Source organism: Salvelinus fontinalis, chromosome 4 (assembly GCF_029448725.1).
Source record: "Salvelinus fontinalis isolate EN_2023a chromosome 4, ASM2944872v1, whole genome shotgun sequence".
Taxonomy (NCBI): domain Eukaryota; kingdom Metazoa; phylum Chordata; class Actinopteri; order Salmoniformes; family Salmonidae; genus Salvelinus; species Salvelinus fontinalis.
Window position 1 is genome coordinate 52,455,742 of NC_074668.1, and position 144,179 is coordinate 52,599,920.

Sequence of the window (144,179 nt, forward strand, 5' to 3'; positions counted from 1 at the left end):
TCATCACTGACAACAACAGACATTTGATTAAAAAAAGAACACTGTCAATAAGTGTTTGCACCAACTTTGTATGAGGCAAGGCCAGCCATAAGATTGTGTTGCTTTTACAAATAGGCAGAACACAGGCAGCTAAGAAATCATCATCATCCTTTCCAAACATCAAATAAGCAGAAACATCAAGAACATTCACAGTTAAAGGAAAGATTCACTCATTTTGAATGTTATATCATATTTGTGCATCTCTGAGAAATGTTCTATGTATTTACAGGGTCATTTAATGTGTATCGGACCTATTCGCCATTCAAGTTTTGCGCCATATGATGAAAAACGATTCATACCGGCAGTATTTCTGCCTGCTTGAACAGTGAATAGCTCAGATACACAATAAACATGAAATGACCTTGGGAATACATAGAATATCGGTCAGAAATACACAAATACAATATCACATTCAAAATGGATTAATCTTTCATTTAAGACCCTAGCAAATAGACCTGCTCACATGCAATTAACAAATCCCAGTCACTATAGTTTTCAATTATGTTTTTAAAGTCCCGAGGTACAGTAAGGCTGCATTTATACAGGCACCCCAATTCTAATAATTTTCCCACTAATTTGTCTTTTGACCAATCAGATCAGCTCTTTTGCCAATAATTGGGCAAAAAAAACTGAATTGTGCTCCCTGTGTAAACGCAGCCTAAGAGAGTTCTAACGTCATCCCAGCCCTTCATGCAACACCCCCCCATCCAGCACCCTAACCCCCGTCCTGTCCCGTCCCATCCCCCCAGTCCCATCTTCTGAAGACGGTTCATAGGGCAGGGGGACAAGGTCACCCCAAAGCCAGCTGGCAGAGGGGGGGCGATGCACCCCTAAAACTGCAACCCCCTCCCCAATTTAAATATGAAGTAGTCTGCCGCAGGGTTGACGCTGACGCTGAAGCTGAAGCTTTTGTTTTGGCAGCAAAACCTCTGTGGAAAAAGCAAAAAACACATACAACCACACCTCTGACTGGCCGAGCCTCAACTGAGGTCTGTAAAACTGTAAAAGTTTATGTAAACAATGAGATAAATACATATGTATCATTTTTTTTTGCCACACACTGTTCCATAATCATTCAAATGTGCTTTGGTTTAAAAAATAGTTTGTGGATTTGGGTATGAGCTTTTTTTTAGGTCTTAGTTCTTTGTACAACTTTGCGACTATTTCGGAACATATTATGATACTAACTAAAAAGTCGACTTTTGTATTGAGCTGCCCCGCCTTTTGTTAAGGCTCTTTGTGTTAGTTGAAAAAGTACCCCCCATTTTTTAAATCTTTTAAATATGAAACTAGTGTTTTGGTTTTCTCATGAGTAAAATACAGAGAAATTGATACAATACTATGTCTTACAAATGTAGCTGAGAGTCCTACATTCATAGATGCAGAACAATCCCTGAAGTATTTGAGTAGTAGTAGTAGTAGTAGTAGTAGTAGTAGTAGTAGTATCGCAGTTTTAGTTAATATTTTTTCCGTTTTTGCCAAACTAATAAACGCTAGTTCGGCTGCAGCTGCAAAGACTTTGGAGAGATGGCTAGAGATCTTGCTGTACAAAAAGACCTTTTGAGCGTCACAGACATTACGCTGTACTGCTTAAGTGCTGACAAGAACAATAGCGTCTGAAGGCAATGCATCGTGGACTCCCGAATAAGTAAGAAGAGATCACAGGAAAACAATTAATTACATGATGGATTTCAGGTTGGAGGGTGGGTGGTGATGGTGAGGGGGGGGGGTAAAAATACACACGTACCATGCAACCCCTCAGCAGTAACTGCTTTTTACCTCGGCGAGAACAGTAAAACATTTGTTTTTAAAGTAACATCTCAGAGTCCAAGACGCAGTTACCTTGAAACGATAACGATGCTTGTATGACTGCAGCTGCATCCCTATATGATGACAAAACATTCCACAGACCAACCATGAGGATGAAGGAGGAATAGAAATAAAAAAGATAGGTAAAACCAAAATAATAGAGGAATGCCTATACCAAAAACTTGCAATGAAGGTTTCTCTCCCCCCATAGTTTACCATAAGAGTCGGGACACACCGGACAAGCTAAGACAGACAGCTTGGGTTTCAGTGGAGAATGATTACAGTAGAGGGACATGCATCCCTCTTGTAGTAGTGTTTGTAATTTGTAGTACTATGCTAATAAATAAATATTCTATAAGAATGGCCCATATGGGAGGCAGCTGGGAGTACAAAAAAAAGTACTAAAATGTATGCACTCACTACTGTAATTCACTCTGGATAAGAGCACTGCTAAATTACTAAAATGTAAATTTTCATAACGATGCGGTATGAGTGAATACAATTGAGAGAAGAATTGAGCTGTCCAGTGCATCCTTGCCTCTCCCTTTCCAATACAAGCTTCCCCAAGTCTGGCTCAATAAACTAACAAGCAAACTTATAACTTCACATAAAAAATGTCATTATTATAATTTCTATCATTTTTTCTTCTTTTTTTTGGTCTGAACAGAACACATGAAATGTAATCAAGTCCTGCTTTTAGGTCGGGGAATATAAAGTGATGAGAAGGACCCTTGTTACAAATAAAAATAAAGTTCAGGGAACATTGTAAACTCTACAGTTACTTTACATGTAAAGTTTATGTTAACACCAGCCCACCAATCAGCACAAGCTTTCCTTGCAAACCATACAGAAACTCAAGAGTCTCAAGAGTCATTGGTCAATAGTCCAACACAACTGTGGGTTTCAATTGTCTGGACCTAGAATACAATTCTTAAATTGTTTTTTCATACAGGAAAAAGACAAATCAAAAGTGAAATAATTAACTATGCTATATATCTTAAGTACATCTTTTTTTTTTTTTTACTTTGGTTATGAACTTGTCTAGCAAAATGTGTTAGTCAGCTCCGTCCGCCTTAACATTCATTAGATCTTTGGAACACTGTGCATCTAAACTCACTAACCACTATTTGCAAGAAAATACAGTACATTGTGAGGTGGGGGCCTATTCATTGAGAAGAGCACCCGGAAAGCTATCTTTATGACAAGAAGAAAAAAAGACAGTTAAAATAATGTTAACATGTAAAAATCTAAAAAGCATGAAAAACCTGTGTTGAGAGATGGGCAGGTTAAAGCAGGTTAAAGCATTAGGGGAAAAAGTTACTATCTACACACTTTATACAATTAATTACATTTAGCAACTTTCAACTAATCAACGTAGAGTTCGTAAGAGTAATCAGAGGTAGCGAGTTCACAAGCCTATCGAAATAAGCTTTTCTTTTTTGTAAGGGGAGGAAAAGCTATACTGACAAAAAATAAATGTACCCACCAAACGAGAAGTTCAGCCTACACCGACCCCCCCCCCCCCTCCCGTCTCTTCCCTGTTCAACTAACTGCCCCACCCTCACCCCATATCCCCCTTCCCCAAGAAGAAACATCCGAAGACCTTCCAGTTTAAACATTCACAGAAACATTACAGGTTCTTTGAGTAAAACAAGTACCTCCATTTAGTTTTTTTGTATCCCAGGATGAGCTTTCGTGGGCAAAATGACTAACCCCACCTCCCCTCTTTCTCTTACTCAGAGACCAGCTGTAGAGTGGAGACTTTAAGGTGAGTGTGTGTCTGGAGTAAATTAAATTGAGCCCCTCATCTGGAAACTCAGACATAAAACTTTTAGGTAAAGCATGGATATGACCAACAACATCCCTCCACCCTAATGCAGACATCCCTACTATCTCCAGGTTCACTCACATTAGCATTGGACATATACAGTAGCTGCTGTTTGGTTACAACAAAAACACATTCTTTGAAATTATTGCCTGTAGTGTACATCATTGACAGAGTGAATAATATTAGACCTGTCTAAATTAAAAGGAGGAATGGCGTAGTTGTTTGACTAATGAGGTTGGAGTATAGAGGGAACCCTGAATACCCCCAGAAGGGATCAGTTTGAAAAAGTCAAAGGCCTAAATACTCCCAAGTAAAGGTGTTGAGGGTGTATTAGGACTGAGAGGCATGAGGTGGGCCTGAGGTTACAGCAGTACCCCATTCACATTTACAAGATCTAAGAGAAACAACCACCGGTCCATGCCCTCACACCCACCATAGGTGACTTCAGAGAGAGGGGGGAAGGGGAGGTACACTGCCCATCTAGACTTCCAGAGGTGGGGTTGTTTTCCATGACCATCCTGCCACATGCTGACTCTGGACAACCACTACACACACTAAGCCAGGTGGTTGTGTATAGACATCTATGTTTACGTGTGTGTGTGTGAGAGAGAGAGAGAGTGTGTACCTGTGTTTCTGCATGAGTGTACATGTGCATTTGTTTGGTTGTGAGGTGGGGAAAAAATGAAAAAGCATTCTTTGGCTTGATGTTGTGTTTTAGGAGGGTGAGGTGTGCATTCTCAGGTGGCTGATGAGGTTGCGTTGCTGGGTGAACTTTCCACCGCACAACTGGCATTCGTACGGCTTCTCTCCCGAGTGGACGCGCATGTGCTCCGTCAGCCGGTACTGGCGTGTGAAGCGCATGCCACACTCATCGCATGCAAATGGTTTCAGGCCCAGGTGGCTCCGCATGTGGCGCGTCATAGTGCCTCTCTGGGTGAACATCTTCCCGCAGATGTTACATGGGAAGGGTCGGGTCAGCCAGTGGCTCTTCTCGTGCTGTCTCAGGGTCGCCGGGTCTTTGTAGCTCTTACTGCATACGGTACATTTGAAGGGCCGTGGCTCGGAGATGCCGAATGTGGTGGGAGCCACGGGGGCCGAGAGGTCCTCAGCCTCTTCCTCTTTCACAAAGGCCCCTCCCTCCTCTTTGATGTAGAGCTCGTCCTCTGTGTGCGTCTCCACATGGGCGTTGAGCTGCTCCGAGCTGGGAAAGCCCTTCCCACAGGGGATGCACACATACAAGTTGTCCCCAAACGCTGGCTCAAACCCTTCCTGCCGGTACACATAGTTGGCGCTGTGGTGCCCTCCTCCTCCACTCTCTCCATCACTATGCCCGCTCTGGTCACTGTGCTCCTGCCCATTCTCCCCTCCTTCCTCCTCCTCTTTACACTGGAAGGACTGGTCTGAGGGAAAGCTGCACCTGCTGTCCCCACCTATGCCACTGGATGAGCGGCCCTCTTTAGGTCCCACAATCACACCATTGACCAGGGGCGGGTCACGATCCTCAGCCTTCAGACCAGAAGCCTCTCTCTTGGGCCACTCCTTCTTGCGGGCTACCTGGCGGGAGCTCTTGCGAGGTGGGGGAGCGTCTGGATGGGCCTGACTGTTTTCAGGGGCTTTGGGGGTGGGTATGAGCTCCATGGGCTCTGGGCCGGTGGTGTCCAAACCGGGCAGAGTGATGGTGGAATCATCCAGTGAGGCACTGTTGGTTGTGGATACTGAGGCAGATTGAGGGGAACCCTGGGAGTTGCTGTGAGGGCTGAGTGCGTCTGTTGTGGTACACGCCGATGGAGGGCTCTTCTTGGACAGGTCCAGCCCGAGATCTGTCTCCCTGCCGCTCAAACCGTTACTGAGGTTTCCATTACTACCACTCCCGCAGGTCCCATTCTTCCCGGCGGTGCTCCCGATGAACATCTCATCATCCGAGAGCTTGTCCCGGAGGCCGTCATCGGGCTGTGGCTGGTCTGCGTCGGAGGGGGCGAGGATGTAGTGGTTGTGGGAGGCGGTGAGGGTGGAGGACGAGAGGTGCTCGTTGTTGAGGCGCAGTCGGCTGAGCGGACCCGAGGTGGAGAGTTTACCCGGCAGAGGCTTGCCGCCGCTTCGCTTGAGCTTCTTCCTGCACATCGCGGCGAGGTCATGGAGCTGGAGGTAGCTGGCTGCGGTCAAGAGGGCACTGTAGTTCTGCTCACTACTCTGGTCCAATGAGGACAGGAGCTTCCCCGTGTAGATGAAGTCCAGGACTTGTCGGAAAACAGAGGGATTCACCATTTCTGTGTCCAGGTTGATGAGGTTGTCGTGGAGAACCAGGGACTTGAAGTAGATACTGCTGGCTGCTAATATGTTCTTGTGGGCTCGGAACAGAGCGTTCTCCACCACGATGATGACGTCACACAGGAAGCCCTTAGCCCTCTGCTGGTTGAGTTGCAGTAGTATTTGTTTGGCATGATTTGGCAGTTCCATTTCCACCTTCCTTTTCTCTCTCTTCCTACACAGGCAACACCTGAAGGAGAGAGAGAGAGAGCGAGAGAGAGAGAGAGAGAGAGAGAGAGAGGCGTGTTAGTGTTATCAAAAATAGGCCTAAGACCAGGGAGGTTTTCCAATGCCAAAAAAAACAGAACAAAAAAAGCACACATGGAATATCCGTTTGAGCATGGTAAAGTTATCAATTACACTTTGGATGGTGTAGAAATAGACCCAGTCGCTACAAAGATACAGGCGTCCTTCATAACTCAGTTGCCGGAGAGGAATGGTGACTTTAAAATAGTTACAGAGTTTAACTTCTCTAGGGTAGGGGGCAGCATTTCGGAATTTTGGATGAAAAGCATGCCCAAATTAAACTGCCTGCTACTCGGGCCCAGAAGATATGATATGCATATAACTGGTAGATTTGGATAGGAAACACTCTAAAGTTTCCAAAACTGTTAAAATAGTGTCTGTGAGTATAACAGAACTGATTTGGCAGGCGAAAACCTGAGAAAAATCCATTCAGGAAGTAGTTTTATTTGGGTTTTGTAGTTTTCTATTCAATGCCATTACAGTACCCATTGACTTAGGACTCAAATTGCAGTTCCTATGCCTTCCGCTAGATGTCAACAGTCTTTAGAAATTGTTTCAGGCTTGTATTCTGAAAAATTAGGAAGTAAGAGCAGTCTGAATGAGTGGACCCTAAAGTGTCACAGAGCTTTTTCATGCGCGAGTCCGAGAGAGTGCCTTTCTTGTTTACCTTTAATATTGACAACGTTATTGTCCGGTTGAAATATTATCGATTATTTAGGCTAAAAACAACCTGAGGATTGAATATAAACATCGTTTGACATTTTTCTATGAACTTTACGGATACAATTTTGATTTGTCTGCCTGTTTTGACTGCGTTTGAGCCTGTGGATTACTGAAGAAAACGCCCGAACAAAACAGTTTTTTGGATATAAAGAGACTTTATCGGACAAAAGGAACATTTATTGAGTAAATTAATGTCTGCTGAGTGCAACCATATGAAGATCATCAAAGGTAAGGGATTAATTTTATCTCTATTTCTGACTTGTGTAACTCTTCTACTTGGCTGGTTACTGTTTGTAATGATTTGTCTGCTGGGCTATGTTCTCAAATAATCGTAAGGTATGCTTTCGCCGTAAAGCATTTTTTAAATCTGACACCGTGGTTCACAAGAAGTTAATCTTTAAATTTATGTAAAATATGTTTTGTTTTCTGAATTTTTATAATGAGTAATACTGTATTTGAATTTGGCGCCCTGCAGTTTCACTGGCTGTTGAAGAGGTGAGACGCTACCGTCTCACGTACCCTAGAGAAGTTAATGGAGGTAATGGGAGAAAACTGAGGATGGATCAACAACATTGTAGTTACTCAACAATAATAGCCTAAATGACAGAGTGAAAAGAAGGAAGCCTGTACAGAATAAAACAATTCCAAAACGCATCCTGTTTGCAACAAGGCACTAAATACTGAAAAAAATTTGGCAAATTAATTAACTTTTTACCTTGAAAACAAAGTGTTATGTTTAGGGCAAATCTAATACAACACATTACTGAGTACCACTCTCCATATTTTCATAGTGGTGGCTGCATCATGTTATGGGTATGCTTGTAATCTTTCAGGACTGGGGATTTTTTCATGATAAAAAATATAAGGAATGAAGCTAAGCACAAGCAAAATCCTAGAGGAAAACCTGGTTGAGTTTGCTTTCCACCAGACACTGGGAGATGAATTCACCTTTCAGCAGGACAATAACCTTAAAGACAAGGCCAAATCTACACTGGAGTTACTTACCAAGAATACAGTGAATGTCCCTGAGTGGTCAAGTTACAGTTTCGACTTAAATCTACTTGAAAATGGAAAGACCTGAAAATGATTGTCAAACAATGATCAACAACCAATTTGACAGAGCTGGAAGAATGTTTTAAAGAATATCGGGTAAATGTTGCACAATCCAGGTGTGGAAAGCTCTCAGAGACGTAAATTCTTATGGATAAGGGGCAGCATTTTCACGTTTGGATGAAAAGCGTGCACAGAGTAAACTGCCTGCTACTCAGTCCCAGTTGCTAATATATGCATATTATTAGTAGATTTGGAGAAAAATTCAACCAGGAAGTGGGAAATCTGAGGTTTGTAGTTTTTCAAAGCTTGGCCTATCGAATACACAGTGTCTATGGGGTCATTTTGCACTTCCTAAGGCTTCCACTAGATGTCAACCGTCTTTAGAAACCTGTTTGAGGCTTCTACTGTAAAGGAGGGGCTCATAAGAGCTCGTTGAGTTAGTGGTCTAGCAGAGTGCCACAAACTCTTGACGCTCGTTCATGTGAGAAGTAGCTCTCGTTCCATGGCTTTTCTACAGACAAAGGAATTCTTCGGTTGGGACATTATTGAACATTTATGATTAAAAAATCCTAAAGATTGATTCTATACATCGTTTGATATGTTTCTACGACCAGTAATATAACTTTTTGGAATTTTCGTCCAACATTTCCGCTGGACTTACCCGCGCCTCGTGAGTTTCGATTTGTTTACTAAACGCCCTAACAAAAGGAGGAATTTGGACATAAATGGACTTCATGGAACAAATCAAACATTTATTGTGGAACTGGGATTCCTGCGAGTGCATTCTGACGAAGATCATCAAAGGTAAGTTAATATTTATAATGCTATTTCTGACTTATGTCCAACATGGCGGATATCTTCTTGGGTTGTTTATGTCTCTGAGCGCCGTACTCAGATTATTGCATGGTTTGCTTTTTCTGTAAAGTTTTTTTGAAATCTGACACAGCGCTTGCATTAAGGAGAAGTATATCTTTAAATCTGTGAATAACACTTGTATCTTTTATTAATGTTTATTATGAGTATTTCTGTGATTTGACGTGGCTCTGTGCAAATTCACGGGATGTTTTGGAGGCAAAGCCAAATGTAAACTGAGGTTTTTGGATATAAATATGAACTGATCGAACAAAACATACATGTATTGTGTAACATGTTGTCCCGGTAGTGTCATCTGACAAAGAATATCAAAGGTTAGTGATTCATTTTATCAATATTTCAGCTTTTTGTGTCTACTCTCTTTGTTTGGAAAATCACTATATGCTTTCTGTGACTAGTTGCTGACCTAACATAATGATATGTTCTGCTTTCACCTAAAATATTTTTTGAAATCGAACACTGTGGTTGGATTAACGAGAATTTTATCTTTAAAATGGTGCCCAATACTTGTATGTTTTAGAAAATTGAATTATGAGATTTCTGTTGATTGAATTTGGCACCCTGCAATTTCATTGGCTGTTGGAGAGGGGTTACGCTAGCGGAACAGGGTTCAGGTCAACCAGAAAAGGCCAGAGAAGGCTAAAGGTGCTTCTACGCATGTTCTGATTTAACCGTTTGACGCGTACAAGAACATGGCTGTGATCATTCTACAGTGGTCCCTGCAGAGTCTACTCAAACGGCTGTGATTAGATTACTTTATTACACCAATAGAAAATACACTTAGCAACAGAATTTGGAGAATGAACAGTGCATCTTCTGGACCCAAAATGTATTAAATACGTAAATGAAAAAATAAAAACCTTTACCATTACAAATGTAGACAGAGGACAGAAAAAAAGCCGACACCTGATATAATTTCGGATGCCATTAAGGCGTACATAATAAAAACATACTACATTATAAAATCCATGTACAATAACAACAAAATGGCAGTGCAGAATGCCTCGTGAAAAAGGGTAGACATTTATGTCCCGAAAACATGACCAAATAATAGCACATTTACGCTGATCTGCTCACTCGTGGGAAACAACATTCAAACTGGATAATAACTCAAAACAACTTGTAAGGCTAGATAATTTTAAAGATAACCACTACCAATGCAGTAAAAAAACATGGCAGAGAATAAACACAGAAAGAATGAAGAACCGAACTCTAAAAGGAAACTAAGACTTTGACTGACACGGATTACCTATTTTCTCCACCCTGTACAGTAAGTGTGGAAACCAAACTGCTAAAATCAATAAATTATAAATTAGGCATGCTTGAGTTCGACCTTAAAGATAAGATGAAGGCAAGCCTTGAAATGAGTGATGAGAAAGCCGCGACATGGGAAAAATAAACTGTAAAGCTGAAGGGGTACAGTCAATGTAATCAACACAGACGTTAATGAATTTAAGAGAGAACAAGTTGTTAAGAGAATACCTACTTGATATACAGACTAGATCAATGCGAAAAAAATCTGGTGCTTTCCGGAATTAAAGAGGATGAAGATCCAAAGAGTGTGGTGAAAGAATTCATGGTTAAAGCACTACAGATCCCAGGCGACACTGTCGACCAAATTAAACTCGAATGCATAGTTTTGGACAGAGAGGACAGCGATACGAGTGCCCAATCATTGACAAATTAGAATCCTTTAAAGATGAAATAATGGTTAAAAGCCTGGGCAAAAGACTCGCCGGCTTAAAATAGGCATGAACGATTGGTTCCCGAAGGAAATACGCAAGGTACTGTATCCATTATTCAAAGACAATAGACTGAAAGGGAGACGTGTAGCTCTCGTTATTGACAAGCTATGCATTGATAACCAACTGTTTTGAGACCAAAACCACTCCATTGCTATTCTAAATAAAATGGAACATTTAATACTATTAATGGCAGGGATTGTAATAAAAAAAAAACAGAAATTATAAAATACAACAATTAATAACGAAACTATAAACACACTATATTATTCAAGTTAGGGAATGTTGTAAAATAATTTGTATTCTATGTTTTATGTATAGTATTTATAAATAGATAAAAGATAGGACAATTCATGAAATAATAAATCCCCAAATACAAGGAACTGCAACACAAAAGATCCCAAAGCCCAAAATTAGGCAGGAATCAACAAGGTAGAAATAAAAACACAACAAGCAGAGGACACAAAAGACACAGTATGTGGGTATGTACTTCGGGCTTCGGATACTTTGTGTTCCAGTTCCTTGTATATGTGAGGGGAGTAAGGGTGTGTAGTAAGATGGGGTACCTGTGTGTTTAGTATGACTGGAAAAGTGTGATGAGTCAAGTGAGTAGGTAAGGAAAATGGTTGCAAATGCCAGAGCCCATGTGTGTCTGCGAGCAGGAGTTGTGACAGACTGAGAGTCTTTATATTTGCACAGATATGGTACATACATTTTCAAATTAAAATACAAATATATAGTTTATTTTTGTCCTATCATGATGGAGCGGTGCCAACCCCATATCCTAGATACCGAACTGAGCGACCCACCTATTAAGGAGAAGTCCTTATCCATTTTATAGGTCTACTGCAAGTAGCCTACGCAGACATGACAGAAAGGTGAACGTGGTCAGGACCCACAAAGCAGCACCGCCCCCTCAAAAGTCTGAGCCTGCATGGCAAAGTTGGTCCAAAAGCCAAAGCCCCTGGATGGGTGAGCATAATATACAAGGATTTTCTCAAAGCTGCTAATGAGAACCTTGATGACCTCGTACCTAGCCGGTAGGAATTCCGGTGGAGTACCCCACCCAGGTAGTGGCAGTGCTGGTAACACTGGCTGCAGTAACCCATGGGGAGGGAGTCACACTCTGACAATCAGAGAGGGGGCATATTATTGTGGCTCTGTCGGTACAGAATAATCAAACGGTCTGACTGCACAGAGGTGCTTGGGAAGATGGGTCTCAACAGGGGACCAGCGTGTGTGGGTGTTGGGGTGAAGAGGGTTTACAGACAGATTATTTCACTTATAATTCACTGTACCACAATTCCAGTGGGTCAGAAGTTTACTTACACTGCCTTTAAACAGCTTGGAAAATTCCAGAAAATTATGTCATTGCTTTAGAAGCTTCTAATAGGCTAATTGACATCATTTGAGTCAATTGGAGGTGTACCTGTGGATGTATTTCAAGGCCTACCTTCAAACTCTGTGCCTATTTGCTTGACATCATGGGAAAATCAAAAGAAATCAGCCAAGACCTCAGAAAAAAATGGAAGACCTCCACAAGTCTGGTTCATCCTTGGGAGACATTTCCAAACCCTGAAGGTACCACGTTCATCTGTACAAACTATAGTAGGCAAGTATAAACACCATGGGACCACGCAGCTGTCATTCCGCTCAGGAAGGAGATGTGTTCTGTCTCCTAGAGATGAACGTACTTTGGTCGAAAAGTGCAAATCAATCCCAGAAAAACAGCAAAGGACCTTGTGAAGATGCTGAGGAAACAGGTACAAAAGTATCTATATCCTCAGTAAAACGAATCCTATATCGACATAACCTGAAAGGCCGCTCAGCAAGGAAGAAGCCACTGCTCCAAAACCTCCATAAAAAAGTTTGCAACTGCACATGGTGTAACGGCGGTCCTCCTCCTCTTCGACCGAAAAGGAGGAGTATTGAGGGAACCAAGGCGCAGCGGAGTTTGAACACATAATTTATTAAAGAAAACACGAACTTGACTAAACTAACAAAAACAACAAACGGTGTAGACAGACCTAGACGACGAACTTACATAAAACAAGAAGAACGCACGAATAGGAAACATAGGCTACACAAATGAACGAGGAACAAACAAACCGAAAACAGTCCCGCGTGGTACACAGACACGGAAGACAATCACCCACAATGAACACTGTGAAAACGCCTACCTAAATATGACTCTTAATTAGAGGAACGCCAAACACCTGCCTCTAATTAAGAGCCATACCAGGCAACCCATAAACCAACATAGAAACAGAAAACATAGAATGCCCACCCAACCTCACGTCCTGACCAACTAACACACATAACAAACTAACAGAAATAGGTCAGGAACGTGACACATGGGGACAAAGATCGTACTTTTTGGAGAAATTTCCTCTGGTCTGATGAAACAAAAATAGAACTGTTTGGCCATAATGACCATCATTATGTTTGGAGGAAAAAGGGGGAGGCTTGCAAGCTGAAGAACACCATCCCAACCGGGAAGCACGGGGCTGGCAGCATCATGTTGCGGGGGTGCTTTGCTGCAGGAGGGACTGGTGCACTTCACAAAATAGATGGCATCATGAGCGAGGAAAATTATGTGGATATATTGTAACAACATCTCAAGACATCAGTCAGGAAGATAACACTTGGTAGCAAATTTGTCTTTCAAATGGACATGACCCCAAGCATACTTCCAAAGTTGTGGCAAAATGGCTTAACGGCAACAAAGTGAAGGTATTGGACTGGCCGAACTTGTGGGTGTCACGTTCCTGACCGGTTTTCTGTTATTTTGTATGTGTTTGACGGTCAGGGCGTGAGTTTGGGTGGGTAGTCTATGTTATGTGTTTCTATGTTTGTTTAAGGGTTACCTGATATGGCTCTCAATTAGAGGCAGGTGGTTTTCATTTCCTCTGATTGAGAGTCATATTAAGGTAGGCGTTTTCACATTGTTTGTTGTTGGTGGTTGTCTCCTGTGTCTGTGTACGTTGCCCCACACGGGACTGTTTTCGGTTTGTTTGTTCGTTTGTTCGGTTTATGTAGTCTGTTCCTGTTTCATGCGTTCTTCGTTATATGTAAGTTCTTATGTTCAGGTGCGTCTACGTCGTTTGTTGTTTTGTAGTTTGTTAAAGTGTTTTCGTGTTTTTTCGTCTTGTTCAATAAATCAGTATGTCATATTCCAACGCTGCATTTTGGTTCAATCCCTGCTCCTCCTCTTCGGATGAAGAGGAAGAGGAAAGCCGTTACAGTGGGCAGAACTGAAAAGGCGTGTGCGAGCAAGGAGGCCTACAAACCTGACTCAGTTACACCAGCACTGTCAGGAGGAATGGGCAAAAATTCACCCAACTTATTGTGTGAAGCTTGTGGAAGGCTACTCGAAACGTTTGACCCAAGTTAAACAATTTAAAGGCAATGCTACCAAATACTAATTGAGTGTATGTAAACTTCTGACCCACTAGGAATGTGATGAAAGAAATAAAAGCTGAAATAAATAAATCTCTCTACTATTATTCTGACATTTCACATTCTTAAAATAAAGTGGTGATCCTAACTGGATTAAATGTCAGGAATTGTGAAAAAAACTGAGTTTAAATGTAATTTGGCTATGATTTAAACTTCTGACTTCAACTGTATGTGCTCGGAAAACCACCAAGTGGTATAAGATAATATTTGTCCATTTGATCAACACTGCTACCCTCAATGGCCACATAGTTCACCGCCAGCTAACAAGTGAGATGATTACTGAACTAGGTTTTTTGCAATTGGACATACAGGTCACATACAAATCAAATACAGCTCCAATATGCAATTATATTGACAATATATCACCCACCTCCCCACTGCCTCTTCCTCCTCCCCACTCCCTCATCCTCCCCAATCCCTCTCCAAACAGTATGTTGCTAGCATACAAAACCTGGCTTCAATCTTCAACAAGACAGATGTCCAGTTTCAGTTATGATGTTAAATACTGTTTGTGGTTTCTGAAAGTACAGAATTAAGAGGAATTATTAGTAATTAAAATACAATCAGTACATAGCAATAAAACAATAGTATAAGAAAGTAACATAAAATATATACAAATAATACGTTGCATTGACAATATGACACTTATGAATGATAACTGAAGAGCTCCACAAGGGTGCTAAACAGACCAAATGAATACACAGGCTAATGCAATGATCATGATAAGGCCAGGGCAGCTTCAAAAGACATAACACAAGCTAACACCATTAGCATTGTTTTACAGAACTAATAGAAGAATGTAGCTACATAAGAACAATTATGCATAACAGCACAAAGGTTATGAAATTAGTACCTTGCGTGTCTGTGGTTGTAAAGGCATCCACACAAAATACATTAGGCTCCATAAATACAGTGTGTGCTACAGTAGAAATTACATTACACGATATACAGAAACTGTATTATGATAAGGTAATAAAGCACTTACTTTGATAGGAACGCACACACGTACAAAATAATTATTAGTAATCTGTTCTGTTCTGACTGGAGATGGGCAAATGTGTCCATACTTGACCTTGGGAAACACTGGGGGAGTGCTTGGGCTCTCATCGAATATTTTCCTGGTTATCTAGCTAATCCACGGCGTACATTAGCATAGCATGCCTCAAACGTAAAATTGTCCGCCACAGTGATATGGGCTACTTCTATGTGAATTAATGAGCCAGAACGCACATCATTTCAAGCTGTTCTATGAAAATAAAAATCTTTAAAATAAAGTTAAAACATAGATAATAGATAATTAACATGCAGCATGGTTTGATAAGGTAAGATAACAATGTATACAGTAAGTCTAATGTCTGAACATCTCATGTTTGTTGTACATTTACATGTTTTGCACTCCATCTGAATGTAGAGAGCTAGCTAACTAGTCAGCTAACTTTTGGCTAGCTACTGATTTAGTTAACGTTAGCTAATATCAGCTAACCAGCAGGGATGAATAAAATGTATTTATAGCTAGCAGGAGTTTAGGGTTGTTGCTAGCTAGTTAACTAGTGTTTGTCTGGGAGTTCCGTTTGTTGATGAAGCTAGCTAGCTAGATGGCTGGCTAGTAAGCTAGTAGTTAACAACCCCAGCTAGCTAGCTAGTAATTAACAATCCCAGCCAGCTAGCTAGATAGCTAGCTAACTAGTTAACTAGCTAGCTAACACCTTGGCTAACATTCATCAGGCAACTTTGTCGTAGACAGCTTGGAGTAGGCAAACTCATAGGCAAGCCACTACCAGCAGAAAGGAGCCCTTATTTCCACAGCCAACATCGGTTGCTACCTAGCTACATGAATCACATTTCTCTACTCCACTTATTTGTTACAGGGCTCCTGTCTTTTGACCCAGTGTAACAAGGTGGATTTCATAGCTACATAGCTAGCTATTGAAATGATGTTTGAATTCATGTTGATCTGGATTTACATTCATGTGTGTTTAGTGACATCTTGTGGTTGGTCGACAGTATTGCACCCCTTGACTTTTCTCCTCAGACTGTTTTATGTTGCTGGAGAGAATGTGAGGAGTGAGAGATTCCTTCAAGTCAACTAACACTACTGCTATGTTATGTGCTCATTACCCACCGAATAAAACAAATTGAATAAGCTACATCATCACGTGCTTTCTTTCCTGTTGCCCTCAGAGGGAAAAACTAGAAAGTTACACCATTTTTACAATTTTAAATGTTACCTTTATTTAACTGGGCAAGTCAGTTAAGAAAAAAATATGATTTACAATGACAGTGGGTTAACTGCCTTGTTCAGGGGCAGAATGACAGATTCTTACCTTGTTAGCCTGGCCCAACGCTCTAACGACTAGGCTACCTGCCGCCAGCGGAAATCTAATTAGAATAATAATAAAAACTCCCCACAAAAGCTGCTATTTTAAGCTAGAGATATTGTATCTGTTTAGTTTTTTTGCATTGGATGTGTCTCAAGCCCCCGCATAAACCTATGTCGCCCTTCCGCATCTGCAGTGAAAAGTGACAGAGCTAGAGCAGTGTTTGTCAGACAATGAGACATCCCGAAAATCGGTCTTCTCACAAAATCGTCTGTAGCTTCCGAACGGTTTTGCCTACAAACTATTATGAACAACCCCTCTATGGAAAGATGAGACGCTCACAAACACGGTAGTGTTCTCCGTTTTGCTCTACGACTAGACGCGTCTTGGGACTCGTCTGAAGTCGGTACAACCGATCTGCCAACTTCTGTCTGTAGCGTCCGAACAGTTTGGACTACACACTAATATGACCCCTCCATGTAAAGGTGAGACTCTCACAAACATATCAATTCTTAATAACCAATGCCAGTCACGTGATCGGTTCCTTCTCACAGGCCTCACAATGCCGAAGTACAAGTGAAGACAGAAACATTGTAAATGCAACGCCGACATTGTAGATGCAACTAGCTTATGTCATTCTACTACCCCCCCCAAAGTAGAAAAGTTTACCGATTCTATTACCTTATTGAATTCCGAGGCGCACTTCAAAGATGTGGGGCTCCTGAGTGGCGCAGTGGTCTAAGGCACTGCATCTCAGTGCTAGAGGCATCACTACAGGTGAGACTCTTAAGGTCTCACCTGTAGTGTTGCAGGCACTATAACCAGTGCCTGCAACCTGGACCAGGGTAGTTACAAACAGCACAGGAATGAAATCATTTAATGATCACATTTTTACTAACGCTGCAGATATTTGCTTTAAAGCAGTATCCAAATCCATAGGATGTAGTGATCACAGTATAATAGCCATATCTAGGAAAACCAAAGTTCAAAAGGCTGGGCCTAATATAGTGTATAAGAGGTCATACAAGAAGTTTTGTAGTGATTCATATGTTGATGATGTAAAGAATATTTGCTGGTCTGTGGTGTGTAATGAGGAGCAACCAGACGCTGCACTTGACACATTTCTGAAACTACTTATTCCAGTTACTAATAAGAACTGTAAAAACGTCTGTAAAATGACTGTAAAAAAGGTTAAATACCATTAGATTCATGAGGAATTGAAAAATTATATGGTTGAGAGGGATGAGGCAAAGGGTATGGCAATTAAGTCTGGCAGCCCAACAGATTGGCAAACGTACCGCAAATTAAGAAATCATGTGACTTAACTAAATAAAAATAAAAAGAAACTACACTATGAAACAAATATAAATTATATAAAGAATGACAGTAAAAAGCTTTGGGGCACCTTAAATGACATTTTGGGAACACAGGCAAACTCGGCTCCTTCATTTATTGAATCAGATGGCTAATTCATCACAAAGCCCACTGATATTGCAAACTACTTTAATGATTTTTTCATTGGCATGATAAGAAAACTTAGGGTTGACATGCCAACAACAAACGCTGACACTACACATCCAAGTATATCGGACCAAATTATGAAAGACAAGAATTGTACTTTTGAATTCCGCAAAGTCAGTGTGGAAGTGGTGAAAAATTATCTATCAACAATGACAAGCCACCGGGGTCTGACAACCTGGATGGAAAATCACTGAGTGTTTTGTCACTCCTATTTGCCATATCTTCAATTTAAGCCTACTAGAGAGCGTGTGCCCTCAGGTCTGAAGGAAAGTTAAAGTCATTCGGCTACCCAAGAATAGTAAAGCCCCCTTTACTGGCTCAAATAGCCGACCAATCAGCCTGTTACCAACCCTTAGTAAACTTCTGGAAAAAATTATGTTTGACCAGATACAATGCTATTTCACAGTAAAGAAATTGACAACAGAGTTTCAGCACGCTTAGAGGGAAGGACACTCAACAAGCACAGCACTTACACAAATGACTGATGATTGGCTAAGATAAATTGATGATAAAATGATTGTGGGGGCTGTCTTGTTAGACTTCAGTGCAGCTTTTGACATTATTGATCATAGTCTGCTGCTGGAAAAAACGTAAGTGTTATGGCTAAAATGTGGATAAAGAGTTACTTGTCTAACAGAACACAGAGGGTGTTCTTTAATGGAAGCCTATCGAATATACTAAATCTCCAGGGTAGCTGTTTAGGCCCTTTGCTTTTTCAATTTCTACTAACGACACGCCACTGACTTTGAGTAAAGCCAGAGTTTCTATGTAAGCAGATGACTCAACACTATACACGTCAGCTACTACATCGACTGAAATGACTGCAACACTCAACAAAGAGCTGCACTTAGTTTCAGAGTGAGTGGCAAGGAATAAGTTTGCCCTAAATATTTCTAAAACTAAAAGCATTATATATGGAACAAAACACTCACTAAACCCTAAACCTCAACTGAATCTTGTAATAAATAATGTGTAAATTTAGCAAATTGAGATGACTAAACTGCTTCTTGTAACCCTAGATTGTAAACTGTCATGGTCAAAACATATTGATGCAGTAGTAACTAAGATGGGGAGAAGTCTGTCTATAATAAAGTGATTCTCTGCCTTCTTAAGAATACTATCAACAAGGCAGGTCCTACTGGCCCTAGTTTTGTCACACCTTGATTACTGCTCAGTCCCATGGTCAGGTGCCACAAAAAAGGACTTAGGAAAATTGCAATTGACTCGGAACAAGGCAGCACGGCTGGCCCTTGGATGTACACAGAGAGCTAATATTAATAATATGCATGTCAATCTCTCCTGGCTGAAAGGAGAGATCACTACTTTTATTTCTGAGAGGTATTGACATGTTGAATACACCGAGCTGTCTGTCTCAACTACTGGCACACAGCTCAGACACCCATGCATACCCCACAAGACATGCCACAAGAGGTCTCTTCACAGTCCCCAAGTACAAAACAGACTATGGGAGGCACACAGTACTACATGGAACTCTATTCCACATCAATTAACTGATGCAAGCAGTAAAATTTGATTTAAAAAACACCTTATGGAACAGCGGGGACTGTGAAGCAACACAAACATTGGCACACACACACACACACACACACACACACACACACACACACACACACACACACACACACACACACACACACACACACACACACACACACACACACACACACACACACACACACACACACACACACACACACACACACACATGGATTTAGTAATGTAGATATGTGGTAGTTGTGGAGTAGGGGCCTGAGGGCACACAGTGTGTTGTGAAATCTGTGAATATATTGTAACGTTTTAAAGTTATATAAACTGCCTTAATTTTTCTGGACTAATGGGGATTCATAATAAATACAAATACAAAGACACAGCGTTTGGAACCAAAAATCTCATATTTGCACTCATCTGACCAAAGGACAGATTTCCACCGGTCTAATGTCCATTGCTCGTGGTTCTTGTCCCAAGCAACCGGTCTAATGTCCATTGCTCGTGGTTCTTGTCTCAAGCAAGTCTCTTCTTCTTATTGGTGTCCTTTAGTAGTGGTTTCTTTGCAGCAATTCGACTATGAAGGCCTGATTCAGTCTCCTATGAACAGTTGATGTTGATATTTGTCTGTTACCTGAACTCTATGAAGTATTTATATTGGCTGCAATGTCTGAGGCTGGTAATTCTAATGAACTTATCCTCTTCAGCAGAGGTAACTCTGGGTATTCCTTTCCTGTGGCGGTCCTCATGAGAGCCAATTTCATCATAGCGCTTGGTGGTTTTTGCAAATGCACTTGAAGAAACTTTCAAAGTTCTTGAAATTTTCCGAGTTGACTGACCTCCATGTCTTAAAGTAATGATGGACTGTCGTTTCTCTTTGCTTATTTGAGCTGTTCTTGCTATAATATGAACTTGGTCTGTATACCACCCCTACCTTGTCACAACACAACTGATTGACTCAAACGCATTAAGAAGGACAAAAATTCCACAAATGAACTTTAAACAAGGCACACATGTTAATTGAAAAGCATTCCAGGTGCCTACCTCATTAAGCTGGTTGAGAGAATGCCATGACTGTGCAAAGATGTCAAGGCAAAGTGTGGCTACATTGAAGAATCTCAAATATAAAATATATTTTGACACATGCATACAGACACACGCACACTATAACATACGCACTATACATACACATGGATTTAGTACTGTAGATATGTGGTAGTGGTGGAGTAGGGGCCTGAGGGCCCACAGTGTGTTGTGAAATCTGTGAATGTATTGTAATGTTATACATTTGTATAAACTGCCTTCATTTTGCTGGACCCCCGGAAGAGTAGCTGCTGCTTTGGCAACAGCTTATGGGGGGTGGGGGGGGTTCCATAATAAATACAAACACTACAGACCCTGGTTTGATTCCAGGCTGTATCACAACCGGCCATGATAAGGAGTCCCATAGGGCGGCGCACAATTGAACCAGCGTCGCCGGGGTAGGCTGTAAATAATAATTTGTTCTTAACTGATTTGCCTAGTTAAATAAAATGTTAAATAAAACATTTATAAATGTAAGAAATGTCCACAATTACTTTTTCTCAGCCAACAAAACGAGTAGTCTAACAAACACCAAAAATCACTAGCTTATGTCAATCTACTACCTCCCAAAGTAGAAAAGTTTAGCTATTCTATTGGTCAGTTTGTTGTTCTGTGCGAAAAAATAAATATTACAAAACATACTCTGGGACAGTTGTGGGACGATAGATCCCAAATTCATGCAAACAAGCTTACATCAAAAAACTTTAAAAAGCAATGAAGCTGATGCAACAGATAAGAATGTTTAGCTTAGAATGTTGATAAAATAGTATGCTATTTCTTGCATTATATGCAAAGCAATGCACACACGACAATAGGCTATACGTGTGAATGTTCCAAAATGCAATTAGAGGGAAAACACCGATCTCAGAAGTGTACCACACATGCAAGTGGTTTAATGTGACAGAGATGAACATATCTATTAGAAATATAGAAAGAGGGGAGATCTAAAGATGCAACAACTAGCATGGGTTGCTAATATGACTATTGTGCCTTTGGCTACTGGACAATGATAGAAAGCTGGTTTGAAACCCAATAGAACATGAGAGAAATTATGATTTCAATGACATAAGGAAGTGTTTATAAAATAATTCCCTCAACATATAGGCTTTGGTCGGATTTTGGCTATACTTTGAAAAAAAATAATGACAAAACAAATCCAGGTTCTAAACAAATAATTCAATTTATGGTTAAATAATTAAAAAATGCTGACTGCCTCCACTCAGATTCCAAGGTGGGTGATGTTGCGGTGCCTCGAGTAAGTCGACAGAATCAAGCATCGGTGTGGACATGAGAGGCTGTAGCCAATACGCATCATCTATCACCTACAGTTTGACATGTAGGAAAATTATTTATGTATATTTACATACACTTATTTCTCTTAACAGAACACCTAGTGTTTTTCAGGTTTCTTATCAATTGAATTGCCTATTTTGGTTAATGGCCTTGGTGCAATGGCAGATTGGGCACCTCTTGAAGGCCAAATGGCTTGCCCCTAAAATCCCGAAATTCCAGGCCTGGTAACTACAAAGAAGCCTATGCAGAATCATGATTATTTGCATCAATCCAGTGGCCATTTGTTTTGAAAACTCCATCACAAATGCACTACAGAAACACTGAATTAAAGGGTAACTACACGAAAAAAATCTACATTTCTCAGATTTTTCCAAGATGGTTAAGCGCTAAATATAAGTGTTGATATTATTTGGCAGAGGTCTTTACTTCAACATGATTGTGTTTTCCCACATAAAAAAAACTACAGTTTACTATAGAATACTACAGTACTTACTATAGAATTATTTAACTGTAGCACACTGTCGAATACTATACACACACTGTAGTATCCCTCGATCATGTGTAGTACTTACTATATAATGTTGTAGTATACTGTAGACAGTATTATCCACAAAAAAACACTGTAGTAAATACTACTATAATGTCCACAAAAACACTACAGTCCGCAAAAACACTACCATTTTTTAACTATAGCACATACTACAGTACTTCATTTGCCCATCTCCCTCGCCCATGTCCCAAGTTGTGCCAATAATAAGTGAGAAACCTCCATGCCAAGTATAAACCATATATTGTGTTCCCTACAGGTTATTGAAAAGAGCAAACGCTCTGAACTACTCTGAACTATCTGTTCAGACCCCAGTTCTACTTACCCAAAGGTTATGGAAAATTTGCTCTTGTAGTATTTCTCCAGTATTTCCCCAGTAGATTTACTCAAACCTCCACTACTAAGTCAAAGAGAATAAAACCCAAACACCATAGTAAATACTACAGTAATTTCTGCCAAAACACTACAGTAAATACTACCATATACTACAGCCCACAAAAACACTACGTTAAATACCACAAGTATTAATACCATTAATATTAGTTACTATATTATACACTAGTTATTTTACTACAGTATTTATACTATAGTTACCTGTAAATAATACACTATATTACAGTAAATACCACAGTATTCACTGTAGTTTTTTGCTGACTTTAGTCCGCAAAAACACTACTGTGAATACTACAGTAAAGTGTGCAAAAACACTGCAGTGAATACTATAGCATTTATTTAATGTGGGTTGATGTATTCATAATACCTGGGTTGATGTATTCTTCAGACTTTTTCTGGTATATGTTGTCTAAGACCCCTTTTCCATTATTTTCACCACAAATCAAAGCCTTGAAAATGTATATATGCCTTAATAACACATTTGACACCCAATTTGACATGCTCCTATAAACTTTGCATGTTGGTGTTCATGGGTCCTTTTACATGGAAATGCCCATCTGCTTTCACACTGCTTTCTCTGGATCCCCCCCCCCCCTTCTCTCACTCTCTCGGTCCCTATGATTGTCCCCTCGGAGTTGGCCAATGCGTCAGTTACCCTCTGCCCCTAATGACTGAGCTAGGATCAGTTAACCTCACCCTACCCTAACATTAGGTATAATTTCACTATTTGAATAGTATCATGATTTTTTGTTGGTTATCCAGATATTTGAAATACAACCTGAGCACTGCTGCGCGAGGGAAAGAGGCTGGAACTCTATTGCTGTGTGCAGGGGCGAAAATCTGAGATCAACCTTGGAGGGGACAATTACATTAAATTTTCTCAAGAGCAATTCCTGAGGGGGACACCAAAAGTAGTGCTGTAACACATAGCATACGTTGTTAAATGTATATTGAGGAACCATAATTCCTACAACTGGATAATTGATAGGTACAGTAGTTAACTGAAGGGTTTTCCCAACTTGTTCAAATGTTTAAATCATTATAATTCTACTACTAATAATAGTTATAGCAGTGCTCCTTACCAGTCCAGTATGTATGCAGGTATTCGTACTTACAACCAGCAATATCAAGAAAGGTCAGTAGGTGACAATGGTACTGTACACTGTATGGGTGTAGTTTTCATAAATACAATGAACATGGTGTGATCACATCTAAAAGAATCTCCATTGAGAACCATCACAAAGTTGGTCTCCGTATTGAATTGACCTTTTAATTTTACTTTTTCTGATACATTTATATAGTCATTAAATGTGCCACTGGCCTGAGTCTACTACAATATCTTTGCAAGAACAAAAAGCTTAAAATAAGTACAGTTCTAAAAGCAAAATAACTACTTCAATGAAAAACCCAAATAAATCAAACAAAATATCCTTCAGTCAGTGTCTCAACTCTTCAAACAGCAGCTATGGACAAGTATGTCGCACAAAGTATGCAATTTTAAATAAAATAACATGAAATAAATCATTTGTAAGTGTACTAAAAACTACTAAACAAAAGAACAACTATCAATTACACCATGGGTTCTCAAACAGGGGTCCATGGACTAATTGCAAGGGGTCCGTGAAATAAAAAAGTGTAATGAATGTAGTCAGTACCACAAGGTTTCCAGTAAGTTTACATATAATATAAAGGGGGTGGAGGTCCCTGAGGACCGCTCAAAACCTTGCCTGCCTTGCCTCAAAATATGCAGGGATTCCAGTACCCCAAAAAGGTTGAGAACCACTGCTATACACACTACTGAACAAAAGAACCGAGCATATGTTTGCGGGTTTCCTCAACAACACATCAGTTGGCACTTTCGCAATGCCCTCGCCTGTTGTCTCCGACACCCTGTATAGCCCAATAAACTCCTTGTGAGGGACATGGTCATGGTCAACATAACGCAGACAGACATTCTCCTGTTCAGCACCAGAGACATCTTGAGTACCATCAACAATTAATGAAAATTGTACAATCGGAAGAGACCTAATCTCAGCAGCAATGCCTCGAATGACTATTGGCCATGATGTTCAGAATTTCATTCTGTGCTTTGGGGCCTGTGTACATTGTGGTACGCTCTGTTAACCACTTCAGTAAAATGGGATCATCCTCTTCTGCCCTAAGTTTCAAAATCTGGTATAAATTCCCACTGTCATCCGTGTGGCCTCTAAAGGCTTGTCCCTGTCTTACTACATGCCGCACTGAACTAACAATTTTCATCAAGCAATGCCTTGCGTCATCCTGCTGTTTACCCCACGCGCTGGATAACTGGACACTGATTGGATTTAGCTGGTGTGCTGTTACAATTACAAAGTGGCGGTGGGTTTGGCAATTTTGATGTGCTGTGAATTTTTCAATGCCTTTTCTCCAGTTCCTAAATCCTGCACTAACGAAGGCAGCATCAGCTCTTTGGCCAAAAGATGGCTGGCTTGAAAACTCTTGGCTACAGTGAAAACACAACACTCCTTTTATTGATGGATTATAATGTAGCCAGGGGAAATCGCGAAACCATCTCTCTTGAAACGTCAACACTCTGTTGGCAAGAGTTTGCGGTTCTATAAATTGTGGGTGTGGCTGATATGGTTTTGTGCCATCACTGTGGTAACTGGACAATGCTGTGCCACTGTCCCCTATACTGGTGCTGCTGGCAACAAGGGTGACACTTGGTCCTGCCGTGGCTGTGACACTGTCCTCTGAAGTCTCTCTCCCTGGCTCTTTCCTTTTCACCACCCTAACTGACTCAGTCTGTCTCCTAGAAAATAAATAAGGTGTTTGCCATACTCCTAACTACCGGTACCCAAAACTACACAATTAATCACAACAGCAATACCATTGCCGTAAACAAATCTTAGTTTAGTCACCAGTTTAAGTTGAGAGTGGGGGTATCCATGGCATTTTCCAATTATGTCCCTATTTTACAAGTCAAAAAAATTGAGAACCTTTCATAATGTTGCCAAACAAAGACTCAACAAACTTACCTGAGACTCCCTGTCTGCCAATCTGTCCCTGCATATCTGTCCCCAGCTCTGCTGTCTGTGTGCCATCTGTTGCCTGCTCTGCCTAATGACATCATTGTGAAACATTCCCATTAGCATTTTACTTCTTTCTTATGAACATTTTATCAACTAGTCTTTGAGATATTAGGATACTAGAGTTCTTACTATGCGTTTTGGTGTACTGACAAATACTCTGATGTCCGTCTTCTTACTTTTTTCTGCCATTTTTCTACCTGGCTGGCTGGCTGGCCTAGCTGCACAAACACACAATTACACAACACATGCTGCAACCTTTTGTAATTTAAATAGTTTGTTTCATATTGGCTGGCTTCCAACAATAGCTGAATTTGTAAAGCTAGCGAGCACCAATTCCGTTTCTGTGTGTTTGCTATAATCTTTGCTACCTGGTTAAATAAAGGTGAAATAAAATAAAATAAAAAAAGTTCACTAGCGACAATTTATCTTTTGCAACGAGACCATTATATATATTTAAGACAATGGTAGAAGAGAGTGTAGTTCTGTTCTGTTCAGTTTGGACTTCAGTTTATTGCTAACCTTATCACAGGGACGTCGAAGCACTACAGCTGCATGCTGATCTTGGAATAAACTGACGATAGCAAAGATTCCATCTTTGACGACGCCACATAAATGGAATAGGTACTAGCTAGCTTGATAGTTAATGTTTGCTTTAGTTTGCGCGCTAGCTCTGCAAATTCAGCTAGTGTGTGAACCCTGCCAACATAAAAAATAAATAAATAACATTGCTATGGACCTGCTATGGATTGACTGAATTAACCTCACGTCAGTTACGTACATGTCCCTTTCGGACAGTAGATACGAACTCTCTATTACCTTGCCAGCTAAAGAACTGGCAGTGGATCAAACCATTGTGAGGCAAAGGGCGGGGGGGGTCGCAATCTTTTGAAATTTAAATGCGCTATTAAGTGTCTATAATCAGCACAAGTGCTTTCATTGCGTATTATTAATATTATTGAAACTACATAGTTATGTTTACAGTGATATATAGGGGGGGAAAAATCATATTTTTCCCAAAATGGGGGGGTCGTGTCCCCCCCGTCCCCCCTGGGATTTCCGCCTATGGCTGTGTGTGCAGCGAGCAGATGGAGGGAGAGAGAGAGACACCAAGCCAACTTGGCTACAGCCAAGACTAACTAACTTGTTGCAGCCTCCATGCTATTTATCATCCCATATAACAGTGCCTGCCTTGACTGGAATAGCCTAGAGAAGCTAGCTAGCTAAGCTTACCAGCTAACAAGGCTAATTGAGGCCACATACTGCACTTTCTCCCCAACGCCATTCAAATAAAACAACAATCTACTTGTTGGTTGCTCGTTGTAGCCTACTTCCTTCTCATTTGCCAACTTTTAATTCAATAATTTTACTCAATCTTGCATTGCATCAGTGAACTTTCACTACACTTGTTACACATTGAGGCTCTTTGCCGCTTTGATTGGCTAAATTAAACAACAAGCTACACATGTGAATGGGGAGCACCGTGAATGACATAAATGAGGAGCACCGGGCATGTCATAAAAACTACATTGAAAAGTTTTGTTGTTTTATTAAATTAATAATGGCATGGTATATCCTTGTATGTAATCCTTGTATATTAATTTAATTTAGAAAAAGCCTTTTCAGTGTTAAAATCAGCATATAATAGTATTTTCGCACAAAAATGAAAACACACAAATATTTCAATACTAACTTCCATTCAGATATTCTAACATAAAATATTATAAGCTACTCAATAACACGGGGCCCTGGATCAGCAGTTAAAAGTGATGTGATAAAATGATGTCCAGTACTCAACTCACAGACAGGGTGACGCAGAGAAAGAAAAAGGGCTCTGATTTGATGCCAGCCAGTTCTCACTCACACGCAAACATGTACACACACCTCTGCAGGTTTATGGGGGAATTCAAGAGGATATACTATGTAAAAGGGGCTGGGCTCATAGTGCAGAACCCAGCTCAGGAGGGAAAAAAAGCCCTCCGCCACCCCCCTTTCATTATTTTCCCCTCCCTACCGGCTCTCCCCCTGGTCCCCCCCTTGCTGGATTCCAGGGAGCTGGTAATGGATTACGGCTGATCTATATGCAGCCAGGGTGGGACATGTGTAGACCCAGCTCCCCCTCTCTCTGGAGCTGCCATGGGAAACATGGTTTATTCCTACCACTGGGGACTGAGGGGAGCGGTAGGCCAGCACCAGAGCAGCTACCATCTGTGTACACAATGCATATACACTACCGTTCAAAAGTTTGGGGTCTCAACGTCAACAGTGAAGAGGCGACTCCAGGATGCTGGCCTTCTAGGCAGTTGCAAAGAAAAAGCCATACCTCAGACTGGCAAATATTCTGGTTAGAGCCAATTCGCTCTGTTCTGTGAAGGGAGTAATACACAGCGTTGTACGAGATCTTCAGTTTCTTCAAGCACTATGATGAAACTGGCTCTCATGAGGACCACCACAGGAATGGAAGACCCAGAGTTACCTCTAACAGACATATCTCAACATCAACTGTTCAGAGGATACTGCATGAATCAGGCTTTCATAGTGAAATTGCTGCAAAGAAACCACTACTAAAGGAAACCAATAAGAAGAAGAGACCTGCTTGGACCAAGAAACACAAGCAATTGACATTAGACCGGTGGAAATCTGTATTTTGGTCTGATGAGCACATGTCTTTGTCAGATGCAGAGTAGGTGAACGGATGATCTCCGCATGTGTGGTTCCCACCGAGAAGCATGAAGGAGGAGGTGTGATGGTGTGGGGGTGCTTTGCTGGTGACACTGTCTGTGATTTATTTAGAATTCAAGGCACACTTAACCAGCATGGCTACCACAGCATTCTGCAGCGATACACCATCCCATCTGGTTACAAACCAGATGGGATGGTGTATCGCTGCAGAATGCTGTGGGACTATCATTTGTTATTCAACAGGACAATGACCCAACAGACCTCCAGGCTGTGTAAGGGCAATTTGACCAGGAAGGAGAGTGATGGAGTGCTGCATCAGATGACCTGGCCTCCACAATCACCCGACCACAATCACCCGACCAATTAAGATGGTTTGGGATGAGTTGGACTGCAGAGGGAAGGAAAAGCAGCCAAAAAGTGCTCAGCATATGTGGGAACTTCTTCAAAACTGTTGGAAAAGCATTCCAGGTTGAGAGAATGCCAAGATTGTGCAAAGCTGTCATCAAGGCAAAGGGTGGCTCCTTTGAAGAATTTAAAATATAAAATATATTTTGATTTGTTCAACACTTTTTTTGTTACTAAATTATTCCATATGTGTTATTTCATAGTTTTCATAACTTTTATTATACAAAGTAGAAAATAAAGAAAAACCCTTTAATGAGTAGGTATGTCCAAACTATTGACTGGTACTGTATACGGTTTATTGTATACAGTTTACATACACTTAGGTTGGAGTCATTAAAACACATTTTTCAACCACTCCAGAAATGTCTTGTTAACAAACTATAGCTCAGCAAGGAAGAAGCCACTGCTCCAAAACCTCCATAAAAAAGACAGACTACGGTTTGCAACTGCACATGGGGACAAAGATTGTACTTTTTGGAGAAATGTCTACTGGTCTGATGAAACAAAAATAGAACTGTTTGGGCATAATGACCATCATTTATGTAAGGAGGAAAAAGGGGAAGGCTTGCAAGCCGAAGAACACCATCCCAAACGTGAAGCACGAGGGTGGCAGCATCATGTTGTGGGGGTGCTTTGCTGCAGGAGGGACTGGTGCACTTCACAAAATAGATGGCATCATGACGAAGAAAAAGTATGGGGATATATTGAAGCAACATCTCAAGACATCAGTCAGGAAGTTAAAGCTTGGTCGCAAATGGGTCTTCCAAATGGACAATGACCCCAAGCATACTACCAAAGTTGTGGCAAAATGGCTTAAGGACAACAGAGTCAAGGTATTGGAGTGGCCATCACAAAGCCCTGACCTCAATCCTATAGAACATTTGTGGGCAGAACTTAACTGAAAAAGCGTGTGCGAGCAAGGAGGCCTGCAAACCTGACTCAGTTACACCAGCTCTGTCAAGAGGAATGGGCAAAAATTCAGCCAACTTATTGTGGGAAGCTTGTGAAAGGCTAACCAAAATGTTTTACCCAAGTTAAACAATTTAAAGGCAATGCTACCAAATACTATCTGAGTGTATGTAAACTTCTGACTCACTGGGAATGTGATGAAAGAAATAAAAGCTGAAATAAATCATTCTCTCTACTATTATTCTGACATTTCACATTCTTAAAATAAGGTGGTGATCCTGACTGACCTAAAACAGGGAATATTTACTAGGATTAAATGTCGGGAATTGTGAAAAACTGAGTTTAAATGTATTTGGCTAAGGTGTATGTAAACTCCTAATAATTTATTGGGTAAAACACCGACGTTTCGGCATCACTGTGCCGCCTTCTTCAGGGTAATGTCATGAATGCTTGAACCAGGTTATGTAGATAAACAGTGCAATTAGTGCAACCATTGGCAATAGTTAGGGGTGTGTCATAATTATTAGGTTAATTTGAATGAATTGAGTGAAACTGTTAAAAGACAATAGTTTACAGCATATTTAATATATTAGGCTATTGTTATCATTGGTATTAGCATAAGATTAGCATCAACATACACAATTGTTTAATTTAATTTCACATATATATTTAATTGTTTCCAATCTCAAATGTTTTGTTACATGTAATCTTTTGGTTCAACCATAATGCATAATAAGCATCGTCAACAGGGGGAACATATTGGGTGTAAGATGATAATGTCACGACTTCCGCCGAAGTCGGCTACTCTCCTTGTTCGGGCAGCGTTCGGCGGTCGACGTCACCGGTCTACTAGCCATCGCCGCTCCATTTTTCATTGTTCCATTTGTTTTGTCTTGTTGCCCGCACACCTCGTTTACATTCCCTAATCACACTGCATATATATATTCCCATGTTCCCCCCCCATGTCTTTGTGTGGAATTGTTTTTGTTTTGTGTTTATTGTATCGCGCCAGTCTGGTTTCTTCACGCTTGGCATTGCCTGTACCCTATTGGGGAAATTTTGGTGAAACTTATGGTTGTATTTCTTGACGGTATTTTGCGCTTGTCACTTTTGCTGGTTGGCTTGAGTTGTAGCTGTTTGCGCCCCTCTGTTATTGCTCTTGTCAAATAAAGTCGCCTGATCACCTATCTCTGCTCTCCTGCACTTGACTTGAATGACCAGCAGCGAAAACCCTGACAGATACGCTGTAGAAAGAATATATGAATTTATAAGACTTGATCATGAAACATATTTGTTCATAAGAAAGGCATGAGCTCATAGTCAATATTCAGACCACTAGGGGTCAAAGTTTGTAAATAGCATATCCAGTAGGCCTCCCTCTGTAGGCCTCCCTCTAGGATCTCGATGTTACCTCCTCTCCTTGGTAGAGCAACATGATCAATGGGAGGAGATGGGATCTTCAACAATCTTCAACAAAATGAGCTGCTACTTGATAGTCAGTGTTCTTGTTTTTGTTTGTTTTTTCTCCCCAATTTCATGGTATCCAATTGGTAGTTACAGTCTTGTCCCATCGCTGCAACTTGCGTACAAACTGGGGAGAGGCGAAGGTCGAGAGCTGTGCATCTTCCGAAACACAACACAACCCAGCTTCTTGACACAATGCCCACTTAACCCGGAAGCCAGCTGCACCAATGTGTCAGAGGAAACACTGTACACCTGGCGATCGTGTCAGCGTGCATTGCACCCGGCCCGCCACAGGAGTTGCTAGACCACGATGGGACAAGAACATCCCTGCTGGCCAAACCCTCCCCTAACCCTGACGATGCTGGGCCAATTGTGCACCGCACCATGGGTCTCCCGATCGCGACTGGCTGCGACAGAGCCTGGACTCAAACCATGATCTCTAGTAGAACAGCTACAACAACAGTGCCTTAGACCACTGCGCCACTCAGGAGGTGCTGGACAGTCAGTGTTCTTACACCTGATTGAGCTGCGTTGTTCAGCTATGAGTTTTTTAAATTTCTTTTTATTTTACCTTTATTTAACTAGGCAAGTCAGTTAAGAAGAAATTCTTATTTTCAATGACGGCCTAGGAACAGTGGGTTAACTGCCTTGTTCAGGGGCAGAACGACAGATTTGTACCTTGTCAGCTCGGGGATTCAATCTTGTAACCTTTCGGTTACTAGTCCAATGGTCTAACCACTAGGCTACACGTTGATCCTACTACTACAGGGGGAGGCCTACTGGATATGCTATTTAAAAACACTGAAGTTGTCCTGATATTTCTTATACCTGTCCATGCCTTACACAATCAATAAATCGGCAGCCTTTCAACATTATGCTACAATCTTTTCTGCAGATAATCCAATGGCTATCAGTCTACCGCACACGTACATACACACACACATGAGCAGATTAACAAATAATTTAGATAGCCTAAATAAACTAGTAAATTGAATAAATAAAACCATTAGGTGAAATAGCTCAGGTCTTGAAAATATGGGTAACCTTTTTCCCCTTATTATCCACAATGTGCATTAATGAGGTGAATACAGACGATTTGACTGTCGGTTTTTCCTCCCTGTACTCTCTTTCATTCAGTCTACATGAGCAAAGAATGACTCAATGTTTCAAAAACTCAGGTTTTATAGAGTAGGGGCCATCACCCTTTCCGATGCATCCTCCTCCTCTCCCACATGTAGCCTATTGTACCCCGTGGCATGTGCAGTGTGGCTCGTTTTCAGAAAGGGAATATGTATGCCCTTTTGTCAGCAAATGATATTGGAACATTTGGTTTGATGAAAAGGGACCCCTCTGACAGCCATTTAAGATAATAAAATGTAAATGTATGACATTTTCATTTATGTTGGTTAGGAACTAAACCCTTCAAATATTCACAGAACAAAAATATAAACACAACATGCAACAATTTCAAATATTTTACTGAGTTACAGTTCATATAAGGAAATCTGTGAATTTAAATAAATAAATGAGGTCATAATCTGTAGATTTCACATGACTGGGAAAACAGTCTGTTTTATATACATCTGTTGGTCACATATACCTTAAAAAAAAGGTAGGGGTGTGGATCAGAAAACCAAGTCAGTATCTGGTGTGGCCACCATTTGCCTCATGCAGCGCTACACATTTCCTTCGCATAGAGTTGATCAGGCTGTTGATTGTGGCCTATGGAATGCTGTTCCACTCCTCTTCAATGGCTGTGCGAAGTTGCTGGATATTTGTGGTAACTGAAACTCTTTTGTACACGTCCGTCCTGAGCATCCATAACTGGCTCAAAGGGTGACATGTCTGGTGAGTATGCAGGCCTTGGAAGAACTGGGACAATTTCAGCTTCCAGGAATTGTGTACAGATCCTTGCGACATGGGCCCGTGCATTATCATGCTGAAACATGAGATGACGGGGGCGAATTAATGACACGACAATGAGCCTCAGTATTTCGTCATGGTATCTCTGTGCATTCAAATTACCATTGATAAAATGCAATTGTGTTCGTTGTACATAGCTTAAGCTTGCCCATACCATAACCCCACCGCCACCATGGGGCACTCTGTTCACATTGTTGACATCAGCAAACCGCTCGCCCACACAACGCCATACACGTGGGTCTGCGGTTGTGTGCACGGTTGGACGTACTGACAAATCCTCTAAAAAGACATTGAAGACGGCTTATGGTAGAGAAATTAACTATTATCTGGAAACATGTCTGGTGGACATTCATGCAGTCAGCATGCCAATTGCACGCTCTCTCAAAACTTAAGACAGGTGCAGTTAATACAGGTAATGACTGGAGAACAGGAGGGCCTCTTAACCTTTTAGGGAACAGTGTGCAGGTTTGCACACACTGCAGCAGGGATTTTGGCCCACTCCTCCATACAGACCTTCTCCAGATCCTTCAGGTTTCGGGGCTGTCGCTGGGCAATACGGACTTTCAGCTCCCTCAAGATTTTCTATTGGGTTCAGGTCTGGAGACTAGCTAAGCCACTCCAGGACCTTGAGATGCTTATTACGGAGCCACTCCTTAGTTGCCCTGGCTGTGTGTTTCGGGTCGTTGTCATGCTGGAAGACCCAGCCACGACCCATCTTCAATGCTCTTACTGAGGGAAGGAGGTTGTTGGCCAAGATCTCGCGATACATGGCCCCATCCATCCTCCCCTCAATACGGTGCAGTCGTCCTGTCCAATTTGCAGAAAAGCATCCCCAAAGAATGATGTTTCCACCTCCATGCTTCACGGTTGGGATGGTGTTCTTGGGGTTGTACTCATCCTTCTTCCTCCAAACGCGGCGAGTGGAGTTTAGACCAAAAAGCTCTATTTGTCTCATCAGACTACATGACCTTCTCCCATTCCTCCTCTGGATCATCCAGATGGTCATTGGCAAACTTCAGACGGGCCTGGACATGCGCTGGCTTGAGCAGGGGGACCTTGCGTGCGCTGCAGGATTTTAATCCATGACGGCGTAGTGTGTTACTAATGGTTTTCTTTGAGACTGTGGTCCCAGCTCTCTTCAGGTCATTGACCAGGTCCTGCCGTGTAGTTCTGGGCTGATCCCTCACCTTCCTCATGATCATTGATGCCCCACGAGGTGAGATCTTGCATGGAGCCCCAGACCGAGGGTGATTGACCGTCATCTTCAACTTCTTCCATTTTCTAATAATTGCGCCAACAGTTGTTGCCTTCTCACCAAGCTGCTTGCCTATTGTCCTGTAGCCCATCCCAGCCTTGTGCAGGTCTACAAGTTTATCCCTGATGTCCTTACACAGCTCTCTGGTCTTGGCCATTGTGGAGAGGTTGGAGTCTGTTTGATTGAGTGTGTGGACAGGTGTCTTTTATACAGGTAACGAGTTCAAACAGGTGCAGTTAATACAGGTAATGAGTGGAGAACAGGAGGGCTTCTTAAAGAAAAACTAACAGGTCTGTGAGAGCCTGAATTCTTACTGGTTGGTAGAGTGGAGAACAGGAGGGCTTCTTAACTTTTTAGGGATAGGGGGCAGCATTTTCACTTTGGATGAATATCGGGCCCAAATTGGACTGCCTCCTACTCTGTCCCAAAAGCTAATATATGCATATTAGTATTACTATTGGATAGAAAACACTCTGAAGTTTCTAAAACGGTTCGAATTATATCTGTGAGTATAACAGAACTTATATGGCAGGCAAACTTCCAAATAGGAAGTGGAAATTCTGAGGCTGGTCGATGTTCAACTCATCGCCTATTCAAATCCCAGGAAGATATAGATTTGTTTGCACTTCCTACGCCTTCCACTAGATGTCAACAGTCTGTAGAACATTGAATGAAGTTTATACTGTGTTGTGGGGCCGGATGAGAGGGGAATGAGTCAGTGGTCCGGCAGATTGCCAGTTCCTGGTCAAGCGCATTCCTCATGATGCCGCCTTGCGGTCCATAACTTCTACAGACACGAAGGAATGCTCCGGTTGGAACGTTATCCTGAAGATTGATTCTCTACTTAGTTTGACAAGTTTATTCGACCTGTGATATACATTTTTGAAGTTTTCGTCCGACGTTATGCGGGACTTGCACGAGCGTTTAGAAATGTGTACTAAACACGCTAGCAAAAGTAGCTACTTGGACATAAATAATTGACATTATCGAACAAAACAACAATTTATTGTGGAACTAGGATTCCTGGGAGTGCATTCTGATGAAGATCATCAAAGGTAAGGGAATATTTATAATGTAATTTCGTATTTCTGTTGACTCCAACATGGCGGAGAAATGTTATTTATATCTGAGCGCTGTCTCAGATTATTGCATGGTGTGCTTTTTCCGTAAAGTTTTTTTGAAATCTGACACAGCGGTTGCATTAAGAACAAGTGTATCTTTAATTCTATGTAAAACATGTATCTTTCATCAAAGTTTATGATGAGTATTTCTGTTCTTTGATGTGGCTCTGCAATTTCTCCGGATATTTTGGAGCTTATTTTGGATTTTTGGATATAAATATGCACATTATCGAACAAAAAATACATGTATTGTGTAACATGATGTCCTATGAGTGTCATCTGATGAAGATCATCAAAGGTTAGTGATTAATTGTATCTCTATTTCTGCTTTTTGTGACTGCTATCTTTGGCTGGGAAAATGGCTGTGTGTTTTTTGGACTTGGCGGTGATCTAACGGTGATCTAACATATGTTGTGTTTTCGCTGTAAAGCATTTTTTAAATCGGACATGATGGGTAGATTAACAAGATGTTTATCTTTCATTTGCTGTATTGGACTTGTTAATGTGTTGAAGTTACATATTCATATGTATTATTTAAATAAATATTTTTGAATGTTGTGGGGGGGTTCCGCTAGCAGAACGTGTGTCCTAGAAAGGTTCAAAAAAACGAACAGGTCTGTGAGAGCTGGAATTCTTACTGGTTGGTAGGTGATCAAATACTTATGTCATGCAATAAAATGCAAATTAATTACTTAAAAATCATACAATGTGATTTTCTGGATTTTTTTGATTCCGTCTCTCACAGTTGAAGTGTACCTATGATAAAAATGACAGACCTCTACATGTAAGTAGGAAAACCTGCAAAATTGGCAGCATATCAAATACTTGTTCTCCCCACTGTATATGTCTATGGTGGCCTGATATGGTTCCCAATCAGAGGCAGCTGTTTATCGTTGTCTCTGATTGGGGACCATATTTAGGTAGCCATTTTCCCTTGGGTATTGGTGGGTTCTTGTCTAGCTTCACGGTTCGTTTTGTTATTTTGTTAGTTTTGTTTAGTGTTCATTCTTAAAATAAAGAAGAATATACGCATACCACGCTGCGCCTTGGTCTACTCCTTTTGACGGCCAGGACAATTGTAAAGAATTAAGGGGTTAAATACATGTAAAAAAATATATATTCTAAATGAAATAGCAAAATTATCCTTGGTATGACCTTCTAAAAACAATTCCATACAGCTTAGTAGAACGCCCCTCCCCCTTCCCCGGCTTAGACAAGGCTTAGAGTCTTATAGGTTAAACACTATTATTGCACACAGAGTGAGTCCATGCAACTTGTTAAGCACATTTTTACTCCTGTACTTATTTAGGCATGCCATAAATACTTATTGACTCAAGACATTTCAGCTTTTAATTTAAATAATTTGAAAAAAAATCCAAAAACGTAATTACACTTTGACATTATTGTGAGTGGGCCAGCGACACACAATCTCAATTTAAATCAATTTTAATTTGTCTGTAACAGAACAAAATGTGGAAAACGTCAAGGGGTCTGGATACTTTTTGAAGGCATTTGAAACAGGTATTTAATTTGCAACAGAGTGTCATTGACTAGAACAAAATATAATTGTATGAGCTATACATCTGTGTACCAGAATTTTTGTAGCCCTGTACTAGCTAGCTAGATAGATAGGGCAGTCCAGTCCCAGGGAGGCAGTCCATTCTGCATGCCCTCCTGATTTCGATACAATGTGTCGTCATGTATTTGTGCATGCATGCTGGTAACTGTCACAGCTATCTTGCTAGCTAACTTAGCTAGCTCATCAATCAGTATTTGATTTGCTATAAATGCACAAAGACAGGACTGTCACCACTGGTCACCTAGGTAGCTGTTTAGACCACAGGGTTGCATCAGTTTATCTTAGAATAGAGCTTGCTAGGCTGGCTAGCTAGGTAGCAGCCTAATTTGAATAGCATTAATAGCGTCAGCTAGCTATTGTTGATACATCATAGTCGTGGGTCCTGAAAAAATCAAGCAAATGGTACTGAAATCATGTTTTGACATTGATGTTTGGTTATTGTTTTTTTGCTTAGTGACTTTGATTTAACTACCGATATGTATCTAATCCAGTTCCGGCATAAGAACATGAGTGAAGTCCCAAATTCCCGCAAGATAGATGGAATTTGCACACTCATGAATACGGAGCAAAAGAAGAAGAAGAAGTTCTGGTCACGGATTACGTGTCACGACTCCCGCCGAAGTTGGCTCCCCCGCCTGCTCGGGCGGTGCTCGGCGGGCGTCGTCACCGGCATACTAGCCGCCACCGATCCCTTTTCCCTTTTCTGTTAGTTTTGTTTTATTAGTTGCACCTGTTCCGATTTGTGTTTTCTTGATTTGCTTCCCTATGTAAGCGTGTGGAACCCGCCCTTTGTTGTGCGGGATTATTTTTGTGTTCACGTTTGTGTCGTAGGTGTTGTTGTGCTCCGGACCGCGTTTACCCTGTGTTTGGGTTGGTCAGTGTTTTGTGCCCTGTGTTTTGGGCATTACCATTTTCGGTGCCGGGAATAAAGTGAATTTTTCCCCTGGAACTCTCTGCTCTCTGCACCTGATTCCTACCAACACACCTAGTCAGCCTTGACATTACGAGCCACTCACCTGTCCAAAAGTTATGTCCGGCTGTAGATAATAATACAAAGAAACGTTCTGGGCAAATAATGTAAGAAATAACACCCCAGAAATACTAGAAATTTGGCAAGGAGCTAGACACAGGGTGACCGTACAACAGTCATTTACAACATTAACAATGACTACACTGTATTACTGTATTTCTGATCAATTGTATGTTATTTTAATGGACAAAAAAGGTGCTTTTCTTTCAAGAATAAGGACATTTTTAAGTGACCCCAAACCATTGAAAGGTAGTGTACTATTTTGCATACACATTTTACATACATGGTACTTTTATATAAAGCAGTCACATAACAATAATACATTACCAAACATAAACTCTTTAATCTCAACCCTCAGCCACTCTCAACCCATCCCACCTATCACCATAGACCACCCCCGTATGGTTTCCATGTGCCATATATTTTTCAATTGTGCTGGGATGTTTTACATAATTGTTTTAACCTTTCTAATCGTATAGCATCCACAGATTGTGAGCTAAAGATGAAAACCTTTCCTACGAGTAATATTATGTTATTTATTGACTGACTATGGCTTTCCAAATCGCCCAACACTGCTATTTGTAAGGTTAATTTTAAGTGCATGTTGTGATGTTTTTAACCATTCCTGAACCTGTGACCAGAAACAAGCTACATAGGGGCAATACCAGAATAAATTATCTATTGATTCTGTCTCTTCGCAGCAAAATATACAGAGCTGAAATTGTTGTATGCCTAAATATAATAACATTCTGTTAGTGGCAAGAATTTTATATGATAATTGAAATTGAAAAACTCTAAGTGTTGAATCAAGTGTATTTTTTTGTACCGTCTTCATAAACCTTGTGCCATGGAATTGGTACTTTGAAAATCTCTTCCCATTTATTTTGCAACCTGTATGGCACAGCTATCAACATTTTTGTCCTCAAATGAAACTGGTATATTTTTCTATTCATGCCAGTTCTTTTCAGCCAATTTGTGTCTTTAATATATGGCAGGCAAACAAGTTTCCTACCTTCTCCCTTTTCCACTTGCCTCGTCCATTTTTTTGGTAATGCTGCAATCGATTGGTTGTAAGTTTGGATTGAGCACACGTGCTGTGTGGAAGGAAATTTGCAACACAAACAAACATGGAGGAGAGTGAACATGACAAAGAGCACGGAGACACAGAGCTCGTACCTAAAAGAGGGGCTACTTAGGTCGCATGGATGTGGTTTGATTATGAAAAGTCTGACACGGACCAGAAAACCGTCCTCTGCAAAATATGCCCACAGGCCGGTCCCGACAACAGGCTCAAACACCACTAACCTCTTTCACCACCTACGGAAGAACCATGTGAAACAGTAAGGAGAGAGTCTATGGATGAGACCCAAAAAAGTACAGTCCCGACTCAGACGTTGCAAGAGGCTTTTGCCGCGGCACACCATATGGCAAAGAATCACGAAGATGGAAGGAGATAACAGCTGCCGTTACAACTTACATCTGCAACAACATGGCCCCAATTTACACAGTCGAGAAACAGGGGTTTCGTGAGTTGGTGCTAACACTCAGCCCAAGGTACCAAATGCAAATTGATATGTGACACGTATTAATGCCAAAATAACATGCAAAACAGGCAAGCACCGAGATATATACACTGCTCAAAAAAATAAAGGGAACACTTAAACAACACAATGTAACTCCAAGTCAATCACACTTCTGTGAAATCAAACTGTCCACTTAGGAAGCAACACTGATTGACAACAAATTTCACATGCTGTTGTGCAAATGGAATAGACAAAAGGTGGAAATTATAGGCAATTAGCAAGACACCCCCAATAAAGGAGTGGTTCTGCAGGTGGTGACCACAGACAACTTCTCAGTTCCTATGCTTCCTGGCTGATGTTTTGGTCACTTTTGAATGATGGCGGTGCTTTCACTCTAGTGGTAGCATGAGACGGAGTCTACAACCCACACAAGTGGCTCAGGTAGTGCACATTTGTGGCCTGCTGGAGGTCATTTTGCAGGGCTCTGGCAGTGTTCCTCCTTGCACAAAGGCGGAGGTAGCGGTCCTGCTGCTGGGTTGTTGCCTCCTCCACGTCTCCTGATGTACTGGCCTGTCTCCTGGTAGCGCCTCCATGCTCTGGACACTACGCTGACAGACACAGCAAACCTTCTTGCCACAGCTCGCATTGATGTGCCATCCTGGATGAGCTGCACTACCTGAGCCACTTGTGTGGGTTGTAGACTCCGTCAATCCGTAAATCAAGATAGGTGATGTTCTGAAAAAACTGCAAAATCTGGACCCTTAGAAATCAGCCGGGCTAGACAATCTGGACCCTCTCTTTCTAAAATTATCTGCCCGAAATTCTTGCAACCCCTATTACTAGCCTGTTCAACATCTCTTTCGTCTCGTCTGAGATTACCAAAGATTGGAAAGCTGCCGAGATCATCCCCCTCTTCAAAGGCGGAGACACTCTGGACCCAAACTGCTACAGACCTATATCTGTCCTACCCTGCCCTTTTAAGGTCTTCGAAAGCCAAGTTAACAAACAGATTAACGACCATTTCGAATCGCACCATACCTTCTCCGTTATGCAATCTGGTTTCTGAGCTGGTCATGGGTGCCCCTTAAGGTCCTAAACGATATCATAACCGCCATCGATAAGAGACATTTCGTTGCAGCCGTATTCATCGGCCTGGCCGAAGCTTTCGACTCTGTCAATCACCACATTCTTAACGGCAGACTAAACAGCCTTGGTTTCTCAAATAACTGAGAGACTTGGTTCACTTGAACTTAACTTGAACTTGGTTCACCAACTACTTCTCTGAGAGTTCAGTGTGTCAAATCGGAGGGCTTGTTGTCTGGACCTCTGGCAGTCTCTACGGGGGTGCCACAGGGTTAAATTCTTGGGTCAACTCTCTTCTCTGTATACATCAATGATGTCGCTCTTGCTGCTAGTGATTCTCTGATCCACCTCTATGCAGACGACACCATTCTGTATACCCCTGGCCCTTCTTTGGACACTGTTTTAACTAACCTCCAGACAAGCTTCAATGCCATACAACTCTCCTTCTTTTGCCTCCAACTGCTCTTAAATGCAAGCAAAACTAAATGCATGCTCTTCAACCGATCGCTGCCCGCACCTGCCCGCCCATCCAGCATCACTACTCTGGATGGTTCTGACTTAGAATATGTGGACATCTACAAATACCTGGTTAGACTGTAGACTCTCCTTCCAGACTCACATTAAGCATCTCCAATCCAAAATTAAATCTAGAATCGGCTTCCTATTTCGCAACAAAGCATCCTTCACTCATGCTGCCAAACATACCCTCGTAAAACTGACCATCCTACCGATCCTCGACTTTGGCGAATTCATGTACAAAATAGCCTCCAACACTCTACTCAACAAATTGGATGCAGTCTATCACAGTGTCATCCGTTTTGTCACCAAAGCCCCATATGCTACCCACCATTGCAACCTGTACGCTCTCGTTGGCTGGCCCTCACTTCATACACGTCGTCAAACCCACTGGCTCCAGGTCAGAAGCCCTGCCTTATCTCAGCTCACTGGTCATCATAGCAGCACCCACCCGTAGTACGCGCTCCAGCAGGTATATCTCACTAGTCACCCCCAAAGCCAATTCCTGCTTTGGCCGCCTTTCCTTCCAGTTTTTTGCTGCCAATGACTGGAATGAACTGCAAAAATCACTGAAGCTGGAGACTCATATCTCCCTCACTAGCTTTAAGCACCAGCTGTCAGAGCAGCTCACAGATCACTGCACCTGTACATAGCCCATCTGTAAATAGCCCATCCAACTACTTCATCCCCATACTGTATTTATTCATTAATCTTGCTCCTTTGCACCCCCAGTATCTCTACTTGCACATTCATCTTCTGCACATCAATCACTCCAGTGTTTAATTGGTATATCGTAATTACTTCGCCACAATGGCCTATTTGTTGCCTTACCTCCCTTATCTTACCTCATTTGCACACACTGTATACAGACTTTTTCTACTGTATTATTGACTGTATGTTTGTTTATTCCATGTGTAACTCTGTGTTGTTGTATGTGCGCATGGCATTGCGCATGGTGATCTTAGGCTTGTGTGTGGCTGCTCGTCCATGGAAACCCATTTCATGAAGCTCCCAACGAACAGTTATTTTGCTGGCATTTCTTCCAGAGGCAGTTTGGAACTAATTAGTGAGTGTTGCAACTGAGGACAGACTATTTTTACGCACCACACGTTTCAGCACTTGCTGTTCCCGTTCTGTGATCTTTCGCGTCCTGCCACTTTGCAGCTGAGCCGTTGTTGCTCCTAGATGTTTCTATTTCGCAATAACAGCACTTACAGTTAACCGGGGCAGCTCTAGCAGGGCAGTAATTTGACGAACTGACTTGTTTTGAAAGGAGGCATCAATTTTATACCCCTGTCAGCAACTGGTGTGGCTGGAATAGCCGAATCCACTAATTTGAAGGGGTGTCAACATACTTTTGTATATGTAGTTTATTATGAGGCATGTCTTATCTTGCTTCAAAGTAGCCAAGCCAAAATCCAACCAAAGGTGAGGGCAACTATTTATGAAGAGGTTTTCAAATCAAATTTCTTTCATTGTCCAGTAGCCAAAGACACAATCCTAGTCATATAAGTAACCCATGCTAGTTGTTGCATATCTCCGCTTTTTCAAAATTTCGAACTAACATTCTGTTAGATTAAGTCAACAATGTTGTTTTCCCGCTAATTACATTACGCACGTAGCCTACTGCCTTGTGCGCATTGCTTTGCTTATAATGTGAAGAAATAATAGTTGACCAACATTTTATGCTAAACGTTCTGATCTGTCACATAAGCCTCATTGGTTTTTAACCTGTCTGGCCGAGGCGTTCCGCTAGCGGAACTCCTCCCACATTCCACTGAAAAGGCAGAGCGCGAAATTCAACAAATATTTTGTTCTAAATATTTAACTTTCACACATTAACAAGTCCAATACAGCAAATGAAAGATACACATCTTGTGAATCCAGTCAACATGTCCGATTTTTTAAATGTTTTACAGCGAAAACAGCACGTATATTTATGTTAGCTCACCACCAAATACAAAGAAGGACAGACATTTTTCACAGCACTGGTAGCATGCACAAAGCCAACCTAACTAACCAAGAACCAACCAAACTAACCAAGAAACAACTTCATCAGATGACAGTCTTATAACATGTTACACAATAAATCTATGTTTTGTTCGAAAAATGTGCATATTTGAGGTATAAATCAGTTGTACATTGCAGCTACCATCACAGCTACCGTCAAAAATAGCACCGAAGCAGCCAGAGTAATTATAGAGACCAACGTGGAATACCTAAATACTCATCATAAAACATTTCTGAAAAATGCATCGTGTACAGCAAATGAGAGACAAGCATCTTGTGAATCCAGGCAATATTTCCGATTTTTTAAGTGTTTTACAGCGAAAACACAATATAGCATTATATTAGCTTACTACAATAGCCTACACACAACCGCATTCATTCATCAAGGCACGTTAGCGATAGCAATAGGCACGTTAGCGTTAGCGAATAAACCAGCAAAAGATATCAATTTTCACTAACCTTCATAAACCTTCCTCAGATGACAGTCCTATAACATCGGTTATACATACACTTATGTTTTGTTCGAAAATGTGCAAATTTAGAGCTGAAATCAGTGGTTATCCATTATGCTAATGTAGCTTCTTTTTCCCAGAATGTGCGGATATTTCTATTAGACTCTCACCTATTCTGACCATTCAGCCATTCATAAACATTACAAAAAAATACATGTTGTATAGGAAATGATAGTAACACTAGTTCTTAATGCAATCGCAGTGTTGGAATTCTAAAAATATCTTCATTACGACATCCACCTTACGTTATAGCGAGAGAGTGCCCAAAATCTGGGTGCAAAACTACTAGTATACAGTTCGACAGATATATGAAATAGCATCACAAAATGGGTCCTACTTTTGGTGATCTTCCATCAGAATGTTGGACAAGGGGTCCTTTGTCCAGAACAGTCGTTGTTTGGATTTAGAACATCGTTTTTCCCTCCTGATTTAGCAAGCACACAGGCCAAGTGGCTCGAAGCTATCCTTTCTGAACAAAGGCACACAACGCAACACGCCTAACGTCCCGAATAAATGTCAAAAATCGAATAAAACTATATTGAAAAAAACGACTTTACGATGATATGGTCACATGTATCAAATAAAATCAAAGCCGGAGATAGTAATCGCCTATAACGACAGCTATTCCGATGGCAAATCCAGGACCAACTTCGCGCCTTCCTGAAAACATAAAATGGGTCACGTCATTCCAAGAGGACGTATTCCATCTCAGACCAAGATAATCACTTCATTTCTTCTCTCACTGCATCTTGACATCCTGGGCTTCCCACAACTGCCCCATTCAGTTTGGAATAGGCTCATCCAGAACAACAAGCTGACCAATAGAATAGGGGGATAGTAGATTCAAATAGGCTAGTGATTTTGCTGTTTGTTACTCGTCTTGTTGGCTGAGGAAAAGTAAATGTCGTCTCTTTTGACCTAAACTGCTTTTGTTTTAATGATGAGTATTGTATTGAATGGCCTCTAAAAGTACATTTAAAAGTGTCCCATAAAATGAGGGGATCTGCTGTACGTATGTTGTGCAAAAAAAAAGTTAATTATTAATTATTTTGTCTTAGTTAAGAACAAATTGTCATCCAATAGGCTTTGATTAAATTTCCAACATCCCTGTCCACATGGAAATTCTGTAAGAGTTATATGGAGGCCAATTAGCTGTGGTTGCTAACAGGCAGTCGCATGCACCCTCCCTAACCAGGCTCATCATTGATGACGTTATCAGAGCGTTTAACAGAACAGTGTACTGCCTTCACTCGATTTGTTGTTTTTTTGAAGTAGTTTTCATTAAATAGGTTATTGGTTTAATTGTATAGTAAGATGGAGGACTCGTTGCGCTATCAACGCTGCAGGAGCTGTATATACTTTGCCTTGTTCCGGGATGAAGTCGAACACCCTGACTTTCAGTACGACAATTGCCTGCTCACGGAGGGCTAAAGAGAAGATGTCGCTACGCTGGGAATACAAATAGCTGATATGCACAGGCCACTGGGAAAGCCAAGACCTGCGATTTTCTCGTTTTCCTCCACTCTGAGGGCCGTGCATCACGCTGGGATGAATGGAGTCTCGCCTTCGGGCAGGTTATCTTCAGTCGACTGGCCGCTGCTCGGAAGTCATCGCTCGCCAACGGAAAATGGAGTCGGCGGGACCTTTGTTGCTGAATCGCGGGATAATCCTGACCTGGCTGGCTGGACAGGGAGATACGTTGCCGTTCATTGCGGAAGTTGAGTGCGACGTCCTCACAATGTTGGCATCGCCATCACAATGTTGGAACTTGTTTGCCTGCCATATATTAAAGATACAAATTGGCTGGAAATAATTAATATCCATAGAAAAATATACCAGTTTCATCCGAGGAAAAAAATGTTGACAGCTGCGCCATACAGGTTGCAAAATAAATGGGAAGAGATTTTTGTTGTACTAATTCCATGGCACATGGCATACAAAAAACTACACTTGATTCAACAATTAGAGTTTTTCAATTTCAATGAATATATCAAATTCACGCCACCAACAGAATGCTATATATATGGGGCATATAACAATCTCAGCTCTGTAGATTTTGCTGCGAAGAGACAGAATCACTAGATAATTTATTCTGGTATTGCCCCTATGTAGCTTGTTTCTGGTCACAGGTTCAGGAATGGTTAAAAAAATCACAACATGCACTTAAAATGAACCTTACAAGTAGCAGTGTTGGGCGATTTGGAAAGCCATAGTCGGTCAATAAATAACATAATAATACTCGTAGGAAAGGTTTTCATCTTTAGCTCACAATCTGTGGATGCTATACGATTAGAAAGGTTAAACAATTATGTAAAACTTAACAGCACAATTGAAAAATATATGGCACATGGAAACCAAACGAGGGTGGTCTATGGTGATAGGTGGGATGGGCTACGAGTGGCTAAGGCTTGGAATTAAAGAGCTTATGTTTGGTAATGTATTATTGTTATGTGACTGCTTTATATAAAAGTACCATGTATGTAAAATGTGTATGCAAAATGTGCATGTAAAATGTACATGTAAAATGTATATGTAAAATATATGTATGTGTAGCAGAAAAGCTGTAAAAAAAACAAAAGACTTTTGTCCTCCAAAGAGGGGTGGTGGAGGGGGTAATAAAAAGTAATAAATAAACATATATATAAAAAACACATGATCAAACAGTTTCATGAGGTAGTCACCTGGAATGCTTTTCAATGAACTGGTGTGCCTTCTTAAAAGTTAATTTGTGGAATTGCTTTCCTTCTTAATGCGTTTGAGCCAATCAGTTGTGTTGTGACAAGGTAGGGTCAGAATTCAGAAGATAGCCCTATTTGGTAAAAGACCAAGTCCATATTATGGAAAGAACAGCTCAAATAAGCAAAGAGAAATGACAGTCCATCATTACTTCAAGACATAAAGGTCAGTCAATGTGGAACATTTCAAGACATTTTAAAGTTTCTTCAAGTGCAGTCACAAAAACCATCAAGCGCTATGATGAAACTGGCTCTCATGAGGATCACCAGAGGAAAGGAAGACCCAGAGTTACCTCTGCTGCAGAGGATAAGTTGATTGGTTACCAGCCTCAGAAATTGCAACTCAAATAAATGCTTCACAGACTTCAAGAAAAAGACACATCTCAACATCAACTGTTCAGAGGAGACTGCGTGAATCAGGCCTTCATGGTCGAATTGGTGCAACAACAACAAAAACAAATAAAGGACACCAATAATAAGAAGAGACTTTCTCGGGCCAAGAAAAACATGCAATGGACATTAGACCGGTGAAAATCTGTCCTTTGGTCTGATGAGTCCAAATTGGAGATTTTTGGTTCCAACCACAGTGTCTTTGTGAGATGCAGAGTAGGTGAACGGATGATCTTCGCATGTGTGGTTCCCACCGTGAAGCATGGAGGAGGAGGTGTGATGGTGTGGGGGTGCTTTGCTGCAGCGATACTCCATCCCATCTGGATTGCGTTTAGTGGGACTATTTGTTTTTCAACAGGACAATGACCCAAAACACACCTCCAGGCTGTGTAAGGGCTATTTGACTAAGAAGGAGAGTGATGGAGTTCTGCATCAGATGACCTGGCCTCCACAATCACCCGACCTCAACCGAATTGACATGGTTTGGGATGAGTTGGACTGCAGAGTGAAGGAAAAGCAGCCAACAAGTGCTCCGCATATGTGGGAATAAGGTTGCAAAGGTTCGGAAACTTTCTGGAAATTTTCCATGGGAAGTTAAGCTCGGGAATTTGGGGAATTTTGCTTGAATTCATCAAAAGAGTTAGCTTATAACAGTGAAACTTTTTGTGTGGGATACACATAAGGCAATTCTAGGTCTTGTGGCATATTTGGTTAAACTATCCCCAATTCAATGGAATTGCAACCCTCTGCATGCACAGTGCATTCTTCCATCACATGTACAGCTGATTCTCAATATCTTGCAGACTAATGAGATGCTATTGAGCCCACACTACTACACTGGACTACTACTAGCCAAGGACTACATGCTTTCTGGTAAAGTTTTGATTACAATACTGGGTGGGGTGAATATATTTTATACGACATACGTGATTTTTTGTTAACCTGTTGGGGATGGGGGCGCTGTTTAGACTATTTATGCTAATGTGGCTAATTTTTGAAACGGCTTCCCACAAAATCCTTGATCGTACAATATGCATATTATTATTATTATTGGATAGAAAACAGTCTATAGTTTCTATAGGAGTTGAAATTTTGTCTCTAAGTGGAACAGAGCCCATTCTACAGCAATTTCCCTGACATGGAGTCAGATTTGAGAAATGTTGGCCACTTTTCTGAAGTCAGTTAAAAGGGCACTGTCGTTGCTATGACTATACGGACACTTCTTACGTCTTCCCCTGGATGCCTTTACGTGATGACGATTCCAACGGGGTCGATTGCTCGTTCACAGGCCCTACAAATGAAAAAAACCTTTAGCTAGCAAGTCTTTTCTTGCTGCGTAACGCGCGTGGAAGACACCGACCCTCTCCTGTTCCAAGCGTTAGTTTAGCCTGTTATATTTCTCCGGTCATCTTTTCACTCGTTATAGGAGTTACAAACATCACAAAGTAGTTAATTTAAAGCGTTTTATAGCAATTTATATCCGTTTAGTGCGATTTTGGGACATTTATTTTTGCAACGATGTGAAAAGTTGGGCACGCTTTTCAGTTCATCCCGAACGCAGTTGACATTTCCACATGGCAAGAGGACAGCTTTCCACCAAAAGACGATTTCTCCCAAGAAAGGATCCTTTGCCCAAGATACTGATGGAAGAACAGCTCAAGGTAGGACATTTTTATTATGATAAATCGTGTTTCTATCGAAACATTTTAGTGGCTTAGGACGCCATGTTTTTTGACGTAGCTTCGCTTGGCGCAAACTGTATTGAAAAGTAAGGATAAATTAAAAAATGTAATAACGCAATTGTATTAAGAATTAAATTGTCTATCAATCCCTGTCCACCCTATATTTTTTAGTCACGTTTATGAGTATTTATGTATAAGAGTAGATCACTGTCTAAGTGGCGCAAGGACAAATTCTGACCAGCTGAGTTACATTTCACATTGTCTAACCATGATTTTGGTGGCTAAATATAAACATTTTCGATCAAACTGTATATGCATGTTGTAATGTGATGTTACAGGAGTGTCATCGGAAGAATTCTGAGAAGGTTAGTGAAAAAATTAATATCTTTTGGCGATGTTGACTTTTATCGCTCACTTTGGCTAGAATCAATGCTGGGCTGCTAATTGCTATGTGCTAAGCTAATATAACGATTTATTGTGTTTTCGCTGTAAGACACTTAGAAAATCTGAAATATTGTCTGTATTCACAGGATCTGTGTCTTTCGATTCGTGTATGCTGTGTATTTTTACGAAATGTTTGATGATTAGTAGTTAGGTAAACACGTTGCTCATTGTAATTATTCTAGTCCATTTGTGATGGTGGGTGCAATTGTAAACTATGCCATCTACCTGAAATATGCACTTTTTTCTAACAAAACCTATCCCATACCATAAATATGTTATCAGACTGTCATCTAATGAGTTTTTTTGTTGGTTAGGGGCTATAAATATCTTAGTTTAGCCGAATTGGTGATGGCTACTGGTGTTGGTGGACAAATAAAAGATGGTGGATTATGCTAATGTGTTTTTAGGTAATAGATGTACATCTTTACATATTGTGTCTTCCCTGTAAAACATTTTAAAAATCGGAAATGTTGACTGGATTCACAAGATCTGTGTCTTTCATTAGCTGTATTGGACTTTAATGTGTGAAAGTTAAATATTTTAAAAATATATTTTTTTTGAATTTCGCGGCACTGGTTTTTCAGTGGGGGGGGGGGGGGGGGGGGGGGGTGCCGCTAGCGCCACGCTGATCCTAGACAGGTTAACTAGTAAATAGTAGCCTACAGCAAAGTGTGTGTAAATCATCTCTAACTTGTTAACAATTTCTGCTAGTTAGTTTTTGCTACCATGTGAGTTTTAGCTTGCTTGAGCCTGCTAACTGAGGAGTGTTAATTCACCTGTTTCCATACATGTTTCATTTTAAAACATTTATATTACAAAGGAGGTGTTTAATCTAACTGCTTAACTATTTATCTGTACATGGAATTGTATTTGGTTTATTTTTACAATTTTTTTTCTAATCTTTACAGGAAAATTCCACGGGCACTTTCTGATGTGTGGAGATATTTCACTGCAGCTAATGTAGATGGAAAAGCTGTGTACATTTGAAAATACTATGCCAAGTCATATGTGAAGAATGCACAACAACCAACCTCTGACAAAAGTCCCTCTACTTCTATTCGAGGTGAAAATGATGAATCAGACACCTTATCGATAGCAACAGCTCATGGTCCTCCTGGAATCAGTAGTTTTTTTGACTCAATTGAGGAACATAGTCAGAGAAATGCTGATGAATGTCTTGCTCGAGCTGTGTATGCAACTGGTTCACCTCTTGCAATGTCTATTGTAATGTGTATTGTTAGGGGTTTGGACGATTCACGAGATATCTCGATTTCTTGCTTTACTCTAAACAAATTTTTAAAAAGCTATGACATCATTCTTCATTTAATTTTCTTTATTAAATAAAAAAATATACAAGGCCTCGAGGCCTATTTGTGCAAAACAAATGAACAACACAAATGAACACCACATACCCACACGTCTATTCTATTGTTTAGGAATGTTTGACCACTAGCTGTTTGAATATGTAATTTATATAATCATTTTGATTGAAAATGTATTCATTTTGTTTTTGTTGTTATAACTAAAACTGCCTGTTGTTATTTGCTATTGGATTGGCAGAATGACACAGGCTTTTTATTCATCCAATGTCACACTTACCGATGGCGAGGTGAAGCCTGTGCCCAAAGCACTGCAGGTCCAGTTGTTCAAGCGCAATGCTTTTATCATGTTGCTCCCGCTGTCAGTAGTCATGCACACCTGTCAGTCGTCGATCATCTTCCACGATGCCTGAGAGTCATTGAGACCCTGGGCTATTACTTCACCCGTATGATCATTGGGGAAGTAAGACATCTGGAGGCACACATTTTGTAATTCCCAGTCTTCATTTATGTAGTGGACTGTCAAACTTAGGTATGGCTCTGCCGTTCTGCTCGACCATAAATCGGCTGTGGTGGAAAAATAAGAACCACTAGCCAGCTTCTCTGCGACTGTTTCGAAGGTAGCAGTGTATAATCGCGGCAGGGCTTCCTCCGTGAAATACTTGCGTCTTGGCAGCTGATATTTGTGGTCAACTGTACCTAGCAGCTCTTTAAAGCCTGGCTTTTCTACTGTAAAGATTGGGACCATATCTTTCGCTATGTAATAGGTCACTGCATCCGTTATCTCCTTCCACCTCAAACTTTTCATGTCATAAGGGATTACGTTTGAAAAGGATGCGGCTATGGTAGTTAGTCTTTTAGCAGACATTTTGGCAATCGGGCGACTGGAATCGTCATTGCGTAGTCTAACTAATTCCTCTCTTTCCACCACGTGTTTCAGTTGCAGGTGATGGAAGGGGTTGGTTGTGCTGCTGCTTTTCGTAGCAATTGTCTTTCGACACATTTTGCACATGGCATTAGTTTGCTGAACATCAGGCCTTTTAAACCCGAACCACTTCCATATTACTGAAAAATCAATTGCTTCCCTTTATGTTTGTGATTTCATCCTCAAGGGAGGCTGAGCTGCAAGCATTTCGCTACACTCCCATTAACATCTGCTAACCATGTGTATGTGACCAATACAATTGGATTTGATTTGAGCTGGCTTCCTCACTTTCCATTTTGGTGAAACTCTTACCATCGGTACACTTCTCTGCCGTGGTTACAATTTGTGAAAGGCTGTCTAGGGTTGTGATTGGTGGATAACCTCTGTGCACGTGTTTGGCACGCAAGTGGGGCATGATTCGACATTGGGCTGACAGAGAAGAGACAGTCAGACGCTGCATTTGTAAAACGTTACAACATTATAACAGAACCTTGATTCTTGTGATACAGGCCTTTTAAAACATAAACTCGATATCGTAAAACCTCGATATATCGCCCAGCCCTAATTGGAAGAGATTTCTGAATGTTCTTCGCCCAGCATACACCCCTCCAACCAGACTTGCTTTATCTACTCATTTGCTGGATGCAGAGTTCAACAGAGTTCAAGTGAAGGTCAAGCAAATCATAGAGAAAGCAGACTGTATTGCAATCATCTCTGATGGGTGGTCGAATGTTCGTGGGCAAGGAATAATTAACTACATCATCTCCATCCCTCAACCAGTATTCTACAAGAGCACAGACACAAGAGACAACAGACACACCAGTCTCTACACTGCAGATGAGCTGAAGGCAGTCATCAATGACCTTGGACCACAGAAGGTATTTTCACTGGTGATAGACAATGCTGCGAACATGAAGGCTGCTTGGTCTAAAGTGGAGGAGTCCTACCCTCACATCACACCCATTGGCTGTGTTGCTCATGCATGGAATATGATCCTCAAGGACATCATGGAACTGAAAACAATGGATACACTCTACAAGAGAGACAAGGAAATGGTTAGGTACAGCAGCAATCTACCTCACCAAGCAAGGTGAGAAGAATAAGAGCACCACATTGAAGCTGCCCAGCAACACCCATTGGGGTGGAGTTGTCATCATGTTTGACAGTCTCGTGGAGGGGAAGGAGTCTCTCCAAGAAATGGCCATATCACAGTCTGCCGATATGAACAGCCCCATCAAGAGGATCCTCCTGGATGATGTATTTTGGGAGAGAGTGGTAAGCAGCATGAAATTCCTGAAACCTATAGCAGTAGCCATTGCACGGATTGAGGGAGACAATGCCATCCTGTCAGATGTTTAGACTCTGCTTGCAGATGTAACAGAAGAAATCCGTACTGCTCTGCCCACTTCACTGTTGCTCCAAGCAGAGGAAACTGCAGTTCTGAAATACATCAAAAAGCGTAAAGACTTCTGCCTGAAGCCCATACACGCCGCAACCTACATGTGGCCCCCAAGTATGCTGGCAAGAGCATCCTTCTGGTGCAGAGATCAACAAGGCCTATGGTGTCATCACTACCATGTCCCACCACCTTGGCCTGGATGAGGGCAAGGTTCTTGGCAGTCTGGCGATGTACACTTCCAAGCAAGGGCTTTGGGATGGAGATGCAATATGGCAGTCGTGCCAACATATCTGGAAGGGACTTTGTGGATCTGAGGCTCTTTCCCATGTTGCCTCCATCATCCTCCAAATATCACCAATATCAGCCGCCTCAGAGCGCAACTGGTCCTTGTTTGGGAACTCAACAGGTTGACCAATACAAGAGTTGAAAAATTGGTGGACATCCGGGCAAATTTGAGGCTTTTTGAGTTTGACATCAAGCCATCCTCAGCAAGGTTGGAAAGTGACAGTGAAGATGAGGCCTCAGAGTCTGATGTTCAAGAGGTGGCCATTGAGGAGGTACAGGGAGAAGACATGGAAGCCTGAGAGGAAGACAACCAAAGCTTTAGTTTCTAGAAAAAGTTTTGGGGAGATGCGATGGATCATTGGGGATCATTTAATATTCCCTTTCTTTTGTTGTTCAGTGAAATCATCCCGTGTGAAGAGTCAACTCATTTAATGAAAATTAAATTCGTTGCTACAATTTTTTTATATTGGAAGGATTTAATCATTTGCAATTATGTCTACTTATGATAAGGTAAAAGGTTTATGTTTCTGTCTCCATATGATATGGTAAATATATCCAATGCAAAAAACATCTGCATTTAAATGGTATTAATATTAATTTGCATTTATTTCCTTTAATTACCATATATTCCTGTTAACCTCTAATGCCTCACAAACCCGGATCCGGGAGCACCCCCATCAAAAATGCTGACTAGCATAGCCTAGCCTAAAGCCAAAGGAATATCATATAATAAAATGTTCATGAAATCACAAGTCCAAGACACCTAATGAAAGATACACATCTTGTGAATCCAGCCATCATTTCTGATTTTTAAAATGTTTTACAGGGAAGACACAATATGTAAATCTATTAGCTAACCACGTTAGCAAAAGACACCACTTCTTTACTCCACCATTTTTTTACTCCATCAGTAGCTATCACAAATTCGACCAAATAAAGATATAAATAGCCACTAACCAAGAAACAACCTCATCAGATGACAGTATGATAACATATTTATTGTATAGTATATGATATGTTAGAAAAATGTGCATATTTCAGGTATAAATCATAGTTTACCATTGCAGCCACTATCACAACTCTCACCAAAGCGACTAGAATAACTACAGAGACCATCGTGTATTAGCTAATTACTCATCATAAAACATTTCTTAAAAATACACAGCGTACAGCAGATGAAAGACACAGATCTTGTGAATCCAGCCAATATTTCAGATTTTCTAAGTGTTTTACAGTGAAAACACAATATAGCGTTATATTAGCTTACCACAATAGCAAACATCACAACAGCATTGATTCAAGGCAAAAATAGCGATAACGTATAAACCACCAAAACATATTATTCTTTTCACTAACCTTCTCAGAATTCTTCAGATGACAGTCCTATAACATCATATTACACAATACATATAGAGTTGTTCGAAAATGTGCATATTTAGCGGCACAAATCGTGCTTATACAATGTGATTAGTGTCCAAAACCTCAAGCAATCTGTCCGGCGCAATCTTGGAGAGGCACCTATTCTAATCGAAAACTATTCATAAACTTGACTAAAAAAATACAGGTTGGACAGCAATTGAAAGACATTAGTTCTTAATGCAATCGCTGGGTTACATTTTTAAAATTAACGTTACTTCAAGCATACAGCGTGCGCTAAAGCGAGACGCACCGAAATTCATGGCGGAATTATTATTTGAGATTTGTCAACAGAACAACGAATTATCAGCATAAATAGTTCTTACTTTTTGATGAACTCTCATCAGAATCTTGGGAAAGGTGTCCTTTGTCCAAAAGAATCGTTGCTAGGTTGGAGAACGTCCTCTTCAACGTTGCAATTAGCAGTAAACAATAGCATGAGAGAGAGAGATACCCAACCCTCTAGAACACCAGAAAATGAAATACCCGAAAATCGCAATATACTGACATAAACTGATATAATTCGGTTTAAAATAACAAGATTATGATGTCTTTAAAGCCTATATCGAATAAAAACACAGCCGGAAATGTCTAAGATCTATAACCGATGGTTCTAGTACAATATGCCAAGGTCCTCAGTGCGTCAGAGCGAAGGGGGAAAAGAACGATACACGTCTTTGCCAAGTCATTTATAACCTTTGAGATCTACGTAGAGACTCCATTTCAAGTCTCCGCTAACAACCTAACAAGTCTCCGCCTTCGCTAACAACCAGGGGAAGGCGTATGCAGTGCATCTCAACCAATAGAAGACAGGCAGATTTATACACAGGTCTCAGAGCAGCTAGCAAAATTTGGCATTCTCACATACACATAGGAAAATTGCTCTAAGTCCAGTTCTGTTTCACTCACAGATATAATTCAAACGGTTTTAGAAACTAGAGAGTGTTTTCTATCCAATAGTAATAATAATATGCATATTGTATGCATATTTCCACCTCTGAATATTCCCCAAAATGTGCAACACCATGTGGGAACTCTTTCAAGACTGTTGGAAAAGCATTCCAGGTGAAGCTGGTTGAGAGAAAGATGTCATCAGGGCAAAGGGTGGCTATTTGAAGAATCTCAAATATAAAATAGATTTTGATTTGTTTGACACTTTTTTGGTTACTACATGAGTCCATATGTGTTATTGCATAGTTTTGATGTCTTCACTATTATTCTAGAATATGCTAAATTTGAAAGGGGACAAATACTTTTTCACAGCACTGTACATACAGTGCTTTCAGAAAGTATTAATTCCCCTTGACTTATTCCACATTGTGTTGTTCTTTTCATTTCGGTCATTATTGTGGAATCACTACAATGTTGTTGATCCATCCTCAGTTTTCTCCTATCACAGGCATTAAACTCTGTAGTTGTTTTAAAAATCACCAATGGCCACATGGTGACATCCCTGAGCAGTTTCCTTCTTGTCCTGAAGCTCAGTTCAGAAGAACCCCTGGTCACTTTAATAATGGAACACTGGTCACTTAAATAATGTTTACATACTGTTTTACTCATTTCATATGTATATACTGTATTCAACTGTATTGTAGTCAATGCCACTCTTGACATTGCTCATCCTAATATTTATATATTTCTTAATTACATTCTTTTACTTTTAGATTTGTGTGTATTGTTGTGAATTATTAGATACTACTGCACTGTTGGAGCTAGAAACACAAGCATTTCGCTACACCCACAATAACATCTGCTAAATATGTGTTTGCGACCAATAAAATCTGATTTGATTTGAGGGCTATTGTAAACGGGCTATAAAATCCTTCATAAAATCCAAATCCTTAAGAAGATTTGTATAGAATTTGGGAGAATAAATACTAGTTAACAGGTGCAGTGACCTCAGTGTTTTACTCCTGGGGGGGATCACTTCATTTACAGTGCCCCTGCGCTGGGCCGGGTGACACCCCTCCAATTAAGCCCCCGTTTTCAATATGGTCAGCCACGATGAACACAAATAGAGAAAAGCCCACCACAAACAGAGCCCTGTCCGGGGTGGAGCAGGCAAAGAAAAGAGCCCCATCCATTTCATCACCGCTTATTCGCAACCCCAGACAGATGTGCCACGTGTTTCAGTGTCCCCTCCCATTTTTCCCTCACACTCACACACACAGAGGGGTGACACAGATCTGAGATGTGGGGGTATGTGACTGCTTAGTTGACCCCAAAATCAGTTTGGAAGAAATGTTCATGCCTCAAAAAGGCATGCGCCTACATCTAACTCGGCCAATCAGGAACATTCACTGTCTTCCTGGTAAACAACTCCAGTGTAGATTTTGCGTTGTGTTTTAGGTTATTGTCCTGCTGAAAGGTGAATTCATCTCCTATCTCCCAGCAGACTGAACCAGATTTTACTCTAGGATTATGCCTGTGCTTAGCTCCATTTAGCTTATTTTTTTATCCTGAAAAACTCCCCAGTCCTCAACGATTACAAACATACCCATAACATGATGCAGCCACCACTATCCTTGAAAATATGGAGAGTGGTACTCAGTAATGTGTTTTACTGGATTTGCCCCAAACAATTTTTTTTTTGCAGTATTACCTTAGTGCAGTTTTTCCCAAACTCGGTCCCCGGGACCCCAAGGGGTTTTTGCCCTAGGACTCCACAACTGATTCAAATAATCAAAGCTTGATGATTAGCTGATTATTTGAATTGGCTGTGTAGTGCTAGGGCAAAAACCAAAATGTGCACCCCTTGGGGTCCCGAGGACAGAGTTTGGGAAACCCTGCTTTAGTGCCTTGTTGCAAATAGGATGCATGTTTTGGAATATTTTTATCCTGTACAGGCTTCCTTCTTTTCACTCTGTCAATTAGGTTAGTATTGTGGAGTAACTACAATGTTGTTGATCCATCCTCAGTAGTTTTCTCCTATCACAGCCATTCAACCCTGTAACTGTTTTAAGTCACCATTGGCCTCATGGTGAAATCCCTGAGCGGTTTCCTTCCATTCCGGAAACTGAGTTAGGAAGGACGCCTGTATCTTTGATGTGACTGGGTGTATTGATACACCATCCAAAGTGTGATGAATAACTTCACCATGCTCAAAGGGATATTCAATGTCAGCTTTTTTATTTTTACCCATCTACTTTTTAAAATGTATTTATTTCACCTTTATTTAACCAGGTAGGCTAGTTGAGAACAAGTTCTTATTTGCAACTGAGACCTGGCCAAGATAAAGCAGAGCAATTCGACACATTCAACAACACAGAGTTACACATGGAATAAACTAAATGTACAGTCAATAATACAGTAAGGAAAAAGAAAACAAAAAGTCTATATACAGTGAGTGCAAATGAGGTATGATAAGGGAGTTAACACTTCTTATGGCTGGGGGCAGTATTGAGTAGCTTGGATGAATAAGGTGCCCAGAGTAAACTGCCTGCTACTCAGGCCCAGTTGCTAATATATGCATATTATTAGATTAGATTTGGATAGAAAACACTCTGAAGTTTCTAAAACTGTTTGAATGATGTCTGTGAGTATAACAGAACTCATATGGCAGGCAAAAACCTGAGAAAAAAAACCAACCAGGAAGTGGGAAATCTGAGGTTTGTAGGTTTGCCTATCCAATATACAGTGTCTATGGGGTCATATTGCACTTCCTAAGGCTTCCACTAGATGTCAACAGTCTTTAGAACCTTGTTTGATGCTTCTACTGTGAAGGAGGGGGGAATGAGAGCTGAATGAGTCAGAGGTTACGCGCGTTCACGTGAGAGTTAGCTCTGTTCCATTGCATTTCTACAGACAAAGGAATTCTCCGGTTGAAACATTATTGAAGATTTATGATAAAAACATCCTAAAGATTGATTCTATACTTCGTTTGACATGTTTCTACGAACTGTAATATGACTTTTCGTCTGAACTTTCGCCTAAACTTGCCAGCGCGTCGTGAGTTTTGATTGTGTACTGAATGCGCGAACAAAAAGGAGGTATTTGGACGTAAATTATGGACTTTATCGAACAAATCAAACATTTATTGTGGAACTGGGATTCCTGCGAGTGCATTCTGATGAAGATCATCAAAGGTAAGTGAATATTTATAATGCTATTTCTGACTTTGTTGACTCCACCACATGGCGGATATCTGTATGGCTTGGTTTGTTGTCTGAGCGCTGTACTCAGATTATTGCATGGTGTGCTTTTTCCGTAAAGTGTTTTTGAAATCTGACACAGCGGTTGCATTAAGGAGAAGTGGATCTAAAATTCCATGCATAACACTTGTATCTTTTATCAATGATTATAATGAGTATTTCTGTAAATTGATGTGGCTCTCTGCAAAATCACTGGATGTTTTGGAACTACTGAACGTAACGCGCCAATGTAAACTGAGATTTTTGGATATAAATATGAACTTTATTGAACAAAACATACATGTATTGTGTAACATTAAGTCCTATGAGTGTCATCTGATGAAGATCATCAAAGGTTAGTGATTCATTTTATCTCTATTTCTGCTTTTTGTGACTCCTCTCTTTGGCTGGAAAAATGGATGTGTTTTTCTGTGACTGGGTATTGACCTAACATAATCGTTTGGTGTGCTTTCGTCGTAAAGCCTTTTTGAAATCGGACACTGTGGTGGGATTAACAACAGGTTAATATTTAAAATGGTGTAAAATACAGATTTCTCAGTGATGTTTCAGAATCCAGTCTTCAGCAGAATGCCATCCCTCAGATTGAAAACCATAATGCCAGATTCAGCCCTATAGCACTTATTACAAAGCACAGAACAGTAAATAGCACATGATGCAAACACATAATTGAGGTGGTTTTCGCTCTATCTTGAAAACTTGACTGCTGACACACAATTCTTAGGAATTGTATAACATCTACTTTTTGTGTAGTATTCCTTTGAGTTTGTCAGAAACAATTCAGGTAGTAGAGATGCATTTAATGGACAGCAGACGCGTATCGATGCAGCGTTGCAATCAATTGGCAAAGGATGATCACCTACTCACATACGTTATACCTACAGTGTATCCGCTACACACTAATGCCTGTGTGTGTGTGTGTGTGTGTGTGTGTGTGTGTGTGTGTGTGTGTGTGTGTGTGTGTGTGTGTGTGTGTGTGTGTGTGTGTGTGTGTGTGTGTGTGTGTGTGTGTGTGTGTGTGTGTGTGTGTGTGTGTGTGTGTGTGTATTGACCCGCATGACCAGCGCTGCGATATCCACAGTAAGGGACAAAGAGGGCATGTTAGGGAAAAGATTCTTATGGTCCCACTAACAGATTCCTCTCCACTTCACCTGCCTTCAAAGACTGCACACCCTGCAGGCTATCAGCACAACATTCCAAGGACTGTTTCCTCTCCTTAAACAACAACCCTTCCCTGAGGAGGTTTAGCCACTGAACAAACCACACGACCCAGCCAGGAACAAATACAGTGCTGCACGCACCAGCTAAGCACAATCCATAAGTCCCAGGCCAACATGTCAGCAGAACATATAGCCTAAGTCCCCTTCTTATAGCCCCCACACTGTAAACCATGACCACAATGTACACAGAACACACTGTCTGTCTGCGTGTGTGTGGTAAGGTAAAACAGAAAGTACTAGCAGCAGTAGCCGGTCAAGAGGAGTTTGCGCACGCAACACCCACCCACCAAAGCCACTTCATGGGCCTCTATATAACTACACAGTAATAACCCTATGTTACTCAGGAGAGATGACCTAACTTCCTGTCCACTCACTATCAATGAAGAATCAGCATGCAAGCCTGTAAAATAGATGCATCATCATTAAAATGAAAACATTGTATTTTTTTTGTTCAGAAAATGCAGCTTTAGATGATTACATCATGTATACCTCGTTACAACTATACACCATGTATAGCCTACCTGGGACAGGCAAAATCTTAGTTTGCTGAAAATGAAAACAGCTACCAGAACTCAATAGCTGACATTCCAGCTATTGATTATCTCCGTGCCCCTTGGTACTTTAACAACACAAGTCACCTGAGCAGGCAGGGCTCATGGTGCACACGTATTAGCCTACACACCTCAAAAACAGCTCAGAAGAACTGGTAACATAGCCTAGATTAATTGGCTATGATTAAACAACATTTAAAAAGTAAACAACACGTTTTGTTTACTTATTTTTGCCATTTTTTCAAATGACTTAATTGACTGAAAGGGTGGTTACACATTATGCAACATAAGCCTGGCTAAGGTAAAACAACAGAACCTGCTTGGCTACAATGTAACGATATACATTCGCGGACTGCCACAAAGCTAGTCGATGTATGCAGCTGTAGAGCCGTCACATCATCATAAAAGCTTCACTATTGTAGCCTATTTATATAGGCAACACTGCGAGTAAACGTACTATGTGTTCTCGTTCATCAATTAAAGTGCAATGTTGTATCAATAAATGGGCTATAAGAGAGATAAGGTAAACAATGCTGTGTTTAGCATCATGTAAGGCATGCGCCTACATAAAATGTACAACGTAAACAGGAATGAGAAAAGCTCGTCAAAATAAAAATCTGCCACCAAATTCGATTTTGGCTAAATTCGATATTGTATGATTTAGGAAATTAACGTGACCATGAATGTGTACTGAAGCCTACATTAATCAAATAATTGCATCCATAAAATGTTTTGTGATCAACATAGCCTCGAAGTCCAAATATGAAAAAGGCATTCCCATGAGAAATCTAATACCTATTAAATGGCATGTACAATCAAAATCATTTAATTATTAAATAAAGACAAATGTTTTTAGAAATGAGGGAGAATCGTAGTGCGCAAGCTAAACTAATTGCATTGAGATCGCTCCTTTCTTTCAGGTTGCCAGCTAGTTTACCCAAGCAACCAACGTTGGTGCATCCAACATTGCGAAATAACATAAATATAAACAATGTTATCGTATCTACAAAACCAAAAACGTTAGAAAATTCATGCTGTGGTCGACAGCGGGTTTTCAAAGATGTTCATGCAGACAAAAAGGGAGCTGACATCTTGCCAAGCTGGTAGAGCCAGTATAGGCACCATAAGCGAAGCCCTTTTTGTTGGCACGCGATAGAAAGCCACCACCACAGCGAAGATCATTTGCGATTCATCCCCCTGTGCGCAATCAATCCGTTCACAACCGACAATAAACCTGCACTAGCATGCTATTCCACGCATCGGAGAATAAGATAAATAACGCTTAGATACCTTTTTACATCGGTAGAATCGTTCTCAATTTACCATCCTCTTGCTCATCTCACAGGCTTCGGGACGCCATGTTGCAAGCTTGTGACGTTGGGCTTTCTCACCCCTGACCCAAATTTGAATAGAAGCCAAATAAGAGCGGAGGAAAGGGAGACAACATCGGGCTCTTTCCTCTTCGGTGTTACATGGCGGTTTGCGGAGTGTCGGATTTTTCAACACGAAGCCCCTTCGCAATGCAGCTCGGCGTAGCCTAATAATGTTTCCCATATGCAGGCGATAAGATACTGTGAACCTGGTCTAGGCGTATCACCCACCATGGTGCAGCGCTTCTTTGTATCACATCTGTCGACTTGTAGTCATATACCTTGATTAGCAATTACAAGTCTTCTATTTCTCACACCAAGGCCGTAGACAATTTACATGAAGCAGTTTCATAATTTTGTGTTTTGCAATAGTTTGTAGGCCTAATTGCAAATTAACCCTACATGCTCCAAAACTCAATCGTAACATACATGTGTAATAAGACGTTAATAGTGTTATATTGACTGGGCATGACTAGTAGGCCTATAACATCTCCAATAGATCAATGCATATTGTCATCATGGTTGGTTTAAATTAGGTTATTTTCAATTTCAGGGGAACCGTGGCAGGCTTTGTGGGCAATTTCACACAGCAAGACAAAAGCAATGAATGCTTGGGATTAGGAGACCGCTCTGGTGAGTGTGTGGTTTAATTTCTTTATCACTATTTGGATATTGTAGGCCTGCAGACAATAATAATATCAGGTTGTATAGTAGGCCTACATAACGATAGCCGACTAAACTCAACTCCATGATTTAAAAGGGAGTTGGGCGTCACTAGTGTGGGCAGACTGGAGCTCCAACGTCACATGAAATTATGTTTTTAGCACAAACTGCTTACAAATTTCAGCACCCAGAGAATAGCCTGCAATTATACAAAACCAAGAATAACATAACTACCGAAATAGGCCTATAATCCAATATAATATCAATGGCCATTGCAATAGGCAAAGTTTACGCCTACTCTAACATTGTGACACTTTGCCTTGATTTTGCATGTTTTTTTTAATAGCGTGCGCATTGAGTATTTAGTCTGTAAAGGGTCCCTTACATAATATTTTAGCCAACAATGGAAATCCCTGGCACCAGATGTTCTGAACGGAAGTGAGGTAATCTATTGGCCTCACCTCATAGCACACATCAAATGCCATCAAATGACTGTGAATTAATACATGTAAAAAACATTAATAAGACCCATGTATATGTAATATGTTATTATTCAAATGAAAACAAAACTACTGAATTAGTCGTTCATTTCTCTCTGGTAAAGTTTACATACACAAAAACAAATATTTAAAAATTTCTTGTTTATTTGAATGTTATTTTATGTTTCTTTAGAGAAATATATGTGTAGTGATGTCCTATGTTTTTTTGTTTTGTTATTGTTGTTATTGTACTGTAATTTGAAAGGTAGTTTAAAAAATAATAAAGAAAAATAAAACATCAAATGGCCACTTCCGATTACTGAAGCAGCCTGGAAAAACATGTCTTGCGCCACACTGAAACCAAAACTGACATTGCTGTTTGAAATAAGTGATTGCTTAGAATAGCTGCAGACATTTCATAATTTTAGTCCTAGTTTATGACCTGACAAGGTATTGTAGCCTAAAGAAAAAATTGGCTACTTTTAACGACTTTAAGGTTGGAAGGTGCCACAATAATGTCATTTTGGGAGTAGCCTAGTGAACAGGGCCTTTCATGCAGGCCTAGCCCTTTTTATGGCTCGGAGCCAATGAGCTCTCCTGACACTATGGTTGCCATTAAAACTGCATCCAACTATATAGTCCCGCGACCGAAGGACTGACGACAGGACACGACCTCCTGTCAGAGTAGTTTCCTAAAACAACTGAGGAAGATAATGATGATAAATACCCAAATATGATTGCATTCACCGGGATACGGCGGATGGCCTCCTCTGGTGCCAATATGATAGGCAACTGTTTTCTCAATTGGGAGTTGAGAATTCTGATAACTAGAAACAGATTAGAGTATTTCCTTTGTCTTCTCTTTTTATCAATAGCCATTTGCTTTCTAAACTGTTTTTCCTACGATTGTATTTTGAAATATTGCATAGACCTAGACCTACAGTATTTAACTGCTTTTCACTGACCACTGCAACGCAATAATTAGCTACTTGGTGGGCTCAGTTGTGGAAAAACTACCATACTTGAGTAAAAGTAAAGATACCTTAAGAAAAATGACTCAAGTAAAAGTGAAAGTCACTCAGTAAAATACTACTTGAGTATAATATAAGTCTAAAGGTATTTGTTTTTAAATATACATAAGTATCAAAAGTACATGTAACCGCTAAAATATAATTAAAAGTAAACTTATTATTCATTTCAAATTCCTTATATTAAGCATACCAGAAGGCACAATATATATATTATTTACTTATGGATAGCCAGGGGCAACACACAGACATCAGATCAGAGGCAGTAGGGATGACCAGGGATGTTCTCTTGGTAAGTGTGTGAATTGGACCATTTTCCTGTCCTGCTAAGCATTCAAATGTAACAAGTACTTTTGGGTGACAGGGAAAATGTATGGATTAAAATGTACACTATTTTACTTAGGAATGTAGTGAAGTAAAAGTTGTCAAAAATATAAATAGTAAAGTAAAATACAGATACCCCCAAAAAACTACTTAAGTGGTACTTTAAACAATTTTTACTTAAGTACCTTACACCACTGGGTATATTATTTGCCGCAAGCACGTCTCAAATTGCATGTTTAAAACAATCCACTGCTCATTTTTAAAAGACGCTAATGTTCCTCTGTGGCCAAATCATGTTCTCTGGTGTAGTATTTTGAATGATTGTATTTATTTATGCAAGTAATCATATAGTTCATTTTGGCAAATTTAATTACTTTTACTTTAGGGGAAGCTTATCTTCCTTTAGCCTATTGGACGCGCCGCCTTTGCCGACAACAATGTGAAAGTAACCGGTGCATAAAACTGCTAGCTGTGAGGCTTACAAGGCCGAGTTCAAATCCAGACATCAAATTCAAAGCAATCGGCGCACTGCCTAAACGGCTGACCTGCAAAGCAAACTGCCCGGCACTGTCTCTGCTCTCTGCTTTCTTAAAGTGAGAGAAAGGCAGGCAGGCTGGCAGCTTCTCTCAGAGCGATGCTCCACATGGTCCTACAGCAAGCCATTCAACCAATACCCTAAATAGCTGTTGCATTTTAATCGGGATTGGAATGTTTTTAGTCTACTTTTTTATAGCCTACTTTTACATGTTTGGTCTTGCGCCATACTCAACTGAGGTCCCTAACTAAGAGTGCTGATCCACGATCAGTTTAGTCTTTTAGATCACCATTTAAAAAATTGTAAAGGGGAGATCAGCACTCCTACTCTGAGAAGCTGATAGGCCTAAAACATGCAGACACAAAGAGGATTGCAAAATCACAGTCTCAATATTATCAATAGGCCTAACTTCATTTTTAGATAGCCTATGCTAAACCAATTTCACATATATACTATGATAAGAGGAATTATGTTCAATAATTGCAATATTTCATCTTCAAACATGCAAAATAGATATGCACATGAAAAATAGTTATATAAGTGAGCTGATTAAAATGATATTGTCACGTTCCTGACCTGTTTTCTGTTGTTTTGTATGTGTTTAGTTGGTCAGGACGTGAGCTGGGTGGGAATTCTATGTTGTGTGTCTAGTTTGTCTGTTTCTATGTCAGCCTAGTGTGGGTTCTCAATCAGAGACAGATGGTAATCGTTGTCTCTGATTGAGACTCATATATAGGAGGCTTGTTTTGTGTTGGGATTTTGTGGGTGTTTGTTTCCTGTCTCAGTGTTTGTTCTGCACCAGATAGGACTGTCTCGGTTTTCACGGTTTGTTATTTTGTTATTTGTTAAGTGTTCATGGTTATTGTTTAATTAAACATGTTGAGCACTGGCTACGCTGCATTTTGGTCCTCTCTTTCACCCCAGGAAGAAAGCCGTTACAGATATACAATGTTATCCTTGTAGCTGTTGTCATTATGAGAACTATAAACCTGCCCAATTACAATGTAGTAAAAACAAATGTTGGGCTGTTTGAGGCCAATTATATTACTTTTAGTATTCTAGTAACAGACCAATCTGCTATGGCCCCATAGTAAGAATAGATCTTCATTTAGATTATTAACGAGGCCTTGTCACCCCCTGATCTGGTTCACCTTTCCTTGTGATTGTCTCCACCCCCTCCAGGTGTCACTTATTATCCCAGTGTACATATCCCTGTGTTTCCTGTCTCTTTGTGCCATTTTGTCTTGTTTTCCAAGTCAACCAGCGTTTTTCCTTGCTCCTATTTTTTCCCCATTCTCTGTCTGGTTCTAGTCCTCCTGGTTTCGACCCTTGCCTGTCCTGACTCCGAACCCACCTGCCTGACCACTCTGCCTGTTCTGAGCACTAGCCTGCCTATCCTCTTGTCCTGTTTTTGGACTCGGATCTGGTTTCTGACCCCTGCCTGGCCTGACCTCGAGACTGCCTTTCGTCTGGTACTGTTTGGACTCTGACCTGGTTTATGAACTCTCGCCTGTCCCCGACCTGCCTTTGCCTACTCCCTTTCTGCCTCCTGTGTCTACATTTGGATCTCGCCTTGTGTCCTTATAGGCCTATGTGTAATGGTTTGCTACTCTCATCATTAGGTCAAAACACATTGGCATTCTTATGGAATTTTACATTGTAATGTACACGGCAAGTTTCTAGTTCTCTGTTTTATACAATGTTATCCTATTAAATGTTAATATCATTTTAAGTCAGCTCACATCCATTGTACATGTTTGAAGAGGAAATATAGCAATTATTGATCATATCAACTTCACAAATTAGTGATTCGGACAGCTTTTTGGGCACATTCGTACCACAATTCTGTGAATAATTTAACATCTCTATATTTTTGTGGCCTGCTGGAGGTCATTTTGCAGGGCGCTGGTAGTGCTCCTCCTTGCACAAAGGCGGAGGTAGTGGTCCTGCTGCTGGGTTGTTGCCCTCCTACAGCCTCCTCCACGTCTCCTGATGTACTGGCCTGTCTCCTGGTAGCGCCTCCATGCTCTGGACACTACGCTGACAGACACAGCAAACCTTTTTGCCACAGCTCGCATTGATGTGCCATCCTGGATGAACTGCACTCCCTGAGCCACTTGTGTGGGTTGTAGACTCCGTCTCATGCTACCACTAGAGTGAAAGCACCGCCAGCATTCAAAAGTGACCAAAACATCAGCCAGGAAGCATAGGAACTGAGAAGTGGTCTGTGGTCACCACCTGCAGAATCACTCCTTTTTTGGGGGTGTCTTACTAATTGCCTATAATTTCCACCTTTTGTCTATTCCATTTGCACAACAGCATGTGAAATTTATTGTCAATCAGTGTTGCTTCCCAAGTGGACAGTTTGATTTCACAGAAGTGTGATTGACTTGGAGTTACATTGTGTTGTTTAAGTGTTCCCTTTATTCTTTTGATCAGTGTATTTGAAGGTTTGTGTCGAATTTGAATCGGGATTTTAGGGAGTTGCTAAAGTGATCTTCAGAAGTTAACAGTGGCTTTTGAGAGTCATGATCGCTTGCAGTGATGATGCAAAAAAAATACTAGGTATCCCCCTTACCGCTGTCACTGTCCATTTCTTGTTTTTAAACGATGAGAGAAGTGCTACACCTGGTGGAGAGAAATTGTAAGACAGAAATAGTTGCTTTATGCGTGCTGTGCGTTACGGCATGACACGTCACGATGTAACGGAAGGTCAGTTTTTTTCAACTTTTCTTCAATACTAATGAGCCATTACCATGTCGATCAATGCTTGAATAGAAACGTTGTTCACACCCCAAATTTTGAAGTCAAGACAGTCGCTACAGTCCCATTAGTTTTCTTTGCATCCTCGTTTGAATGTTGCGGTTGCGCACATTTGTACGGAATGGGGTGAGTTTACGTTAGCTAAAATATGAAATATAATCCCAATCCATAGAGTAACGTTACTAAAGTTAACCAAATAATGTTAGGTTCATTGTTAGTTAGCAAGCCAGCCATCGAACTCCAGCTGGCTAGCTAACAGCAAGCTTTAGCTTGCAATGAAAACAACTTTCTGACAAAATTAGAAACGTATAGTATCTGAATCTGTAGCTCGATTCTTACCTGTATACATGGATGAAAGATAGACGTTAGGTTCATAGTTAGTTCATTGTTAGTTAGCAAGACATCAAACTCCAGCTCGCTAGCTAACAGCAAGCTTTAGCTTGCAATGAAAACAACTTTCTGACAAAATTCGAAACGAACAATATCTGATCTGTAGCTAGATTCTTACCTGTATACATGGTTGAAAGCTTTACAGCAGACTGCAACCCCTTTTATAAGACATCCTGTGTTGTTTCCGTTTAGTTTGCACAGCTTGTTTGGCCGGTTGTGTTCCACTGATTTCAAAATGTGTTATTTTCAGAGTGCGAGAGAGTCAGCATGGCACGATCATCATCCAGAAAGTAGTTCACAACTTTTCCCCATAAATTCAGGGCAGCAAAATGTTATTGAGAGCAGTAGCAACATATTTGCTGTTTTCCTTGGCTAAAGTTATATCTTTCGAAAAAACTGCAGTAGACAGGACTATCTACGCATTACGAGCAGCTCATTTTATACACACAATATGCCACACCGCAGACCAATCCAAACTCATCTCTCGGCATGTCAGCCTACTCATTAACTCAGCTAATCATAGCTAGCGGGAAGGTTGTTGTCTTTCTCTGTGGCTAAACCAACTAGGCACGTAATTTAACAATTGTATTCGTATTTACAGATGACATACAAGTTTGAGGCACGTGAAAGTTCACATGTTCGAAAAGGCATTTCTGCCAGAAACGGCATTTTGATAAAAAATATTAAAAAATAACCTCATAAGGCTCTCCTGTGAAGTTGTGATTTGCGACGTACGCCTAGTTTCCTGAATCGGGTCACATACTGTATAACAATGTGAAACTTTCACCTTACATTTTTTTGTATTTTACCCCCCTTTTCCCCCCAATTTCGATCTTGTCTCATCACTGCAACTCCCCAACAGGCTCGGGAGGTGAAGGTTAGTCATGTGTCTTCCGAAACATGACCCGCCAAACCGCGCTTCATAACACTCGCCCACTTAACCTGGAAGCCAGCCACACCAATGTGTCGGAGGAAACACTGTTCACCTGAAGACCAAGGTCAGGCTGCAGGCGCCAAGGAGTCGCTAGAGCACGATGAGCCAAGTAAAGCTTACCCCGGCCAAACCCTCCCCTAACCCGGATGATGCTGGGCTAATTGTGTACCGCCCTATGGGACTCCTAACCACAGCCAGTTGTGATACAGCCCGGGATCGAACCCGGGTCTGTAGGGACGCCTCTAGCATGCATTTCTATTTCACTTCAGATATCATGATATGTGAAGTGAAATAGAATGGTAAACACAGAGATCAGGTTGGCTCCACCAGGCTAGGTTATGAAGGTGAATATGGACAAGTCTCGAACTATTTTGACCTTTGACTAGGTCAAATGCCACCAACCTGATTTAAGTGTCCTCCCTGTTCATTTATAGGAATGCTCACAGCAAGGGCATGTCTGCGTGATGCTGAGGGTCCCTTTGCTGGTCTTCTCTATGTTGCATGTTCGGCTGCAAACTGGGCATCACTCGAACAACTGCAGCAGGCAATCCTCATAAACAATGTACTTCCTCATCTTATGAGGTGGTGCTGACTGGGAGGGCCTGTGACAGGGTGACACAACAGACAGCAAAGTGGTAAATTGCATTTTGATATTAAAGAAAGGACAAAAGTTTTGATAATGCACTTCACAACCGAAATTACCCTTATATCTGCTTGGCTGGGTAATCAACCCACTAGTTTATCAAACCTGATATTTTTTTAATACAACTTCTAACTTAACAAACATTACCGTTGTTGATGAAGCCGTCTATGTCATCATGACAGTAACTCAGGTCAAGCTAATGCTAGGTCATCACTAGTTACCACAGCCATAAACCCCATTTCTACTATTTATCTTCTTAAAGTGTGATTGTAAACCTAACCCTAACCTTAACCACACTGCTAACCTTATGCCTAACCCTAACCTTAAGACCAAAAAGCAACTTTTTGTTCATAAAATCAATAATTTGCTGGTAACAGATGACATTCATATTCTGACAATCTCAAAAATAATACCCTTAATACAGTGATAGTGATACATGATTATATAATCTACAGAAAAAACAGAAATGCCAAAGGTGGAGGTGTTGCAGTTTATATTCAGAACCACATTCCTGTAAAGCTTAGAGTGGATCTCATGTTAAACACTCGAATCAAATCAAATTTTGTTTGTCACATGCCCCGAATACAACAGGTGTAGACCTTGAAAATGCTTACTTACAAGCACTTAACCAACAATGCAGTTTAAAAAAAAAATCTCTTAAGAAAGTATTTACTAAAATAAACTGAAGTAAAACATAAATAAGCATTTTTTTTAAAGAAAATAAATATGAAAAATACAAAAATAACAAATAATTAAGGTGTAAAAACAGTAGTGAGGCTATATACAGTCAATGCGCGGCGGCACCGGTAGATCGAGGTAATATGTACATGCAGAAAGAGGTAAAGTGACTATGCATGGATAATAAACAGAGAGAAGCAGCAGGGTACAAATGTGGGTCGGGCAATGCAAACAGTCAGGGTAGCCATTTGATTAGCTGTTCAGAAAATTTCTGACTTGAGGGGTAAAAGGTGTTAACTTCTTCTGGCTGCAAGCCCGAGGCCACCCACAATATGACAACAGCCACTTCAAGTGCAGGGCGCGAAATTCAAAATATATTTTTTTGAAATATTTAACTTTCACACATTAACAAGTCAAATACAGCAAATGAAAGGTACACATATTGTGAATCCAGCCAACATGTCCGATTTTTTAAATGTTTTACAGCGAAAACAGCACGTATATTTATGTTAGCTCACCACGAAATACAAAAAAGGACAGACATTTTTCACAGCACAGGTAGCATGCACAAAGCCAACCTAACTAACCAAGAACCAACCAAACTAACCAAGAAACAACTTCATCCGATGACAGTCTTATAACATGTTATTCAATAAATCTATGTTTTGTTCGAAAAATGTGCATATTTCAGGTATAAATCATAGTTTACATTGAAGCTACAATTAGAAATTGCACCGAAAGCAGACAGAATAATTACAGACACCAACGCCAAATACCTAAATACTCATCATAAAACATTTCTGAAAAATACATAGTGTACAGCAAATGAAAGACAGGCATCTTGTGATTCCAGCCAATGTTTCCGATTTATTAAGTGTTTTACATGAAAACACAATATAGCGTTATATTAGCTTACCAAAATAGCCAGAAACACAAGCCATTTCCCAGCAGCAAAAGTTAGCGATTGTAAAAAAACAGTAAAAGATATATAATTTTTGACTAAACTCGATATTCTTCATCAGATGACAGTCCTATAACATCAGGTTATACATACACTTATGTTTTGTTCGAAAATGTGCATATTTAGAGCTGAAATCAGTGGTTATACATTGTGCTAACGTAGCTACTTTTTCTCACAACGTCCAGATTTTTTCTGACACTTTTTCTGACACACATATTCTGACCAAATAGCTATTCATAAACATAACAAAAAAATACATGTTGTATAGGAAATGATAGATACACTAGTTCTTAATGCAATCGGCGTGTTAGAATTCTAAAAATAACTTCATTACCACATAAGGCTTACGTTATGGCGACCGAGTGCCCAAAACCTGTGCGCAAAACTAATAGTACACAGTTCTACAGATATATGAAATAACATCATAAAATGGGTCCTACTTTTGCTGATCTTCCATCAGAATGTTGTACAAGGTGTCCTTTGTCAAGAACAATCGTTGTTTGGATTTAGAACGTCCTTTTTCCCTCTTGAATTAGCAAGCGCACTAGCCAAGTGGCGCGAAGCTCTCCTTTCTGAACAAAGGCACACAACGCAACACATCTAACGTCCCGAATAAATTTCAAAAATCTAATAAAACTATATTCAAAAAACATACTTTACGATGATATTGTCACATGTATCAAATAAAATCAAAGCCGGAGATAGTAGTCGCCTATAACGAAAGCTTTTCAGAAGGCAATTCCAGGTCCAACCTCGCGCCTTCCTGAAAACAGGAAATGGGTGACACGTCATTCCAAGAGGATTCATTCCACTTCATCAAGATAAACACTCTCACCGCCTCTTGACATCCAGGGGAAGGTGTATGATGTGCATGTATACTAATACGTATCATGCCCATTTATAGGCAGGACCTAGAAGAGAGCATCGATTTCAGATTTTCCACTTCCTAGTCAGGAAGTTTGTGCCAAATGAGTTCTGTTTTACTCACAGATATAATTCAAACGGTTTTAGAAACTAGAGAGTGTTTTCTATCCAATTGTAATAATAATATGCATATTGTACGAGCAAGAATTGAGTACGAGGCCGTTTGAAATGGGCACCTTTTATCTGGCTACTCAATACTGCCGCTGCAGCCCAAACAGGTTAAGAAGCCTTTTGGAACTAGACTTGGCGCTGTTGAAGTATTACAGCTACAGGTTCAACTGCCTCACCAAAAGCCCATTCTGGTGGGAAGCTGCTATAGACCACCAAGTGCTAGCAGTCAGTATCTTGATAACATGTGTTAAATGCTTGATAATGTATGTGATATCAACAGAGAGGTTAATATTGACTGCCTTTCAACAGGTTGCACACTCAAGAGAATGCTTCAAACTGTAACTATTTGTCACGAATCCCGCTTCCTGATTCTGTTTTTGCCTGTGTTCTGTCCTGGAGTGTTTTTTCCGGTGTCCTGGAATGCACCCTGTCTGTTTGCCGGGCGACGTAGCTAGTTGGAAGATCTCTGAGTGCCTGCACCTGTATCCCATCAGCTATCTGCACACCTGGTCCTGATCATCACCCCTCCACTTCATAAGCGCTGACCTGACATCCATTCCCTGCCGGATCGTTAGCCATGAACAGAATGTTGTGCCAGCGTATCAGCCTCCAGTTTGATAGAGTTTGTTTGTTGTTTTGTATGTCTTGCTTGCCATGAACTTACCTCCGTTTTCTCTGTCTACAGTCATTGTTACTCCCTTGTATCTGCCTATTCAATCCCATCAACTCAACTCCGCTGCCCGCTCCGCCACCTGGATCTTTCTATCTCTACATTTAAACTTGTAAATAAATACTCACCTTCGTCTTACTCTCCTTGTCCTGGTCTGCTTCTGGGTTCTACTTTAGAAAAGCGTGACAGAACGATCCGGCCAAGGATGAACCCAGCGGACCTGGACTCCGTTTGTCATGCCATTACCAATCAGGAGAAGATATTGGGACAACACAGTACGGCGCTAGAGGAGATAGCGTTTTCAGTACGGAACTTCTCTGCTAGCTTGACGAGTATCCAGGATCAGCTCAGTTTGCCGGCGGATCATCCACCACCTGTTTCACCCCTCACCTGCCGCTTCTGGAGCGGTTTCCTTCCGTGAGCCCAAGGTTCCGACGCCTGATAAATACGAAGAGGATTTGGGAGGATGCCGTTCATTTCTTATGCAGTGTGGTTTAGCGTTTGATCTGCAGCCCCACTCTTACGCCACAGACAAGGCTAGGATAGCTTTTGTTATTGAACACTGCTAGCTAGCCAGCTAGTCAGCTAGCCACCGAATAGCAGCACTGTAGAATCTATTACATTCAACGGAACAACGAACGACTTGATTAGTGTAGTGTTAGCTAGCTACATAGTTGTCTTTGCTGTCCTTGTATCTAAGATAACTGTGGAGTCTAGAGTAATTTTCGGTTAGCTAGCCAGCTATTTTCGTACGCCGCGCTGCCGTTCTCCTACCTAGTCAATACTGCTAGTCAACACTGCTAACACTGCTAACACTGCTAGCTAGCCAACTTCTACCGAATAGCAGCACTGTAGAAACTATTACATTACAACGGAACGATTCGATTAGTGTAGTGTTAGCTAGCTAGTGTTAGCTAGCTACATAGTTGTCTTTGCTGTCCTTGTATCTAAGACAATTGTGTAGTTTTAGACTAATTATCTGGCCAGTTACCGAGGTTACCTAGCCAGCTATCGAGGTTACCTAGCCAGCTACACCTTCAAACAAAGCCAACAACGCAGCCACTGCTAGCCAGCCTACTTCAGCAGCACTGTATCATTTTAATCATTTAGTCAATAAGATTTTTGCAACGTAAGCTTAACTTTCTGAACATTCGAGACGTGTAGTCCACTTGTCATTCCAATCTCCTTTGCATTAGCGTAGCCTCTTCTGTAGCCTGTCAACTATGTGTCTGTCTATCCCTGTTCTCTCCTCTCTGCACAGACGATACAAACGCTTGACACCGCGTGGCCGCGGCCACCCTAACCTGGTGGTCCCAGCGCGCACGACCCACGTGGAGCTCCAGGTCTCCGGTAGCCTCTGGAACTGCCGATCTGCGGCCAACAAGGCAGAGTTCATCTCAGCCTATGCTTCCCTCCAGTCCCTCGACTTCTTGGCACTGACGGAAACATGGATCACCACAGATAACACTGCTACTCCTACTGCTCTCTCTTCGTCTGCCCACATGTTTTCGCACACCCCGAGAGCTTCTGGTCAGCGGGGTGGTGGCACCGGGATCCTCATCTCTCCCAAGTGGTCATTCTCTCTTTCTCCCCTTACCCATCTGTCTATCGCCTCTTTTGAATTCCATGCTGTCACAGTTAGCAGCCCTTTCAAGCTTAACATCCTTATCATTTACCGCCCTCCAGGTTCCCTCGGAGAGTTCATCAATGAGCTTGACGCCTTGATAAGCTCCTTTCCTGAGGACGGCTCACCTCTCACAGTTCTGGGTGACTTTAACCTCCCCACGTCTACCTTTGACTCATTCCTCTCTGCCTCCTTCTTTCCACTCCTCTCCTCTTTTGACCTTACCCTCTTACCTTCCCCCCCTACTCACAAGGCAGGCAATACGCTTGACCTCATCTTTACTAGATGCTGTTCTTCCACTAACCTCATTGCAACTCCCCTCCAAGTCTCCGACCACTACCTTGTATCCTTTTCCCTCTCGCTCTCATCCAACACTTCCCACACTGCCCCTACTCGGATGGTATCGCGCCGTCCCAACCTTCGCTCTCTCTCCCCAGCTACTCTCTCCTCTTCCATCCTATCATCTCTTCCCTCTGCTCAAACCTTCTCCAACCTATCTCCTGATTCTGCCTCCTCAACCCTCCTCTCCTCCCTTTCTGCATCCTTTGACTCTCTATGTCCCCTATCCTCCAGGCCGGCTCGGTCCTCCCCTCCCGCTCCGTGGCTCGACGACTCATTGCGAGCTCACAGAACAGGGCTCCGGGCAGCCGAGCGGAAATGAGGGAAAACCCGCCTCCCTGCGGACCTGGCATCCTTTCACTCCCTCCTCTCTACATTTTCCTCTTCTGTCTCTGCTGCTAAAGCCACTTTCTACCACTCTAAATTCCAAGCATCTGCCTCTAACCCTAGGAAGCTCTTTGCCACCTTCTCCTCCCTCCTGAATCCCCCCCCCCCCCCCCCCCTCCTCCCTCTCTGCAGATGACTTCGTCAACCATTTTGAAAAGAAGGTCGACGACATCCGATCCTCGTTTGCTAAGTCAAACGACACTGCTGGTTCTGCTCACACTGCCATACCCTGTGCTCTGACCTCTTTCTCCCCTCTCTCTCCAGATGAAATCTCGCGTCTTGTGACGGCCGGCCGCCCAACAACCTGCCCGCTTGACCCTATCCCCTCCTCTCTTCTCCAGACCATTTCCGGAGACCTTCTCCCTTACCTCACCTCGCTCATCAACTCATCCTTGACCGCTGGCTACGTCCCTTCCGTCTTCAAGAGAGCGAGAGTTGCACCCCTTCTGAAAAAACCTACACTCGATCCCTCCGATGTCAACAACTACAGACCAGTATCCCTTCTTTCTTTTCTCTCCAAAACTCTTGAACGTGCCGTCCTTGGCCAGCTCTCCTGCTATCTCTCTCAGAATGACCTTCTTGATCCAAATTAGTCAGGTTTCACGACTAGTCATTCAACTGAGACTGCTCTTCTCTGTATCACGGAGGCGCTCCGCACTGCTAAAGCTAACTTTCTCTCCTCTGCTCTCATCCTTCTAGACCTATCGGCTGCCTTCGATACTGTGAACCATCAGATCCTCCTCTCCACCCTCTCCGAGTTGGGCATCTCCGGCGCGGGCCACGCTTGGATTGCGTCCTACCTGACAGGTCGCTCCTACCAGGTGGCGTGGCGAGAATCTGTCTCCTCACCACGTGCTCTCACCACTGGTGTCCCCCAGGGCTCTGTTCTAGGCCCTCTCCTATTCTCGCTATACACCAAGTCACTTGGCTCTGTCATAACCTCACATGGTCTCTCCTATCATTGCTATGCAGACGACACACAATTAATCTTCTCCTTTCCCCCTTCTGATGACCAGGTGACGAATCGCATCTCTGCATGTCTGGCAGACATATCAGTGTGGATGACGGATCACCACCTCAAGCTGAACCTCGGCAAGACGGAGCTGCTCTTCCTCCCGGGGAAGGACTGCCCGTTCCATGATCTCGCCATCACGGTTGACAACTCCATTGTGTCCTCCTCCCAGAGCGCTAAGAACCTTGGCGTGATCCTGGACAACACCCTGTCGTTCTCAACTAACATCAAGGCGGTGGCCCGTTCCTGTAGGTTCATGCTCTACAACATCCGCAGAGAACGACCCTGCCTCACACAGGAAGCCGCGCAGGTCCTAATCCAGGCACTTGTCATCTCCCGTCTGGATTACTGCAACTCGCTGTTGGCTGGGCTCCCTGCCTGTGCCATTAAACCCCTACAACTCATCCAGAACGCCGCAGCCCGTCTGGTGTTCAACCTTCCCAAGTTCTCTCACGTCACCCCGCTCCTCCGCTCTCTCCACTGGCTTCCAGTTGAAGCTCGCATCCGCTACAAGACCATGGTGCTTGCCTACGGAGCTGTGAGGGGAACGGCACCTCAGTACCTTCAGGCGCTGATCAGGCCCTACACCCAAACAAGGGCACTGCGTTCATCCAACTCTGGCCTGCTCGCCTCCCTACCACTGAGGAAGTACAGTTCCCGCTCAGCCCAGTCAAAACTGTTCGCTGCTCTGGCACCCCAATGGTGGAACAAACTCCCTCGTGACGCCAGGACAGCGGAGTCAATCACCACCTTCCGGAGACACCTGAAACCCCACCTCTTTAAGGAATACCTAGGATAGGATAAAGCAATCCTTCTGACCCCCCCCCCCCCCCCCCCCTTAAAAGATTTAGGTCCACTATTGTAAAGTGGCTGTTCCACTGGATGTCATAAGGTGAATGCACCAATTTGTAAGTCGCTCTGGATAAGAGCGTCTGCTAAATGACTTAAATGTAAATGTAAACTGCTGCGTGGTAGTGCTTTGGAATGGGCTTCAGCTGTTTGGGAACAACAGGACACCTGCATGGCGTCATACCAGGAGTTCACGGCAGAGATGAGAAAGCTTTTTGACGATCCAGTCCGAGGCAAGGACGCAGCTAAGCGTTTGTTCTCTCTTCGCCAAGGAGCTCGTTACGTGGCAGACTTTTTGATTGAGTTCCGGACATTGGCTGTGGAGAGTGGGTGGAATGAGGAGGCACTACAAGCAGCTTTTTACCAGGGGTTGTCGGAGCAACTCAAGGATGAGCTGATCTCCTATCCGGAGCCTTGTGACCTGGACAGTTTGGTCGCATTAGCTATTAGGGTGGATAACAGAGTTCAAGAGAGAAGGAGGGAGAAGCAGTGGGTCCCGTCCAATCAATCAGCTACTCGGTTACCATTCGGGTCAGGAGGTGGACCAGAAGGTGTTAACCTCTAACGCCTCACAACCCCGGATCCGGGAGCACCCCCAACACAAAAGCTGACTAGCATAGCCTAGCCTAAAGTTACAGGGATATCATGAAATAAAATGTTCATGAAATCACAAGTCCAAGACACCAATGAAAGATACAGATCTTGTGATTCAAGCCATCATCTCTGATTTGTAAAATGTTTTACAGGGAAGACACAATATGTAGATCTATTAGCTAACCACTGTTAGCAAAAGACAACAATTTTCTTACTCCACCATTTTCTTACTGCATCAGTAGCTATCACCAATTCGGCCAAATAAAGATATTGATAGCCACTAACCAAGAAAAAACCTCATCAGATGACAGTCTGATAACATATTTATGGTATAGGATAGGTTTTGTTAGAATAATGTGTATATTTCAGGTATAAATCATAGTTTACAATTGCACCCACCATCACAACTCGACTAGAAAAAATACAGAGCAACGTGTATTACCTAATTACTAATCATAAAACATTTCGTAAAAATACACAGCGTACGTACACTAATTGAAAGACACAGATCCTGTGAATCCAGACAATATTTCAGATTTTCTAAGTGTCTTACAGCGAAAACACAATAAATCGTTATATTACCATAGCACATGTGCAAACATTACCCCAGCATTGATTCACGGCAAAAAGAGCGTTAGCATTATCACCACCAAAATGTAATAATTTTTTCACTAACCTTCTCAGACTTCTTCAGATGACACTCCTGTAACATCATATTACAACATACATATAGAGTTTGTTCGAAAATGTGCATATTTAGCCACCAAAATCATGGTTAGACAATGAGAAAAGTAGCCCAGCTGGTCAGAAAATGTCGGGCGCCATATTAGACAGTGATCTAGTCTTATACATAAATACTCATAAACTTGACTAAAAAATACAGGGTGGACAGCGATTGATAGACAATTTAATTCTTAATACAATCGCTGAATTACATTTTTTAAATTATCCTTACTTTTCAATACAGGTTGCGCCAAGCGAAGCTATACGAAACAAAATGGCGGCATAAGCACATTTTTCGACAGAAACACGATTTATCATCATAAATTGTTCTTACTATGAGCTGTTCTTCCATCAGAATCTTGGGCAATGGATCCTTTCTTGGGTCTAATCGTCTTTTGGTCGAAAGCTGTCCTCTTGCCATGTGGAAATGACCACTAACGTTCGGCATGAACTGGAAACGTGCCCAGCGGTTCAAAGTGTCTCAGAAAGAAATGCCTCAAAATCGCACTAAACGGATATAAATTGCTATAAAACGGTTTAAATTAACTACCTTATGATGTTTTTAACACCTATAACGAGTAAAAACATGACCGGAGAAATATTACTGGCTAAACAACAGGTTGGAAGGAGGCGAGTCCGACGTCCTTCGTGCGTCAGGCGCAGGCAGCAAAAGGAAGCTACTTCCACCTTGTGCTGTTTTATACAGGCCCTGATTGCGCAATCGACTCCATTCAAAGCGTCACCACGTACTGACATCCAGGGGAAGACGTAAGCAGTGTCTGTTTCTCCATAGCATTTACAGGGACCTTTAAACCGACCCCAGATCAGGGGCCAAGATGTCTGAAATCTGACTCCCTGTCATGAAAAGTGCTGTAGAGGGAGTTCTGTTTCACTCAGAGACACAATTCCAACGGCTATAGAAACTAGAGAGTGTTTTCTATCCAATAATAATAATAATATGCATATTGTACGAGCAAGAATTGAGTACTAGGCAGTTTAATCTGTAGAGCAAATTATGCTAATGTGAAACAGCACCCCCTATATTGACAAGAAGTTAATCATGTTTCCCCACATGGGATTAGTGGAGGAGTCCTGCCTCCAGATCCTGAACCTATGCAAGTGGGGCGGCACGGGTTAACTAAAGAGGAGCGCCAACGTAGACGTGATACCAACAGCTGCCTCTACAGTGGTAGCTCGGAACATTATATCTCCGTTTGTCCTCAGCGCCCGTTAAACTGCTCAGCTCATTAAGTTTGGGAGGTTTGTTAGCGAGCCAGTTTCAACCTCTCAAGAGCCCTGTCAGACCTCGTTTTCCTGCTACCCTCATAAATAAAAATCAGAGTTTAGCGATTAACCTGTTGAGGCTAGGGGGTGCTGTTGTCACTATTTATGGAAATCGTGTAATTTTTGAAACGGCTTCCTACAAAATTCTTAAACGTACAATATGCATATTATTATTATTATTGGATAGAAAACAGTCTATAGTTTCTATAGCCGTTGAAATTTTGTCTCTGAGTGGAACAGAACTCATTCTACAGCAATATCCCTGACATGGAGTCAGATTTCACACATTTTGGCCCCTGTTCTGGAGTCAGTTTAAAGGCCACTGTTATTGCTATGAGTATACGGACACTGCTTACGTCTTCCCCTGGATGCCTTTACGTGATGACGATTTGAATGGTCTGGATTGCGCAATCACAGCCACTATAAATGAAAAACACGTGTAGGTAGGCACTCCTTTCCTGCTGCGTCGGACGCACGGTGGGCACCGACCCGTTCTTTTTCCAAGCATTAGTGGAGCCAGTAATATTTCTCAGGTCGTGTTTCTGCTCGTTATAGGAGTTAAAAACATCATAAGGTAGTTAATTTAAACCGTTTTATAGCAATTTATATCCGTTTAGTGCGATTTTGGGACATTTATTTCTGAGACACTGTGAATCTCTGGGCACGCTTCCAATTCATGCCGAACGCAATGGGCATTTCTACATGGCAAGAGGACAGCTTTCCACCAAAAGACGATTAGACCCAAGAAAGGATTCTTTGACCAAGATTTTGATGGAAGAACAGCTCAAAGTAGGAAGAATTTATTATGATAAATCGTGTTTCTGTCGAAAAATGTTAATGGCTTAGGACGCCATCTTGTTTGACGTAGCTTCGCTTGGCGCAAACTGTATTGAAAAGTAAGGATAATTTAACCTGTCTAGGATGAGGGTGCCGCTAGCGGCACACCCCCCCCACCCCCACTGAAAAGGCAGAGCCGCGAAATTCAAAAAAAATATTTTTTTTAAATATTTAACTTTCACACATTAAAGTCCAATACAGCTAATGAAAGACACAGATCTTGTGAATCCAGCCAACATGTCCGATTTTTAAAATGTTTTACAGGGAAGACACAATATGTAAAGATGTAAATCTATTAGCTAAAAACACATTAGCATAATCCACCATTTTTCTTTGTCCACCAACAACAGTAGCTATCACTAATTCGGCTAAACTAAGATATTTATAGCCCCTAACCAAGAAAAAAACTCATCAGATGACAGTCTGATAACATATTTATGGTATGGGATAGGTTTTGTTAGAAAAATGTGCATATTTCAGGTAGATGGCATAGTTTACAATTGCACCCACCTTCACAAATGGACTAGAATAACTACATAGAGCAACGTGTTTACCTACTTACTAATCATCAAACATTTCGTAAAAATACACAGCATACACTAATCGAAAGACACAGATCCTGTGAATACAGACAATATTTCAGATTTTCTAAGTGTCTAACAGCAAAAAGACAATAAATCGTTATATTAGCATAGCACATGTGCAAACATTACCACAGCATTAATTCTAGCCAAAGTGAGCGATAACGTAAACATCGCCAAAATATATTATTTTTTTCACTAACCTTCTCAGAATTCTTCAGATGACACTCCTGTAACATCACATTACAACATGCATATACAGTTTGTTCGAAAATGTGCATATTTAGCCACCAAAATCATGGTTAGACAATGGGGAAAGTAGCCCAGCTGGTGAGAAAATGTCCGTGCGCCATATTAGACAGTGATCTACTCGTATACATAAATACTCATAAACGTGACTAAAAAATATAGGGTGGACAGCGATTGATAGACAATTTAATTCTTAATACAATCGCGGAATTACATTTTTTAAATTATCCTTACTTTTCAATACAGTTTGCGCCAAGCGAAGCTACGTCAAAAAACATGGCGTCCTAAGCCACTAACATTTTTCGACAGAAACACGATTTATCATAATAAAAATGTTCTACTTTGAGCTGTTCTTCCATCAGTATCTTGGGCAAAGGATCCTTTCTTGGGTCTAATCGTCTTTTGGTTGAAAGCTGTCCTCTTGCCATGTGGAAATGCCAACTGCGTTCAGCATGAACTGGAAGCGTGCCCAGCGATTCACAGCGTTTCAGAAATAAATGTCCCAAGATCGCACTAAACGGATATAAATTGCTATAAAACGCTTTAAATTAACTACCTTATGATGTTTTTAACTCCTATAACGAGTCTTAACATGACCGGAGAAAGATTACTCCCAACACTAATGCTTGGAACAGGTGCGGGTCGGTGTCCTCCACGCGCATGACGCAGCTGCAAAAGACTTACTAGCTACAGGGTTTTTTAATTTATAGTGCCTGTGAACGCGCAATCGACCCCATTCAAATCGTCATCACGTAAAGGCATCCAGGGGAAGACGTAAGCAGTGTCCGTATACTCATAGGAATAACATTGGCTTTAAAACTGACTCCAGAACAGTGGCCAAAATTTCTGAAATCTGACTCCATGTCAGGGAAATTGCTGTAGAATGGGTTCTGTTCCACTTAGAGACAAAATTTAAACTCCTATAGAAACTATAGACTGTTTTCTATCCAATAATAATAATAATATGCATATTGTACGATCAAGAATTTTGTAGGAAGCCGTTTCAAAAATTACACGATTACCATAAATAGTGACAACAGCGCCCCCAGCCTCAACAGGTTAAAAAATGTAAATCAGCGATTGTATTAAGAATTAAATTGTCTATCAATCGCTGTCCACCCTGTATTTTTTAGTCACGTTTATGAGTATTTATGTATACGACTAGATCACTGTCTAATATGGCGCAGGATATTTTCTGACCAGCTGGGCTACTTTTCTCATTGTCTAACCATGATTTTGGTGGCCAAATATGCACATTTTCGAACAAACTGTATATGTATGTTGTAATGTGATGTTACAGGAGTGTCATCTGAAGAATTCTGAGAAGGTTAGTGAAAAAATTCATATATTTTGGCGATGTTTACGTTATCGCTCTCTTTGGCTAGAATCAATGCTGGTGTAATGTTTGCACATGTGCTATGCTAATATAACGATTTATTGTGTTTTCGCTGTAAGACACTTAGAAAATCTGAAATATTGTCTGTATTCACAGGATCTGTGTCTTTCGATTAGTGTATGCTGTGTATTTTTACGAAATGTTTGATGATTAGTAGTTAGGTAAACACGTTGCTCATTGTATTTATTCTAGTCCATTTGTGACGGTGGGTGCAATTGTAAACTATGACATCTACCTGAAATATGCACATTTTTCTAACAAAACCTATCCCATACCATAAATATGTTATCAGACTGTCATCTGATGAGTTTTTTTCTTGGTTAGGGGCTATAAATATCTTAGTTTAGCCGAATTAGTGATAGCTACTGTTGTTGGTGGACAAAGAAAAATGGTGGATTATGCTAATGTGTTTTTAGCTAATAGATTTACATCTTTACATATTGTGTCTTCCCTGTAAAACATTTTAAAAATCGGACATGTTGGCTGGATTCACAAGATCTGTGTCTTTCATTAGCTGTATTGGACTTTAATGTGTGAAAGTTAAATATTTAAAATAATAAATATTATAAATAATTTCGCGGCTCTGCCTTTTCAGTGGGGGTGGGGGGGGTGTGCCGCTAGGTTAACATAAATTCCTACACTGTCCACACTATAACAAACGTATGGTTGCAAAACAGTACATTGTATAACCTTATGACGGTTTTATATTAAAACGTTTCGGAGCCAAGGACAACATACCTTGCTAGCCGAGGGTCAGGCAAAAGAGAACGATAAAGTGGTATGGGGATACAGATAACCCGCGATGGGCCAAACCAAATATACAAAACTTTTACAATCACTTGTATGTACAATATTGGTATGAAAAAGTGTTTGTACACCAAATAAAAACATTAGCTATGCAGCTGTAATTAAATAAAAAAATACACTGAATTATTATTATTATCAGATTATTAACCTGTTGGGGATGGGGGCGCTGTTTAGACTATTTATGCTAATGTGGCTAATTTTTTAAACGGCTTCCCACAAAATCCTTGATCGTACAATATGCATATTATTATTATTATTGGATAGAAAACAGTCTATAGTTTCTATAGGAGTTGAAATTTTGTCTCTAAGTGGAACAGAGCCCATTCTACAGCAATTTCCCTGACATGGAGTCAGATTTGAGAAATGTTGGCCACTTTTCTGAAGTCATTTAAAAGGGCACTGTCGTTGCTATGACTATACGGACACTTCTTACGTCTTCCCCTGGATGCCTTTACGTGATGACGATTCCAACGGGCTCGATTGCTCGTTCACAGGCCCTACAAATGAAAAAAACCTTTAGCTAGCAAGTCTTTTCTTGCTGCGTAACGCGCGTGGAAGACACCGACCCTCTCCTGTTCCAAGCGTTAGTTTAGCCTGTTATATTTCTCCGGTCATCTTTTCACTCGTTATAGGAGTTAAAAACATCATAAGGTAGTTAATTTAAAGCGTTTTATAGCAATTTATATCCGTTTAGTGCGATTTTGGGACATTTATTTTTGCAACGATGTGAAAAGTTGGGCATGCTTTTCAGTTCATCCCGAACTCAGTTGACATTTCCACATGGCAAGAGGACAGCTTTCCACCAAAAGACGATTTCTCCCAAGAAAGGATCCTTTGCCCAAGATACTGATGGAAGAACAGCTCAAGGTAGGACATTTTTATTATGATAAATCGTGTTTCTGTCGAAACATTTTAGTGGCTTAGGACGCCATGTTTTTTGACGTAGCTTCGCTTGGCGCAAACTGTATTGAAAAGTAAGGATAAATTAAAAAATGTAATAACGCAATTGTATTAAGAATTAAATTGTCTATCAATCCCTGTCCACCCTATATTTTTTAGTCACGTTTATGAGTATTTATGTATAAGAGTAGATCACTGTCTAAGTGGCGCAAGGACTTTTTCTTTACCAGCTTGTCTACATTTCACATTGTCTAACCATGATTTTGGTGGCTAAATATAAACATTTTCGATCAAACTGTATATGCATGTTGTAATGTGATGTTACAGGAGTGTCATCGGAAGAATTCTGAGAAGGTTAGTGAAAAAATTAATATCTTTTGGCGATGTTGACTTTTATCGCTCACTTTGGCTAGAATCAATGCTGGGCTGCTAATTGCTATGTGCTAAGCTAATATAACGATTTATTGTGTTTTCGCTGTAAGACACTTAGAAAATCTGAAATATTGTCTGTATTCACAGGATCTGTGTCTTTCGATTCGTGTATGCTGTGTATTTTTACGAAATGTTTGATGATTAGTAGTTAGGTAAACACGTTGCTCATTGTAATTATTCTAGTCCATTTGTGATGGTGGGTGCAATTGTAAACTATGCCATATACCTGAAATATGCACTTTTTTCTAACAAAACCTATCCCATACCATAAATATGTTATCAGACTGTCATCTAATGAGTTTTTTTGTTGGTTAGGGGCTATAAATATCTTAGTTTAGCCGAATTGGTGATGGCTACTGGTGTTGGTGGACAAATAAAAGATGGTGGATTATGCTAATGTGTTTTTAGGTAATAGATGTACATCTTTACATATTGTGTCTTCCCTGTAAAACATTTTAAAAATCGGAAATGTTGACTGGATTCATAAGATCTGTGTCTTTCATTAGCTGTATTGGACTTTAATGTGTGAAAGTTAAATATTTTAAAAAAATATTTTTTTTGAATTTCGCGGCACTGGTTTTTCAGTGGGGGGGGGGGGGGTGTGCCGCTAGCGCCACGCTGATCCTAGACAGGTTAACATTCCCTCTTGACCTGGCCTATTTGAATTGGTCCTTGTGTGCAATTTGGTGCGTAATCTAGGGGAACAACATCACACTGCTACATTCACCCCCACTGTTTTACACTAGATTATAGGCCCAGAACAAAACACATTACCTCAAAGGTAACAAAGCAAAGAAAGAAAAAAAAATTCACACCCACAGGGCGACAGAGTAACCCAGTGTAGTCCCTTAATTCTAGACCCACAAATGGTCGATCAGCTGAAAAGCTATCCCGCGAAGGATTAGGAAAAATAAGGGGTAGCTAATCCCTTATTCAACCGTATACGAAAAATGCCATATACATTTTATGCCGATGGACTACATACAAAGTTACATGAATTGTCAAATATATTAGACAAATCCACAAATCATTCTAAGACATGCTTAGATTCCTACATTCCTACAAAAGAAAAGGTAGGCAATATCCTACCGTCACTGAGAAACCAAGAACTGTTTCATTTCCTGTGTAGACATAGTTTGGATTAGCCTATCCACTGGCTTAATAAGTCTACCCATCCGCATCTCCGGAGCCAGCACACTTTCAGTTACCGACTCAACACTAGTAGTGTCAGACGACTGATCAGAATCCTGGTAGATTGTCACAGACCACACTGACGAAGCATCTTCAACCAAGGTAACATCATCCACACTGAATGGAGTTTCGCAATCAGAACTCTTGTAGGCTTCGGGGCTATCTCTCTGGTCCACTTCTGCTGAGCACACCTCACTTAAGGGGACTTCATACGGTTGTTCCACCTCACTTCCATCAGCCGGGACTTCACCATCCTCTTGGAGTATCCTCCCAGAAGACTCAGGAAGGCCTGCTACCCAGTGGACAGTCCTGGCGTCACTCCCATCCATTTGGCTGGACTTTGCAGACATCTCAGAGATCACGTCACCACTCGATAGAGATCCGTGACCCTCAGGTTCCTCCCACGAAGGTAAAGGCAGAAAGTTGACTGGCATAATCAGGTTCCTATGCACAGTTTTGATGCGTCCAGTGGTAGGGTGTTGGATACGATATGTGTTCAGTGAGCTGTTCTTTGCAACCACTATGTACACCACACTCTCCCAGCGATCAGCCAGTTTCTTCTTGCCCCTCTCCCCCTTGTTAGCAAGTAGAACTCTATCTCCCTTCTGCACCGAGTGACCCTTAGACCGTCTGTTGTAGACCTCGGCTTGTCTCTTTTGTTGCTTACTGGCATGCTGCTGGGCCAATGTCATGGCCTCTCTCAGATCCTCACCCAGAGACTGGACATACTTATCCACATCTACTGTGTCCCTATCCAACAGCACACTTTCAAACATAACATCTACCGGCAACCTAGGGGTGCGTCCGAATATCAAGAAGAAGGGTGGAAACCCAGTAGTCTCATGAACAGTGCAGTTATAGGAGAATGTCAATGTGTTCAACATCTGAGGCCATTTAGCCTTAGACCTAGCTGGCAGAGCTCTAATCATCACACCCAGTGTGCGATTCAGACGTTCTGCTTGATCGTTACCCATGGGATGATAAGGTGTGGTGTGGGACTTTTCAACACCAGATAACTGAAGTAATTCTGCAATAAGTAAACTCTCGAAGTTTGCACCCCTGTCAGAATGGACGCAATCAGCGAACCCATAAATGCAGAAGAAATTATTCCAGAGAACACGAGCAACAGTCTTAGCAGACTGGTTTGGACATGGATACGCACAGGCCAGCTTAGGAAAGTGATCAGTCACTACTAACACATCAATAGACTTGTTGTTTGAATCTTCGGCAGTCCAGAAATCAATACACACAAGTTCTAAAGGTGCCGTTGTCACAATGGAGACAAGTGGAGCTCTTGCTTCAGGCTCAGGTGCTTTACTCAACACACATCTCTTACAGTGGGCCACGTATTCCTTGACATCCTTCTCCATAGATTCCCAGTAAAACCGCTGTCTCGTGAACCACAATGTGCGCTGCTGACCCTGATGACCAGCATCATCATGAACTCCCTTCAACACAAGGCCTCTCAAAGACACAGGTACAACATACTGGAATATTTTCTTCTTACTCACTGGGTGTTTTGAGCCACGATACAGAATCCCTAACCGCGTGGTGAGTTTCCCCCACTGTCTTAGAGTATAAACTGTTTCTTTAGCTTCAAAGACTCGCTCTCTCCTAGATGGGCGCCGGCCTCTATCTACAAAGAACATTACTCTGCTGATGATAGGATCCAGTGACTGGTTATCATACAGCTCCTTGTGTGTAAGGACAGGTAAAGGGCTCTGACCCATGGACATCAACTTCTCAAGGTGCTGCACATGTGAAACGGCCCTCACTGTGGCACCATCATCCCATTGGCGATGGGCCTGAAGGACAGCAGACACCTCTTCACAGGAAACCAACCCACTGACATCGTCTCCAGCTCTACTCAATTCACTCCCAGGAGCCATAGACGTTCCACAGCCAGCCTCGGGCTGCTCACAGGAGAGACGGAACATGTCTTGTACATCATCCAGTCGAAGACCTCTGGCTTCCTCCAGCAGGACATCATATGGAATTCTTGTCAGTCGGTGCAGAACTTTGGAGCGGACAAATGGCTCTCTGCTCAAAGCATCAGCAACGACATTCTTGGGCCCTGGTATGTACTGGATATCAAAATCAAAAGGTGCCAGCTTTGCAACCCATCTCTGCTCACATGCATCAAGTCTCGGCTTTGTAAGAATATATTTGAGTGGATTGTTGACGGTCCACACCGTAAACTTATGCCCTCGCAGCCAATGGCTGAACTTATCACGAATGGCCAATTTCATGGCTAGAAATTCCAGCCGGTGAGCAGGATACTTGGATTGTGCATGATTAAGAGATTTACTAGCAAAAGCTATTGGCCTGGCTATGGCCTTCCCATCTTGCACTTGGGATAGTACAGCTCCCAAACCACTGGTAGATGCATCAACAGAAAGCAAAAATGGCTGAGAAAAATCTGGATGAGCCAGCAGTGCCTGGTCAACTAGTGCTGCTTTCAAAGCTTCAAAAGCGAGTTGACATTCGGCAGTCCAGTCTGCATCAGTGAGCCTGCGAGAGGGACCAGGCCTCTTTCTGCCCTTGCCTCTCCTAGGCTTCTTCTGACCTGTAGTCAGCTGAAACAATGGCCTAGCAACCATGGAACAATTCTCAATGTAGTGTTGATAGTATACTACCATACCAAGGAAAGAACGGATTTTGCTAGGAGATGGAGTGACACCATCAGCTTCCATCATCTCACTCTCAGTCACATTCAAAATGGTTTGAATCTTAGCAGGATCAGTGGCTACGCCCTCCTGAGAAATGATGTGGCCCAAAAACTTAACAGACCTCCTCAAAAACTTGCACTTAGACGGAGACAGTTTAAGATTGTGCTCCTGCAACCGCTGGAAAACCATCTCAAGTCTCTGCAGACTCTCTTCCTCCGTCTTAGCAAAAACCATCAGATCATCCAAATAGCAAAGGAGACTTAGAAAGTTTTGGTCCCCAAAGATGGTCAGCATCATTCTCATAAAAGTAGCTGGGCTGTTGCAAAGGCCCTGAGGCAAACGATTGTACTCGTGCAGACCTAAAGGAGAGGAAAAGGCAGTGTATTCCTTATCCTCTTCATGCAGTGGCACATTGTAGTACCCTGATGTCAAGTCCATTGTGCTGAAGAAGGCATTACCTCCCAGCGCCGCCAGTACATCAGCCTGATGAGGCAGTGGATGAGCATCCTTCACTGTGCGGGCGTTTAACCACCTAAAGTCAGTACATAGACGCAAGTCCCCATTCTTTTTCCATACCAGCACCAATGGTGAGGCATACTCGCTGCTGGATTTTCTGACCATTTCCTTTTCCTCCATATCATCCAGTGTTTCCCTGAGTTTTTGGTAATCAGCTGGAGAAAGCCTACGATAAGGTAATCGAAATGGGCGGTCATCAGTCTGCCGTATGCGATGGCAGAACTCTTTTGCCTCTCCACAATCCAGGCTATGTCTAGAGAACACCGTGTCATACTTCTCAATTAAACCGACAAGTTTGTCTTTCCAGAACTGTGAAACTGGACACTCCTCAACAGACAGGCCTTGAAGTCCAAGATTGCTCAGTGTACTGTTGTCATTAACTACACTGCCACAAACTGAACTCTTAGCTGTAAGACTGCCATGTGAGCTGTCACATTGTACTTTTGCCACGTTCTGGTAAGCAGCTTGCTGCTTGACATCATCAAAATCCTCCAATGCAATACAAGGGTACACATCTGCCACTTTAGCATTTCGTCTCAGGGTAACTGGCGAAGTTGTTGGATTCACAATCTTCACAGGGAGCCATCCATCCCCCCACAGAGGCGTAACTACTCTCCCTACTAGTATGTGTCGATTCACACAACGAGACGTGCTGGGCTCGACAACAACAGTACTGCCCACAGAGAGTTTTGTCTTTGGGGGTAAGCGGCCCCACACCAGATGCTCACTCATGGGTTGGAGCGTTACTGCCCTCTTCAACTTAATGGTGCCCACTTTATCTGGGATGGAGTCTCCTCTCCATCTCTCCAGATTTGATAGGAGACGCAGGAACTGGCTGTCCTCACACTGGCCAGAGGGACCTGGCGTACCCACCACCCGCCAGTAGCTGTCATTTGATTTGAACTGTCTAATCAGAGACTTCAACACGTTAGTGCCAACAATGAGTTCATCAACCTGCCCATCTACAATCAGCACTGGGACTACATAACTGAAGCCATAAAGCTGTAGTTTCAAGTCACACATGCCCACTGGGCTAGTTTGCGTCCCACCACAACCCACCAGTATGATGTCTGAAGGGGCTAGAAAGTTCCCCTCTACCACTCCTGCCTCCCTCAACCGAGGTACAATATCTGCGCGCAGAGTAGTAGCCATGGACCCACTATCTAACATCCCCTTCAGCTCAACTTTATCCTGTACTAGCACGGTGGTGTAAAACAAACTGTCATTCTGAGAAATTCTCATTGTGTTCTGAAAAATTACTGTGTTGTTCTTGGGTACTGACTCACAAAAATAAAAATAAACAGATTGGATATCATCATCAGTGGAGGAAAAATTAGACTGCCTCACATTGCCCTCCTCAGAATGGAGACTTTCTAGTTTTCCTGAGACCTGCCAGTCTGCCCACATACAGGACTCTTTCGCTTCCCAGTCTCACTACAGTCAAAGCTAATGTGGCCAGGAGAGAAGCACTTGAAACACAGCTGGTGCATCTGACAGTGAGCTTTGGTCCAGTGATTAGTGCTTCCACAGACAGCGCACTCACGCTCACGTTTGGGGAACTGTTTACGGGGCCCTCTGTTCACAGACTGAGTATTGCTGACAAGAGCCTTCTCTAGCATACTCAAAACCTTCTCTAATGTCCCACCCTCAGATACAGATTGGGCCTGTTCTGGTTCACGGCCACATCGAGAAAAATATGACACATTAGGTCTGCTCTCAGGATCCACTTCCTCCTGGGGGGAGTCGAAGACAGCAGCCACCTGCTGTGAAAGTTGTGTTCTACATGCTTTACGCTCCCTTAACCTGTTGGGGATGGGGGCGCTGTTTAGACTATTTATGCTAATTTGGCTAATTTTTGAAACGGCTTCCCACAAAATCCTTGATCGTACAATATGCATATTATTATTATTATTGGATAGAAAACAGTCTATAGTTTCTATAGGAGTTGAAATTTTGTCTCTAAGTGGAACAGAGCCCATTCTACAGCAATTTCCCTGACATGGAGTCAGATTTGAGAAATGTTGGCCACTCTTCTGAAGTCAGTTAAAAGGGCACTGTCATTGCTATGACTATACGGACACTTCTTACGTCTTCCCCTGGATGCCTTTACGTGATGACGATTCCAATGGGGTCGATTGCGCGTTCACAGGCCCTATAAATCAAAAAACCCTGTAGCTAGCAAGTCTTTCCTTGCTGCGTAACGCGCGTGCTGGACACCGACCCGCTCCTGTTCCAAGCGTTAGTTTAGCCTGTTATATTTCTCCGGTCATCTTTTCACTCGTTATAGGAGTTAAAAACATCATAAGGTAGTTAATTTAAAGCGTTTTATAGCAATTTATATCCGTTTAGTGCGATTTTGGGACATTTATTTTTGCAACGATGTGAAAAGTTGGGCACGCTTTTCAGTTCATCCCGAACGCAGTTGACATTTCCACATGGCAAGAGGACAGCTTTCCACCAAAAGACGATTTCTCCCAAGAAAGGATCCTTTGCCCAAGATACTGATGGAAGAACAGCTCAAGGTAGGACATTTTTATTATGATAAATCGTGTTTCTGTCGAAACATTTTAGTGGCTTAGGACGCCATGTTTTTTGACGTAGCTTCGCTTGGCGCAAACTGTATTGAAAAGTAAGGATAAATTAAAAAATGTAATAACGCAATTGTATTAAGAATTAAATTGTCTATCAATCCCTGTCCACCCTATATTTTTTAGTCACGTTTATGAGTATTTATGTATAAGAGTAGATCACTGTCTAAGTGGCGCAAGGACTTTTTCTTTACCAGCTTGTCTACATTTCACATTGTCTAACCATGATTTTGGTGGCTAAATATAAACATTTTCGATCAAACTGTATATGCATGTTGTAATGTGATGTTACAGGAGTGTCATCGGAAGAATTCTGAGAAGGTTAGTGAAAAAATTAATATCTTTTGGCGATGTTGACTTTTATCGCTCACTTTGGCTAGAATCAATGCTGGGCTGCTAATTGCTATGTGCTATGCTAATATAACGATTTATTGTGTTTTCGCTGTAAGACACTTAGAAAATCTGAAATATTGTCTGTATTCACAGGATCTGTGTCTTTCGATTCGTGTATGCTGTGTATTTTTACGAAATGTTTGATGATTAGTAGTTAGGTAAACACGTTGCTCATTGTAATTATTCTAGTCCATTTGTGACGGTGGGTGCAATTGTAAACTATGCCATCTACCTGAAATATGCACTTTTTTCTAACAAAACCTATCCCATACCATAAATATGTTATCAGACTGTCATCTAATGAGTTTTTTTGTTGGTTAGGGGCTATAAATATCTTAGTTTAGCCGAATTGGTGATGGCTACTGGTGTTGGTGGACAAATAAAAGATGGTGGATTATGCTAATGTGTTTTTAGGTAATAGATGTACATCTTTACATATTGTGTCTTCCCTGTAAAACATTTTAAAAATCGGAAATGTTGACTGGATTCACAAGATCTGTGTCTTTCATTAGCTGTATTGGACTTTAACCTGTTGGGGATGGGGGCGCTGTTTAGACTATTTATGCTAATGTGGCTAATTTTTTAAACGGCTTCCCACAAAATCCTTGATCGTACAATATGCATATTATTATTATTATTGGATAGAAAACAGTCTATAGTTTCTATAGGAGTTGAAATTTTGTCTCTAAGTGGAACAGAGCCCATTCTACAGCAATTTCCCTGACATGGAGTCAGATTTGAGAAACGTTGGCCACTTTTCTGAAGTCATTTAAAAGGGCTCTGTCGTTGCTATGACTATACGGACACTTCTTACGTCTTCCCCTGGATGCCTTTACGTGATGACGATTCCAACGGGCTCGATTGCTCGTTCACAGGCCCTACAAATGAAAAAAACCTTTAGCTAGCAAGTCTTTTCTTGCTGCGTAACGCGCGTGGAAGACACCGACCCTCTCCTGTTCCAAGCGTTAGTTTAGCCTGTTATATTTCTCCGGTCATCTTTTCACTCGTTATAGGAGTTACAAACATCACAAAGTAGTTAATTTAAAGCGTTTTATAGCAATTTATATCCGTTTAGTGCGATTTTGGGACATTTATTTTTGCAACGATGTGAAAAGTTGGGTGCGCTTTTCAGTTCATCCCGAACGTAGTTGACATTTCCACATGGCAAGAGGACAGCTTTCCACCAAAAGACGATTTCTCCCAAGAAAGGATCCTTTGCCCAAGATACTGATGGAAGAACAGCTCAAGGTAGGACATTTTTATTATGATAAATCGTGTTTCTGTCGAAACATTTTAGTGGCTTAGGACGCCATGTTTTTTGACGTAGCTTCGCTTGGCGCAAACTGTATTGAAAAGTAAGGATAAATTAAAAAATGTAATAACGCAATTGTATTAAGAATTAAATTGTCTATCAATCCCTGTCCACCCTATATTTTTTAGTCACGTTTATGAGTATTTATGTATAAGAGTAGATCACTGTCTAAGTGGCGCAAGGACGTTTTCTTTACCAGCTTGTCTACATTTCACATTGTCTAACCATGATTTTGGTGGCTAAATATAAACATTTTCGATCAAACTGTATATGCATGTTGTAATGTGATGTTACAGGAGTGTCATCGGAAGAATTCTGAGAAGGTTAGTGAAAAAATTAATATCTTTTGGCGATGTTGACTTTTATCGCTCACTTTGGCTAGAATCAATGCTGGGCTGCTAATTGCTATGTGCTAAGCTAATATAACGATTTATTGTGTTTTCGCTGTAAGACACTTAGAAAATCTGAAATATTGTCTGTATTCACAGGATCTGTGTCTTTCGATTCGTGTATGCTGTGTATTTTTACGAAATGTTTGATGATTAGTAGTTAGGTAAACACGTTGCTCATTGTAATTATTCTAGTCCATTTGTGATGGTGGGTGCAATTGTAAACTATGAAGTCTACCTGAAATATGCACTTTTTTCTAACAAAACCTATCCCATACCATAAATATGTTATCAGACTGTCATCTAATGAGTTTTTTTGTTGGTTAGGGGCTATAAATATCTTAGTTTAGCCGAATTGGTGATGGCTACTGGTGTTGGTGGACAAATAAAAGATGGTGGAATATGCTAATGTGTTTTTAGGTAATAGATGTACATCTTTACATATTGTGTCTTCCCTGTAAAACATTTTAAAAATCGGAAATGTTGACTGGATTCATAAGATCTGTGTCTTTCATTAGCTGTATTGGACTTTAATGTGTGAAAGTTAAATATTTAAAAAAAATATTTTTTTTGAATTTCGCGGCACTGGTTTTTCAGTGGGGGGGGGGGGGGGTGTGCCGCTAGCGCCACGCTGATCCTAGACAGGTTAATGTGTGAAAGTTAAATATTTAAAAAAAATATTTTTTTGGAATTTCGCGGCACTGGTTTTTCAGTGGGGGGGGGGGGGGGGGGTGCCGCTAGCGCCACGCTGATCCTAGACAGGTTAACAGTTCATCCAAACGATCCTGTACCTCACTGGCTGTCCAGTCACGAAGGGGTTTGCATTTGAACACTTGGGCCAACTCCTTATCAGGACAGTTGCGTACAAACATGACTGCCAACTCTGAGCACTGATTGGGCAAGGTTCTACCCTCACTTACAAGGTACTGTTCAGCTGCCTCTGCAGCTTTGTTAAGCCTAATCCAGAAATCTAGTGGACCCTCATTAGCATATGGTCTCATTGAATAGAAGTCAGCTAATGGCATACCTGAGTAGACAGTATCCCCAAAGTGTTGCTTGAGAACACTGAACACTGCCTTAACATCTGTGACAACAGGGTTGTTACGCATCCAGACTTTGGTCACATCCCGTGCCCCCCCCATGAGCCTAGACATCACCTCCCCAACATTCTCAGACCCAGAGTAACCCCTCTTCTCTAGATAGACTCCCATTAGCTCCTCCCACTCCAGGACAGAGTACTTATCTGAGCCATCACCCCTGAAGAAAGGTGGAGCACTAACCTCTGACTTCACAACCAGATTCAGCTTGGACGCATCAATAAAAGTTGACCCACATTGTTCAGGCAGGGGAAACTGCTGGGATTGGTCAGGGGAATGGGCAGGAGAAAGACTTGAAGCCCCAGGCTGCAGTAAACTCGCCCTGATAGATTCTCCTATCTCTGAACCAATCTGCTTAATAAGGTCACTAAGCTGACTCGGTGTCCCATTATTACTGAGGACTGGGGACAATGGTACATCAAGAGACAGAGGTGGGAGACCCTGGTCAGGTGGAGTAAACAGCCTACCCCTCCCAGTGCTTGTAAACTCAGGACTAGCAGCCACTCTACTCCCAGGAGCTGACTGTACCAATGGTGTAAATGCATGGACACCCCTCCCTCTACCCACACTAACCACACCAAAATCCCCAGCATAACTCATCTTATGGACTTGAGAGTCTTCCATGGCTCAATAGAGAACTAAACTACAATGTAATTTACTGCATACAAATACAAAAAAAATGCAATAAACAAATTCCCTCAAAACATGCAAATAAACGCCAATACAATTATCTAGTGAATATGCTACATTCACCTTCACTATTTACAGTATACATTCACTTATAGCAAACCATCAACAAGTGCGCATGCGCGGGTCGCGCATCTCCTCCACATGCACAGCTCCGGTGGTCAGCTTGAGCTAACCAGTCGGCAGGTCGCGGCACCAGTTTGTAGCGTGGTTCGTTCTGCGTTGTGTAATTCTTAATTAGGACGCTGCCACAACTGATGGTCTGCTCGTTGAAATCTTTTTATTTGCCCTGCACACGAAGAGACAACACACACGTTACCCTTGGTGCAGTCACAGCTCTCCGGCACCTTGCTAGCCGAGGGTCAGGCAAAAGAGCCAAAAGTAATTAACAGGTGCTGCGTGCACACACTCTCTGCACAACAGCATATACAAGTAAAACTATACAGAACATAATTCTGACAAAATAAAAGACATACCTGCACACGAAGAGACAACACACACGTTACCCTTTGGAGCAGTCACAGCTCTCCGGCACCTGCGCGAGCACATGGACACTCACTCAACCACTAACATAAGTACTCCGAAGTTACAACAGATACACCAGTCAGTGAGCTCTGTGAAACTTGTTAACATGAATTCCTACACTGTCCACACTATAACAAACGTATGGTTGCAAAACAGTACATTGTATAACCTTATGACGGTTTTATATTAAGCAGTTTCGGAGCCAAGGACAACATACCTTGCTAGCCGAGGGTCAGGCAAAAGAGAACGATAAAGTGGTATGGGGATACAGATAACCCGCGATGGGCCAAACCAAAATATACAAAACTTTTACAATCACTTGTATGTACAATATTGGTATGAAAAAGTGTTTGTACACCAAATAAAAACATTAGCTATGCAGCTGTAATTAAATAAAAAAATACACTGAATTATTATTATTATTATCCGATTATTAACATCCCCTCTTGACCTGGCCTATTTGAATTGGTCCTTGTGTGCAATTTGGTGCGTAATCTAGGGGAACAACATCACACTGCTACATATACACACACGTGCACAATTGATTTTGTGTTGAAGATACAGTACCAGTCAAAAGTTTGGATACACCTACTCTTTCCAGAGTTAAAAAAACAACTATTTTCTACATTGTAGAATAATAGTGAAGACATCAAAACTATGAAATAACACATATGGAATCATATAGTAACAAAGAAAGTGTAAAACAAATGAACCTCTTTGGGCTCAAGGGGCAGTATTGAGTACCCAGATAAAAGGTGCCCATTTCAAAAAGGCCTCGTACTCAATTATTGCTCGTACAATATGCATATTATTATTACTATTGGATAGAAAACACTCTCTAGTTTCTAAAACCGTTTGAATTATTTCTCTGAGTGAAACAGAACTCGACTTAGAGCAATTTGCCTATGTGTATGTCAGAATGCAGAATTTTGCTGGCTGTTCTGAGACCTGTGTATTAATTTGCCTGTCCTCTATTGGTTGAGATGCACTGCATACGCCTTCCACTGGGTTTCAGCGAATAGGGAGAGTTGAAATGAAGTTTCTACGTAGGTCCCAAAGGTTATAAATTGCTTGGAACCAAAGTGTCCCATCTTTCCACTCTTCGCTCTGACGCAGAAAGGGTCTTGGCATGTCATTTTAGAAGCTCCCGTATTAGCTCCTAGATATTTCCGGCTCTGTTTTTATTCGATATAGGTGTTGAAGACATCGTAATGTTGTTATTTTAAACCAAATTATATCAGTGTATGTCAGTATATTGCGATTTTCGGGTATTTATTTTCGTGACATTTTAGGAAGTTGGGTATCTCTGGCCCACATGGCTATTGTTTATTGCTAATTGCAACGTTGAAGACGACGTTCTCCAACCTAGCAACGATTATTTTGGACAACGGACACATTTCCCAAGATTCTGATGGGAGTTCATCTAAAAGTAAGAACTATTTATGCTGATAATTCATTGTTCTGTTGAAAAATGTCAACTGCATAAGACGCCATTTCCTGCAGTGTAGCCTTGAGTTATCGCAGCCTGTACTGCACAGTAAGGTTAATTTTAAAAATGTGATTCAGCGATTGCATTAAGAACTAATTTGTCTTTCAATTGCTGTCCAACCTGTATTTTTTTAGTCAAGTTTATGAATAGTATTCGATAAGAAAAGGTGCCTTTACAAGATGGCGCCAGACAGATTGCTTGACGTTATGGACACTATTCTCATTGTCTAAGCACGATTTGTGCCGCTAAATATGCACATTTTCGAACAAACTCTATATGCATTGTGTAATATGATGTTACAGGACTGTCATCTGAAGAATTCTGAGAAGGTTAGTTAATATATTTTGGTGGTTTATACGTGTTACGTTCCCCAGTTTCTGTTCTATTTTGTATTTTAGTGTGTGTGTTTCAGGAGATGGCTTCTGGAAGTACTCCCCAACCAGCTGATTGGTCTACCCCCAGGCTAATTGGTGATTGGAGCTGACCCCGCCCCCTTGTCAAGAAGCAGCTGACACTAATCACCATTGCCACCTGAAGATAAAAGCCAGTGTTCTGCCCAGAAGAGATAGATATGAGGAGAGGGGAGAGAGATGAGATAAGGAGTAGAGATTTGGAGATTGAGAGAGAGAAAAATTAGATTGTGATATAGTGTGGGTTGTGTATCAGAAAGTGTGGTATGTACTGTTGTTGTTGGTAGCAGTTTTTCTATGTCCTGTGTTTGAGAAATCATTAATAATTACTCTGTTTCATTTGTTCCCAGGGGGGAAGGAGAAGGCACTTTGGGAGTGCTTAGGCAAGAGGCCCGCGGGCATACATATACCCGTAGTATATTTACTGTCTAGGCACACTAGGTAAGACCTGGGCGGACCACCCCCTGTATTTTGGTTAGGGCACCAGGCGGTGTTAAGTTAGGTAAGTTAAGTGGGTAGGCAGGTTAGATAGGAGAGGGGGAACTTTGATATTTACTTTCTTTGCTTTGGTTCCGTCCAGCCCCTTTTCCCCGTATTACCGTGTAAGAAAATAAATTCTAGTAAACGGTAAATTCTGCTTTTGTGTCATCCTTACTCGCACCTACAGTCCATACCTCTTGCACTTCAGAGAGTTGAGTTGTAGCAGGGAGTTGCGTTCCCTCTTCTCAGAGGCGTGCGTAACAATACGTTATAGCTATTTTTGCCTTGAATCAATGCTGTTGTTATGTTTGCTATTGTGCTAAGCGAATATAACGCTATATTGTGTTTTCGCTGTAAAACACTTGATAAATCGGAAATATTGTCTGGAATCACAAGATGCCTGTCTTTCAATTGCTGTACACTATGTATTTTTCAGAAATGTTTAATGATGAGTATTTAGTTATTTGGCGTTGGTGTCTGTAATTTTTCTGTCTGCTTTCGGTGCAATTTCTGACTGTAGCTGCAATGTAAACTATGATTTATACCTGAAATATGCACATTTTTCTAACAAAACATATGCTATACAACAAATATGTTATCAGACTGTCATCTGATGAAGTTGTTTCTTGGTTAGTGGCTATTTATATCTTTATTTGGTCGAATTTGTGATAGCTACTGATGTAGTAAAAAACTGATGGAGTAAAAATAGTGGTGTCTTTTGCTAACGTGGTTAGCTAATAGATTTACATAGTGTCTTCCCTGTAAAAAAAAAAAAAAAATCAGACATGTTCGCTTGATTCACAAGATGTGTACCTTTCATCTGGTGTCTTGGACTTGTTAATGTGTGAAAGTTAAATATTTAAAAAATACATATTTTGAATTTCGCGCCCTGCACTTGAAGTGGCTGTTGTCATAAGTGTACCGACGTCGGGCTTGCACGCCAAACAGGTTAAGATATATATTTTATATTTGAGATTCTTCAAAGTAGCCACCCTTTGCCTTGATGACAGCTTTGCACACTCTTGGAGTTATCTCAACCAGCTTCACCTGGAATGCTTTTTGAGTTACCACATATGCTGAGCACTTGTTGGAACCTTTCTCATCAACTGATCCCAAACCATCTCAATTGGATTGAGGTCGGGTGATTGTGGAGTCCAGGTCATCTGATGCAGCACTCCATCCCTCTCCTTCTTGGTCAAATAGCCCTTACACAGCCTGGAGATGTGTTGGGTCATTGTACTGTTGAAAAACAAATGACATTCGCTAAGCTCAAAATAGTAATAATAAAGTAAAACCCTTGAATGAGTAGGTGTGCCCAGACTTTTGACTTGTACTGTATGTAGTAGTAGCCCAAGGGCACACACTTAATGTGTTGTGAATTCTGTTGTGAAATCTATTGTGTATTATTTATTGATGTTTAAAAAATATATATAACTGCCTTAAGTTCGAAAGTAATGTTTTCATTTTATTAGCTTAGCAAAATAGTTATGAAAATCAGTCTTGTTTCAGTCTTGGATGAAAATAATGTAATTTAGGCTGAAATCTCGAATCATTAGGTCATCACACCGTTGATATAGCAAGAGACACTAATAGTTTATCGAATCCCATTGTGATGCAGGGGGGCGACACTTTTCGGCTAGGGGACATTATTTGGCATGACAGGCCCACTCCCCCTGCCGGTCATGACAGTGACTCCTAAGGAACCTCCCCAGCTCCTGGTTAGTCTTCTTTACCTGCCCGTTGGACTGAGGCCGGTACCCAGATGTGAGGCTGACGGTGACCACCAGCTTCTTCATGAAGGCTCTCCATACCCGCAACGTGAATTGGGGACCACAGTCAGAGACGATGTCCTCCAGAAGGCCAGAGTGTCAGAAGACCTGCTGGGAACAGTGCCTCAGTGACCTGGAGAGCGTTAGGGAGCTCAGAGGGTGGGATAAAATGGCAGGATTTGGAGAATCTGTCCACAACAACCATAATAGTGGTGAAACCAGACGGGGGAAGATCAGTAACAAAATCTATGGACAGATGGGACCAAGGCCTCCGAGGCACAGGAAGGGGAAGGAGTTTCCCTGCTGGAGCGTGCCGGGGAGATTTGGGCACATACAGAGCAGGAATTTATGTAGCGGAGGACATCCTGTGCCAAGGTGGGCCACCAGTACTTAACGGAGATGGATTGAGTGGTGCGGGTGATGCCAAGGTATGTGTGCGCCTAAGTCAACAGCAGATCTCTTACCTCTAGGATCTGGGTGTTTCAGCAACATGGCGGAGGTGAAACGCCCCTTCAGTAGGCGGAAGGCCCCATCCGCTGCAGGACTCCAACCCAATTTACGGGGGCCACCTTTGAGGAGAGAGGTGAGAGGAGAGGCGATGGAGCTGAAGTTTTTTAATGAAGCGGCAGTAAAAGTTTGAAAACCCCAAAATCATTGTCGTCCACTGGATGGGACTGGCCATGACCTGACTGCCTTGACCTTTCCTCCATAACCACTCCCTGCAGGCTGATTTGATATCCCAAGAAGGAGACAGCAGCCTGATGGAACTGTCACTTCTACGCTTTGACGTACAGATGGCTATCCAGGAGGCGTCCCAGGACTACCTGGACGTGGGCGATGTGATCCTCTAAGGTGGCCGAGTAGATCAGGATGTTGTCAATATACACAACACCTGACGTCCGAGCATGTCCCAGGACACCTCGTTCACGCATGCCTAGAACACCGACGGAGCATTGCCTAAAGCATAAGGCATCAACAAGTACTCGTAGTGCCCAGTCATCATGCTGAAGGCCGTTGTCTATTAATCCTCCTCCCTGATGATGATCAAATTGTAGGCACTCCGCAGGTCCAGTTTAGGAACTGTTCAAAGGCAGCCGGCACCAACAGGAGGGGGTAGCGGTACTTGGTGGTGATGGAATTGAGACCCCTGTAGTCTATGCACGGATGTAGACCCCCCTCCTTCTTGGCCACGAAGAAGAAACCTGCCGACACAGGGGAGGTGGACGGGCGAATGAAACCCTGCTGGAGAGCCTTCCGGATGTACTCCTCCATAGGTTTCAGCCGCCACAGGGGTTAGACGCAACTGCACGGAGGCACACAGTCTGTTAGCAGGTTGATGACATAGTCCCAGTGGCGATCAGGAGGGAGACAGGTGGCACGGGTCTTGGAGAAAACCTCCTGGAGATCCTGGTAAACCTCCGGGATGTTGGTCTGGAGGGCAACTACAGGACTCTCAACTGACGTGGAACCACAGGGTAAGGGAAAGCAGGTCTTCTGACATCCGGGTGCTCAGGCAGTAATCTCTATCCTCAACCAAGAGATTGTGTGGTCGTGGTGTTGGAGCCACAGGAGGCCGAGGATTACTTTGTGTGCGGGTGCCTCGATGATGAGGAAGGGAAGGCTTTATTGGTGCAGGGGTTCCACGGTAATGGTGAGTGGTGCTGTGATGTGTGTGATTGTCCCAGATCCCAGTGATCGATTATCCACCGCTTGAACCGGAAACGGAGAAGAGAGCGGATATGAGGTTATGTTCAGAGAGGAAGAAAGGGTCTGGTCAGTGAAATTCCCTGTGACACCGGAGTCCACTAGAGCTGTAGGAACAACACATGAGGGACAGCCAGCTAGTGTAATCGGTACTAAAAAGGCTTTGGCGGAATGTGTTGTAGATGGAATTCTCACGCATACCCCAGGACACGGATGATCATGGGGCCATCCCTCTGCTCTAGTGGGTCCCAGGTTGGGACCTAGTGGACACCGTTGAAGTCCCTCCTGACCACAAAGGGACAGAGCCCCAGCTGTCTCCGACGGCGTCGCTCAGTCGCTGGGAGGTGTGTGGCACCTACCTCATGAGTTCAGGTTCTGAATCAGAACGGTCAACGAAGGAGGGAGAGAGGCGATGGGGGTATTGACGCTCCCAAAGAAGGTTATCCAGACAGATGGCTATCACCATGAGTACGTCCAAGGAGAGGGTATCTTTCTCAGCATGTCAACTCCATCTGGACCTCGTCGCTGGAGGAGGAAGCCACGGCGTTTAGATGGAGTCCTGTCATATTTGTCCAGGAGGGACAAGCGGGCATCGCTCACCTGGGCATACTGCTGAATGGGCTTAGGTGCTGGCTCGCTGGGTCGACTCATGGTAGAGGATCCTTTGCTCGTTGGGGTGTGACGCACCTTGAGAAAGATCTAGACGTTGAAAAACCGGAGGACCTCATCTGTCGCTGTCCCCAGCTGGCCGTGTTGTTGGCGAAGTAGGTCTTCCTGTTCGTCGACCATCTGGGAGTTACCCGGTTGGCTGCTGCTTCCATTTTTTGAGGCAGTATTCTTTGACAAAGACAAAGACGCAAGCGTCCCACATGGCCAACGTCCAGTGAAAATGCAGAGCGCCAAATTCAAATAAATTACTATAAAAATTTAACTTTCATGAAATCACACATGCAATACACCAAATTTAAGCTACACTTGTTCTGAATTCATCCAACTTGTCAGATTTCAAAAAGGCTTTACGAGGAAAGCACACCAAACGATTATGTTAGGTCAGTACATAGTCACAGAAAAACACAGCCATTTTTCCAGCCAAGGAGAGGAGTCACAAAAAGCATAAATAGAGATAAAATGAATCACTAACCTTTGATGAACTTCATCAGATGACACTCATAGGACTTCATGTTACACAGTACATGTATGTTTTGTTTGATAAAGTTCATATTTATGTCCAAAAATCTCAGTTTACATTGGCGTTCAATAATGTTTTGCTTCCAAAACATCCGGTGATTTTGCAGAGAGCCACATCAATTTACAGAAATACTCATTATAAATTATGTTTTTATCATAAATCTTCAATAATGTTCCAACCGGAGAATTCCTTTGTCTGTAGAATTGCAATGAAACGCAAGCAACCTCTCACGTGAACTCACATGACCAGCTCATGCCATTCTTGCAGACCTCTGACTCATTCAGCTCCCATTCCCCCCTCCTTCACAGTAGAAGCATCAAACAAGGTTCTAAAGACTGTTGACATCTAGTGGAAGCATTAGAAAGTGTAATATGACCCAATTTCCACTGTATCTTGGATAGGCAAAGAGTTGAAAAACTACAAACCTCAGATTTCCTACTTCCTGGTTGCATTTTTTCTCAGGTTCTTGCCTGCCATATGAGTTCTGTTATGCTCACAGACATCATTCAAACAGTTTAAGAAACGTCAGAGTGTTTTCCATCCAAATCTACCAATTATATGCATATTCTAGCTTTTAGGACTGAGTAGCAGGCAGCTTACTCTGGGCACTGTTTTATCCAAGCTACTCAATACTGCCCCCCTGTCCCAAAGAAGTTAAAACGGTGCTGTACAAGATTTTTATTTCAAATTGCGTCAAACATAATTTTATTGTTCATTGAATTGAATACTGTATAAAACTATATTGCACAGTTGCAACATGCTGAAAATTGTCTCGTTATGCCAAATGTTGCTGTTGTTCAAATGCACAGATGCTTTATATATCTTCTCAAAGAAATTACCGGTAGTTTCGAAATCTTGGCATAATTTTTCTGTCATGCTGCTTTGTTGACAACACCAACCACCTCGCGCCCCGGGTATTAAGCCAATCAGTGGCCGCCGCTGCCTTGGGACCACATCACCCCCTAGCCTCATAAAACTCCACTGGCTCCCAGTTCAATACAGAAGCATCTTTAAATTGCTCCTGATCACCTACAAAGCACTTAATGGACTGGCGCCCACATACCTTAATGACCTCCTCTCCATGTCAGAACCTCACAATCCATACACATATTCAAGTCCACACTAAAGACACACCTCTTCAAACAGACTTACCAGGATTTTCTGTTGTCTTAGTTTTTATCTTCAGTCTAGTTCACTTCCCTGGTTAGTCATTATGTTTACTTTTCTCCATGGTTAGTCTGTCCTTATGTTTAGTGTACTTTATATATGTACTTATTGAATGTGTAATTTTATATTTTTTTATCCTGCTGATTTTCTTATGTTATTGTATGTAAAGTGACATTGGGTGTAGTGAAAAGCACTTAAAATAAATTAAGGGGAGCCAGTTCAGAAAGGAAACCACATCAGCTGAGGTAATAATTAGAGGCTAGTATCAATCACACCTACCTTATTTTGCAGTCTATTTAAAATGACTGGGTCTGCTCACTCATCCTGCTGCTGCTTGCTGCTTCTGCTACTATGTGATGGCTTCATTTACTGTTTCCAGCATTACTGCTTTCTTTATCAATGTCCCTCCAAGACCTGTCCGATTAGGATGACCTGGTCTTGCAGTGGGATGATGGTGACAATGATCCTCCAGAGCTCTCCCATTTAAAATTCGCCATGGAGGAAGATATTACCATGTCCCGTCGGAACTTGAGATTGGTTAAACAACCTATGCCCTCTATTCAGGATTGCCCATTGGTTAGAATCCCGGAGGTCCTCTGCTCAAGATATATCCGCTTCCGTGGGTTTTTCCCATGAGGAGTTGTTAGAGTTTTTCCTAGAAGCTAATGAATCAGAGTTAGTTGATCCATCCGAACCACCAGGTATGGCTCCAGCTAAGAAACGTGGGGGTTCCAACGCTGGCAAGATGGCATAGACAGTAAAAAATTCTGAGCCTCAGCCCACGCCTGGCCCAGTCAGTCGTCCGACCCGTTTCTTTCAGCCATAGTAGACATCAAAACATATCTCGGTTGCATGAACGATAGGATTACAACATTGGAGAACAACACAGCTTCCGCCTCTGCTCAGTCTGCCAGTGCATCGGCTTCCAATGCCGCTGCTGTGCACGCACCAGTAACGGACATCATGCCTAGGGCTGTGGCAGTCATGAAAAGGTTATTGTCATGCAAAAGACTGCCGGTCTCATGTTAATTTACTGTTAATTAACAAACACATTTAACTTCTCCAGGCCTCCATCAATACAAGCCGATGATGCGCGCCTTTAGAACATCTACATTTAAAAAAGTATAATAAACCAATTGGAAACTATTCAGGCCCCTTGACTTTTTCCACATTTTGTTACGTTACAGCCTTATTCTAAAATGGATTCAATTAAATGTTGTTCTTCATCAATCTACACACAATACCCCATAATGACAAAAAAAAACAGGTTTATAGAAATTTGTGCACATTTATGAAAATGTAAAAACTGATATCACATTTGCATAAGTATTTAGACCCTTTACTCAGCACTTTGTCGAAGCACCTTTGGCAGTGATTACAACCTAGAGTCTTCTTGGGTATGATGCTACAAGCGTGGCACACCTGTATTTGGGGAGTTTCTCCCATTCTTATCTGCAGATCCTCTCAAGCTCTATCAGGTTGGATGTGGAGCATTGCTGCACAGCTATTTTCAGGTCTCTTTAGAGATGTTCTATAGGGTTCAAGTCCGGGCTCTAGCTGGGCCACTCAAGGACATTCAGAGACTTGTCCCGAAGCCACTCCTGTGTTGTCTTGGCTGTGTGCTTAGGGTCATTGTCCTGTTGGAATGTGATCCTCTAAGGTGAAACTTCCAACAGGTCAAGTGGTCTGCTTTCCAAATGCGCTGTACACCATCACAATAAATCCATTATTTATTTTTGTCAAATCTAAATAAACATGATATGAAGAAATGTATGTCAGGTGAACTGACTATGTGACCGACCGGCTCAATTCAGTCCTATTGTCACGTTCCTGACCTTATTTCCTTTGTTTAGTATTTGTTTAGTTGGTCAGGATGTGAGCTGGGTTTGGCATTCTATGTTTTGTGTTTCTATGTTGGGTATGTTGTTTGGCCTAATATGGTTCTCAATCAGAGGCAGGTGTTTGTCATTGTCTCTGATTGGGAACCATATTAAGGTAGCCTGTGTTCACTGTTTGTTTGTGGGTGATTGTTCCTGTTCGTGTGTTCGTCTGTTCTGTGTTCCCATGTTCAGGACTGTAGCGTCTTCGGTTCCTTCTGTCAGTTTGTTGTTTTTGTTCGTCGTTTAAATATCCTATTAAAATATGGATTATCATCACGCTGCATTTTGGTCCTCTTCTCTTTCAAACGAAGACAGTCGTTACACCTATGTAGCAAAATGTGAAATTGTGTTTTTTACATTGGATAAAAGTAGTATATTATTGAGGAACAATGCTTCTTTGAAAGTTGGCCTTTGAATGTTTTGGTACACCTACTGGAGAGCTCTTCTTTGTCTACATCCATTCAGCATCGTTCACACCCTCTTAAGCCTTAGCCCCACCCATACCTTTAAGGATTCACATGTGAGGCCATGTGCTGAACAGAGTAAGGTAGTATAGTAAACAACAAGATTTCATGACTAAAAGTGGTGAAAGTAGTAGCAAAAATGTACTTAATCTAGTCCTTGGCCTAAATCTTAAACTGATTTTGGTGCAAGTCCATGTTGTTCTTGACATTACCATCTCTGGTAACACACACTATATTTACATTTCACTAATTTAGCAGACACGCTTACCCAGAGCAACTTACAGTAGTGAGTGTATACATTTTCTCATACTGGTCCTCCATGGGATTCAAACCCAACACCCTAGCGTTGCAAGTGGCATACCCTACCAACTGAGGAACGCAGGACTATAAAATAAAATCAAAGTCTATTTGCCAATTGCACAGGATACAGAAGGTGTAAACGGTACAGTGATGGTTACTTGCATATTTGCATAGCAGCAATATCAAAATAGAAAGTGTCCAGACAAATATTGTATAATTATTAGATGATTCTTACCCAGACACACTTGTCTAAATTGATGGGTTGTGAAAGAAATGCTATAACCACCCCCCAGCCACATCTAGCTAAGTGGATGGGTTTTCTAGACATGTTCACATGTTCATGAATACAATAGATGACCGTAAACATACCCAGACACACCTGGCTAACTTGATGTGTCGTCTAATCATCTGGCAAAGTGGAGTCTTTTGTTTAGACATGTAGCTAGCTAACTAAACATTGAACCTAATGGTGCTTTTAAGACAACTGGGAACTTGGAAAAATACGAGGTCAAATCATGATGTCAGTAATCTTCAGGTCGGAGAGTCGGTGGTCTCGAAAGAGGCCTGCGTTGCTGAGTTGGAATTCCGAGTTGGATGACCGTTCAAAACGATTTATCCCAGTTGGATATAATTTTTTTCAGAGTTGTCAGTTATTTTGAACGCACTGAAGATGGAATTTGGAGATTTCCGAGTTCCCAGTTCTGACTTCCCAGTTGTTTTGAATGTGGAAATAATCCCGACCCATATACTACTAGCAATACAGACCGATTCTCATAGCGAGCCAACATGCATGAATCTGCAGGTAGCTAAATTTAATATTAAGCTATAACTAGCAATGCAAATGGATTTCTGAGATACAAATAATCTTACTACATTGATCATACATGTAACGTTAGCTAGTGAGCCAGCCAGCTCACATTAGCTAACAAGCTAATAGCATGCTTTATGAAAACAACTTTCTGACAAAATTAGAAACGTATAATATCTGAAAATATAGCTAGCTAGACTCTCTTACCAATATGCATGGATGAACACTTCTCCCTCTCTGTCACGGCTGCCACGGTTGCCCTTAATTTGAAGATATAATCCGGAGACAGGTATTTTATACAACAGCTTCTGTGTGCTCTCTTTCTGACTCCCTCCGCATATTAGCAATCAACTGGCAGAATTATTTCCAGCTCCTCAGCTATCATACTCTGCTTCCACCAGGCATTCCACTGATTTTAAAACTTAGTCAACTTCTTTGGTGACAACAACACTGTTGATCACCGTTTCAGAAGACTCTACAATGTCTGGTTCAATGGAAATGTTTTTACCTAAATCACAATTTCCTCATCTGATTCATTGTCAGAGTCAGCATGACACGATCGTCCTCCAGAAAGTGGAGAGCATTAGCAACACTTTTCCAGTTCTTCATGATATCTTTCAAAAAAGCTGTTGTAGAAAGGATTACCTACACATAGTGAGCAGCTCATGTTATAGACAGTAGCATGCTACATGGTAGACCAATCTGAACCCATCTCATTGCATGTCCAGCCCATGCATTATCTCAGCTAATCATGACTAGCGGGAAGGTTCCTGTCAGCACACGGGTAACAATGACATACAAACATTAATGCAGCAGCGGGGAACAGAGCTGGGGAACTGATAAATATAGGGGAGGTAATAAACAGGTGATTGAGTCAAGGTGAGTCCAATAATCGCTGATGCGCGTGATGGGGGAAGGCAGGTGTGCGTACTGATGGTGGCAGGAATGCGTAATGCTTGGGGGGGGGAGTGGGAGTAGGCTTGTTTATTTAGCTGACAAGATATGCTAATAAGTCCTGTGCCATTATTGTATTTTATATGACTTTATAGTAAGAAGAATATAATTTAACTTAGCTGAATAAAATAGAAAGGATATTTTTCGATTATGGAGTGAATGAGCATATTAGGTGTCTATGTTGAGCGTAAAAGTAATCATTTGAAACAGGTCCTATATGCTAGATTTAGAGTTATTTGGTAACTTTAGTTGCGAATGATACAAATCTTAGAATGTCTTAGAAATTGGCATACACTACTTTACCAAAGTATGTCGACACCTGCTTGTCGAACATGTCATTCCAAAAAAAGTGTCAAGGAAAGCCAGATTGGATTTGGTTTCACATCAATCACAAGCCAAATGTCATTTACAGAAAAAACTTGAATTGTTGCATCTCGTGAAATCGTCCATTTCCCAAATTAGCCATGGACGGAGATAAGGATTTAGACTTGTGATTTTACTTAATTCGCCGTACTGGTCAACGATTTTAACAGCAATTCTGATTTAACCATGAATTCATACATTGTGCCCCTGGCCTGAGAGGATGGAAGTTCAATATGCAGCTAGATGTAGTAGGCTAATTTTACATTTACATTTAAGTCATTTAGCAGACGCTCTTATCCAGAGCGACTTACAAGTACATACATTCATACTTTTTTTGTACTGGCCCCCCGTGGGAATCGAACCCACACCCCTGGCGTTGCAAGCGCCATGCTCTACCAACTGAGCCACACGGGGCCAGTACAATGTTAATGTTAACTAGCGGGCCTGGCGCATTGTTGCCCGCGAAATTAGCCAGGTAGCCTAGGACAAAACTAAAAGTGTGTACTGTATGAGTCATAAAAGAGAGTAGGATGGCATTGACATTTTCTGGGTCAACGTCAACACATTTTTTTGCTACTTGCACACACACACACACACACACACACACACACACACACACACACACACACACACACACACACACACACACACACACACACACACACACACACACACACACACACACACACACACACACACACACACACACACACACACACACACACAGAGAAATCAGTACCATGGACAGTCATGTCATATTTAGCTTATGTTGATTGGACTAAATCGTTTTTGGTATCTTAGTTGTCACTATATTAGACTAAGCATAGGTGATTTGATGATGTTGAAATATTGAAGTTGAAATGGTGCTGGAATAGTGAAGGCATCTCATGTTTCCTTTGTGATGTGACGACCCTCCCACTCTGTCTGCCGTATTCTCTCTTTGTTCTTGTTTCCTTATTAGGATGTCGGTGGGCGGAGTTGGGAGGGTCGTCAGCTACATGGGAAACACCTGGGCCCACTGTCATAGGATAAATGCACCACTTCCCCATTCATGGAAGAGACTCTCTCCATGCAGACACCTTTATAGATTTTGTTGTGTTTCTTGGTGGTTTTTTGGTTGTTTACTTTAGCATCTTTCAACACCCTGCATTATCACATTCATGCATGCAAAACACTCACTTACACTACTGATTACTGATTACACACACCATTGTATATTATACCTAGTTACTTTACTTAATAAATACACTGCTCAAAAAAATAAAGGGAACACTTAAACAACACAATGTAACTCCAAGTCAATCACACTTCTGTGAAATCAAACTGTCCACTTAGGAAGCAACACTGATTGACAATAAATTTCACATGCTGTTGTGCAAATGGAATAGACAAAAGGTGGAAATTATAGGCAATTAGCAAGACACCCCCCAAAACAGGAGTGATTCTGCAGGTGGTGACCACAGACCACTTCTCAGTTCCTATGCTTCCTGACTGATGTTTTGGTCACTTTTGAATGATGGCGGTGCTCTCACTCTAGTGGTAGCATGAGACGGAGTCTACAACCCACACAAGTGGCTCAGGTAGTGCAGTTCATCCAGGATGGCACATCAATGCGAACTGTGGCAAAAAGGGTTGCTGTGTCTGTCAGCGTAGTGTCCAGAGCATGCAGGCGCTACCAGGAGACAGGCCAGTACATCAGGAGACGTGGAGGAGGCCGTAGGAGGGCAACAACCCAGCAGCAGGACCGCTACCTCCGCCTTTGTGCAAGGAGGTGCACTGCCAGCGCCCTGCAAAATGACCTCCAGCAGGCCACAAATGTGCATGTGTCTGCTCAAACGGTCAGAAACAGACTCCATGAGGGTGGTATGAGGGCCCGATGTCCACAGGTGGGGGTTGTGCTTACAGCCCAACACCGTGCAGGACGTTTGGCATTTGCCAGAGAACACCAAGATTGGCAAATTTGCCACTGGCGCCCTGTGCTCTTCACAGATGAAAGCAGGTTCACACTGAGCACATGAGCACATGTGACAGACGTGACAGAATCTGGAGACGCCGTGGAGAACGTTCTGCTGCCTGCAACATCCTCCAGCATGACCGGTTTGGTGATGGGTCAGTCATGGTGTGGGGTGGCATTTCTTTGTGGGGCCGCACAGCCCTCCATGTGCTCGCCAGAGGTAGCCTGACTGCCATTAGGTACCGAGATGAGATCCTCAGACCCCTTGTGAGACCATATGCTGACACATGCACATTTGTGGCCTGCTGGAGGTCATTTTGCAGGGCGCTGGCAGTGGTCTGTGGTCACCAGTGGTCTGTGGTCACCACCTGCAGAATCACTCCTGTTTTGGGGGGTGTCTTGCTAATTGCCTATAATTTCCACCTTTTGTCTATTCCATTTGCACAACAGCATGTGAAATTTATTGTCAATCAGTGTTGCTTCCTAAGTGGACAGTTTGATTTCACAGAAGTGTGATTGACTTGGAGTTACATTGTGTTGTTTAAGTGTTCCCTTTATTTTTTTGAGCAGTATATATATATTGTTACTCCTTATTTCCACGTTGTCTCCCTTTTGTTACGTGCTTTGAGCCGGTTCGTGACAGTGACTTGTGGTAACTCTCCATGGTCTATATGGTTATAACATCTACCGAAAAGACAGAAATGCCAACGGGGGTGGAACTGCGGTCTATATAAAGAACCACATTCCTGTGAAGCTTAGACTATCTAATGTTCAATACTGTTGAAGTAATCTAGCTACAGGTTCATCTGCCTCACCTAAAGCCCATTCTTGTGGGAAGATGCTATAGACCACCACGTGCTAACAGTCTGGATAATATGTGTGAAATGCTTGATCATGTATGTGATATTAACAGAGAAGTTAATTTTCTGGGTCATTGAAATATTGACTAGCTCTCATCAAGCTGCCCACTCAATAAAAACATTTAACCAGTGCCTACAACCTGGTTCAGGTCATCAGTCAACCTACCAGGGTATTTACAAACAGCACAGGAATTAAATCATGAACATGTATTGATCACATCTTTACTAATGCTGCAGAAATTTGCTTTAGAGCAGTATCCAAATCCATAGGATTTAGTGATCACAGTATAATAGCCATATCTAGGAAAACCAAAGTCCCAAAGGCTAGGCCTAATGTAGTGTATAAAAGGTCATACAATAAGTTTTGTAATGATTCATATGTTGATTATGTAAAGAATATTTGCTGGTTTGTGGTATGTAAGGAGACGCTGCACTTGACACATTTATGAAATTACTTATTCCAGTTACTAATAAGCACGGTTCTACAGGCCCTGGTTTTGTTGCACCTAGACTACTGTTCAGTAGTGTGGTCAGGTGCCACAAAAAGGGACTTAGGAAAATTGCAGTTGGCTCAGAACAGGGCAGTACGGCTGGCTCTTAAAAGTACACAGAGAGCTAACATTAATGACATACATGTCAATCTCTCCTGGCTCAAAGTGGAAGAGAGATTGACTTCATCATTACATGTAATTGTAAGAGGTGTTGACAAGCTGAATGTACCGAGCTGTCTGTTTAAAATACTATCACACGGCTACGAGGAGTTGGCTCGAGGAAATGTGCACGAGAGGCAGCCGCAGAAATGTTTTGGGGGGTGGCACACGAGGAGATTGGCGGAGTCAGGTAGGAGACCTGAGCCAACTCCCCGTGCTTACCGTGGCGAGCGTCGTACTGGTCAGGCACCGTGTTATGCGGTGGAGCGCACGGCGTCTCCAGTACGTGTTCTTAGCCGGGTGCGCTATATCCCAGCTCCTCGCATCGGCCGGGCTAGAGTGGGCATCGAGCCAGAACGGAGTGTGCCAGCCTTGCTCTCCAGACCTCCAGTACATCTCTACGGCCCAGGATATCCTGCGACGGCTCTGCGCACTGTCTCCAGTGCGTCTGCACAGCCCAGTGCGTCCTGTGCCTGCGCCCCGCACGTGCAGGGCCAAAGTCACCATCCAGCCAGGACGGATTGTGCAGGCTCTCTGCTCGAGACCTCCAGTGCGCCTCCACGGCCCAGTGTATCCAGTGCCTCGGCCAAGGCCACCTGCATGTCCGGAGCAGCCAGAGTCCCCCTCCTGTCCGGAGCAGCCAGAGTCCCCCTCCTGTCCGGAGCAGCCAGAGTCCCCCTCCTGTCCGGAGCAGCCAGAGTCCCCCTCCTGTCCAGAGCAGCCAGAGTCCCCCTCCTGTCCGGAGCAGCCAGAGTCCCCAGCCCGCTGCGAGGGTCCCTAGTACGGGGTCGGCTGCAAGGGTCCCCACTCCAGAGGCGCCACCTAAGTGGGCAAGACTAATGTGGAGCGGGGTCCACGTCCGCACCAGAGCCGCCACCGCGTTTTTGTTCTTCCTCATTGTTATTTTGTTTAGTGTTAAGTTTTGATTAAATTTATAACATGAACACTTACCACACTGCGTTTTGGTCACCTTCTTCCCAGGACGATCGTTACAGACACCCATGCATACCCCACAAGACATGCCACCAGAGGTCTCTACACAGTCCAGAACAGACAATGGGAGGCGCACAGTACTACATAGAACCATGACTACATGGAACTCTTTTCCACATCAGGTATCTGATGCAAGCAGTAGAATCAGAATTAAAAAGCAGGTAAAAATACACCTTATGGAACAACGAGGACAGTGAAGAGACACACACAAAGGTACAGATACATGCATACACATGCATTGTGATATTGTTGTATTGTGGGATCAAACATTTTGTGGATATGTGGTGATGTAGGGATGTTGTATGATGTACTGTTTAATCTTTAGCTCATTCAGTACAAACACAGTTCACTGTTTTATCTTTTGTTTTATATTTAACTTCTTATGGCTGCAAGATCGAAGCCGGGCACAATATGACAACAGCCACTTCAAGAGCAGGGCGCGAAATTCAAAATATATTTTTTTGAAATATTTAACTTTCACACATTAACAAGTCCAATACAGCATTTGAAAGATAAACATCTTGTGAATCTAGCCAACATGTCCGATTTTTTAAATGTTTTACAGCGAAAACACCACGTATATTTATGTTAGCTCACCACCAAATACAAATAAGGACAGACATTTTTCACAGCACAGGTAGCATGCACAAAGCCAACCTAAATCAGTTTTACATTGCAGCTACCATCACAGCTACCGTCAGAAATGGCACCGAAGCAGCCAGAGTAATTACAGACACCAACGTCAAATACCCAAATACCCAAATACTCATCATAAAACATTTCTAAAAAATGCATGGTGTACAGCAAATGAAAGACAGGCATCTTGTGATTCCAGCCAATATTTCCGATTTCTTAAGTGTTTTACAGCGAAAACAAAATATAGCATTATATTAGCTTACCACAATAGCCAGAAACACAAGCCATTCCCCAGCAGCAAAAGTTAGCGATCGTAACAAATCAGCAAAAGATATATAATTTTTGACTAACCTTGATAAGCTTCATCAGATGACAGTCCTATAACATCAGGTTATACATACACTTATGTTTTGTTCGAAAATGTGCATATTTAGAGCTGAAATCAGTGGTTATATATTGTGCTAACGTAGCATCTTTTTCCCACAACGTCCGGATATTTTTCTGGCACTCACATATTCTGACCAAATAACTATTCATAAACATAACTAAAAAATACATGTTGTATAGGAAATTATAGATACACTAGTTCTTAGTACAATCGCCGTGTTAAAATTCTATGCAGTTTACGTTATGGCGAGAGCGTGCCCAAAACCTGGCCGCAACCTACTAGTACAACATGTTTGACAGATATATGAAATAGCATCATAAAATGGGTCCTACTTTTGATGATCTTTCATCAGAATGTTGTACAAGGGGTCCATTGTCGGGAACAATCGTTGTTTGGATTTAGAATGTCCTCTTCTCCAGTCAATTAGCACGGAAAGCTAGCAAAGTGGCGCTAAGCTCTCCTTCCTGAACAAACGCAGACAACACAACACGCCTAACGCCCCGAAAAAAATTCTATATTCTAATGAAACTAAATTGAAAAAAACATACTTTACGATGATATTGTCACATGTATCAAATAAAATCAAAGCCGGAGATATTAGTCGTCTATAACGACAGCTGTACAGAAGGCAAAACCAGGTCCCTTCGCACGCTCTCCAGAAAACAGGAAACTGGTGACACGTCATACAAGAGCATTTATTCGAGCCCAGATCAAGTTATACACTCAATTTCTTCTCTCACTGCCTGTCGACATCTAGTGGAAGACGTATGAAGTGCATCTATACTGATATATATGAAGCCCTTTTATAGGCAGGCCCTAGAACAGTGCATCGATTTCAGATTTTCCACTTCCTGTTAGGAAGTTTGCTGCAAAATGAGTTCTGTTTTACTCACAGATATAATTCAAATGGTTTTAGAAACTAGAGAGTGTTTTCTATCCAATAGTAATAATAATATGCATATTGTACGAGCAAGAATTGAGTACGAGGCCGTTTGAAATGGGCACCTTTTATCCGGCTACTCAATACTGCCCCTGCAGCACAAACAGGTTAATGTACGTGCTTTGGTGTGTTTGAACCCAAGGAAGAGCAGTTGCTGCCTTGGCAGTAGCTAATGGGGATCCCTAATAAATACAAATACATACTCTCCGTAGTTCTAAACCAACAGTTGTTAATTAAGTAATACGAACATTTTTAAAACATTCAATTGCTTCACCATGCTGTGGTAGGTCATGTAACTGTTTGTTTGTGGATTTCAGATTGTTGCTCTCCGGTTTTGTGATGAAACAAAGGTGTGATTGTTTCGGCCTTAGGCCTATATATCACAATGGCAAGGGATATGAACTAATAGAACAAACACAATTATCGCTGAACCAGTATATGGCCAGAGGATGTCTCCTTTCCTTCCCAATTAGCTAAAATTCATTTCCCCATTAGACAGCTCTGCAAGCTTTATAATGTCCTTATTTTTTGTTACACATACTCAACAAAAAAATTATCAATGAAAACGATTTTTCGAATGCCTACATTTGCACAATATTACTCACCAACAGTAACTCTTGAACCATTCAAGCTAGAGACAACAAACCAACTGTCGTGCGCTACTGGTAAGAAGTCAGGTGCAGGAGAGCAGAGAGCTGTGATCAGGCGCACTTTATTTGGCAGAAGCACAAGAGAGACGCAACTGCGTCAATAAACCTCCAGCCAATGGCAAAAGTGAATAAGTGCGAAAACACTCACAATACTGCCAATGTATGACAATAAACATATTACGGGTCAAAATACGATACCCGGGGAAAAACCAGTCTTGAGCGTAACACTAAACACGCAACACAAACAATTCCACACAAAGACATGGGGGGGGGGAACAGAGGAATATATATATATGCAGTGTGATTCGGGAATGCAAACCAGGTGTGCTGGGAACAAGACAAAACAAATGGAACAATGAAAAATGGAGCGGCGATGGCTAGAAGGCCGGTGAATTCGACCGCCGAACGCCTCCCGAACAAGGAGGGGAGCCGACTTCGGCGGAAGTCGTGTAGCGCGCCGACACCGGCCTCGGGGACAACCCGGAGGGCGAGGTGCCGGGCGATCCGGCCGGAGACGGTGGAACTCCCGCAGCATTTCAGGGTCCAGCACGTCCGCCACCGGAACCCAGCACCTCTCCTCCGGACCGTACCCCTCCCACTCCACGAGGTGCTTAAGGCCCCTCGCCCGACGCCTCAAATCCAGGATGGAACGGACGGGGTACGTCGGGACCCCCTCGATGTCCAGAGGGGGCGGAGGAACCTCCCTTACCTCAGACTCCTGGAGTGAACCAACCACCACCGGCCTGAGGAGAGACACATGGAACGAGGGGTTAATACGGTATTTGGGGGGAAGCTGTAACCTGTAACACACCTCGTTCATTCTCCTCAGGACTTTGAATGGCCCCACAAACCGCGGACCCATTTTCCGGCAGGGCAGGCGGAGGGGCAGGTTTCGGGTCGAGAACCAGACCCGGTCCGCCTCACTGCGGTGACGATCCGCGCTGGTTTTTTGGCGGCTTCCCATGTCTTCTCTGCGCACCTGAACCAGTCGTCCACCGTAGAAGCCTCGGTCTGACTGGTTAGTGGAGGAGTGGCGGAGCGAGTTTTATGCCATCTCGGCCCAGGGCACGAACGCCGCACACTCCCCCGGCCGGCCCTGACAATAAGACCGCAGAAACCTGCCCACATCCTGGTTCACTCTCTACACCTGCCCATTACTCTCGTGGTGAAAACCTGAGGTGAGGCTGATCAAGACCCCCAGATGTTCCATGAACACCCTCCAGACTCTTGAAGTGAACTGGGGACCTCGATCAGACACTATATCCTCAGGTACCCCATAGTGCCGGAAGACGTGTGTAAACATGGCCTCCGCAGTCTGTAGGGCCGTAGGGAGACCGGGCAGAGGGAGGAGACGATAGGACTTAGAGAAACAATCCACAACGACCAGGATCGTGGTGTTTCCCTGTGAGGGAGGAAGATCGGTCAGAAAATCCACCGACAGGTGTGGCCAAGGCCGTTGTGGAACGGGTAAGGGATGTAGCTTACCTCTGGGCAGGTGTCTAAGTGCCTTACACTGGGTGCACAGCGAGCAGGAGGAAACATAAACCCTCATGTCCTTTGCCAAGGTAGGCCACCAGTACCTCTCACTGAGACAGTGCACCGTCCGTCCGTTCCCCGGATGACCAGAGGTGGATGACGTGTGGGCCCAATAGATCAGACAGAATGTACAGACGCTCGAAGGGACACTGGAGGGGAGCGGGCTCTGTAGGTAACGCCTACTCAATGTCCGCGTCCAGCTCCCACACGACCGGCGCTACCAGGCAGGAGGCCGGGAGTATGGGAGTCTGATCCATGGGCCGCTCCTCTGTGTCATTCTGCATTTCTGCATTTCGCATTCGCTCCACAGGTAATATTACATTTCATTTCATTTCATTACAGTACAACGGTTTGATTTGTCTGATCTTATCTAGCTACATAGCCGTCTTTGTATCAAAGATAATTGTGTAGTTTAGAGTAATTATCTAGGTTAGCTAGCCAGCTATTTTCGCACTTCTAACGTAGTCAACACTGCTAGCTAGCCAGCTAGCCAACTTCTACCGAAGTTGTTATTCTACTGAATAGCAGCACTGAAGAAACTATTACATTACAACGGAACGACTTGATTAGTGTAGTGTTAGCTAGTGTTAGCTAACTACATAGTTGTCTTTGCTGTCTTTGTATCTAAGATAATTGTGTAGTTTAGAGTAACTATCGAGGTTAGCTAGCCAGCTACTCTCGTCCGCCGCGCCACCGTTCTCCTACCTAGTCAACACTGCTAGCTAGCCAGCTAGCCAACTTCTACCGAATAGCAGCACTGTAGAAACTATTACATTACAACGGAACGACTTGATTAGTGTAGTGTTAGCTAGCTACATAGTTGTCTTTGCTGTCTTTGTATCTAAGATAATTGTGTAGTTTAGAGTAATTGTCGAGGTTACCTAGCCAGCTACAATTTCAAACAAAGTCAACAACGCAGCCACTGCTAGCTAGCCTACTTCACCAGTCAGCAGTACTGAATCATTTTAATCATTTTAGTCAATAAGATTTTTGCAACGTAAGCTTAACTTTCTGAACTTTCAAGACGTGTAGTCCACTTGTCATTCCAATCTCCTTTGCATTAGCGTAGCCTCTTCTGTAGCCTGTCAACTATGTGTCTGTCTATCCCTGTTCTCTCCTCTCTGCACAGACCATACAAACGCTTCACACCGCGTGGCCGCGGCCACCCTAACCTGGTGGTCCCAGCGCGCACGACCCACTTGGAGTTCCAGGTCTCCGGCAGCCTCTGGAACTGCCGATCTGCGGCCAACAAGGCAGAGTTCATCTCAGCCTATGCTTCCCTCCAGTCCCTCGACTTCTTGGCACTGACGGAAACATGGATCACCACAGATAACACTGCTACTCCTACTGCTCTCTCCTCGTCTGCCCACGTGTTCTCGCACACCCCGAGAGCTTCTGGTCAGCGGGGTGGTGGCACCGGGATCCTCATCTCTCCCAAGTGGTCATTCTCTCTTTCTCCCCTTACCCATCTGTCTATCGCCTCCTTTGAATTCCATGCTGTCACAGTTACCAGCCCTTTCAAGCTTAACATCCTTATCATTTATCGCCCTCCAGGTTCCCTTGGAGAGTTCATCAATGAGCTTGATGCCTTGATAAGTTCCTTTCCTGAGGACGGCTCACCTCTCACAGTTCTGGGTGACTTTAACCTTCCCACGTCTACCTTTGACTCATTCCTCTCTGCCTCCTTCTTTCCACTCCTCTCCTCTTTTGACCTCACCCTCTCACCTTCCCCCCTACTCACAAGGCAGGCAATACGCTTCACCTCATCTTTACTAGATGCTGTTTTTCCACTAACCTCATTGCAACTCCCCTCCTAGTCTCCGACCACTACCTTGTATCCTTTTCCCTCTCGCTCTCATCCAACACTTCCCACACTGCCCCTACTCGGATGGTATCGCGCCGTCCCAACCTTCGCTCTCTCTCCCCCGCTACTCTCTCCTCTTCCATCCTATCATCTCTTCCCTCTGCTCAAACCTTCTCCAACCTATCTCCTGATTCTGCCTCCTCAACCCTCCTCTCCTCCCTTTCTGCATCCTTTGGCTCTCTATGTCCCCTATCCTCCAGGCCGGCTCGGTCCTCCCCTCCTGCTCCGTGGCTCGACGACTCATTACGAGCTCACAGAACAGGGCTCCGGGCAGCCGAGCGGAAATGGAGGAAAACTTGCCTCACTGCGGACCTGGCATCCTTTCACTCCCTCCTCTCTACATTTTCCTCTTCTGTCTCTGCTGCTAAAGCCACTTTCTACCACTCTAAATTCCAAGCATCTGCCTCTAACCCTAGGAAGCTCTTTGCCACCTTCTCCTCCCTCCTGAATCCTCCTCCCCTCCCCCCCCTCCTCCCTCTCTGCAGATGACTTCGTCAACCATTTTGAAAAGAAGGTCGACGACATCCGATCCTTGTTTGCTAAGTCAAACGACACCGCTGGTTCTGCTCACACTGCCCTACCCTGTGCTCTGACCACTTTCTCCCCTCTCTCTCCAGATGAAATTTCGCGTCTTGTGACGGCCGGCCACCCAACAACCTGCCCGCTTGACCCTATCCCCTCCTCTCTTCTCCAGACCATTTCCGGAGACCTTCTCCCTTACCTCACCTCGCTCATCAACTCATCCTTGACCGCTGGCTACGTCCCTTCCGTCTTCAAGAGAGCGAGAGTTGCACCCCTTCTGAAAAAACCTACACTCGATCTCTCCGATGTCAACAACTACAGACCAGTATCCCTTCTTTCTTTTCTCTCCAAAACTCTTGAACGTGCCGTCCTTGGCCAGCTGTCCTGCTATCTTTCTCAGAATGACCTTCTTGATCCAAATCAGTCAGGTTTCAAGACTAGTCATTCAACTGAGACTGCTCTTCTCTGTGTCACGGAGGCGCTCCGCACTGCTAAAGCTAACTCTCTCTCCTCTGCTCTCATCCTTCTAGACCTATCGGCTGCCTTTGATACTCTGAACCATCAGATCCTCCTCTCCACCCTCTCCGAGTTGGGCATCTCCGGCGCGGCCCACGCTTGGATTGCGTCCTACCTGACAGGTCGCTCCTACCAGGTGGCGTGGCGAGAATCTATCTCCTCACCACGTGTTCTCACCACTGGTGTCCCCCAGGGCTCTGTTCTAGGCCCTCTCCTATTCTCGCTATACACCAAGTCACTTGGCTCTGTCATAACCTCACATGGTCTCTCCTATCATTGCTATGCAGATGACACACAATTAATCTTCTCCTTTCCCCCTTCTGATAACCAGGTGGCGAATCGCATCTCTGCATGTCTGGCAGACATATCAGTGTGGATGACGGATCACCACCTCAAGCTGAACCTCGGCAAGACGGAGCTGCTCTTCCTCCCGGGGAAGGACTGCCCGTTCCATGATCTCGCCATCACGGTTGACAACTCCATTGTGTCCTCCTCCCAGAGCGCTAAGAACCTTGGCGTGATCCTGGACAACACCCTGTCGTACTCAACTAACATCAAGGCGGTGGTCCCGTTCCTGTAGGTTCGTGCTCTACAACATCCGCAGAGTACGACCCTGCCTCACACAGGAAGCGGCGCAGGTCCTAATCCAGGCACTTGTCATCTCCCGTCTGGATTACTGCAACTCGCTGTTGGCTGGGCTCCCTGCCTGTGCCATTAAACCCCTACAACTCATCCAGAACGCGACAGCCCGTCTGGTGTTCAACCTTCCCAAGTTCTCTCACGTCACCCCACTCCTCCTCTCTCTCCACTGGCTTCCAGTTGAAGCTCGCATCCGCTACAAGACCATGGTGCTTGCCTACGGAGCTGTGAGGGGAACGGCACCTCCGTACCTTCAGGCTCTGATCAGGCCCTACACCCAAACAAGGGCACTGCGTTCATCCACCTCTGGCCTGCTCGCCTCCCTACCTCTGAGGAAGTACAGTTCCCGCTCAGCCCAGTCAAAACTGTTCGCTGCTCTGGCACCCCAATGGTGGAACAAACTCCCTCACGACGCCAGGACAGCGGAGTCAATCACCACCTTCCGGAGACACCTGAAACCCCACCTCTTTAAGGAATACCTAGGATAGGATAAAGTAATCCTTCTGATCCCCCCCCCCCTTAAAAGATTTAGATGCACTATTGTAAAGTGGCTGTTCCACTGGATATCTTAAGGTGAATGCACCAATTTGTAAGTCGCTCTGGATAAGAGCGTCTGCTAAATGACTTAAATGTAATGTAAATGTCATACAGCCGGGAAAGTGCGTCTGCCTTAACATTTTGGGAGCCTGGTATGTAGAACCGGGTAAACACAACACTGGTAACAAACATGGCGCACCTTGCCTGACGAGGATTCAGTCTCCTCGCTGCCCGGATGTACTCCAGGTTGCAGTGGTCAGTCCAGATGAGGAAAGGGTGTTTAGCCCCTTCAAGCCAATGTCTCCACGCCTTCAAAGCTTTAACCACAGCCAACAGCTCCTGGTCCCCCACATCATAGTTCCGCTCCGCTTCGTTGGCGTACCCGAGCGCTGAGAGCGCACGGCTCCTATCCCAGCCTCCGACGCGTCCACCTCCACTATGAACGCCAAAGAGGGATCGGTTGAGCCAGCACGGGAGCCGAGGTAAACAGAGCCTTCAGGTGACCAAATATATGTCCGCCTCAGCCGACCACTGCAGCCGCACCGGTCCCCACTTCAGCAGTGAGGTAATGGGAGCTGCTACCTGACCAAAACCCTGGATAAACCTCCGGTAGTAGTTGGCAAACCCTAGAAACCGCTGCACTTCCTTTACCGTGGTGGGAGTCGGCCAATTACGCACGGCTGAAATGCAGTCATTCTCCATCTCCACCCCTGACGTGGAAATGCGGTACCCTAGGAAGGAGACGGACTGTTGGAAGAACAGACATTTCTCAGGCTTGACGTACAGGTCATGCTCCAACAGTCGACCAAGCACCCTGCGCACCATCGACACATGCTCGGCACTTGTAGCGGAGTATTTCAGATTGTCGTCGATATACACCACTACACCCTGACCGTGCAGGTCCCGGAAAATCTCGTCTACAAAGGCCTGGAAGACTGATGGAGCATTCATCAACCCGTACGGCATGACGAGGTACTCATAGTCCCCTGAGGTGGTACTAAATGCCATCTTCCACTCGTCCCCCTCTTGGATACGCACCAGGTTGTAAGCGCTCCTGAGATCCAATTTTGTGAAGAAGCACGCCCCGTACATTGACTCGATCGCACTGGCGATGAGAGGCAGTGGGTAGCTGTACCTCACAGTGATCTGATTGATACCTCGATAGTCAATACACGGGCGCAGACCCCCATCCTTCTTCTTCACAAAAAATAAACTTGAGGAGGCAGGTGAAGTGGAGGGCCGAATATATCCCTGCCCCAGAGATTCGGAAACATATATTTCCATAGCCACCGTCTCCTCCTGTGACAGAGGATACACGTGACTCCAGGGAAGTGCTGCGTCTACCAGGAGATTTTTTTCGCACAATCCCCCCATCGATGAGGTGGTAATTTAGTCGCCCTCTTCTTACAGAAGGCAAGAGCCAAATCGGCATATTCTGAGGGGATGCGTACGGTGGAGACCTGGTCTGGACTTTCCACCATAGTCGCACCGATTGAAACCCCCACACACCTCCCTGAGTACTCTCGTTACCACCCATTGAGAGCCCTCTGTTGCTACGAAATAGTGGGGTTCTGACAGGCCAACCAGGGTAGGCCCAGCAACACGGGAAACGCAGGAGAATCAATAAGGAAGAGTCTGATTCTCTCCTTATGACCCTCCTGCGTTGCCATGTCTAGTGGAACGGTGGCCTCCCTAATCAGCCCTGACCCTAATGGTCGACTATCTAGGGCGTGCCCAGGGAAGGGTATATCCACAGGAACAAGGGGGATCCCTAAACTAAGGGAAAATAAACGGTAAATAAAATTCCCAGCTGCTCCTGAATCTATGAGCGCCTTATGCTGTGAATGTGGGGAAAACTCAGGAAATGAAATAAACACATACATGTGAGCAGCAGGGGGCTCTGGGTGAGCCTGGTGCCGACTCACCTAGGGTGACACGATAGTGCCCTGCCTGCTGCCTCGACTCCCTGAGGAACCCCTCCAGCACCGACCAGCAGTGTGCCCTCTGTGGCCACAGATGGTGCAGGGAATGGCCCCTCCTCCGGTCGCCCTAAGTGCAGCACCTCCCAGCTCCATGGGTGTCGGAGCGGAGGTGCCGGGGGATGGAACTGACAGGCCCCGATCCGGACGTCAACTGGCAGTCAGCAGGTTGTCCAGCCGAATGGACATGTACACCAGCTGGTCCAATGTGAGGGTGGTGTCTCGGTAGGCCAACTCCCGACGGACGTCCTCCCGGAGACTGCACCGGTAGTGATCGATCAGGGCCCTGTCGTTCCATCTCGCATTGGCAGCCAGGGTCCGCAAGTCCAATGCAAAATCCTGTGCACTCCTTGTCCCCTGCATTAGGTGGAACAGTCGTTCTTTGCGTAATGGTCCAACGGCGTTGGCCCACTCCAGGGCTTTGCCTGAGAGGCAGGAGACGAGGGCGGACACGCTCTCACGTCTTGAAGGAACCGGGTGTACGGTCGCCAGGTAGAGCTCAAGCTGGAGTAGGAACCCATGGCATCCGGCAGCCGTCCCATTATACTCCCTCGGGAGCGCGAGCCGGATCCCGCTGGAACCGGGTGAAGGAGGGGTGGACAGTGGGACCTGCTGTAGTGGGGCTGGTGGAGGCGCTGGACGACCTCCTCCTCTCTCCCAACGATCCATCTTCTGCATCACGCGATCCATGGCGGTGCCCAGATGTTGCAATATGGTCGCGTGCTGCTGGACGCGTTCCTCTATCTCTGAAGGAAGGGCGTCTACTCCTGCTGACTCCATTCTTTCGGGTAAGTGATTCTGTCAGGAGGTCTATGTGTAGCTGGTGTATAGGAGTCAGGCGCAGAACAGCAGATAAGAGTAAATAAACATACATTTTATTTACGTAAATACATTTTACTCAACATATTATAAATGTAATACAAAAACAGAACCCACAATAACGGACCTACCTACATAGAAACAATCCCTCACAAACAAACAAGGGGGAACAGAGGATTAAATAATGAACAGGTAATTGGGTGATTGAAACCAGGTGTGTAAAGACAAATACAAAACAAATGGAAAATTAAAAGTGGATCGGCGGTGGCTAGAAGGCCGGTCACATCAATCGCCGAATGCGCCCGAACAAGGAGAGGGACCGACTTCGGCGGAAGTCGTGACATGTGCAGGCTATCATAACTTCAAAGTCTTCTCTTTTTTTAATCAACTATAAAAATACAAATGTACAGACATTTGCATAAATAACTCAATAACAGTAGCTCTTCATCCGTTCATGCTAGAGAAACCAAACCAACCATCATGTTCAGGCTATCCTAATTTCAAATTCTTAAAAACTTTAATCAACTATAAAGATAAAAGAAGATAAACATTTTGTGAATCCTGCCATCATTTCCGATTTTTAAAATGTTTTACAGCGAAAACACAGTATGTATTTCTATTAGCTAACCACAATAGCCAAACACACAACCGCATATTTTCACCATGTTTCCACCGCATAGGTAGCTTTCACAAAACCGACAAAATAGAGATAAAATTAGTCACTAACCAAGAAACAACTTCATCAGATGACAGTCTTATAACATGTTATACAATACATTTATGTTTTGTTCGAAAATGTGCATATTTGAGGTATAAATCATAGTTTTACATTGCAACCACCATCAAAAATAGCACCAAAGCAGCCAGAATAATTACAGAGAGCAACGTGAAATACATAAATACTAATTTTAAAACATTTATGAAGAATACATGGTGTACAGCAAATGAAAGATAAACATCTTGTGAATCCAGCCAATATTTCAGATTTTTTAAGTGTTTTACAGCGAAAACACAATATAGAATTATATTAGCTTACCACAATAGCCAAACACACAAACGCATTTATTCACTGCAAAGGTAGCTTTCGCAAAAACCAGCAAAAGATATAAAATTAATCACTAACCTTTGGACAACTTCATCAGATGACAGTCTTATAACATCATGTTATACAATACATTTATGTTTTGTTCGAAAATGTGCATATTTAGAGCTGCAAATCGTGGTTATACATTGTGAATACGTAGCAACATTTTCCCAGAATGTCCGGAGATATTTTGGACACTCACCTAATCTGACCAAAGAACTCATCATAAACTTTACATAAAAATACTTGTTGTATGGCAAATGAAAGATACACTGGTTCTTAATGCAACCGCTGTGTTAGATTTTAAAAAATAACTTTACCATAACATACAGCTTGCGTTATTGTGAGACAGCACTCACCAACACGGCGGAGAATATTCAAGTCAACATTTTACACAGAAATACAAAATAACATCATAAATCTTTTCTTACTTTTAATGAGCTTCCATCAGAATGTTGTACAAAGAGTCTTTGGTCCAGAATAAATCGTTGTTTGGTTTTAGAATGTCCATTTCTTCTGTCGAATTCGCGCCACAATGCTAGCCAAGGTTGCTAACATTCCCATCCTCTCTTGGCGCAAAGAACGGAAAACTCCAAAAGTCCCAATAAACATTGAATAAACTGATAAAACTTGGTTGAAAAAAACAACTTTATGATGTTATTATCATATGTATCAAATAAAATCAGAGCCGGAGATATTCGCCGTGTAAATCGAACGCTTTTCAGAACACAATGTCGAGCTCTGCCGCTCGCCTGAGAAGACAAAGAAAATTCCAGACCTGTCACTCCAAAAGCTCTCATTCGACCTCAGATCAAGCTAGACACCCCATTCCACCTTCCACTGCCTGTTGACATCTAGTGGAAGGCGTATGAAGTGCATGCATATCGATAAATAAAAGCCAGTTGAATAGGCAGGCCCTGAAACAGAGCCTCGTTTTCAGATTTTTCACTTCCTGTATGGAAGTTTGCTGCCAAATGAGTTCTGTTTTACTCACAGATATAATTCAAACAGTTTTAGAAACTTGAGAGTTTTCTATCCAATAGTAATAATAATATGCATTTTGTATGATCTAGAAAAGAGTACGAGGCCGTTTCATTTGGGCACGATTTTTTCCAAAGTGAAAACAGCTCCCCCGTATTGACAAGAAGTTTTAAGCAGACTGTGTTTGTCTATTGTTGTGACCTAGATGAAGATCAGATCAAATGTTATGACCAATTTATGCAGAAATCCAGGTATTTCCAGAGGGTTCACATACTTTTTCTTGCCACTGTATATATATATGCATAATTTAACATAAAATAACTCCCTAACAGAAACTCTAGAACCAGTCAAGCTAAAGACACCAAACCAACTTTTAGATGTTCAGTCTATCCTAACTTCACATTCTTAAAATGTTTGATCAACTTTAGTTATATAAATTGACTTTAATTATAACATTTGCATAAATTAACATAACATAACAATCCATAGTAACTGTTGAACGGTTCTTCAACTTCAAAACTTTTATCAACTATAATGTACCTTATTCAAATGTACCTACATTTGAATAAATCCCTCACCAACAGTAACTCTTGAATGGTTCAAGCTAGAGACACTAAACCAATTTTACATGTTCAGTCTGTCCTAAATTACAATTCTTAAAACTTTGATTATCTATAATTATATAAATGTGTAAACATTTGCATAAAATAACACAACAATGGTAACTCTTTATCCGTTCAGTCTAGGACACCAATTCAACTTTCACGTGTTCAGCCTATCCTAACTTTCAATTCAATAGAAACTTGTTTAAACTACAACCATAACATTTGCATAAATGTGCATAAAATAACCCACCAACAGTAACTTTTGAACCGTGCAAGCTAGAGACACCAACCAACTTTCCCATGTTCAGGCTATCATATCATATCACATGCATACCACATTTTCTTCAGGAAATTTACTTTTCTAGTTGAATTATTTATTTATACAGTCATTATTGCTCTTCTTTATCAACGGTGCTTATCATTTCAGACCCCACTCTATATATACAGTATACAAACAAGGAAACAGAAGTGAGAGGCGAAAACACATATAGCCATTTATTTGAAGATGTTGGTAACCCATTGTATAAAAGTGATAATTCCCTTTATGTAAGTTTTTTCAGATAGTTATTGTGAAAAAGGTAAGTAGATTTAAGGGATAATGCCCGAGAAGTCAGTGTTTGGAGGATACAGTTGAAGTCGGAAGTTTACATACACCTGAGCCAAATACATTTAAACTCAGTTTTTCATAATTAACAATAAATAATAATAATAATAATAATAAATAATAATAATAATAATAATAATAATAATAATAAATAATAATAATCCTAGTACAAATTCCCTGTTTCAGGTCAGTTAGGATAACCACTTTATTTTAAGAATGTGAAATGTCAGAATAATAGTAGAGAGGATTATTTATTTCAGCTTTTATTTCTTTCATCACATTCCCAGTGGGTCAGAAGTTCACATAGACTCAATTAGTATTTGGAAGCATTTAAATGCTTTAACTTAAGCGCGTAACGATGGTGCGCGTAACGATGGTGGCAGGTGTGCGCAATAATAAGTAAACTGGCGACAACAAGTGCCAGAAAGGGGGAGCGGGAGTAGACGTGACAGGCCCGTTTGCTTCCATTAAGTTCTTAGTGAATATAACATTGTTACATTGACCTGTAGTTACAACTGTGATACGTGTTTGTGGTTTGTGTAATTACACATGAAAATGCTTACACATATGAGATTTGCAAACAAGAGGAAATAAATTGTTTTAAGCTTCTCCTTAGTCTGGAATGAAATACCATTGAAGTACATGGTTTTAATGCCACCTGTTATGAAGGGGGTTCCAAGCAGAATCTCTTAGTCTTCCTGGGGTACTCCTGCCAGGTGATGGCCTCAGTAGTGACCACTAGGGGAGCAGTCTCCTCAGTGTAGGGTGAAAGGGAATGGGTGATTGTGGCTACGCAAGTGCCCGTGTGTGTCAAATCAAAGTTTATTGGTCGCATACACAGTTTAGCAGATGTTATAGCGGGTGCAGTGAAGTGCTTATGTTACTAGCTCCTAACAAGGCAGTAAAATGTCAATCAAGTAAACAAATAATACAAAATAAATTAATCAAGAAACCAATCAAGAAACATCACAAATAATCGAATTAACAACCCAAATAGCACTGTAACAGTAATCCAAATGCAATCTATCCATATGTACACCGGAATAATATTAGAGTGAGCTATGTCAAGATTCCAGTACATAAATAAATATGTGGTGTGTGTAAACAGTGCAACTAAAATGCAATGTTCATTAGTAGAAGTATTAGAATGAGCTATGTCGAGAATACAGTATTTAAATACACAGTGTGAAACAGGCAGTGTACAGTGGTTGAATGCCTCTATAACATGCATTGGCTGTGCGTGCGTGCGTGCGTGCGTCACGATCGTACAAACTAACAAAACAACAAACGACCGTGAAGCTACAAAACGAAAGTGCACACACAAGCTACTAACGTTTAGACATAGACAATTCCCCACAACAAACTAAAGCCCATGGCTACCCTAAATATGGCTCCCAATCAGAGACAACAGAAACCAGCTGTCTCTAATTGGGAACCCATTCAGGCAACCATAGACTTTCCTAGACAACTACACACAACATAGACACAGCTAGACAACTATACTAAACATAAACCGAACTACTCTAAATAAACCCCCTAAACCTTACAATCACCTTGGACACTACAAAAACCCACATAAATTACCCATGTCACACCCTGATCTAACCAAAATAATAAAGAAAACAAAGAATACTAAGGCCAGGGCGTGACAGCGTGCGTGCGAGCGAGCGAGTGTGTTTGCGTGTGTGTGTGTGTGCATGTGTGTGATAGCTTGCAATGGTGTAAAGTACTTATATAAAAATACTTTCAAGTATTACTTATGTCGTTTTTTTGGGGTGTCTGTACTTTCGTTTTCTCTTTATATTCTTGACTACTTTTACTTCACTACATTCCTAAAGAAAATAATGTACTTTTTACTCCATACATTTTCCCAGACACCCTAAAGTACTCATTACATTTTGAATGCTTAGCAGGTACAGGAAAGTGGTCCAATTCAGGCACGTATCAAGAGAAAATCCCTGGTCATCCCTACTGCCTCTGATCTGGTGGACTCACTAAACACAAATGCTTAGTTTGTAAATTATGTCTGAGTGTTGGAGTGTGCCCCAAGCTCTCTGTAAATAAAACATTTAATGGTGCCCCCAAATATAATAAGCTTGTTTTACTCCATTGTTTGTAAGCAAATGTAATTGTAAGCAAACACTGTTTAGCCTCGAAACATAGTTAAAACTACATAGATTGTCAGCTATTAGACAGCTCTGTTTATGAATTTTGGAGTGGTTATATTTCTCCAGCCCCATCACTCAGCCTGTATACCAAGACAGTGGCAGGTGTCGACTTTGTTTTTGTTTGAACTGCAGCTTGCCCCTTTAACAACCTGTATATGTTGAAACATTGATGTTGTGATCTAATTTCTACAGTAGATAAAAAAGAATCTCTGGTCACATTCATCAGATTAGCATTTTCATCTGAAATTTGCACAAGTAAAACAATGTCTGCATGAGGACCATCCACTCTATAGACCAACGACATGCGTGTCGAAAGTCAGTAATTATCACAACTTTTTGGGAAAATGTTAAATATGACATTTTATTGGCGTATTTAACTGTCTAGATCCCAGAAACAGACAGTGATATGACAATAGAGAGCACGATGTCCGTTATTCATTAGCAATGAATGCAGATCTCGACTTAGTCTTGGTCCCCTTCTTTTTTTCTGTCTTGCAGCAGATGCTATCTTTTCCTTTGCGTTTCTTTTTGCATTTCTCCTCCTTTTTGCCTCCCGTAACCACCTGTAATAAGGTAAATGGTAGAGTGTTTCCTATCCATAAGCCAACTAGATGGTTATTTTGTTTGGGCACCTCATTCAAGAAACACAACAAAGATCACCTACACTACAAAACTTGTAGGAAATATTTAATCTGATGTGTGTGTCTGTGTGTGTGAGTGTTTTGTGCGTGCGGCAGAGGAGGATGGTGAGCGAAGAATATAGCAGGATGGGCTCAATGTAATGGCTGGAATGGAATGAATGGAAAGGTATTAACACATCGACTTGTGTTGTATACCAATCCATCCTTCTATTACTCTGGCCACTAGCACCTCTGTGTGTGTGTGTGTGTGTGTGTGTGCATGTGCGTGCGTGCTTTGTGAGTCTCTGTGGACATATATGTTTGTGTTTCTTGGTCTAACAGGATGTGACGGAATAAGTGTGAATGGTACAGGGTGCCCTTCACATTGAGCCACAGTACACAACACATTAGCCCAGAAATGACTCAGATGCTACATCAGTGTCTATGTAGCAGGCTTATCCATGAGACTAGTGTAAAATGTATTATGTATTACATAGAGTATTTTTGCTTTCTTCCATTTCTTAATTACTATACAATCATCAAGTTCACCTTTAATATGTTACAATGATACCAAACATCAACAAAACACATATACTGTATGTACACCCCCCAACACATATATATACATAGTATACAGAAAACAGTATACAAACAAGGAAACAGAAGTATGAGGCAGGAAACTCACAGCTCTTTTAATAGCAATAGTTGTGACGTACAAAGAGACAGAGCCAAACCATCAGCCTACACAGAAACACCACCACAAAGATACATTGATAAAGGGACAGATATCACATCACACACTTGTAGACTGTAAACCAGGGTTGCAAGGGTGCTCAGGATAAAGGTTGCTGTTAACCCTTTTGTAGCTTTTTTCAGATAGTTATCATGAAAAAGATAATTCTATAATTCAATAAATCTGTCAATAGTTACCATTTTGCAGATTTACATATTTGTTAGAAGGCACTAGTCTATGATAATCAGTGCCTGAATAAATAATGGTAGCTTACGGTGGAGGGCAATAGTAGAAGATGAAGTGATACTGTAAAAAGCGTCTGCTAAATGTCATATATTATCATATTATTATTATATCTTAGTTGGTTACATTTTTCCAGGGGGTCCACTGGCTCCAGGGGGAAGGGACCAGGGGGTCTCTGGAGCGGACCCTCAGCTTACTGACCCCTCTCGGTATGAGAGGATTCATAGAGTGCTCCTCCTAGAGAGAGAAAGGCAAAGGAGAGAGAGTTATGGTTTCATTCCAAAATTCCAGTGTGTGTCAATGTGTGCATAAGCTTGCATGTGTGTGTGTGTGTATGTGTGAGTGTGTTTGTACATGTGGGTGTGTTGTACCTTTCCGTTGTCTTTAAAAATGTATCCTATCTGGTGCTCCAGAGGGAAGTAGCTGGGCGGACAGTTCCAGGTGGCTGGTGGTTCTACTTTCACCTTCAATCTCTGATCCATCACCTGGCACTTCATCCCTGCAGGACTGTCTGGCTGGACTGTGGACATGTACATAATAGGCAGGAGTGTATTCATTAGTGCACAATGTAGCAAAAAAGGTTGCCCCAAAGCGAAACATTTTACAGTGGAAAAATGAAAACAAGCATATAGGACAAATTCATGTAGGTTTCGGGACCATTTGCTTCCGCTAGCTTCTTTGTGAATACAACGGTGTTACAAAGGCCTGTGATACTTGTTTTTGGTTTGCGTAATCACACATAACATTCTTACACACATGAGATTTGCAAACAAATGGAAATTAATTTTGTTTTAAACCTTTCCTTACTCTGGAAAGAAGTACCATGGAAGTACATGGTTTTAATACCACCTGTTATGTAAGTAGATACACACACCAATGTCGTGTAGGTAGAACCTCTTAGTCTTCCTGAGGTACTCCTGCTTGGTGATGGCCTCAACAGTGACCACTAGGGGAGCGGCCTCCTCAGTGTAGGGTGAAAGCGAATGTGTCAATTCAAACTCCAACCCTCCATCTTGGAGGCTGGTCGTTGGGTATACCCAGGTGCAAGATTCCTGGCTGTCAGTACTGGAGACACATACAGATGTAGAGTCTTAATTTGAGGGAGTTTGCTACAGCAGGAAAATAATCCTGCAGCGACAGGAAATGTAAATTTTTATGTGGATTCTAATTAATGGACATTTTCATTTCAAAGTGGAAATTACAAACTTTAGAAGCCTTGATAAAACTAATAGACTCCAAGTTTGCAATTTTCAGCAACAGAAGAGTGCTCAAATTAATATCCTACATCTGTACAGTACACATCAGATTAAATAAGAATGTCTGTGTCTGAATAAAAACTATGGAAAAGGCTACGTTTGTGTGTGTGTGTGTGTGTGTGTGTGTGTGTGTGTGTGTGTGTGCGCGTGTGTGTGTGTGTGTGTTACTTACCAGTCATGGCCCAGCCCAAGACGGACAGCTGTGAATTCACTGCTGGTCCAGCTACAGTTAAAGGTGCAGCCATAAGACTTGGCCCGACAGCTGATTAAATAATCTACAGAGAGAGGCAGAGCACACACACACACACATACACACATGAACAACCAGACATGTGGTAGAGACATGTGGGCAATAAACTCTCTCTCTGTCACAAACACACACACACCATCCTGTTCCTCCGGGACCAGCTCCTCCAGTAGATAGATGGATCCTAGTTTCCTGTCTCCATCCCAACAGCTGTATTCTCCATACCAGTCCACCTCATTCAGTATCAGGTTATGGCCTTGGACCTGAGTTTTGTCTAAATCCTCAGTATCGTACTTCCACGTCATAGCGCCAGAGAATGCCGTGGGACATGTCAGAGTCACCAAACTGTCCCCCTTAACAACCATGTCTACAGACACACACACACACACACACACACACACACACACACACACACACACACACACACACACACACACACACACACACACACACACACACACACACACACACACACACAAAGACTTAAATTAGATCCACAATAAAACACTGAGAGTACAGTATACATAAAGAGATACAGGCAGAAACCATTGATACTTACAATCAGGAACACACACAGCTCAGAGATAAAGAGAGAAATACAAACACACACTCACAGAATTCATGGAAGGAGGTGAGACCATTCACTCTCGGTAGAATAACACAGAGGAGCATGATGACCCATGGTACTACAGTCATCTGGAGAGGAAAGAGAGTACAGGGGAGAGAGAAAGTCACACCATTTACAGGAGTACGATGAAGATGACCGTAGAGATACTGATCTAACATCAGTTTACTGTTTCACCCTAATGGTTAGGGTTAGGACTTCTGGAGAGTAAGCAGACTACGGATCTGTGCCTATGGGAAACCTTTACCTGGAGTTACCTGGAGTTATCCTATTCTAATCATAATCATATGACAAACTAGCCAGTACCTAATCCGAACTTGTTTTTGGGGGAATTCATTAAAGCAATTTGCTCCAATTGGCCTACATATGGCATTATTTATACCAGTTACTCAATGTGATTAATTATTGAAAGGAAGTACAAGAAAGTTTATTGTTACAGTATTATAATTCTTAAGTAAATAATAGCCAACAAACAGGACAACACAGGACTGTCAAATAAAACATAGGCATATCTCTATAAACCCTATGAGATAATATAGATTGGATAATGTATAGCCAGGTCCATAATTATGGATGATGAGCTGAGACTGTATAAAGATGAGCAAAAAAGACTGTATGAAATAAATAATACAAATACAGAGCTATGCTCGAAAAAAATAAGTAATAAGTAATAAAAAATATCTAAAAAAGATAGGAGTCAAAATGATTGGCATCCCTGTATTCAATTCTCTAGCACACACACACTGAGGATAAAGACACTGAGCCTTTTTCTAAAATGTTTTATGAGCTTGAAGAACACATTGGGGCGGCAGGTAGCCTAGTGGTTATAGCGTTGGACTTGTAACCGAAAGGTTGCAAGATTGAATCCCCGAGCTGCCCCTGAACAAGGCAGTTAACCCACTGTTTCTAGGCTGTCATTGAAAATAAGAATTTGATCTTAAAACTTCTTAGGGCTTCTTAGGGCTTTTTCTCAATTTCCGCCTGACTAACGTGCCCAAAGTAAACTGCCTGTTGCTCAGGCCCTGAAGCCAGGATATGCATTGGTACCATTGGAAAGAAAACACTTTGAAGTTTGTAGAAATGATTAAATAATGTAGGAGAATATAACACAATAGATATGTTAGGAGAAAATCCAACCTGAATTTTTTTTTGAGAGAGACCATCCTCTTACAATGGCAAGTATAAGGGCATACTGAAAATTAGCTCTCTGGATGCAATTCCTATGGCTTCCATAAGGTGTCAGAAGTTTCAGTAGAAGGACACAGTCTTCGAAATTCGTGTTTGCGCGTGCCATGAAGACAGGACGCACCTGCTAAAATATTGAACATACTTCTTTCTGTAAGAAATATTATAGTTTGATTACATTTTATGGTATCTGAGGAGTAAATAGAAACTTATTTTGACTTGTTGAAACAAAGTTTAGTGATGGTGCCAACTAAACAGACTTTTTGGGATATAAAGAAGGATTTTATCTAACAAAACAACACTACATGTTATAGCTGGGACCCTTTGAATGACAAATCAGAGGAAGATTTTCAAAAAGTAAGTGAATATTTAATCGCTATTTGTGAATTTGCCGGTGGAAATATATTTTGATGTGGGGCGCTGTCCTCAAACAATCGCATGGCATGTTTTCGCTGTAATAGTTACTGTAAATTGGACAGTGCAGTTAGATTAACAAGAATTTAAGCTTTCAACTGATATAAGACACTTATATGTCCCTAAATGTTTAATATCCATAATTTTTATGATTATTTATTTGAATTGTGCACCCTCCAGTTTCACCGGAAGTTGTCCCGGTAGCGGGATGCCTAGCCCCATTAACTGACTTGCTTAGTTAAATGAAGGTAAAAAATATATAATACATTGGGAGGGATCTTAGACTATTCCTTACAGAAACTTCCCAGATCCTTGATATCCTTCGTCTGCTCTTATGGACTGCCCTCTTCAATTCAAACCACCAAGTTTTCAATGGGGTTCAAGTCCAGAGACTGAGATGGCCATTACAAAAAGTTGATTTTGTGGTCAATTAACCATTTCTTTGCAGATTGTGATTATAGCTTTGGGTTATTTTCTTGCTGGAAAATCCACTTGGAAACCAGGTTTTTGGCAAAAATGTCCTGGTATTTGTTAAAGTTCATGATGCTGTTGACCTTAATATGTGGAAGCAAAATAGCACCTTAACGTCAAAGATCCACCACCATATTTTACAGTTGGTATGATGTACTTTTCTGCATATGCTTCCATTTTTCGATGCCAAACCCACCGCTGGTGTGCATGGCCAAAGAGCACTATTTTCATGTCATCTATAGCTCAGTATTTGTATTATTTATTTTATGCAGTCTTTTTTGTTAATCTTTATGAAGGTTGCCAATAATTATGGACCTGACTGTAGCTATTCGCTGAAAAACATTACACACACAGACTCCATAAAGAGGTAGAGCAGGCATACTCTGATATAAAGTTTGAATAGGAACCTTGGATATGCTCTCAAATATAATAGATAATCATACAAACATACACTAAATATGAATATACCGAACATTAGAAACACCTTCCCTGTGGAATGCTTTAGACACCTTGTAGAGTCCAAGGTGTTTTGAGGATATTAATATTGAAAACATCCTCAATTCCTCTGTACTGAAAGCATCCTCAATTCGTCGGGGCATGAACTCTACAAGGTGTCAAATGCATTCCACAGGGATGCTGGCCCATGTTGACTCCAATGGCTTCCCAATGTTGTGTCAAGTTGGCTGGATGTCCTTTGGGTGGTGGACCATTATTGATACAGATGGGAAACTGTTCAGCATGAAAAACCCAGCAGTGTTGCAGTTTTTGACACAAACCAGTACGCCTGGCACCTACTACCATACCCCGTTCAAAGGCACTTACATTTTTGTGTTGCTCATTCACCCTCTGAATAGCACACATACACAATCCATGTCTCAATTGTTTCAAGGCTTCTATAACCTGTCTCCTCCCCTTCATGTACACTGATTGAAGTAAATTTAACAAGTGACATCAATAAGGAATCTTAGCTTTCACCTGGATTCACCTGGTTAGTCTATATCACGGAAAGAGCAGGTGTTCTTAATGTTTGTATACTCAGTGTATAAAATATATCAAGTGGTAATATAATCTTTGGGTAGGATTTAGCCTACTAAAGGTTTGCACCATGTCAAAAGTTTGTAGCTGCTTTTTTCCTCATGGGGAATTTAGCCTAATTAAACATAGAATATAGAATTTCAATTCAAATTAAATGCAACTTACAGTACGTCCTGCCATAGCCTTTGATGAGCCTGCATGAACACAGAAAATTAGCTATTCATTGAACGCAAAAAAATATGTACTCAAATGTAATAACCTATGCGACTGTTCAGTTCTAATTAATACATTTCCCATTGAATTGGTTCAGCCCATAAGTGTTGCTGGATTTAGGCAGGTCTTGCGCTTACCGTTATGCTGAAGTTGCGCTGGTCACGTTGATAGATTGTTGGCAGTCAGCTCGGTCAACTTGAGTTTCTCTCATTTTCTGAAAGTCCTTCTGTTTTATATGTTTGGCTACTGTGTGCTATTCAGCCTCTGCCCACACATCTTTGCCACGGACTTTTGGAAGATGAGAGGGTGGGTGGGGGTTTGGGGGAGGATGGAGTTGGGTGCAATTCATAAGTAAACTATTAGTAGTAGTAGTACTGTGCGTGTGTGTGTGTGTTTGTTTGTGTGTGCGTACACATGCACCACAGTTCCATCTGAGATTAGGATCTTTAATGGTGTGACGTGTGAGGATGTTTATAGCGATGGTCATCAACAAAATATTTTCAGAAGAAACCCCTCCAGTTTGGGGCACTCCCTACACCCACCCCATACTCCCCTCAACCAAACATCAGTCATTTCTCTTTACTTTCTTTTTTTAGGACCAATATTTCATTTTTTTGTTGCTTTTTTGGTCAGGGTTACAGCAGGTACAATATTTATATTCAGATCAGATAATATATACATATATTATTACATTTTCCATTAAATATTTTCTATATCTATTTCTCCTTACTTTCATTTTCTCTTCTTTGGCATTCAACACTTGTGTCATACATAGATTAATTTGCAAGTCAAACAAGTTTTTGAGGAAACATGCCCACATGAAGCCTTTTATCTTTTATCTCTCACAGTACAGTTTCTGTCTCAACCTTACGAGGTTTATTTTAGATGGGTGGAACTAGAGAACTGACTACTGACCCCAAACACACACACACACATACGCACACACACACACATTAAATCATCATTCCTATATTCAATGTCTATGGGTCTTTTGTTCAGAGAGAACTCCACACGTCCCACTACGACATTACGTTTTTAAAGTTTCGTAGTGTGTGTGTGTGTGTGTGTGTGTGTGTGTGTGTGTGTGTGTGTGTGTGTGTGTGCGTGTGCGTGCGTGCGTGTGCGTGCGTGCGTGCGTGCACTTTCACCACAGTTCCATCTGAGATTAGGATCTTTAAAGTTGTGACGTGTGAGGGTGTTGTAGTGATTCTCGTCAACCAAATATTTTTAGAGGAAAACCCTCCGGTTTGGGGCACGGTGTGCACACAAGGCCGGTGCCAAAATGAATCAGTTGGATGGGCATTTGATTTGCATAGTATTTTTCACAGGACCTCCACATTTTCTTAACGGGTTTTATAGTGAAGACATGTAAAAATGTCTTGCCTTTTAATGCGGCATGAACACAACCGGTCATGTTTTCATCTGATTGTGAAACAAATCACTTCATAAGTGGTGCATGAGTTTCAAATTCAGGGAAGTGTCACGCCCTGACCTTAGTTCCTTGTTTATGTCTCTATTTTGGTTTGGTCAGGGCGTGAGTTGGGGTGGACATGCTATGTTTTGTATTTCTATGTGTTTGGCCTGGTATGGTTCCCAATCAGAGGCAGCTGTCAATCGTTGTCTCTGATTGAGAACCATACTTAGGTAGCCTGTTCCCACCTGTGTTTGTAGGTAGTTGTTTTCTGTTTAGTGTATTTCCCCTTGCAGAACTGTTCGTTTGTCGTTTTGTTGTTTTTGTTATAGTATTCGTATTTCTTACAGAAAGAAGTATGTTCGTTACAGAACTATCCACCACCAAAGGACCAAGCAGCGTGGTGAAAGGGACTCCTGGACAGGTGAGCAGCACTATTTGGACCATGAGACAACCTGAGAGGAGGTAGAAAGGTGGTTGGTCGACCCAGGGAGAGTGCCGGAGCCCGCCTGGGATTCTCTGGAACAGTGCAAGGAGGGATACCGGAGAATGGAGTTGGCGACACGAACACGGCTGGCAAGAAAGCCAAAGAGGCAGCCCCAGAACTTGGCGGAGTCAGGTAGGAGACCTGAGCCAACTCCCCTTGCTTACCATGGCGAGCGTCGTGCTGGTCAGGCACCGTGTTATGCGGTGGAGCGCACGGTGTCTCCAGTACGTGTTCTTAGACCGGTGTGCTATATCCCAGCACCTCGCATCTGCCGGGCGAGAGTGGGCATTGAGCCAGGACAGAATGTGCCAGCCCTGCTCTCCAGGCCTCCAGTGCGTCTCCTCGGCCCGGGTTATCCTGCGCCAGCTTTGTGTACTGTGTCTCCGGTGAGTCTACGCACCCCAGTGCGTCCTGTGCCAGAGCCCAGGGCGAAAATAAACATCCAGCCAGGACGGGTTGTGTCAGCTCTACAATCCAGGCCTCCAGTGCGCTTCCAGAGTCCAGTACGTCCTGTTCCTCCTCCCCGCACTCGCCCTGAGGTGCGTGTCCCCAGCCCAGTACCACCAGTTCCGGCACCACGCACCAAGCCTCCAGTGTGCCTCCAGGGTCCAGTACGCCCTGTTCCTGCTCCTCGCACTCGCGTGTCCCCAGCCCGGTACCACCAGTGATGATCCATGGCACGAAACCTCCAGTGATGATTCATGGCAAGAAGCCTCCAGTGATGATCCATGGCACGAAGCCTCCAGTGATGATCCATGGCAAGAAGCCTCCAGTGATGATCCATGGCACGAAGCGTCCAGTGATGATCCATGGCAAGAAGCCTCCTGTGATGATCCATGGCACGAAGCCTCCTGTGATGATCCATGGCACGAAGCCTCCAGTGATGATCCATGGCAAGAAGCCTCCAGTGATGATCCATGGCACGAAGCCTCCAGTGATGATCCATGGCACGAAGCCTCCAGTGAGGAGTCATGGCACGAAGCCTCCAACAAAGGCTGCCAGTCCGGAGCCTCCAGTGTTGCCCGTCAGTCAGGAACCTCCAGCGACGCCCTTCAGTCCGGAACCTCCAGCGTCGCCCTCTTTTCCGGAGCTGCCAGAGTCGCCCTCCTGTCCGGAGCTGCCAGACTCGCCCTCCTGTCCTCCTTGCTCTCCCTTACGTAAGGAATTAGGCACTTTATTATGTAGGCTACAGTAAACATATCATTGTCCTTTTGGTTTTTGTCAGACTGCACTGTAGCCTAATAAACATATACATTTTAATCCATTGTTTGTATTGAATTCAATAATATATGTGTACCACTGTAGATGCTGTGTATTTATTTTTAGAATACAGTTCTCGGTTTACAGTAGTGATGGACAGCTGGAAGCATTTTGAAAACACGTTTTCAAACACTTGTTTTTTACAAGTGTAGCAGGTCGTGAACTCTGAAAACAATGTTTCCACTCCAAGAACGGGAACGGTGATTTACTGTAATTAATACATTCATTCAATACATTGGAATACAAAAGTAGCCATCCACCCATGATGGACTATTACCAGAGACTCTTGCCAAGAATATCATCAGGGGTAGGAAAGGAGGGTAGGTGGAGCGTTGTATTTAAAGATAGTGCACAGTAGCCTAATAAACATATGCATTTTGAAATAGTTTAACAAAAAAATATATATTCTACTACAGTAGATGCTGTGTTTTTGGTTGATGGCGAAGCCATAAAGACTCTGCAACTAATCAACACACCTCCCAAAAAAGAATTGGTTTCACATATTTTGAATTAATTCCTGAATTAAATTGCTACAGCTGACATGTTACAGTTTATTCATTGTTTAATTATTAACTTCTCTATGGTAGGGGGCAGCTTTCGTAATTTTGGATGAAATGCATGCCCAAATTAAACTGCCTGCATCTCGGGCCCAGAATATATGATATGCCTATAACTGGTAGATTTGAATAGAAAACACTATAAAGTTTCCAAAACTGTTAAAACAGTGTCTGTGAGTATAACAGAACTGATTTGGCAGGCGAACACCTGAGAAAAATCCATTCAGGAAGTAGTTTTTTTGTTGTTGGTTTTGTAGTTTTCTATTCAATGCCAATACAGTATCCATTGACTTAGGACTCAAACGTAGTTTCTATGCCTTCCACTAGATGTCAACAGACTTCAGAAATTGTTTCAGGCTTGCATTCTGAAAAATGAAGAAGTAAGAGCAGTCTGAATGAGTGGACCCTGCCGTGTCACAGAGCTTTTTCCTGTGCAAGACCGAGAGAGTGCGTTTCTTGTTTACCTTTTAAATTGACTACGTTATTGTCCGGTTGAAATATTATCGATTATTTAGGCTAAAAACAACCTGAGGTTTGAATATGAACATTGTTTGACATGTTTCTATGAACTTTACGGATACAATTTAGATTTTCTTGTCTTCCTGTTTTGACTGCGTTTGAGCCTGTAGATTACTGAAGAAAACGCGCGAACAAAACTGAGGTTTTTGGGTATAAAGAGACTTTATCGAGCAAAAAGAACATTTATTGAGTAAATTAATGTCTGCTGAATGCAACCATATGAAGATCATCAAAGGTAAGGGATTCACTTTATCTCTATTTCTATATGTAATGATTTGTCTAGTGGGCTATGTTCTCAAATAATCGTACGGGATGCTTTCGCCGTAAAGCATTTTTTAAATCTGACACCGTGGTTGGATTCACAGGCAGTTAATCTTTAAACCTATGTAAAATATGTTTTGTTTTCTGAATTTTTATAATGAGTATTTCTGTTTTTGAATTTGGCGCCCAGCAGTTTCACTGGCTGTTGAAGAGGTGGGACGCTAACGTCTCACGTGCCCAAGAGAGGTTAAAGGCTCCTTTCTCAATAGCCTATGTGGTCTATGTGGTCAATTATTTAGGCACAGTTTTGCGCTGCTTTGACACAAGAATGGGGACTGGTCTTGATAAATCAATCAGAATTTTATTTACACTGAATCTCTGTTTGGGTGTTGGTTAGCCTACAATTGGGGTGTTGAAATGTTAGGAATATTTTGCTCTTCACTCGCAGTCATATAGTAGCCTACAGTAGGCCTATTCCCGACCAGTCATGTTGTACAGGGCCACATTTTCATAACGGACACCCTGAGGCCTACATGGGCTACTGAAAAATGCATTGTTGATTTTCTCGGAATAGAAACACCATAATATTAATCAAATGAATGAAGCTAAATGTATTTTAAAAATCTATTCTATATAGTTTCTTCTAACAAAAAACGAAAAAGGATTTAAAGTCTCTGTTACAGCCAATATAAAACAGTCAAATGCATTTCTGAATTCAGTCGCTTTAGCCAACATGTTGCTTATTAATTGTTTATTTGTTCAAGGCTCACTTTGTTATTTCATTTTATAACTAAAATGCTTGACTGTATTTCATCTTTAGCTCCACACAGGATGGGAGGTGTTTCCGTCATTGGTCTGACAGAATGCCAGTTCCTGGTCACGCGCGTTCCAAACGATATCTTCTTGCTTTCCATAACTTCTAGAGACACAAAGGAATTCTCCGGTTGGAACGTTATTGGATAGTTATGATAACAACATACTGAAGATTGATTCTCTACTTAGTTTGACCAGTTTATTCGACCTGTTATATAACTTTTTGAAGTTTTCGTTCGAGTTCGCCTGCATCTGCGCGAGCGTTTGGACATGTGCACTAAACATGCTAGCAAAAGTAGCTACTTAGACATAACTAATGGACATTATCGAACAAAACAACGATTTATTTTGGAACTAGGATTCCTGGGAGTGCATTATGATGAAGATCATCAAAGGTAAGGGAATATTTATGATGTAATTTCGTATTTCTGTTGACTCCAACATGGCGGAGAAATGTTGTTATATCTGAGCTCCGTCTCAGATTATTGCATGGTGTGCTTTTTACGTAAAGTTATTTTGAAATCTGACACAGTGTTTGCATTAAGAACAAGTGTATCTTTAATTCTATGTAAAACATGTATCTTTCATCAAAGTTTATGATGAGTATTTCTGTTATTTGATGTGGCTCTCTGAAATTTCTCAGGATATTTTGGAGGCATTTCTGAACATTGCGCCAATGTAAACCGAGATTTGTGGATATAAATATGCACATTATCAAACAAATCATAATTGTATTGTGTAACATGATGTCCTATGAGTGTCATCTGATGAAGATCATCAAAGGTTAGTGATTCATTTTATCTCTATTTCTGCTTTTTGTGACTACTATCTTTTGCTGGGAAAATGGCTGTGGTTTTCTGTGGCTATGTACTGAGTTAACATAATTGTTTGTTGTGCTTTCCCCGTAAATCGTTTTTGAAATCAGACATGTTGGCTGGATTCACAACATGTGTAGCTTTAATTTGATGTCTTTCATGTGTGATGTCATGAAAGATTGATTTTTATAGTAATATATTTGAATTTGGCGCGCTACATTTTCTCTGGATTTTGGCCAAGTGGGACGCTAGCGTCCCACCTATCCCAGAGAAGTTAACCTGTCTAGGATCAGCGTGGCGCTAGCGGCACCCCCCCCCCCCCCCACTGAAAAACCAGTGCCGCGAAATTCAAAAAAAATATTTTTTTAAAATATTTAACTTTCACACATTAAAGTCCAATACAGCTAATGAAAGACACAGATCTTATGAATCCAGTCAACATTTCCGATTTTTAAAATGTTTTACAGGGAAGACACAATATGTAAAGATGTACATCTATTACCTAAAAACACATTAGCATAATCCACCATCTTTTATTTGTCCACCAACACCAGTAGCCATCACCAATTCGGCTAAACTAAGATATTTATAGCCCCTAACCAACAAAAAAACTCATTAGATGACAGTCTGATAACATATTTATGGTATGGGATAGGTTTTGTTAGAAAAAAGTGCATATTTCAGGTATATGGCATAGTTTACAATTGCACCCACCATCACAAATGGACTAGAATAATTACAATGAGCAACGTGTTTACCTAACTACTAATCATCAAACATTTCGTAAAAATACACAGCATACACGAATCGAAAGACACAGATCCTGTGAATACAGACAATATTTCAGATTTTCTAAGTGTCTTACAGCGAAAACACAATAAATCGTTATATTAGCTTAGCACATAGCAATTAGCAGCCCAGCAT

The 144,179-nt window shown here is 42.1% G+C and overlaps 2 protein-coding genes and 1 non-coding gene across 3 annotated transcripts; all 3 read right to left on the reverse strand.

Annotated features, from left to right (window-relative positions):
- Window positions 1–3,409: 3,409 nt before the first annotated feature.
- Window positions 3,410–61,934, reverse strand: LOC129853988 (hypermethylated in cancer 2 protein-like). The gene is made up of 2 exons (XM_055920573.1): window positions 61,625–61,934; window positions 3,410–6,173 (listed from the first exon to the last, which is right to left on the reverse strand). The coding sequence occupies exon 2, from the start codon at window positions 6,131–6,133 to the stop codon at window positions 4,391–4,393; it is 1,743 nt and encodes a 580-aa protein (XP_055776548.1). The 5' UTR covers window positions 6,134–6,173; window positions 61,625–61,934; the 3' UTR covers window positions 3,410–4,390.
- A 47,571-nt stretch (window positions 61,935–109,505) lies between these two features.
- On the reverse strand, window positions 109,506–109,581 carry trnaa-ugc (transfer RNA alanine (anticodon UGC)). Its single transcript has one exon. It is a non-coding gene; the product is annotated as a tRNA-Ala (tRNA).
- A 20,881-nt stretch (window positions 109,582–130,462) lies between these two features.
- On the reverse strand, window positions 130,463–137,379 carry il12b2 (interleukin 12B 2). The gene is made up of 9 exons (XM_055918452.1): window positions 137,270–137,379; window positions 137,085–137,113; window positions 133,804–133,885; window positions 133,329–133,556; window positions 133,115–133,217; window positions 132,561–132,751; window positions 132,058–132,206; window positions 131,813–131,923; window positions 130,463–130,653 (listed from the first exon to the last, which is right to left on the reverse strand). Exons 2-9 carry the CDS (start codon window positions 137,097–137,099, stop codon window positions 130,522–130,524), a joined length of 1,011 nt encoding a protein of 336 aa, XP_055774427.1. The 5' UTR covers window positions 137,100–137,113; window positions 137,270–137,379; the 3' UTR covers window positions 130,463–130,521.
- Between the last annotated feature and the right edge of the window lie 6,800 nt (window positions 137,380–144,179).

Excerpts from the sequence above, each read along its gene's own strand:
- LOC129853988 (XM_055920573.1), bottom strand. The coding sequence starts at position 6,133 with ATGGAACTGCCAAATCATGCCAAACAAATACTACTGCAACTCAACCAG.
- il12b2 (XM_055918452.1), bottom strand. Across the intron at positions 133,218-133,328 it reads GGTCCCGGAGGAACAGGATG|ATTATTTAATCAGCTGTCGG; the intron begins GTGTGTGTGTGT and ends CTCTCTCTGTAG. Across the intron at positions 131,924-132,057 it reads TTTTTAAAGACAACGGAAAG|GAGGAGCACTCTATGAATCC; the intron begins GTACAACACACC and ends TTCTCTCTCTAG.